General features: G+C 49.4%; 1 protein-coding gene across 1 annotated transcript; it reads left to right on the top strand.

Moving 5' to 3' along the window:
- Positions 1-28,437: 28,437 nt before the first annotated feature.
- On the top strand, positions 28,438-100,933 carry LOC141976818 (butyrophilin subfamily 3 member A1-like). Its single transcript, XM_074937981.1, is given in 21 exon segments — positions 28,438-28,525; positions 49,433-49,523; positions 66,093-66,440; positions 67,570-67,854; positions 71,217-71,318; positions 71,544-71,600; positions 72,953-72,979; positions 74,791-74,817; positions 75,568-75,594; positions 77,292-77,318; positions 78,050-78,085; positions 84,751-84,777; positions 86,016-86,147; positions 86,882-86,908; positions 87,682-87,799; positions 89,223-89,377; positions 89,853-89,909; positions 91,270-91,320; positions 93,107-93,139; positions 99,741-99,767; positions 100,404-100,933. Coding segments are annotated over 20 exon segments (2,163 nt in total). The 5' UTR covers positions 28,438-28,525; positions 49,433-49,453.
- Positions 100,934-144,179: the final 43,246 nt, after the last annotated feature.

The following is a 144,179-nucleotide window of genomic DNA, read 5'->3' as shown; positions in this document are numbered from 1 at the left end:
ACCACTGCACCGGTGTGGCGGTTCAATGATGAGACAGAACACAGATTTATTCAAGCAAGCAAGCTGGTCAGCTGAAATGGGCTGCTGCCTGTCAGCTTTCCACCTTCCCTTTTATTATATTTCTCCCCCCTGCGCATTACCTACTTCCACCGCAAAGAGACACAACAACGGAATGCATGACTTTGATTAATATTCTTATTTTTCAGCCTCTATCTACTACAATCCTAATTCTCAGGCCTTGAGGCCAGGCCAAGGAAGCTTCCCACGATTACTGTCCTTTAATTAACTTCCCAGGGTTCATATCTGGTCCTCGTCCTTGGACAGAGCAATGTGTTGCTCCTACACAACGGTCAGGGTGTGCCCTGACTGTTTCCAGGTGGATGGACTAAACATGAGCCTTCATCTCCCCGTTTTTTGTTTAATTATACTCGGCCATCTCATGGTAGCCGTCAATTTGCTTTTGCAAGCAATTTAACTCCCAAACAGACAAGGACATAACTCGGGGAGCTTGCCAGGGCGAATCTCTACAAAGCCTTAGCAAAGAGGGAATACATTGTACACAGCAGCAGCAAAAAATAAGCCCAATGATTATAAACACAGCATAACCAAAAAGTTGTCGCAGCCAGCCTAGAGATGGCTTGTACTAGTGCAGTTAACCACACGCGCACAGGTGACATCGTTGGCCCCGGCCGGGTACGGTGTGTGGAGGGATATAGCCGTGTGAGGCAAGGTATAGTTGGCCGGGCCCCAATTAGCCATGCCAGAATACTGGGAAGAGAGATTCGCGTAAGCAGCGAGCATCGTCTCATTCCCTATCTCCTCAGGGTGATGACATACTGGAATAAGGCATGTACCTAACAATTCTCCGGCTGCTACAGAATCAGACAAACAAAAGTGGGTAACATTTGCTATTGAAGCCAATCTTTCCCATATGTTATATGTCATTCGGGCCCGTAACGGGGGAAGCGCTTCCGAGCCAACCCCTACAGGAAATAGCAGGCACAAAAAGCATACAATCAGTACAGAGTTAGCAGTGATTTGGGCGAGAATCGCCACAAACAAAGTCTCAGGAGTCTCTGGCTGTTGGTTTGCTGCCAGTCTTCGTTGAGCCGCCGCGACCAATGCTTTTACTGCTCCCCATGTCACGGGCTGGCTTGGGGCGCTACGCCTCTTCCGTTTCCGTCCTGCCGTTGTTGACCCGGGAGGCACCGCGTTCTCCTCCAAGGTCAGCTGAAACTCCGGTATGGGGTTCGGCAGCCCCTGGCGCCATGCCATGCTGTTTCAGTGCCGGTCGCACACACCGGGCTGGAACCCACAACGGTCCTGCAGGGAGAGACACCGCAGCATATCCCCGACCCCAAGTGATTAGAGGTACTGGGCCCAGCCACTGCGGATCAGGCAGCTGACGGTAAAAGACACGCGGTCTTTCCAGTACCTCAGATTTGTGAAAATGCCGATCCGCGGGGGTCTGCTGATCTGCGTTCAGCGTTAAATTATTTAAAGTAAACAAAAGGATATGCATTTGTTGTTGAATGTCTCCTAAGGTTCGGAGACGCAGCTCCCCTTGTTTTAATTGTTTATCAAGCAAGGTTTTGAGCGTGCGATTGGCACGTTCAACAATGGCTTGGCCCGTGGAATTATAAGGGATCCCGTGTTTAAGACGGACGTCCCATCGGGCACAAAAGGTGGAGAGGGCTGTGGAGCAGTAGGCTGGGGCGTTATCTGTTTTAATCTGGCTTGGGCGACCCATAACAGAAAAACAGGCTAGCAAATGGTGAATCACTTTGGCAGTGGCTTCCCCACGCTGTGGGGTTGCCCAGAGAAATCCCGAATAAGTATCAACAGAAACATGTAAACAGGAATAGGGGCGGAATTGCGGCACGTGAGTGACATCCATTTGCCACAGCTGATTCGCTGCGGTACCTCTGGGGTTAACGGCATAAGAGAAAGTAGGAGCAGCAGCGGCACAGTGGGGGCAGGAACGAACAATGGAACGTGCATGATCAGTAGGAATGTGAAACTGCCGGGCCAAAACAGAGGCAGACTGATGAAAAAAGGCATGGCTTTCAATGGGGTCAGAAAAAAGGGAATTTACCTGACCACGTAGCGTGCGATCGGCGCGCGCATTGCCCTCAGTGAGTGACCCAGGCAAAGGGGTGTGACTGCGAATGTGAGCAACAAAATAAGGAAAATTACGAGTGGAGATAAGATATTGCAAAGACAAAAATAGGCGAAGGAGGTCCGCATCGACCTGAGGGGTAATGAGGGCAAGGGGTAAATGATCAATCACTTGATAAACATAATGGGTGTCCACAATTAAATTAAAGGGACAATCAGCAAAAAGTTGAAAGGCCAAAATAACAGCAGCCAGTTCCGAGCGCTGCGCGGAACGCTGAGGCAGTGTAAAACGAGAATGCCAGCGAGGGGGGTCACCGGATTGATAGGTGACAACACCTCGATGTGGAGAGCCATCAGTAAAAAGAGTAACAGCAGAAACAATGGGTTGAGAGTGGCTAAGACGATGAACAATTAGAGGCACCTTTTGGGTAATTACCAACCGAGGATCTTTTGGGGGATTATAAGAAATTTCTCCCACATAATCACAAAGAGCAACCTGCCAAGCCAAAGAGGTGTGGCACAAGGAATCAAATTCACTACGGGACAAGGGGAACACAATATCAACTAAATCAGTGCCAGTGAGTTGCACTGCACGGTGGCGGGCTTTACGAACAAGATCAGACAGGGCATCTAGATATGGGTAAATATTCCGAGGAGGAGTGGAGGAGAGGTACAGCCACTCTATGATAGAGACGGCTGTATTCGTACGGGGTACAAACAGAGCCGCAGTGGGCGTATGAGGGGTGGCAAGAAGAATCAACCGTAGGGGACGGACCTCAGGGGGTCTGTCCACAAACTGCTGACTCAATGCTGCATTAATTTGTCGAATGCAGGCAATGTGCTCTTCAGTGATGGCAATAACTGCACCCGGTGCTCGGGCTCCACGTAGGAGCTCGAACAACGGCTGCAGCATTGAGGTGGGGAGACGAAAATAGGGCCGAATCCAATTTAAATGACCCAAAATCTGTTGTAATTTAACAAGGGTTAGGGGTTGAGGTAGAGTTAGTGCCGGACGAACCGGAGCAGCATAGGTTTGTAAAACCTTATGGCCGAGGTAGTGGTAGGGATAAGAGCGTTGGATTTTTTCTGGTGCCACCAACAGGCCATTTTGGCCGAGAATTTGAGACAAAGAGTCAATCTGTTGTTCCGTGACCTGGGGACCACTAAGCAAAATGTCATCCATATAATGGTAGACCTTTAGCATAGGGTACCGGGCACGAAAAGGGGTGAGGGCCCGATCCACAAAAAGCTGACACAAGGTTGGACTATTTTGCATTCCCTGGGGTAAGACCTTCCACTGATACCTTTGAGAGGGTTGCTGATTATTATATTGTGGCACCGTAAAGGCGAATTTTTCGCGATCTTGTGGGCAAAGGGGGATGGTGAAAAAACAATCTTTTAAATCTAACACACAGAGCTGATCGGTTTGAGGAATTAAATTTGGATTTGGTAAGCCAAACTGCAAGGGGCCCATAGGTTGGATGCGTTTATTTATTTCCCTTAAATCATGTAACAGCCGCCAAGCACCAGATTTTTTCTTAATAACGAACACCGGGGTGTTCCAGGGACTAGTAGAGCTCTCCAAGCGCTGTGCCTGCAAATGCTGCTGCACAAGCGAATGAAGTGCTTTCAGCTTTTCTAGAGGGAGGGGCCACTGGTCAATCCAGACAGGCTCTAAGGATTGCCATACCAAGGGTAATGCGGAGGGCAATGTGGGTGAGGGAGGGTTTTGAGCCATCAGATATTAATATCGAGGGTGGTGTCCAGCTTTGTAAGTAAATCACGGCCCCAAATATTGAGGTGGACAGGGAGCACAAAAGGGCGGATAGTAGCAAGGGTACGGCCTCCCGGTTTAGAGACTGTGACCCAAGACAAACTCTGTCGCCCGGGTTTACTACCCCCGATCCCCCACAACTCTTTAGAAGGAACCGTAGGCCAACTAACCGGCCACTCCGGATCACGAATCACCGTAACGTCAGCTCCAGTGTCCACCAGCCCTGTGAAGGGAACATCATTTAAGAGAAGTGTTAACTGAGGTTTCAAGGGGCGGACTGACATTGTCAGAGCAACAAGTGGAGAGGACGTGCTGTGAGACGGCGAGTGAGACAACGTTGATCCAAAGCCGCCTCCGCCCCGAGTTCGATCCTCGGCAGCTGGCACCTGATAGGGGACTAAAATCAATTGTGCAATTGATCGTCCACGCGGGAGCGACTGTGGAAGATGAGTCCACACCTGAACCTTAATAATGCCGGTGTAATCGGCATCAATGACCCCGGGGATGACAAAAAAGCCCTGTTTCCCAGCATGAGAGCGAGGGAGAACGAGACCCACAAAGCCGGCAGGGAGAGGTCCCGTCACCTGGGTAGGTATGGCGCAGACCTCCCCTGGCAGCCGAAAATCAGTGTCCTCCTGCATGATCAAATCAAGCCCTGCACTTCCAGCAGTCGCCGCCCTCATAGAGTCTATGGATTTTAAGGCAGAGGAACGGTTGTCTGAGTGGGAAACACCCCCGTTTGGCCCTGGGTTCGGGGGGAACCCGTCGCGCGGTTTCCCGACCCGCTACGACACTGATTAGCCCAGTGATAGCCCTTCTGACACTTGGGGCACTTCTTTGAGGGTCGAGCGGGTGCCTTTGATGAGCGGCACTCCCGCTGAAAGTGACCCTCCTTACCACAGCGGTAACAACGCTTCCCCTCCCTCCCGGTTTTTCTCAGGGCGGCAGCCAGAACTCCAGCCTTATGGGCTTGTGTGCCGATGTTCTGGCACGCCCGTAGCATGTCTGAGAGCTCTAAAATGCCAGAGGCTTGCGCCGTCTGGAGAGCACGGCGGCAATCCTCGTTCGCATTCTCAACCGCCATATTTAACAGGATCTCCTGAGCTGCCGCAGCATTATCCACCTGTCGGAGGATAGCCTCCTGCAATCTGTTGGTAAAATCCAGAAAGGACTCTGATGCACCCTGACGGATACTGACAAAGCTTTTTGTAGGCTTGCCTGAATCCGGGACCTTCCGGAAAGCATGCTGGGCGCAGGTGGAAATGAGGGGGAAGAGGGCCTGAGGGAGTTGAGTCTGCATCTCAACGGTAACAAACTGTCCCTCCCCTGCCAAGTGCTCATAAATAACACCTTCTGCTCTATGAATCTGGGCCTGGCGTTCCGCCTCCTGCCGATACTCACTAAGCCAAATAACATACTGACTGGGTGACAGCATCATGCGCAACAGCGCCTTCCAGTCTTCAGGGATCAAGGAGTACCCACTACCTAGCCCTTCAACGAGACCACGCACAAACGTGCTAGTCAGACCGAACTCGCGAATCGCTTTCTTTATCTCTCTAATCACCGAGTAAGGCAAAGTAACCCAGGTTCCAACCGTGTTGCCCTGCTCGTCATTCTGCCAGGTCACCGGACAAACTGAGACCAGCTCAGCCAGCTCCTCTGCTGTAAGATCTGAGCGAGTCTTCGCTGCGTGAACCATTTGTTGCACCAGCGAAAGCCTCTGAGCAGATGCAGACGACCCCCTGGGGGGCCCCGAAGCATGGGGTCCTAGGGGGGGATGGTAATCACACACCGGCTCCGGCGGGGAAGGTAAGGGAGGCGGTGGTAATAAAGGCACTGGGGGCGAAGCAGGGAGAGGGATGGCTGCAGGAGCCGACGGCGGTGGCGGAATTGGCAGCCCCTCTATTGGCGCGGGAGAAGGTTCTTCCGAGGCGACACACTGTGTTGCATCGGTAGGAGGGGGGGTGGCTGCAGGAGCGGACGGGCGTGGCGAGATCACCAGCCTCGCGAGGGAGGGCCTGTCCGAGGAGACACGCTGTATCGCATCGCGGCAGAGGTGCCAGGCATGTAAAGCCTGCACGGGCGCCCGAGGCTCTTCATGCAATGTCTGGCCCAACCGCTCCCAGTCCGCTAGCTTAAGGGTTCCGGCTTCAGGGTACCACGGGCACTGGGCACTCACCTCCTGTAGCAGGAGAGTGAGTTCTCGAGTGGGGCAGTCATGCTGAGCCTTACGCAGCAAATACTGTAGCTCATTGCGATGTTGCACTTGCAAAGCAGAGAGGGAGCTTCCCATACTTACCACAATGAAAAATACTCACCGGGATCCACGAAGCGGATGAGTGACGCGTCTGAAACCCTTGCCGGGCGAGGTGAGTGCTGAGGGCCCCACGTTTGGGCGCCAGTTGTGGCGGTTCAATGATGAGACAGAACACAGATTTATTCAAGCAAGCAAGCTGGTCAGCTGAAATGGGCTGCTGCCTGTCAGCTTTCCACCTTCCCTTTTATTATATTTCTCCCCCCTGCGCATTACCTACTTCCACCGCAAAGAGACACAACAACGGAATGCATGACTTTGATTAATATTCTTATTTTTCAGCCTCTATCTACTACAATCCTAATTCTCAGGCCTTGAGGCCAGGCCAAGGAAGCTTCCCACGATTACTGTCCTTTAATTAACTTCCCAGGGTTCATATCTGGTCCTCGTCCTTGGACGGAGCAATGTGTTGCTCCTACACAACGGTCAGGGTGTGCCCTGACTGTTTCCAGGTGGATGGACTAAACATGAGCCTTCACACCGATCTCCAGCACTGGCGGGAATGGCACCCCGGCAGTCACCGGACAGAGATGCGTCCTCTTCCAAGTCAGAGATCAGGTCCTATTCCTCCCATCTGAGGAGCTGCTTTCGCTGCTGGTCCTGGCATTTCCACCCTTCCATGGACCCGGGCACAGCGGTAACATCGAGTGGTTGGCCAGGAGGTCACTGGGGACCCACACTGTCCAGTGGCCCCTTTAGAATCCCTGGGGTTTTCCCCCAGTTTCCAGGTGCTCCTATTTGGTGGCCTAGGAAAGAAGGGTGGCAACGTCCCATCAGGTGGCACCTGGTCCGGACTCTAGTACTGAGCCCGGTACCGAATTACTGGAGCTGGCTCAAGAGGATTCTGCTAGTGCAGAAATGGAGGAAGAGCATCCGTGGCCGGTGTTGGCCTCCTCTTCCTCCTCCCCTGATGAGACAACCTCAGGACCAGGGGTGCTCTACCAATTTTGCCGCCCCAAGCAGTCGCCGCCGAATTGCCGCCACGCCCAGAAGAGCAGAGCAGCTGCCGCCCAAAAGCCGCTGTGGCACTGGGACACAAACAGACCTTGTGCGTTGGCTTCCAGGGCCAGAAGGGACGTTCGCTCAGTCAGTCTGACCTGGACAGACCAGAGACTCCCCCAGCCCCCTGCATTGAGCCAATAGCTCATGTGGGACCAAAGCCTCTCCCAGGAAGATCTCCAGCCTGGCTCTGACACTGTCAGGGGATGGAGAATCCCTCCTGCCCTGGGTGGTTTGTCCCAGGGGTTAATCACCTGCCTGGACAGAAATTGGCTCCTCGGTTCTCACTGGGACTTGTCTGATGTCACCTGGGACTAGGTTCCCCAAGGCTCAGCCTGTTCCCAGTGTTGGGGGAGAGAGACGTGATAGGGAGGGTTTGTGGGAGGTGGAAGCTTTGGGTGAATAGCCCCAAGTCACTGGAGCCCTGGGCTGTGAGCTCAGCCCTGACGTAGCATTGTCAGCCCTATAGCTCAGAGCCCGTCGCCAAGGGGGGCTGGACACAGGGGACTGTCTGCCCCAAGCGCCCCTGCAAGGGAGTGGTGCAGGGGAGGAATGGAACCCAGCTCCCCTGGTGCCTGGGGACTGGATGGCGCCGCCTCCCTGGAGTCAGCAGCATGTGGCCCCCAAGGTGATGGCTGAGAGCTCCTCAGGTGACACATGGCCACAACTGCCATCCCAGCAGTGACCTCTCAGTGCTTGTGAAGGACACGGCTCACACACGAGGGCAGACTGCTTGGGGGCTGCCTGGTCCCACTCTGCACGGAGAAGGAGCTACCCTTTCTCAACTGCTCCGGGTCCTTCAGCACCTGGCACCAGATTCAGGAGCTCAGGGATGCAGACGGGCGCCTCGTGCAACCGACAGAGGGCCCAAGGGAGTGAGGTGCCTAACTCTCATTGGCTGCCAACAAGAGTCAGGCTCCTGGCCTGCATTAGGGTCTCTAGTGAATCCCACTATGTGCCTGGCTGCAGCACTAGGTGCGTAAATACCTTTGACACGCGGGTCCCTGGGGTAAAGATAGGCAGCATGGCCTAGTGGACAGAGCACTGGCCTGGAAATCAGGAGTCCTTGCTTCTGTTCCTGGCTCTGCCCTCCTGGGTGATCTCAGGCCATTCATGTCCCCACCTTCTTGTGCCTCAGTTTCTCCACCTGTTTCCCTCCTGAGTAAAGCACTTTGAGCTCTATGGATGGGCGAGGTGTGGTTACAGTTAAACCCTCCAGCCAGGCCAGACCTGTGCTCCCCTGTCTCACTAAATCAGTGGAGGGTTTTTACTGGTGTATTTGACGTGTCTTTGATTCTCAGGTTTCCAAAGTTAAATAAAGACAGTGGCCGGGGTGGACAGGAAACAGGGAGTGGTGACGCTCAAACATGAGGAAAGGACGGGGCAGAGCAGAGAGGGGCTGTGGTGTCCCTGCTGCCTCAGTCATACAGCCCTGACAGGGACTCAGAGTAGCGACAGCATCTGGGTTCACAATTTAGCCTTGAGGGGCTGGCAGAGATGCCGAACAGGGAAAGGGTCCTTCCACCCTGAGCTCTGGAGGTGGGGGGGCAGGGGCAGAGGGGGCAGGTTGGAGCAGGGAGTGACTGCAGATTGTCCCCACTTGACTCCATCAGGAGCAGTCATTGCTGGGCCATTTCCGTCTATCTCGGTTCACCCAACGCCCCGATGATCCTGTCTCTGTGCCTCTTGCTGCCTGGTGAGTATGTGGCCATCCTGTGCTAATTCATAGCAGGTTGGGAGGAAACAGAACTGAGAGCAGCCCCTGGCCCAAAGAGTCGGCAAATCCTCTTCAGTGGCAGAGAGGGTTGCGCTGTTGCGATGTTTGAGGGAGTGGGACTGTCCCAAACCAGCACAGGGCCAGCGCTCAGGGCTAGGGATGGGTCGGGGTGAGCAGTCGGCCCAGGCTGGGGTTACAGTCACAGCTTCACAGAGTTTAAGACCAGGAGGGACCATTCGCCCATCCAGTCTGACCCCCTGACAGCCCAGAGCAGAGAACTTCCCCCAGCTCCCCTGCACTGAGCCCAGTCACTTGTGTTTGATTAAAGCATCTCCCAGAAAGGCCTCCGGCCTGGCTGTGACTCCCCCACTTCCCTGGGGAGCTGGCGCCGGGGTTTAATCCCCAGCACGGGGAGAAACTGCTGCCTCCTTTCTCACTGGAATTTGCCCACACACAGCGTCCAGTCCTTGGATCTGGTTCTGCCTGTCTCTGCTGCACTGAAGAGCCTGTTAGACACCATGATCAGCCCAGCTGTCTGACCAGCTACACACGTTCTGGATTCCCCCAGAATTCAGGGGTTCTGGGTCTGGGGCTTGGGTCTGACTCGTTATAGGACCAGGCACAAGTCACACAGCTTGGATCCAACCCCAGATCTGTGTTTTCAGGAGGGGTTGGGATCAGGGGCTGTGCTTTGGGCCTGTGTCTTTAACATCCATACCAGGTCTCGGCCTCTGTCTGTCCAAAGCATGTTCCCTGCTGCAGGCTCTGCTGGGGAAGTGAGGGGCTGTCACGGAGTCCCTGGGCGATGCTCTGGAACTGCTCCCTACGAAGGCAGTCAGGACTCTGGGGAAGTCTCCATTCTGTGAGCAGACTGTCTGCAGGACACACAGCTCACAAAACTTCCACCTTCCTGGGTCTGACCTTGGAGCATTCAGCATCCTCTGCCCCTCCGTGAGCTTCCCACAGCGAGTCCGTCCAGGCGGGGCTCCTGGGGAAGCCAGAGGATCCTGCACCCCAACTCCGCAGTCAGACGTGACTCTCAGCCAGCCAGTAAAACAGAAGGTTTATTAGACGAAAGGAACATGGTCTAACACAGAGCTTGTAGATGCAGAGAACCGGACCCCTCAGCTGGGTCCATTTTGGGGGGCAGTGAGCCAGACAACCACGTCTGTACTTCACTCCATGTCTCCAGCCAGCCCCAAACTGAAACTCTCTCCAGCCCCTCCTCCTCTGGGCTTGGTCCCTTTCCCAGGCCAGGAGGTCACCTGATTCCTTTGTTCTCCAACCCTTTAGCTCTCACCTTGCAGGGGAGAAGAGCCCAGGCCATCAGTTGCCAGGAAACAGGGTGTCGGCCAATCTCTGTGTCCAGACCCCTGCACACACCTGCCCTCTAGGGCTCTGCAAGGATCATACACCCTTACCCCACCACCTAGATACTTAAGAACTGCATAGGGGAAACTGAGGCACCCCCACACTATTCAGAGGAAACATTAAGAACAGTCCCACTTTGTCACAGGGGCTGAGCTCGATTAACAGGGCTGGGGATGAACGTAGGCACAGTCAGGCTGTTAGCAGAGCCCCGTGCAGACACGTACAGTGCTGATCCCCTGAGGACATGGGAATCCTCCAGGCCTCTCCCCATGGGAGTCACTGGCCCAGAGGGGATCTGGGGGTCAGGGCTTTGCACAGTGCCTGGCACAGCCTCATGGAGCAGGTGGGGATGCCCATGGTGTGATGGCTGCAGCTGGAACCGGGCCCCATGCTCCTCTGTGCTGAAGAGAGAGGGGGGCCCCTGGCTCCCAGGTGCCTGCATGTGAATCCCGTTCCATGCACGGGGCTGGGGAGGGCAATGGGGTGTGTTTCAGACCCAGAGCCCACCCATCTCTGCAGGGGGCGCTGTTACCTCGGGAGCAGGGACCATGCGGGGAACAGAGATCCCATCAGCAATTCAGGGCGTCTCACAGCAGGGGAGATTCTAGCCCGGCACTGAACACATGGCACCTTTCTGTTCCCAGCGCTGAGTCCCATTAGCCAGGAGATCTGCTCAGCTCCCAGTGAGTTCATTTGTCTGTCTGTCCCCAATCTACCCAGGGTATTTACCCCTCCCCCTCCAGGGCATTCAGCCACAACCCCTTGGGCCATGCCCTGCTCAGTGCGGTGCCAGTGACAATAGCACGGGAAGGCAGACAGGGCTGTGTGAGATCTAAGCGGGGTTCGCAGGACTCCCAGCCAACCCCTCCCTGCCCCGCTGCCTCTTTCCTGTGACCCGGGGCCAGTGTGAAATGAAGAGAGAGAGAGTCACATCCACGGCCTATCTCACCCCTGGGGCACTGGTCCTGGGAAGCAGAGAACGCCATGTCTCAGACCCCCAGGGATTTACCTTCCCATGGCACCAGCTCCCAGCCCGTCGCAGCTGCAGGGCTGTCTCTGGAGCTCACATGCACACACAGTGTTTTCCCCAGGAATTGAAATTAGGGGGGGTGTTCGAATTTACGGCAGGGCGTGTCAGGGCCGATGAGGGGTGAGACCATGAGGGTGAAGGTGGGCTGTATGGCACCATAGTAAAAACTGAAAAATGTTTCATGACCATTTTATTAGATTTAACTCAATTTTTAAAATCATCACACAAATTAAAGTTGGCTACTCAAGCCTTCTATGAAGCACTACATCTACATCCTTCTTGGTTTCTTGTTATAATTTTGCACAACTCTGTTAATTAACTTCTTGAATGCAATGTGTTCATCTTTGTGGCTTCTCATGTGTCTGGTACTTCCATTCCTTCAATTGGTATGCTCATTAGTTCATTCACATGATCAGGCAGAAGGCGACTTCTTTCAGAACACAAAATGCTATTCAATGATGAAAAAAAACACTCAACTGTAGCTGTTGTGACAGGGAGTAGCAAGAGATGAATTCCTACTTCTTTCATCTCAGGAAACGTAGCACAAAGATCGGGTCGAGCCACTAGTGATGATAAAAAAGAAGTTGAAGTCAAATCTTCATTCATTCGTCGTACAATATTCCACTCTGTGTTCAAATTTTCTATTCTGTCCTGAGCACAGGGTAGCCCCCTTGCTGGTAATGCCTCACTCCACTCAACTGTCAGTGTTTTATAGGACAGGGATCTGTAAAAGCTACGTAGAGGTTGAGTAGAATCTAGAATTTGCTGTTGTAGATTTTTAAGAATCAAGTCTGTGTACTTTTTCAGTTGTCTTAACACACACTTCTTGTCCTCTTCACTTAAGGATTCAATATAAAGGCCTTCATTAGTCAACTTCTGGACTGAATTCTTTGCTTCTTCCAGTACTTTTTCAATGGATAGCTCTCTGATTGATCCAAGTGTAGCTTCTATTGCTGGACAAAGATCTACTACCGTTGTAGCAGATGCCTGGATGGCATTGTTTAATGACCCAAGTGGTTTCAACAGTAGACTTACAAGAGAGAGAATGGCAATAGTCTTCTCTGAACGTAGTAGCAAAAGTAATCCACCAGCCCCACTACTTAGATCCATCCCATCTTGGTAAAAAGAAAAGGAGTACTTGTGGCACCTTAGAGACTAACAAATTTATTTGAGCATAAGCTTTCGTGAGCTACAGCTCACTTCATCAGATACATTCGATGAAGTGAGCTGTCGCTCACGAAAGCTTATGCCTACCTCTGACATCAAGATAACATACACAATGACTTAATACTTGCCCATTTCATCAACCATGTATGCAAATTTTTTGAATGTGGTGAGAGAGTTCTTCACTTTTTCAACTGTTGAGTCTTTCACTGTTGCACCACATGCTTCTAGCCAGTCAGTTGAGTTTCTTGCAGAAAGATAGTGAGCATTTGCCGGTCTTGTTTGGAACCAGTGTTCAACTTCAGGATGAACAAGTGACAATGCACTTAACATTGGCCTCCAGTTTGTAGTGTGTGATATCTCTTGCTTAAATAGAAAGTATGATGCCACGGCCATGTTTGTTTGCATGAACTGTGTTGTGTCTCCAGCATTCTTAACAGCCTCATCAACACTCACCAGTGTTGTCCTTGGTCAGTGGAGACTCAGAGTTCAGAGGTGCTTTCACATGAGTTCACCTCCCAGGTGGGGGGCAAGAAGGCACCTTGCTCGTTCCTCCAGCTGCTCACTGTTCACTCTGGCCACTGTTGTTCATTGTGCCACCGTTCACTCCATCGCTCTGTGGCCAATGGCCCTGCGCCATCACCTTCTGCTGCTGCCTGCCACCGTGACCTCTGCGAGTTGGTCTCTTGAGGTTCCACCCAGCTCTCAGTGATTTCAGCTGAGCTCTCAGTGGGGGAACCTCGCTGCTAGTGCAGACTGGGCCGTCTCTTCCACAGAAACACTGTCCCACAGCAGGTCTGAGCACTTAGACCTGATTATCAGTAATTTCAGCTGTAGTGGTCACTTAACAAAACAAAAGACTCTCTGTGGAGCCTACTCAGATCTGTCTTGAAACAGTGGAGAGGGGCAGGTCACTTGTGAGTCAGGCAGACCACCAAGCAAAACACCTGTCCCCACCCTCTCTCTTGATGCCCTCAATCAGCACAGGCTAAGTACAGTTCTACTGCCCTTTACTCAGACAATAAGAACAACAACATGTCATTACCCTACCCCCACATTCAAGTGATTTGTAACCCAACCCCAGCCAAAATCTATCACGTGGGCAACACAGCTCTGTTTGCTGGACACCTAGGTAGATTAGGTGTGAATGTAAATACAATCTGGTATTGAAACCTTTCCCTCCAGCCGCCAGCTCATCACTAGCTGTCACGGAGAGCTCATTTAGACTTTGCTTACAAATCATACTTTGAAATTATTAGGTTGGCCAACATCACCGAAATGAATGCACTGACATTGTCATAAAAAACAACAGCTGTATAAGGAAGCTAGTCTCTGTTCATACTTTTCAAATCTATTATACTTTTTTAGATACATGTATTTTATGATACACTTTATATGCTTTTAAAGTGTGTATTAATGTTTCAATTTCAATTCAAATGTCCAAACAATCACTAAATTGGCAACACTGCATGTAACTAGTTCACAAAACTGGGGAGGAGGGGTGGTTTTGGGAAATTCAGGGCGTGTGTAGGGAAATCCCTGCACACACACGTGCACACACACGCGCGCACACACACACACACACGGATGCAGCCTGAAACTTGTCCTTAAATATCAGCAGCACCATTAACAGTCAGCCCTGGGCAGGCAGGAAGCATTCGACTGGGCATGGCCAGAAGGGACCCAGGCTGAGCTCCCGTGTGACCCAGGCCAGGGAGATGCTCCCAGTGTTTTTTTGGACGTGGACGCGCTTCTGTGCTGGGTGCCTGGGCAGCAGGGGGAGGGGATGCTGCCGGCCAAGGCAGCAGCAGGGGGCACCGCGGGGGTGGGGAAGGTGGTGGGCAGATATTGACCTGCCCAGCGGCATCAGGAATTCCCCTGCGAGTTCAGAGCTGGGTCCCATCGCCCTGGCAAGTCCCAGGAAAGGGGGATCTGCTCCCTGCTGCTTCTCCAGGACCTTCCCTTAGCCTGGGCCTGGAATTGCCCCCTGTGCCAGCTGGGGCCTGGGGGGCAGGAGGGGCACAAGGACAGGGAGGATGTTAGAACAGACGTCAGAGGGGTTAGGGACTGGACACAGCTCCTTGGCTATTCGCTGGCGAGCTCCATGGAGCAGCGCCTGGCCTTCACCGCATGGGTTATGGGGGTAGGCCAAGGTGTTGGCCATGCCCTCGACAGGCCCCAACAGCCAGGGACTGGCCTCGCTGAGGGGTCACCTCTCTCCCAGCCGTACTGCCCCAGATGGGTCAGGGGGGTGCCCGTGCCAGGGCTTCTTGTTCTAGGACAGTGCACAGCACCAGACAATGGGAGCCCGGCCCGGCTGAGTCCTTAGCCTCTTACACAACCTAAATGATCCTGGGGAATGAAACTTCCAGGCCTCAGAAAGAGCTCGTCCCCCTGTCTGCCCAGCTGGGCTGGAATCAGAGACACTATCCAAGACGTGGCCCAAACTCACAAGCCATTTACCTCCTGCCCCATCCACAGCGCTGGGCACCACCGACAACCCCAGTGACAGCTCTGACCCATTCCCCTTCCCAGGTGCTCTTCCTGCCCCCACCCCCTACCTGAGCCCGACGTCTGCCCAGACAGGGGACTCCATGCGGCTCACGTGCTCTGTGTTCTCCCGGACCCTGGCCACCTGCATCGTCTTCTGTAAGGACGGGGAGGAAGTTTCATCCCAGACAGGCTTAGTGGGGAAACTCACCTACGACTATGACCATGTGGTGTCCAGGCACAGCTCTGGAAATTACTCCTGTGGGTACAAGATCAAGGACAGCGACAGCCGGATGACCAAATCCCAGCTCAGCCCTGCCAAGCACTTCAGCATCACTGGTAAGGCGTGTGTGTGTGTGATCATATCAGCATCCCAGGAAGGTGAGTGGGGGGTCAATGGCAGAGCAAGGTCGAGGGCTTTCGAAAGGGTACGGTCAGAAGGGAAAATTAGCTCACCCAGGCTGAGCTCCTGTATGACCCAGGCCAGGGAGCCGCGCCCAGTGACCCTGTGTCCAGCCCTGCAGGGCCTGGCCAAGCCAGGAGGTAGCTTTTCAGTCATGGCTGCGTGTCTTTGCTGGCTGCCTGGGCAGCAGGGGTAGGGGATGCTGCCGGCCAAGGCAGTAGCAGGGGGTCGGGAACGGTGGCAGGCAGATATTGACCTACTCAGCAGCAGCAGCAGCAATTCCCCTGTGAGTTCAGAGCTGGGTCCCGTCGCCCCGGTGATTCCCGGGAAAGGGGGATCCACTCCCTGCAGATACTCCAGGACCTTCCCTTAGCCTGGGCCTGGAATTGCCCTCGGTGCCCCCTGTGCCAGCTGGGGCCTGGGGGGCGGGAGGGGCACAAGGACAGGGAGGATGTTAGAGCAGATGTCAGAGGGGTTAGGGACTGGACACAGCTCCTTGGCTGTTGGCTGGCAAGCTCCATGAGGCAATAACTGGCCTGCACTGCATGGGCTATGGGGGCAGACCGAGGTGTTGGCCAGGCCCTAGACAGGCCCCAATGGCCAGTGGCTGCCCTCTCTGAGGGGCTGCCTCTCTCAGGCCATACTGCCCAGCTGGGTCAGCAGGGTGCTTGCGCCAGGGCCCCTGGTTCTAGGACAGCATGCAATGCCAGACAATGGGAGCCCTGCCTGGACAAGCCTGTAGGCTCTTACACAACCCAAAAGATCCCAGGTAATAAACATCCTGGGCATCAGAGAGAGCTCGTCCCCCCGTCTACCCCGCTGGGCTGGAATCAGAACCTCCATCTCAGACGTGGCACATCCCCACCCACCATTGACTTCTGGTGCCACTAACAATGCTGGGTGCCACCAATGGCTCCATTCTCCTTCCAGGTGCTCTTCTTGCCCCCACCCTCTACCTGAGCCAGATGTCTGCCTGGCCAGGGGTCTCTGTGCAGCTCCAGTGCTCCATGTTCTCCCTGGCCCCAGCCACCCGAGTCATCTCCTATAAGGATGGGGAGGAGGTTTCATCCCAGACGGGTTCGGAGGAGAAGGTCTCCTATAGCTAAACCATGTGGTATCCAGAGACAGCTCCAGGAAATACTCCTGTGGGTACGAGATCACGGAAAGCGACAACCGGCTGACCAGATCCCAGCTCAGCCCTGCCAAACACCTCAGCATCACTGGTAAGGCCAGTGTGTGTGTGCATGTGCCCGTATCCCACCTCAGCCCTGCCCAGCAACTCAGCATGGGGTGAGGGGTGGTGAACAGACAACAATTAAATAATAAAAATAACGAGGAGTCCTTGTGGCACCTTAGAGATGAACAAATTTATTTGGGCACGAAAGCTTATGCACAAATAAATATGTTCATCTCTAAGGTGCCACAAGGACTCCTTGTTCTTTTTGCTGATACAGACTAACACGGCTACTACTCTGAATTAAATAACAAACACCTGAAAATCTTAAAGCTGAAATTCATCCATTTTCAAAATCTGAAATGAAAAGTTTCTAACAAAGCGTCTTTGTTCAAAATTTGTCACAGGGAACCCCTCCCTATTTTTCACCTTCTCAGCTCAGATGGCCCAGCTCAGATAGGTTGGGGACAAAGACATCATAGAAACATCAGGCTGGAAGGGACCTCAAGATGTCAGCAAGTCCAACCCCTGCACTGAGACAGGACCAAATAAACCTAGACCATCCTTGACAGGGGGTTTGTCCGACCTGTTCTTAATAACCTCTGAAGACGGCGATTCCACACCCTCCCTTGGAAGCTGTTCCAGTGATTAACTACCCGTATCGTTAGAAAGTTTTTCCCAATATCGAACCTAAATTTCCCTTGCTGCAGATGAAGCCCATTACTTCTTGTCCTACCTTTAGTGGACACGGAGAACCAATGATCCCTGTCCTCTTTATGGGCCTGGAGTGGGGCTGTGGTCTGGCTCTGGTCTTTTACGTATTTATTGCCTAGGTAGTGACTCCAGCAGTGGTATCGGGGGTCCCCCCTCCCCTAAGGTAAATGATTCTGAATCGTTTCTTTATCCAGTGGATTCTATTTGGGGAAAGATGAGTCCTGGGGTGGGCAACCCCCAGTCTGAGTGCGATCGCTGTGATGATGGATGTAGAGGAAACACCCAGAAGGTGACATGCTCGCCAATGCGGCACTATCTCTCCCAGACTTTAACCAGCATTGCTGAGCTGGGCAACATCTTTGCAGGGCAGGAAAATGTTTCTTTCAAAGGGGGAATCCCAAATCCTTCTGATGGGCAAGAGTTTCATCTGGAGTTCACGGACCGCCTCTGCTAAACCGGCAGTTAGTGAATTATTTCCTCTCTCTGCATTCACTGTATTTGTTGTTGCTCTGGCAGGAGACACTAGACACATCATCACACCTGGGCTGACACGTTCTTCCTCTCCATGTAATTAGTTATTTACGTTCCGTGCTTGAGTCCTAAACAGAGGTGTTACAAACTGCATGTGGGCAAAACCCTCTTTCAGGAATCTCAGCCCAGCACCAGTGCCCAGTTCCCAGGGAGCAATAGAGCCCCAGGAACTGATTTTAGCAGAGTCCACACCTGGCTGTTTGCCCCAACTCCCCCCAAAGCATCTGCATCAACAAACCAACCCCTACAGAGTATGTTTGAAAAGGCTGTGAGCACCCCTCCCATTGCAAGGAAAAGATGGTGTCAGGTTTTGTGTAACAGCGCCATCTAGTGACTCCTGCCAGGAATTTCATTCAAAACTTCTTACAGAAAATTCCAATGTTCATGAAATTCAAGAAAAAAAATTCATTTGGCCTCATTTCAACTAGACATTTTCCTTTGTTTTGGATTTTCAGAACTAAAACGAGACAAAAGTGTCAGTTAGAAACACAGAGAGTTTTGCTTTGTTTCCTTTCAAAGGAACATTTTCCTTCCATTTCTGGCTTTTGAAAACCAAAATGGAAAAAAAAAAGTCAATTCAAAACTAAAAACATTGGTTTTAATTTCATAATTATTTTTGTGGAAAGACTAGAAAGGTCTGTGTGTGTGAATTGTCTGGGGACATTTTTTGATTTCAGTTAAACTGTGTTTAGATTAAAATAATGTTGGGTCAAAAAAAATTGTGGAAAAATTTCAACCAACTCTGTTAAGAAAGAACAGTCACTAATGTTGCCCTGAAGATAACTCCGGGGTGAGTTCCCCAGTAGGTTCATGAGGATATTAGGAGTCACCACTTACCACGGGACTCAGCCAGCTCCAGCCAATGGGGACTTGCCGGTGGCTGCTTGGAGAGGCCATTCACAGAGATTCACATTCTTTCCTAGGGCCAGATCTGAATCTCCTGTTGGGAATTACAATCCCTGCTGTCCTGGTTCTGGCTGTGGTGCTTTATCTGCTGGGAAAGAAAGGTGGGTATGACAGTGAGGCCAAGTCCTGTTATCAGATGTACAGACAGACGTGGCAGAGACAACCCCTTAAATCCCCTGTACCCAGTGTGCCTGGGAATAGGGAGAGAGATGATCAGAGACACAATGAAATCAATCATTCATTTTTGGGAGTCTGGCTGGGAAGAAAGACCAAAGAGATGATGAAATGGATTATCACTGTGATTAATTATTTATACTATGGTAGCACCTTGGAGCCCCAGTCAGGGATCACAGCCCCATTGTGCTAGGCGCAGGACATTATTTATTAGGTATGTTACTGCAGTGCCTTGGAGCCCCAATCAGGGGTCATGACCCCACTACTCAAGGTGCTGCACAGATCAGTAACGAAGGGGACAGCCCCTGCTCCAAAGATGCTCACAAGCTAGGACTCAGTCAGGGGTGTGTGGCTGGATGGAATATCGACTCGCACGTACCTAAGGCTGCAGTTCAGGAAGGCATCCCCTAGTCAGGAGGGGCCCTTACGCATGTGCCCACATGTAAGTGCTTTCCTGAATCAGGACCTAACAACTCTGAAATAGAGCTCTGGACACAGCTGTGCCCTGTCAACCTTTCCTCACACAGCGTCCCCAGCCCCAAGCTTTCAAAGCACTCGAGTCACCCCAACAATCTTGAGATTGGTTTAAAACTCATAGGATTTCCAACCAGTCACCAGTGTGGGTTCTTTTTATTTACCTGAGGGATTTGATCTTTGGGGGCCTTTGGGCTTTTCTCCCCAAACACGAGGGTTATACATTTATTTGTTTTTTTAATGAAAGCCGAGATTCTCACTGAATTCCCTGACTCTCAGACCTGGGGCTTTACGTAGAATATCAAATGCCGTGAGACTGGAACTAAAGTTCTGGTGGAGGAGAGCACTGGGCTGGGCCAGGCCATGGGGATGGGGCTCTGCTTCAATACCATGATGAACTGGGGCCAAGTCGCTCAGTTTCTCTCTCTCTCTTTCTCTCTTTCTGTCCACAATGAATAGAGTCTACGATCACATTGTCTCACTGCCTTCCAGTTGCGTCTCTACCAAGGGATCAAAGGTAGGAAGAGATTATTCCCTCTCCCATCTCATTTCCATTCTGGTTCCCTTCTCTCTGCCTCATGGAAAGGCTGGCAGCCATTCCAGCTTCTAAGTGGAGCTCAGCAGGGGTGTGGGTGTGGGGGTGGCGGAGGGGGGCGGTGTCAGTCTGCTTGTTCTGGAGGAATTTTTGAAAAGGCCAGGGAAGGATAAACTTTCTGGTCGGGATGGGATCTGGGGGTTACAAGAAGATGCTTTAAAGAAGGGGGCTGTGAAAGGAGCATGTTCCCATCGAATTCACCAGCAGCAGAGTGAGTGTGTTTGAAAAGGGTCCCTACGTGTGTGAAAGAATTAAAGTGACCCTGTTTTATACTCAGGGGATGTTGGGGCTGGTTGGCCACAAAGCGACACCGACCGACCCAGTCAGTTCCCTAGAACCAGGTCTGTTCTTCTGGGGCGGGGCTGGGAATGGCCAAGCCTGGCTGGGAACCAAGGGTCTCCAGTCCCTCCAACTGCAGTGGGTAACACCCAATGTTAGTTCCATCGGCTGCAGCTGGTTTAGTGCCTGGCTCGGCGCGTCCAAACATGGACTCACCCTGAAACACACACAGAGGGTTCCCCCACAGCAGCCATGATTTCTCTGCTGGGGAGAGCTGGGTATCAATGACGCCCATGGGGATTCAGAGTGTGCTGTACATGTTAACAACATGCTGTGCAGAGGGGGCTCTGAGCTGGTTGCCTCTGCAGCACGGCCCAGGGGGACCAGCTCGTTGGACCCCAGGCTGCCCCCAGTACCAGAGAAGTTGCTAAGTGCTGCTGCTCACTGTCTGCCCACCACCATGTCAGGGGCTCTGAGGGACCCCCCACCCACCACACACAGAGACCCTCCAGGGGCCCCACAGAAGGTGTCTAAGGGTCACTCCCCATTGCTCTGCAGCCAGCTCCTGCCACTCAGGGCTCCCCCCAACTCCTGCTCCCCTCTCCCTCTGACTTCCCAGTCACCTTCTGCAGCCCACCAGGTCTGCTGCAGCCCTTTTGCGGGCCACAGGGCCCATATGCTCGTTCTAAGTCCTGCCTGGCCCATGCCGGCCTCACAGCCCCGGAGCTCGGAGCAGATTCATCAGCAGCACATTGCCCCAAGAGGGACTCCAGCAAATCCTAATGGCCCCAGCCCAGACGGACATGACGGGGGGAGCAACCAGCCCTGGGCTGGGGGTGGGGAAGAGGGAACCAGGTGAGATACCAGGGAATCCATGGGGTGACCAGCTGCACACAGAGAGGGAAAGGTGCATGGGGAGACTAGAAGCAGTTTCCGGGCTTTGCCAGTGTCCGGCCTAGCCTGGGTTCCCAGTGAATCAACTCTGCCAATAAAGCGGGTGGGGGCAGAGGGGACACGACACACAGACCCTCAGGGTATGTCTACACTATGAAATTAGGTCGAATTTATAGAAGTCAGTTTTTTAGAAATCGTTTTTATATATTTGAATGTGTGTGTCCCCACAGAAAATGCGTTAAGTGTATTAACTCGGCGGAGTGCTTCCACAGTACCGAGGCAAGGGTCGACTTCCAGAGTGTTGCACTGCGGGTAGCTATCCCACAGTTCCCGCAGGCTCCGCTGCCAATTGGAATTCTGGGTTGAGATCCCAATGGCTGATGGGTCTAAAACATTGTCACCGGTGGTTCTGGGTACATGTCATCAGGCCCCCGTTCCCTCCCTCCCTCCCTCCGTGAAAGCAGCAGCAGACAATCGTTTCGCGCCTTTTTTCTTGAGTTACCTGTGCAGACGCCATACCACGGCAAGAATGGAGGCCGCTCAGCTCACTTTGGCAATTAGGAGCACATTAAACACCACATGCATTATCCAGCAGTATATGCAGCACCAGAACCTGGCAGAGCGATCCCGGGCGAGGAGGCGACGTCAGCGCGGTCACGTGAGTGATCAGGACATGGACACAGATTTCTCTGAAAGCATGGGCCCTGCCAATGCATGCATCATGGCGCTAATGGGGCAGGTTCATGCGGTGGAACGCCAATTCTGGGCTCGGGAAACAAGCACAGACAGGTGGGACTGCATAGTGTTGCAGGTCTGGGACGATTCCCAGTGGCTGCGAAACTTTCACATACGTAAGGGACTTTGTGACTTGCTTTCCCTTGCCCTGAAGCACATGAATACCAAGATGAATCATAGAATCATAGAATATCAGGGTTGGAAGGGACCTCAGGAGCTCATCTAGTCCAACCCCCTGCTCAAAGCAGGACCAATCCCCGACTAAATCATCCCAGACAGGGCTTTGTCAAGCCTCACCTTAAAAACTTCTAAGGAAGGGGATTCCACCACCTCCCTAGGTAACGCATTCCAGTGTTTCACCACCCTCCTAGTGAAAAAGTTTTTCCTAATATCCAACCTAAATCTCCCCCACTGCAACTTGAGACCATTACTCCTTGTCCTGTCATCTGCTATCACTGAGAATAGTCTAGATCCATCCTCTTTGGATCCACCTTTCAGGTAGTTAAAAGCAGCTATCAAATCCCCCCTCATTCTTCTCTTCTGTAGACTAAACAATCCCAGTTCCCTCAGCCTCTCCTCATAACTCATGTGTTCCAGACCCCTAATCATTTTTGTTGCCCTTCGCTGGACTCTCTCCAATTTATCCACATCGTTCTTGTAGTGTGGGGCCCAAAACCGGACACAGTACTCCAGATGAGGCCTCACCAATGTCGAATAGAGGGGAACGATCACGTCCCTCGATCTGCTCGCTATGCCCCTACTTATACATCCCAAAATGCCATTGGCCTTCTTGGCAACAAGGGCACACTGTTGACTCATATCCAGCTTCTCATCCACTGTCACCCCTAGGTCCTTCTCTGCAGCACTGCTGCCTAGCCATTCGGTCCCTAGTCTGTAGCGGTGCATTGGATTCTTCCCTCCTAAGTGCAGGACTCTGCACTTGTCTTTGTTGAACCTCATCAGATTTCTTTTGGCCCAATCCTCCAACTTGTCTAGGTCCCTCTGTATCCTATCCCTACCCTCCAGCATATATACCACTCCTCCCAGTTTAGCGTCATCCGCAAACTTGCTGAGGGTGCAATCCACACCATCCTTCAGATCATTAATGAAGATATTGAACAAAACCGGCCCCAGGACCGACCCTTGGGGCACTCCACTTGATACCGGCTGCCAACTAGACATGGAGCCATTGAGCACTACCCGTTGAGCCTGACAATCTAGCCAACTTTCTACCCACCTTGTAGTGCATCCATCCAGCCCATACTTCCCTAACTTGCTGACAAGAATACTGTAGGAGACCATGTCAAAAGCTTTGCTAAAGTCGAGGAATAACACGTCCACTGCTTTTCCTTCATCCACAGAACCAGTTATCTCATCATAGAAGGCAATTAGATTAGTCAGGCATGACTTTCCCTTGGTGAATCCATGCTGACTGTTCCTGATCACTTTCCTCTCCTCTAAGTGCTTCAGAATTGATTCCTTGAGGACCTGCTCCATGATTTTTCCGGGGACTGAGGTAAGGCTGACTGGCCTGTAGTTCCCAGGATCCTCCTTCTTCCCTTTTTTAAAGATGGGCACTACATTAGCCTTTTTCCAGTCTTCCGGGACTTCCCCCGATCTCCATGAGTTTTCAAAGATAATGGCCAATGGCTCTGCAATCACATCCGCCAATTCCTTTAGCACTCTCGGATGCAACGCATCCGGCCCCATGGACTTGTGCACATCCAGTTTTTCTAAATAGTCCCGAACCACTTCTTCCTTCACAGAGGGCTGGCCACCTCCTCCCCATGCTGTGCTGCCCAGTGCACTAGTCTGGGAGCTGACCTTGTTCGTGAAGACAGAGGCAAAAAAAGCATTGAGTACATTAGCTTTTTCCACATCCTCTGTCACTAGGTTGCCTCCCTCATTCAGTAAGGGACCCACACTTTCCTTGGCTTTCTTCTTATTGCTAACATACCTGAAGAAACCCTTCTTGTTACTCTTAACATCCCTTGCTAGCTGCAACTCCAGGTGTGATTTAGCCTTCCTGATTTCACTCCTGCATGCCCGAGCAATATTTTTATACTCATCCCTGGTCATTTGTCCAATCTTCCACTTCTTGTAAGCTTCTTTTTTGTGTTTAAGATCAGCAAGGATTTCACCGTTAAGCCAAGCTGGTCGCCTGCCATATTTACTATTCTTTCTACACATCGGGATGGTTTGTCCCTGTAACCTCAATAAGGATTCTTTAAAATACAGCCAGCTCTCCTGGACTCCTTTCCCCCTCATGTTATTCTCCCAGGGGATCTTGCCCATCAGTTCCCTGAGGGAGTCAAAGTCTGCTTTTCTGAAGTCCAGGGTCCGTATTCTGCTGCTTTCCTTTCTTCCTTGTGTCAGGATCCTGAACTCGACCATCTCATGGTCACTGCCTCCCAGGTTCCCATCCACTTTAGCTTCCCCTACTAATTCTTCCCAGTTTATGAGCAGCAGGTCAAGAAGAGCTCTGCCCCTAGTTGGTTCCTCCAGCACTTGCACCAGGAAATTGTCCCCTACATTTTCCAAAAACTTCCTGGATTGTCTGTGCACCGCTGTATTGCTCTCCCAGCAGATATCAGGATGATTGAAGTCGCCCATGGGAACAAGGGCATGCAATCTAGTAGCTTCTGCGAGTTGCCGGAAGAAAGCCTCGTCCACCTCATCCCCTGGTCCAGTGGTCTATAGCAGACTCCCACCACGACATCACCCTTGTTGCTCTCACTTCTAAACTTAATCCAGAGACTCTCAGGTTTTTCTGCAGTTTCATACTTGAGCTCTGAGAAGTCATACTGCTCCCTTACATACAGTGCAACTCCCCCACCTTTTCTGGCCTCCCTGTCATAGAATCATAGAATCATAGAATCATAGAATATCAGGGTTGGAAGGGACCCCAGAAGGTCATCTAGTCCAACCCCCTGCTCGAAGCAGGACCAATTCCCAGTTAAATCATCCCAGCCAGGGCTTTGTCCTTCCTGAACAGTTTATACCCATCCATGATAGTACTCCTGTCATGTGAGTTATCCCACCAAGTCTCTGTTATTCCAATCACATCATAATTCCCTGACTTTGCCAGGACCTCCAGTTCTCCCTGCTTGTTTCCCAGGCTTTGTGCATGTAAGCAATGTCAGGATGAGCTCCACCCTGACATCTGGTGGTGAGGTGTAGCAAGTTGTGGAAAAGAACTTCAGGGGCTGATCTCATTTGCATAGGCACACCCACCCCGCCTAGAATGAGGCCATAGTTGCCCAAATGGTCACTTTGGCTGCTGTGGGATCCCCAGTGTCTCTGTTATTGGGGCAGGAAGAATAAATTGTTATTACCCTGATTATGGGAACTGTGCTTGGAACTGTACTTGGCCTTTTGTTATGATGGAGGGACTCACCATCAACTAAGTATCACTCACTAGGCAAGGGTCATGGGTTCCAAAACTCTGTGAATTGAGAGAGGCTGGGGACAAGTATTAATGTTTGGTGGCATGGACCCCTTGGTGAGGGCGTTACATGCTAATTGCATTTCCTTCTCTCTCCACTGTGGACTATCAGAGCTAATTTTGATTCTATTAGGAGTCTAGTTACAGGTTGCTGAGCTCACTTTGGGCTAATAGTGCACCAGCACTGAGGCTCCCCTATTACCAGCTGAATTCACTAAAGAGCTGAACTGACTAAGCGTTGTGTTAAGTAGTGGGGGAGCCTGAAGATATATTGTGGAGCAGTTTGCGGGATGGCTGGAGTGCCTTGTGGACAGGCTGGTGGAGCAGTTCATAGGATGGTGGGAGCTGCTGGTGGGATGCGGAGCAGTTTGTGGATCGGCGGGAGCTGTGTGTGGGCTGCGGAGCTGAGTGAAGCAGTTTGTGGGGTGGCTGGTGGAGCAAAGGCCTATGGAGCTGTGGGGCGGTCAGCTTCAGATCATGTAAGGTGCCTCTTACCTCCGCCCCCATCTCCACCCAGGTTGGGAGGTAAAGCTCTGTAGATAAACTTTTGAACTCTGGGGCTGCCCTGACCAGGGACAGAGACTTTTGGGTCATTGGACTTTTGGGACTTTGGGTGATTTGGGGTTGCTGGACTCAAGAACCAAAGGGAAAGGGCATGCCCCAATTTGGTGGGTTTTTTGCTCATGGGTTGTGTTATGAATCCTGTTGGTGGTGTTTCCCCAACATAATGCCACATTGTTTCTCTCTGTTATTAAAAGGCTTTTTGCTACACTCAGACTATGTGCTTGCGAGAGGGGAAGTATTGCCTCTTGGAGGCGCCCAGCGGGGGTGGAATATATTTGTCCCAGGTCACTGGGTGGGGGCTCGAGTCAGTTTGCATTGTGTTAGTGGAATGGATCCCCTAGATATTGAAGCCAGCCCTTGTTGCTGCCAACTCTGACGGGCAGAAGGGTTACATGCATTTGTATATAGGCACTTGAGATAACCCGCTGATCGCCCCTCGTTCTCAGTATGAGTCAGGAGCCCTCCCCTCTCGCTCGCTCCTGCTCGTGCTTCCTCCCAGTATCCCGCTTCCCCACTTACCTCAGGGCTTTGGACTCCTTCCCCCAGTGAACCTAGTTTAAAGCCCTCCTCACTAGGTTAGCCAGCCTGCTCGCGAAGATGCTCTTCCCTCTCTTCGTTAAGTGGAGCCCGTCTCTGCCCAGCACTCCTCCTTCTTGGAACACCATCCCATGGTCAAAGAATCCAAAGCCTTCTCTCCGACACCACCTGCGTAGCCATTCATTGACTTCCACGCTTCGATGATCCCTACCCCGGCCTTTTCCTTCCACGGGGAGGATGGACGAGAACACCACTTGCGCCTCATACTCCTTTATCCTCCTTCCCAGAGCCACGTAGTCTGCTGTGATCCACTCAAGGTCATTCTTGGCAGTATCATTGGTGCCCACGTGGAAAAGCAGGAAGGGGTAGTGGTCCGAGGGCTTGATGAGTCTCGGCAGACTCTCCGTCACATCATGAATCTTAGCCCCTGGCAAGCAGCAGACTTCTCGGTTTTCCCGATCAGGGCAGCAGATAGATGACTCAGTCCCCCTGAGGAGACAGTCCCCGACCACCACCACCCACCTCCTTCTCTTGGGAGTGGTGGTCGTGGAACCCCCAACCTTAGGACAGTGCATCTCAAGCCTTTCAACTGGTGGAGTCTCCTTCTGCTCCCTTCCCCCAGACGTATCATCTGGGCCACTCCCCGCAATGGTACCTGTGGAGAGAACATGAAAACGGTTACTTACCTGTATCTGCATTGCTGGTACATGGACGTTTCCCCTTCTTCTTCTGGAAATGGATATAAACTGCTCATTGGGAAGTTTAGACTTGAAATTAGATGAAGGTTTCTAACCATCAGAGGAGTGAAGATTGGAAGAGGCCCTGGAGGTTTTTCACCTTCCTCTGTAGCATGGGGCACAGGTCACTTGCCGGAGGATTCTCTGCACCTTGAAGTCTTTAAACTACGAGTTCAGGACTTCAGTAGCTCAGACATAGGTCAGGGGTTTGTTACAGGAGTGGGTGAGTGAGATTCTGTGGCCTGCGTTGTGCAGGAGGTCAGACTAGACGATCTTAATGGTCCCCTCTGATGTTAAAGTCTATGAGTCTATGAGTCTGTGCCATCTCTTGGATGTCTACTCTGATTCCAGCCTGGCTTGGGCAGTATGGCTGGAAGAGAGGTGACCCCTCAGTGAGGCCGGCCCTTGGCGATAGAGGGCTGTCTAGGGCACGGCCAACTTGGCTTTCCCCCAATAGCCCATGCAGTGAAGGCCACTCGCTGCCCCATGGAGTTCACCAGGCAACAGCCAAGGAGCTGTGTCCAGAGCCTAACCCCTCTGGCATCTGCCTAACATCCTCCCTGTCCTTGTGCCCCTCCGACCCCTAGCTTTGCCAACTTTGTGATATTTAAAAACTGGACACTCTAGCAGGAGTTCTGGAACCTCCCATGCCCCCCTCTTCCCTCTGAGGCCCTGCCCCTGCCCTGCCTCTTCCCTCAAGGCCCCATCCCCCATTCACACGTCTTCCCGCCTCCCCCTGTTGCTCGTTGCTCTTCCCCTCTACCCTGCCCCTGCCCACCCACTCACCCTAGTCGGGAGGGACTTGCCTACAGAGCCGTGGCTGGGAGCTGCAGCTGCCCAACACAGGTAGGAGTTGGCCCCGGCTGAGTAGAGGCTGATGTGGGTGATGACCTGGTGCCTCCTCTGCCCACAGTAACTGGACTTTTGGTGTCCGGTCAGTAGATCTTACCAGACACTGTCAGATCCCCTTTTTGACCGGATTTTCCTGTTGAAAACCAGGCACTGGGCCACCCTAACGATAGGATGAGAACGGGGAGTGGATTCAGGGGAGGGCGTAACAGCACTCAGAACTGACCTGCAGTGGGCCTTCCCTGGAATGGAAAGATGAACAGGAACCCATTGGCATATAAACTACTCATTGCTCCCCTTGTCTCCGCAGGTAACCGAACACCTGCCCTGGATCCTGGCCAGATCATACCTCTGCCAGGTTAATGTGTGATAGGCGCCCAGGTGCTTTCACTTTCCCCTGGTCAGAGTTCACACACAGCTCCGGGACCCATTTCCCCTTCAGCACCAGCATATCAGTTCAGTTCCTTGGGTGCTTTGTGTGGGGCTGGGACTCTAGCTTGCTGCATGGCAACTCCTGGGACACACTGAATCTTTAAGGTAAGTTCCTCCCCATTATTATACCCATTCCTTTGCTCTCGGGGGCTGCTCACACTCCTACCCCCTGGGAGCACACCCGCACCCTGCCATGGCCCATTCCTATCTCGCATAAGTTCTGGGCAAATCCCAATGGTGGGTGTCATTCACTGCTCAGCATGTTGTCCCCTCACTGCATGGTGTGGCCAGCTGGGGTTCCTTGTGGCCTTTCCCTGGAGTGTGTGATGGGGCTTACAGGTGATTTGGTGCCTCTTCAAAAGGTCCTCACAGACCTGCCCCACCCTGCTCCACTGATGCCGCAGGAGTAGGGGATGCCAGGCCAGAGTGTGTGTGTGTGTGGGGTGGGTCATCTGGGTCAGAGATCTAAATGGAAGGCACCCCTGTGGTTGATATTATTATGTGTATTACAGTAGCACCTGCAGGCCCCAGCTAATATCAGGGTCTTCATTGGGCCAGCTGCTGCCGAGACCCCATGTGAGATTAGGCCCCACTGTTCTGGGCAATGTACAGACCCAGACGCCTCCCTCCAGTTGGGATTCTCAACAGTAAACCCTCAAGTGGAATTAGGCACCTAAACCAGGTCAGCCCTTCCTTGTACAGAGCCAGCGAGATAAACCCCTCCCCCTGCATTACAGCCAATAGCCCAGGGGTCAGGGCACCCAGCTGGGTTGTGAGGGACCCAGAGCTAAAGCCCTTGTGACATTCCCGAGGCTATTCCTGGGGGTGCCTTTTACGCTGCTTTGCAGTGAGAGCAACCACCCTTGGTCATCTCTCACAGAGCCTCCAGCATGTCAATCACTCCCAGCTGTAGTGTATGAGTGCTATGGCCACCCACCTGTGAATTACACTTCACGGCAACACCCCCACCTCCCAGTCCCAGAGTTTCCCCCAGCAATGTGTATCTTGTACTGCGCAGCACCCTCCTGGACAATACAAACTCATTTAAAGTCCGTCATTTTATTAATAGAAAATGATATGCACAAATTCTGTTATTTCCAATGGAGTTTCCCAAACACTTCAATCCAATCACGCACTGGTTTAGATAAAACACTAAAACAAGTTTATTAACTACAGAAAGATAGATTTTGAGTGATTTCAAGTAATGAGGCATAAAAGTCAGAATTGGTTAAAAGAAAATAAAGGATAAAACACAATTAATATCTAACTTAACAAGCTAAAAGAAAAGGATTACTTGTGGCACCTTAGAGACTAACCAATTTATTTGAGCATAAGCTTAGCTCACGAAAGCTTATGCTCAAATAAATTGGTTAGTCTCTAAGGTGCCACAAGTACTCCTTTTCTTTTTGCGAATACAGACTAACACGGCTGTTACTCTGAAACTTAACAAGCTAAATTAATTCAAAGCAAAGGTTTCTCTCATCACATACTTCAGCATCTTACTGGCTGGAATCCTTTCAGCCAGGACCCCTCTCCAGTTAAATGTTAATTTCCTTGTCCTTCAGGTTTTGTTGATGACATGGGTAGAGAGAAAGGGAGGAGTATTTTGGGGTCATCTTTCCCCCTTTCTTATAGCTCTCTTTTTCTTTGAAAATCATCTGCAGCAGGAGATAGAAGATCGGGGGGGGGGGGCACCTCTAGTTGTTTCTTTGCCAAAATATAGATTTCTTGCTCACAGTCTTTTTTTTCTGGCCACTTTACCAGGTGATAGTCCATTTAATTTTGTTGACCCCCTGACTGAGGCATCAGTTTGCCTTGTGTCTTTGAGGAACTGGTTTTGCCTGCTTATCTAAACTTGGAACATGTCTCAGTAATGTCATACAGTAAAATCTTTTAACTTTACAAACAATGTTGCCACACATATTTTACCAAGACAATAATGATCAGCAAATTATGCGTCTTCAAATGATACCTCACAATGCATACGTTGTACAAAATCCATTACAGGTTTGTAAAAATGGAGAACATTGGGATACAGACTATAAAAGCCCTACTCCAATAACTATTTAATTACTTATCCAAAGTGAGCCAACTCCAATGGGATAGATTCACCCCACAGCCTGTTACTAGGAGACTCACCTGGGATAGGAAAGACCTGAGGTCAAATACCTACCCCAAATCAGGAGGGTGGGAGAAAATCAAACCTGGTTCTCTAACCCCCAGGTGGGTGCTCCAGCCAAAGATTCTGAGGTATTCTGGCTACGTGTCCACACTCTCTGTCTCTCTCTCTCTTTGTCCCCAGATGTCCTTAAAGCAGAGCCTGAACTGGTAGCTGCTGTCAGAGCAGTTAGACCTTTAGCTGTCTATGTCCCTTTGTGTATCTGGCCCTTAACTCATATTGAAATCCAATGGGACTTAGGTGCTTTTTCAATATTTTATCCTGTGTTATTAGGCTGAACAAGAGCCCTGTAAAAAAGCTGGAAACTAGAGCTAGTCAAGAATGTTTCATCAATAATGTTTGTAATTTAAAAATGGCTTTCAATAGTGTATGAACATTTTCACCAAATATTTTCATTTCATTTGAAAATTTTCAATAAAATGAGTTCCAACAAAAATGTTTATTTTGATTCCAGTCTAAGGGAATCAAAATGAAAAATGTTTGTCTTTTAAGGAGGAAAAAACTAATAACTGAAATTAAAAAAAATATTATGATTCCATTTCAACTGAATTTCCAACCTATTTCAAACCATTATTGTTTTGGTTTGAATCATTTTGTCAGAGTATTGGAAGATTTCAGGAAAACTTTTCAATGAAAAAAAAATCCTCAAAAAACCCCACAACCAACCATTGTCACCAGCCTCCCAGACTGCTCAGGGAGGCTCTCAGAGAACTACTTTGCACAAGGGCATACAGGTAATAAAATGGCCCAGAAACCGAGGCTCACCCTTTGCTCTGGGGCTGGGCCAGAGATGCATTGATAACAGAGAGCACTTGGATGGGGGACAGACTCCAATCCTTCTTTCCTGGGCCAGCTGGGAGCTCTGCAGAGAGTGGGGCTGGATTGAGGCAATGCAGGGCCCTATGCTCTCCCTGAAATGGGACCCAACATACACCTACCCACTACTAGTTGGAGTGGCAGGGTCCCCCTTCCCCTCATAGAGAGATAGGGTCAGCACATGCCCCCCCACACCCCGAGAAAGTTTGGGGCATTAACAAGGATTTGCCCCCTAGTCCCAACTGCTTCCCTCAGCAATGGGGTGTCAGTTGTAGATCCATTTGTGCAAGATTATAATTTAGACAGGCTCCTTCAAAAGGGTGGTATTATGAATATAGGAATTTTGAACTGCACCTTGGAAACAAAGTTGGTTAATACCATGTAGCTGTGCATGGCAGTTCACCACAAATGCTCTCTAGTTTGTTTTTAATGGAAGTTTGATTCCTTTCTCACTCACTGAGTTGTTGTTTAATGAACCCCGAGATCATTCCATGGTATCAAAAGGGCTGAATGAGAAAGAGACTGACAAGGTCATTTTGAGGTTAATTCCTGTGCTTGAAACTGAAAGCAGAGGCAAGAGGAGCAGGCGGAGCGGCAACCAGAGAACAAACAAAAGCTTTAATATGTATTTTATGTGCTTGACTAGCTTAAGAAGGGGAGAAAGCCAAACATGGATATGGTGGGAGCTCCATCCAGTCTGCCATTGTCACACAATGTTGAACAGAACTGGAAGAAATTCCAACAGAGATTTCAATTGTATTTAGCAGCTACAAGGCAGAAGAGAAAAATGAGAAAGTGAAATCATCAGTCTTTTTGCATGTTGTTGGGGAGGAAGCATTGGATAATTATAACAACTTTGAAGAAGGTGAAAGCATGAAGTTAAGTAAAATACTGACTAAATTTGGGGAACATTGCATACCAAAAAGGAATGAGACAATTGAGAGATATAACATTTTTATATGCATGCAAAAAACTGATGACACCATAGAGCAATATGTCAGATGATTAAGGAGAGTCAGTAAAACCTGTGACTTTGGTGAGCTGACTGTGACTGTGTGGCTGGGATGAGTCACACTGAAAATACCACACTCAGGGCAGACAGTAAGGAGACAATCCCCAAAACTGGGGTTTATTGTATAATTAGCTTCACCAAGCCAGTAACAGAATAGCTTCCGCAGTACCACGCTGGTTATCCAGAAGCCAAACACAGTCCCCCTTAGGCATTCCAGCCCTTGGCTCCCATCTAGGTAAACAGGTCTAATATGGTGAGGGGTTATTGAAAACCTAGTTCACCATATGTGAGGTTCTGACTAATTCCAGAGGATCAGACATATACTCAGGTCAAAACGTATTTCATATCAATACATATTTCAGATCTTACCCAAGTATCACGCTGTCAGCCAATCCTTAGTAAACCAACTAAAGATTTATTAATAAAAGACAAGAAGAGAGTTATAAATGGTCACTAGATCATACACATACAAATGATTGCAGAGTCCTTATATCAGGCTAGTAGCAATGATGGAATAGACTGCTGGCTTGTAAAGTTCCTCTGGTAACTTCCAAAAGATTGGAAGGTCCTCAGTCCTTAGTTCAAGATGCTCCTTTTAGTTGTAAATCCACAGTCCAGAGAATTAGGGTAGGAAAGAGACAAAATGGAAATGTCTTAGGTGTCTTTTATATCTTCTGCCATGTGCATGGAAAATTCCTGTCCCAAACAAGGCCCAGAGCCTCTGTCTGTGGAAAGGTACTGGCCCAGGATGGAGTCCAAACTCATATGAGCACATCTCATGTCCTTACATGGTTTGCTGACCCACAGGGGGTGACCACTGGCTCCTCGCTCTCTGAGGCATCCTCAGGAAGAGCTGTCTGGATAAGATGAGTTTCTTCTATGGCCCATTGTGAGAGTGGAGAGTCCTTGATGGGCCGTCAACACAGAGCTGTCTAGCCCTGATGTAAATCCATCTGAAGGGTGAAGGGTGTCACCCCAAGAACAGATTCGAGATACAAATACGTGGCCAATATTCACATCTTCAGATACAAAGATGATACATGAATATAAACAGGATAATCATAGTTAGCGAATCATACCTTTTCCATTGACACCTTCCATTGTATACTTTGTATAAGATTTTTGGAAATTGTGTGATAGTGGTAACAACAGTGGTCACCTTTCTTAACCACAGCATCACACTGACAGAATCTCTGGTCAGAGATAGAATCATTTGTGGCATTAAAGACAATGTATTAAGAGAGAGCCTGCTCCGTGAAGCTGATTTAACTTTAGAAAAAGGTCTCCAGATCTGCAGGGCAGCAGAAACTGTGAAAGCACAAGCCAGATATAGCTGAATTCACCAGAAGGGGCTATCCGTGTGCTAAGTACAAATGAATACAGCCAGAATAGGTCAAACCAAAGAGTGCAACCACTCGCTATGAAAACTTCTGCTAGTGGGGAGATAGGGTACAGATGGTTATGTGCGAGGTGTGGGTCACAGCATGGCCCCAAACAGTGTTTGACTTTGGGAAACTCTGACAAATATGTGGGGGAAAAAATCATTTTGCAAAATGCTGCAGATCCCAAAGGAAGAAAAGTCAAGTGCCTGCAGTTGAAGACAACCTTGTTGAAGAGATGTGCTGGGATCAAGCAAACTTGATGAGAGGGACTGGATACTGCTTATGAAAGTGAATGAAACAATTATTCCACTCAGACTGGACACAGGAGCTCACTGACTGAACAAGGTTATGAGAGACCGAAAAAAGACCAAAACTGGGATCAACAAAAATAAAATTAACCGTTTTTTCTGGAACAAATATACCAGTGAAGGGGAGTTGCAGTGCTAGCATCAACTATAAAAACACCATGTCAGGGTTCCCTCCCCACTCTGAACTCTGGGGTACAGATGTGGGGACCCACATGAAAGACCCCCCTAAGCTTATTTCTACCAGCTTAGGTTAAAAACTTCACCAAGGCACAAATTCTTCCTTGTCCTTGGACTGTACTGCTGCCACCACCAAGTGAGTTAGACAAAGATTCAGGAAAAGGACCACTTGGAGTTCCTATTTCCCCAAAATATCCCCCCAAGACACTTCACCCCCTTTCCTGGGGTGGCTTGAGAATAATATACCAACCAAATAGGTAGACAAGGTGAGCAGAGACCAGACCCTTGAAATTTTAGGACACTAAAAACAAATCAGGTTCTTAAAAGAAGAACTTTATTATAAAGAAAAAAGGAAAAGAAGCACCTCTGTAAAATCAGGATGGAAGGTAATTTTACAGGGTAATAAGATTTAAAACACAGAGGATTCCCCTCTAGGCAAAACTTCAAAGTTAAAAAAAACAGGGATAAACCTCCCTCTTAGCATAGAGAAAATTCACAAGCTAAAACAAAAGATAATCCAACGCATTTCCTTGCTTTACGTACAACTTTTGTAATCTTAGATGCTTATTTCAGGTAGGGTTTTAGGAGGGGCTTTTTTCTGCCTGGTCCCTCTCTCTGTCCTGAGAGACCACAAACAAAAACCTCCCCCCACAGATTTGAAAGTATCTTCTTCCCTTATTGGTCCTTTTGGTCAGGTGCCAACCAGGCTATTTGAGCTTCTTAACATCTTACAGGTAAAGGAGGGATTTTATGCTACCCTTAGCTGTATGTTTATGACACACCACATAAAGGTTCCCATTCACTGTGGTGCCAAAGGAAGTGACACCAATTTTAGGCCTGGCTGCCTGTGAAAAACTCAAGCTGGTACAATAGGTGCTCTCACTACAAGTTCATACTGAATGTGGCTCTGAGGCACTCATTTGGGAATATCATGATCTGTTTCAACGGTTGGGTTGATTACAGGGTGAACATACAATCCAGATAAACAAGCAGGTACCTTCATTTATCCATTCATGTAGAAAGGTGCCATTTGCACTCCGTGATAAACTGAAGGCTGAGCTCACAAGTGTGGAAGTAATGCAAGTAAAACAAAAAATTGAGGCACCAATGGAATGGGTGAGCTCTCTAGTCATTGTGGAGAAAAATAATGGCCAGCTACGCATATGCTTAGATCCTAGAGACCACAGCATGGCTATAAAAAAAGAACATTTCATACTGCCAGCCGTAGAAGAGATTATGGCTCAACTTGTGAATGTATAATATTTCATGCGTCCTCAGTATTTTGGCAGCTAAAATTATTCAAGAAACCTCAAAGCTATCACATTTAATACCTCATTTGGAAGATACAGATTCGTACACTTACCCTTCGGCATAGCTTCAGCACCAGAAGTGTACCACAAAGCCGTAATATGATCTATGAACATATTAATGGTATCAGCGCATCAGGGGATGACATCACCATCTGGGGTAGACTTTGGGAAGTCTTGGATGCAACTAACGCTGCAAACTTGACACTAAATAGGGAGAAATGTGTTTTAGGGTTACAGAATTGACTTTTGTTGGAGATATTATTTTGAAGGAAGGTGTAAGACCTGATGAGAGGAAGGTTTCAGCTATTGAAATGATGCCACATTGCCAGTCAAAGAAAGATGTCCAAGGGTTCGTGGAAATGGTTAATTGTCTTGGAAAATTCATACCTAATCTACCTACAAAAGCAGCAGCTTTCAGGCAACTGCTCGAGAATAAAAGTGAATGGCACTGGAGTGCAGAACAGGAGGAATCATGGGACAGTTTGAAACAACAATTGATACAAGAGCCAGTGTTGCAATTCTATGCACCAGGCAAGCATATTAAAATTTCAGCAGATGTTTCACTATCTGGGTTAGGTGCAGTGATTCTACAGAAACATGAGGATTTTTGGCAACCAGTGGCATCCAAATCACTGACTGAAGCAGAAACCAGATACACACAGAGAAAGAGCTTTTAGGAATATTGTTTGCCTGTGAGAAATTCAATCAATATATTTATGGCCAGACTGTGGAACTTGAAACAGACCACGTGCCCCTGATAGTGTTATTTAGCAAACAGCTAAAGTAATAACTTTACCTTAATGATTCAAAGAATGATGATAAAGTAGCAGAAGTATGGTTTGGTTGTGACCTACATGCCCAGTAAATTCATGTTCACTGCAGATACACTTTCCAGAATGGTGACTCCCACTACGAAATCAGAGTAGACCTTAGAGATAGAGATGCAAGCCTGTGTAGATCTGACTGTAAAGTCAATTCCCATAGTAATTAACAGGAAACTACAACAAATAAGAGAGGAATGGAGAAAGATGAATTGTTGTGGATCCTTAAAAATGTGATAATCAAAGCATGGCCTGAAGAAATAAGCAGTTGCTGTCCAAGTATAAGAGACTGTTGGAACTGCAGACATGAACTTACTGTGATAGGGTAATTTTCAAGGGCAGCAAGGTTGTAATGCCAGTGTGCCTCCGGAAAGAAATGCTATAGAAGATCCAGGAGGGTCACTGAGGAATTGAGAAGTGCAAACAACGAGCATGAGAGGTGATATAATGGCTGCGGATCAATCACATAAGAACATTAGAACAGCCATACTGGGTCAGATCAAGGGTCCATCTAGCCCAGTATCCTGTCTTCCAACAGTGGTCAGTGCCAGGTGTAATCACAACATTACTAATGCAGTAGAAAACTGCTTTTCATGATTTAAATACAATCCATGCCAACATGCAGAGCCGCTGAGACCTCACCTAGTTCCACAAAGGCCTTATGAGAAGGTAGGCAGTGACTGATTTACCTGGCAATCAAAAGACTATTTAATAATCACAGATTATTATTCTCTGTGTCCAAAAATTTTTGCACTGCATAGTACTAACAGTAAGTCAAGCCGGCAAGAAGAGAATCTTTTGCAGATATGGAATTCCAGATGAAGTTTTTAGTGATAATCAGCTGCAATTATCCGGTGCATATTTTAGTCAATTTTCTTCAGACTGGAATTTTAATCACAAACCATCAAATCCAAATTATCCCCAATTGAATCAACCCGTGGAAAGATCTGTACAGATAGTAAAGAACCTTAGGAAAAAGATATTTGACTCTGGGAGTGATTTTCCTAAAGCTTTATTGATTTACCAAAGTAGAGCTCTGGAAAATGGCTCTTCTCCACCTCAGCTGTTAATGGGAAGAAGGATCAGATCTAATTTGCCAATCACTGAGAACTTGCTGAAATCTCATGACAATGAAATCATACGGACGATAAAAGAAAACGAGAAGTGGAAGCAGAAATATTATTTTGAGAAAAGGCCCTGTGATCTCCCGTCTCTTCACCCGGGTGATGGAGTGGGCCCGAGGAATCGCATCTCTCATACTTGGGGCCAAAGAGGTACCATTAGAGAACAGCTGCATCCAAGATCTTATATAGTCCAGAGAGACCAAGTGGACACATTTCGGCATAATCAAAGGGATTGAAGAGTAATCCCAGAATGTTCCAAAACACTGACAGTAGATGTAGACTCTGCTATTTACCAACCAAGTGATCGCTTATCATCAAAGGACAGAGGAGAAACTGGCAAGCAAGAAGAGAACAACTCAGACTGTAATGAAAGGCTGATACTGAGAAGATTAGAGAGGGAGATTAAAGGTCCTGAAAGACTTGCCTGAAGAAGGGGTAATTGAGGAAAGTGAGTGGTAAAGACTCACTCCTGCGTGATGTGCTGGTAACTTAACTCTAGGTAGCTGACAGGTTGGGTTTATGGAAAAGAACTAGACAGGTGGAGAATTTAATGAATGTGTTATTAGATAGTTGTTAGCTGTTTATATATGTGTATGTAAGAGCTAATGGGTTTTTTTAGGAGGAAAGATGTAGAGATATGTTTATGCAAGGTTATAATTTAGAGAGGCTCTGTGACAGGATCCCCGGGGTACAACCTGGGACTGAGGGACTGCTGTGTCTCCTTAACTCACTAATCTGGATTGTCTCTCACAATGCTTTACTGGTGACAAGCAGGAAACCCCTCCAGGTGCTGTTACCACTCAGGACAACAGAATCCCACACCCAGCTAGATTGCATAAATGCTGCCAGAGCCACTCATGAATCACACAGAGAAAGGCACCAACCAAATCTTCCCTTCTCCCAGCCTTGTACTTCAGGAGTATGTATCTTGCACTGCTCAAGACCCTTTCTTGAGCAATGCAAGTTTATTAATAGGTTCCACCACTTCATCAATGGAAAGTGGATATACACCAGCCTTTGTAACTGAGCAGATTTACCAAGCACTTCAGTCAAACTCACTTGTAAGGATAAACACTAAAATAAGTTTATTGATTACAAAAAGATAGTTTTTAAGTGATTATAAGTGATAGGTAAAAAGTCAGAGTAGTTACTAAAAGAAAATAAAAGATGAAGATAAAGTCTAAATTCTCAACCTTATTAGACTAGGCAATATCTGGAATAAGCAATTTTTCTCACCCAACTGGATAATGCAGGTTGGGTACAGTCTTTCTTATGCAGGCTCCCTCTGTTAGCCTGGGGACCTGTCTCCTCAGCTCCAGCATTCTCATTGCCTTCAGCGTAGGTGAAGAAAGAGACAGGACCAAACCATGCGGCCTCTGTCCTCTATTTTATATCCTCATTCTATGTTCTTGGAGAATTTAAGTCCAGGCATGTCTAGTGAGCATTGCTGAATTGCCCTGGTGTGGCCTTGTACAAGTGAGTCCTTGAATTCATAGATTCATAGATACTAAGTCAGAAGGGACCATTATGATCATCTAGTCTGACCTCCTGCACAACGCAGGCCACAGAATTTCACCCACCCACTCCTGCAAAAAACCTCTCACCTATCTCTGAGCTATTGAAGTCCTCAAATTGTGGTTTAAAGACTTCAAGGAGCAGAGAATCCTCCAGCAAGTGACCCGTGCCCCATGCTACAGAGGAAGGCGAAAAACCTCTAGGGCTTCTTCCAATCTGCCCTGGAGGAAAATTCCTTCCCAACCTCAGATATGGCATTCAGCTAAACTCTGAGCATATGGGCAAGATTCACCAGCCAGTTATTACAGAAAATTCTTTCCTGGGTAACTCAGATCCCACACCATCTAACATCCCATCACAGGCCATTAGGCCTATTTACCATGAATATTTAATTACCAAAATCATGTTATCCCATCATACCATCTCCTCCATAAACTTATCGAGTTTAATCTTAAAGCCAGATAGATCCTTTGCCCCCACTGCTTCCTTTGGAAGGCTATTCCAAAACTTCACTCCTCTGATGGTTAGAAACCTTCGTCTAATTTCAAGACTAAAGTTCCTGGTGGCCAGTTTATATCCATTTGTTCTTGTGTCGACATTGGTACTGAGCTTAAATAATTCCTCTCCCTCTCCGGTATTTATCCCTCTGATATATTTATAGAGAGCAATCATATCTCCCCTCAACCTTCTTTTATTTATGCTAAACAAGCCAAGCTCCTTGAGTCTCCTTTCATAAGACAAGTTTTCCATTCCTCAGATCATCCTAGTAGCCCTTCTCTGTACCTGTTCCAGTTTGAATTCATCCTTCTTGAACATGGGAGACCAGAACTGCTCACAGTATTCCAGGTGAGGTCTCACCAGTGCCTTGTATAACGGGACTAAAACCTCCTTATCCCTACTGGAAATACCTCTCCTGATGCATCCCAAGACCGCATTAGCTTTTTTCACAGCCATATCACATTGGTGGCTCATAGTCATTCTATGATCAACCAATACTCCAAGGTCCTTCTCCTCCTCCGTTACTTCTAATTGATGCGTCCCCAGCTTATAACTAAAATTCTTGTTATTAATCCCTAAATGCATAACCTTACACTTCTCACTATTAAATTTCATCCTATTACTATTACTCCAGTTTACAAGGTCATCCAGATCCTCCTGTATGATGTCCCTGTCCTTCTCTAAATTGGCAATACCTCCCAGCTTTGTATCATCCACAAACTTTATTAGCACACTCCCACTTTTTGTGCCGAGGTTAGTAATAAAAAGATTGGTCCCAAAACCGATCCTTGAGGAACTCCACTGGTAACCTCCCTCCAGCCTGACAGTTCACCTTTCAGTAGGACCTGTTGTAGTCTCCCCTTTAATCAATTCCTTAGCCACCTTTCAATTTTCATATTCATCCCTATCTTTTCCAATTTAACTAATAATTCCCCATGTGGCACGGTATCAAACGCCTTACTGAAATCTAGGTAAATTAGATCCACTGCATTTTCTTTGTCTAAAAAATCTGTTACTTTCTCAAAGAAGGAGATCAGGTTGGTTTGGCACAATCTACCTTTTGTAAAACCATGTTGTATTTTGTCCCATTTACCATTGACTTCAATGTCCTTAACTACCTTCTCCTTCAAATTTTTTTCCAAGACCTTGCATACTACAGATGTCAAACTACAGGCCTATAGTTACCCGGATCACTTTTTTTTCACTTTCTTAAAAATAGGAACTATGTTAGGAATTCTCCAATCATACGGTACAACCCCTGAGTTTACAGATTCATTAAAAATTTTTGCTAATGGGCTTGCAATTTCACGTGCCAGTTCTTTTAATATTCTTGGATGAAGATTATCTGGGCCCCCCAATTTAGTCCCATTAAGCTGTTTGAGTTTTGCTTCTACCTCAGATATGGTAATATCTACCTCCATATCCTCATTCCCATTTGTCATGCTACCATTATCCCTAAGATCCTCTTTAGCCTTATTAAAGACTGAGGCCAAGTATTTGTTTAGATATTGGACCATGCCTAGATTATCCTTCACCTCCACTCCATCCTCAGTGTTTAGCGGTCCCACTTCTTCTTTCTTTGTTTTCTTCTTATTTATATGGCTATAGAACCTTTTACTATTGGTTTTAATTCCCTTTGCAAGGTCCAACTCTACTTGGCTTTTAGCCTGTCTCACTTTATCCCTACATGTTCTGACCTCAATAAGGTAGCTTTCCTTGCTGATCCCTCCCATCTTCCACTCCCTGTAGGCTTTCTGCTTTTTCTTAATCACCTCTCTGAGATGCTTGCTCATCCAGCTTGGTCTACAACTCCTGCCTATGAATTTTTTCCCCTTTCTTGGGATGCAGGCTTCCGATAGCTTCTGCAGCTTTGATTTGAAGTAATCCCAGGCCTCCTCTGCCTTTAGATCCATAAGTTCTTCAGTCTAATCCACTTCCCTAACTAATTTCCTTAATTTTTGAAAGTCAGCCCTTTTGAAATCAAAAACCCTAGTCGCAGATTTTTTTTTTGTTAATCCTTCCATTCAGTTTGAACTGAATTAGCTCATGATCACTTGAACCAAGATTGTCCCCTGTTGCAGTTCAAATACAAGACAGAACAAGGCTTTAAGCAAGCAAGCAGGCTGGTCTGCCGACGGGCTGGTCTGCCTGTCAGCTTTTCACCCTCTCTTTTATTTCTCTCTCTCCCCCTGTGCATTACATACTCCAACAGATAAAAGGAATACACTGGCTTTGTATAATATTCTTATTTACCAATATCTATCTACCGCATTCCTTGCTCTCGGGCCTTGAGCCCAGTCCTGGGAGGCTTCCCACGGTTCATGTCATCTGGGCGAGATTCCAAGGTTCATGCCCTTGAGAGTAACCGTGTGTGCACTGCTCCTATACAACACTCCGGGTGTGCCCTGAATGTTGCCAAGTGCATGAACCCCGTATGAATCCTACAGTCCCCTACAACTATTTCTTCTATGAGGTCCTCACTACTCACCAAAACCAAATCTAAAATGGCATCCCCTCTAGTCGGTTCAGCAACTACTTGATGAAGGAATCCATCAGCTATCGCACCTAGGAAAATCTGAGCCCTATTATTATTATTAGCACTCATCCTCCAGTTTATATCTGGGAAGTTAAAGTCTCCCATGATCACACATTTTCCATTAGTATTTACTTTAAAAAGGGCTCTATCCATATCCAAATTAGATCCTGGCGGTCTATAGCACACCACAAGCACTATCCCAGGGGAGGCTCTAATAGTTTTCTTCCCCAATGTAATTTTTACCCAGATAGACTCTGTCTTATCCATTCCATCGCTTCTTATTTCTTTACATTCTACCTCATCACTGATATACAATGCTACTCCACCACCTTTACCTTTATTTCTGTCTTTCCTAAACAGCACATACCCTTCAATACCTGTAGTCCAGTCATGACTACTATTCCACCAAGTTTCTGTTATCCCTATAATATCTGGTTTCACTTCCTGCACCAGTAGCTTTAGTTCCTCCATTTTGTTACCTAGGCTCCTCGCATTGGTGTACAAACATCTTAATTTTTGCTGTTTGGCCTCGCTCACATTCTGTACCCTATTAGGCACGGTCATTCTACAGCCAGCATAACCTATTAGACTGGCATCCACACTGCCCGTCCTCCTTATATCCATTCTCCTACTCACGGCTGTATCCTTTCTTACTTCGTTTTCTTCCCTCTCAATGTTAAATCTGTCGTGGAGATTACCTGGACATCTCCCAACCATCTCCCCCAGATTCCTAGTTTAAAGCTCTCTTAATCAGTTGTGCCAGCCTCCATCCTAGAAGTCTATTTCCTCCCCTACTCAGATGAAGTCCATCCCGAGAGAACTGTCCTCTGTCCATGAATGCCTCCCAGTGGCCATACATCCCAAAGCCCTCCTTATAGCACCACTGCCTAAGCCATCTGTTGATAGTCATAATCTTGTCACACCTTTGTTGCCCTTCTCTAGGAACAGGCAGAATCCCACTAAAGATTACCTGAGCCTTGATTTCCTTAAGCGTCTTCCCCAGCCTAGCATAGTCTCCCTTCATACTTTCCAGCGAGAATCTAGCCGTATCATTTGTTCCCACGTGAAGGATAATTAAGGGATTCTTTCCTGCTCCCTTTAGGATCCTTTTCAACCTCAGGTCTACATCCCGTATCTTAGCACCTGGAAGACAGCACACCCTTCTATTCTCTGGATCAGCTCTGGTTACAGGCCTCTCTATTCTTCTCAGTAGAGTCCCCGATCACATAGACCTGCCTTTTCCTGGTGACGGTGCTATTCTCCAGTCTATCCCCTGTTCCCTCTGGCTGCAAGTTCTTTCCATTCCTGTTCTCCCTTGTAATCCTCTTCAACCCATCCTGTATCCTCCTGGGGCTCATATTTGGTGTAGTCTCCATTGACTCTTCCCCTTTTCCTATAGAACTAGCCGCTCTTCTCTTCTTCCTTGCCCTTCCACCTTCAGTGACTACCTGCTGAGCCCCTTCTTCATTTTCCAACTCTGCAAACCTGTTCCTGAGCTCTATTTCTCCTTCACTAGCCTGTCTTTTCCTCTGCCTGGTTCTTTTAGTCACATGCTTCCACTGACCACTTTCCTCACCCAGCAGTCTCCCCTCCAGAATTCCCCAGTCCTGCTTCCATCTGCAAGTCTGAGCTTTTCCCTTCAGATACCTCATGTCTTTGCTCCATAATCTGCTCAAACCCCTTCCTTAACTTAACCAGACTTTCCACCTGCATCTCCAAACCTCGGATCTTTTCCTCCATCAGCTCTATTAGATGGCATTTCATGCAGACAAAACTCTTACCAGGTGCCCCCTCCAGGATCATGTACATACCACTGCTTCCACACCCAGTCATCCTCATTGTGTCTTCCACGACATGGGTCACTCCCACTGCTGCCTCTGTGTCTGTCATAGCCTTGCCACCTAAACCCTGTTCATCTGGGAAACACAAACCACACCAAAACCCCACCACCCACAGCAAAACCAAACCCCAAATGAGCACCACAGCACAAACTCCCCTTGCGAATTCCCACTGAAACTCCCCTGTTTATAGCTCTGGTTGCTGGCTCCTGGGCCGCTGCAGCTGTCTGTGCCGCTGCCTGACTGGCTGGCTAGCTTTATAGGATCCCTAGTCAGGGAAGCCCTTGCTGGACAATTGTAACTCCCTTGCTGGACAATGGCTGTTGATGGCTGTTCAACACCCACCTGGGCATTGGTTATTTTCCTTGCTGTTGTCTCTGGGGATTTAATATCTGAGCTATTCCTCAATTCACAACATATTTTAGTGACAACCATACAACAAAAAGAAAAGGAGGACTTGTGGCACCTTAGAGACTAACCAATTTATTTGAGCTTAAGCTTTCATGAGCTACAGCTCACTTCATTGGATGCATGCACTGGAAAATACAGTGGGGAGATTTTATATACACAGAGAACATGAAACAATGGGTGTTACCATACAGACTGTAACAAGAGTGATCCGGTAAGGTGAGTTATTACCAGCAGGAGAGCGGGACCGGGGGCGGGGGGGGGGGAGAAGCTTTTGTAGTGATAATCAAGGTGGGCCATTTCCAGCAGTTAACAAGAACGTCTGAGGAACAGTAAGGGGGAAATAAACATGGGGAAATAGTTTTACTTTGTGTAATGACACATCCACTTCCAGTCTTTATTCAAGCCTAAGTTAATTGTATCCAGTTTGCAAATTAATTCCAATTCAGCAGTCTCTCGTTGGAGTCTGTTTTTGAAGTTTTTTTGTTGAAGAATTGCCACTTTTAGGTCTGAGATCGAGTGACCAGAGAGATTGAAGTGTTCTCTGACTGGTTTTTGAATGTTATAATTCTTGATGTCTGATTTGTGTCCATTTATTCTTTTACATAGAGACTGTCCAGTACATGGCAGAGGGGCATTGCTGGCACATGATGGCATATATCATATTGGTAGATGTGCAGGTGAACGAGCCTCTGATAGTGTGGCTGATGTGGTTAGGCCCAATGATGGTGTCCCCTGAATAGATATGTGGACAGAGTTGGCAATGGGCTTTGTTGCAAGGATAGGTTCCTGGGTTAGTATTTTTGTTGGGTGCTGTGTGGTTGCTGGTGAGTATTTGCTTCAGGTTGGGGGGCTGTCTGTAAGCAAGGACTGGCCTGTCTCCCAAGATCTGTGAGTGAGATGGGTCATCCTTCAGGATAGGTTGTAGATCCTTGATGATGCGTTGGAGAGGTTTTAGTTGGGGGCTGAAGGTGACGACTAGTGGCGTTCTGTTATTTTCTTTGTTGGGCCTGTCCTGTAGTAGGTAACTTCTGGGTACTCTTCTGGCTCTGTCAATCTGTTTCTTCACTTCAGCAGGTGGGTATTGTAAGTTGTAAGAATGCTTGATAGAGATCTTGTAGGTGTTTGTCTCTGTCTGAGGGGTTGGAGCAAATGCGGTTATATCGTAGAGCTTGGCTGTAGACAATGGATCGTATGGTTTGGTCTGGATGAAAGCTGGAGGCATGTAGGTAAGCATAGTGGTCAGTAGGTTTCCGGTATAGGGTGGTGTTTATGTGACCATCACTTATTAGAACCGTAGTGTCCAGGAAGTGGATCTCTTGTGTGGACAGGTCCAGGCTGAGGTTGATGGTGGGATGGAAATTGTTGAAATCATGGTGGAATTCCTCAAGGGCTTCTTTTCCATGGGTCCAGATGATGAAGATGTCATCAATGTAGCGCAAGTAGAGTAGGGGCATTAGGGGACGAGAGCTGAGGAAGCGTTGTTCAAAGTCAGCCATAAAAATGTTGGCATACTGTGGGGCCATGCGGGTACCCATAGCAGTGCCGCTGATTTGAAGGTATACATTGTCCCCAAATGTGAAATAGTTATGGGTGAGGACAAAGTCACAAAGTTCAGCCACCAGGTTTGCCGTGACATTATCGGGGATACTGTTCCTGACGGCTTGTAGTCCATCTTTGTGTGGAATGTTGGTGTAGAGGGCTTCTTCATCCATAGTGGCTAGGATGGTGTTATCAGGAAGATCACCGATGGATTGTAGTTTCCTCAGGAAGTGAGTGGTGTCTCAAAGATAGCTGGGACTGCTGGTAGCATAGGGCCTGAGGAGGGAGTCTACATAGCCAGACAATCCTGCTGTTAGGGTGCCAATGCCTGAGATGATGGGGCATCCAGGATTTCCATGTTTATGGATCTTGGGTAGCAGATAGAATACCCCAGGTCGGGGTTCCAGGGGTGTGTCTGTGCGGATTTGTTCTTGTGCTTTTTCAGGGAGTTTCTTGAGCAAATGCTGTAGTTTCTTTTGGTAACCCTGAGTGGGATCAGAGGGTAATGGCTTTTAGAAAGTGGTGTTGGAGAGCTGCCTAGCAGCCTCTTGTTCATATTCCAACCTATTCATGATGACGACAGCACCTCCTTTGTCAGCCTTTTTGATTATGATGTCAGAGTTGTTTCTGAGGCTGTGGATGGCGTCGTGTTCTGCACGGCTGAGGTTATGGGGCAAGTGATGCTGCTGGTGGCTGAACTTTGTGACTTTGTCCTCACCCATAACTATTTCGCATTTGGGGACAATGTATACCTTCAAATCAGCGGCACTGCTATGGGTACCTGCTTGGCCCCACAGTATGCCAACATTTTTATGGCTGACTTAGAACAATGTGGTCCACTTGATCTTGTTGACACTTGGCTGAAGTGTTGGCTAACCTTTTGTCTCTTGAGAACTGGTTTGAGGCTGCTTCCCCAGACTTGGACCATGTCTTATACCGTAGAAGCTTATAATTTTAGATACAATATTTTACTAGGACAATAATGATCAGAAAATCTTGAGTTTTTAAATAATATCTCAGAAGGCATAGTTTGTACAAAATTTATCATCCCCATGCATATGGGGATACAGACTGTCACACTGTTAAATCCAGAGCATGATTCTGAGCTTTTCTCCTCACACACAAAACTGGTAAACTTATGTTTTCTTCTAAATGCAAGACAAGAGTCTGCTGGGGCCCTGAGTACAAGCCCATAGTGCCTAGGCCTTAACCCTGCAGAGGTCATGGGCTATAGTACTTAGACTTTAACCCTGCCCTGAGTATAGGACAACAGTGTCTAAGCTGTTCATGTCATTCCCCTGCTCAGAAGGGAGATCTCTTTGTGGGGAGGGTCCCCATTCTTATGCTTCCGGCAGGCACAGAGGAGTTAGATATAAGCATACATCCTTTGGTTGGAAGATTGCTGCTTAACACAGCTTTAATGCTTAGAATCTAGAACGATAACACACAATGACCCAAAACAGAAAGAGACAAAGCAGGCTGCTCCCTAAGGCAGAGAGGCCCAGGTCACCCCGCTTTGATGTAGGCTGCTCTGTGTACAACTGCCTGCTGCTGGACCCAGATCACACACTTCCCTACAGAGTCCCCTGCCTGCCAGCAGGACCAGGAAAACCCTCATTTACAGTGACAGCTTACAATTCCAATACAGTTTTCATAGAGTCATAGAATATCAGGGTTGGAAGGGACCTCAGGAGGTCATCTAGTCCAACCCCCTGCTCAAAGCAGGACCAATCCCCAATCAAATCATCCCAGCCAGGGCTTTGTCAAGGCTGACCTTAAAAACCTCGAAGGAAGGAGATTCCACTACCTCCCTGGGTAACCCATTTCAAAGCTTCACCACCCTCCTAGTGAAAAAGTTTTTCCTAATATCCAACCTAAACCTCCCCCACTGCAACTTGAGACCATTACTCCTTGTTCCGTCATCTGCTACCACTGAGAACAGTCTAGATCCATCCTCTTTGGAATCCCCTTTCAGGTAGTTGAAAGCAGCTATCAAATCCCCCCTCAGTCTTCTCTTCTGCAGACTAAACAATCCCAGTTCACTCAGCCTCTCCTCATAAGTCATGTGCTCCAGCCCCCTAATCATTTTTGTTGCCCTCCTCTGGACTCTTTCCAATTTTTCCACATCCTTCTTGTAGTTTGGGTCCAAAACTGGACACAGTACTCCAGATGAGGCCTCACCAATGCCAAATAGAGGGGAATGATCATGTCCCTCGATCTGCTGGCAATGCCCCTACTTATACAGCCCAAAATGCCATTCGTCTTCTTGACAACAAGGGCACACTGTTGACTCATATCCAGCTTCTTGTCCACTCTAACCCCTAGGTCCTTTTCTGCAGAACTGCTGCCTAGCCATTCGGTCCCTAGTCTGTAGTGATGCATGGGATTCTTCCGTCCTAAGTGCAGGACTCTGCACTTGTCCTTGTTGAACCTCATCAGATTTCTTTTGGCCCAATCCTCTAATTTTTCTAATTTGTTTCAATGCACCATGCACATGATGGACCATTTTGGAGGGAGCTGGAAGTGAAACAGAAATAGATTCACAGATGTTAGGGTCAGAAGAGCCGATTGTGTCCATCCAGTCTGACACTGTGTATACAGATTGGAGAATTGGGGGCAGGATGATGCCTGAGACTCTGCGCAGAGCTGAGATGGTGCCTCTGACCCTCTCATTGTGTATCCTGCTGTAATGTCTACCGATGCGATGGTCTCCAATTGATGTCAGGGGAGAGGGAGCAGGTATATGACAGCGCCCCCTGGTGTCTGTCACAGCCACTGCCAGCCCCGTCCCTGTCACTTGGCAGCATCACTTATAGAGGTGGCAGAGTAGCAGCCATGTTAGTCTGTATTCGCAAAAAGAAAAGGAGTACTTGTGGCACCTTAGAGACTAATAAATGTTAGTCTCTAAGGTGCCGCAAGTACTCCTTTTCTTTTTATAGAGGTGGGTGACTTCCGGCCAAGCTGACCCTGCAGAAAGGTGCCCAGATGTCACCCATTGGCCAGGGTGTGAGACAGATCCCCTCTGGGCCTGATCCACACAGCACGTGAGTCTGTTACAGCCCCAGCTGCTCGGCCTTGCTCTTTAGCTCATGCTGTAGAGCTTCATGCCATTAGCTGTGGAGAGCCCTGGGTCACTCATCAGCTGTGCTGTCCAATGTGGTGGCAGGCACAGAGCCAGGCCCCTTCTGCAGGGGGACAGCGGTGTGGGTAACACTGGGGTTACGTCAGAAGTGGCCCTGCTCAGCAGCAGGCTCACCCTGCACTGGTATCGGGGACACCTGCACCAATGGATGGTCAGAGAACGCACAAGGGGAGGAAATGGGGGTGGATACACGGCACTGCTTGGGGGTGGAAATTCCTAGTGCCAGGACTGGGCAGGAGGCAGAGCAGCCTGGATGGGATGAAATCCTCTCCTGTCCCTGGGGAGCTGCTCTGCCTGGGAGCAGAGTGGGTCAGGTCAGACGATGGATGGGGCATGTTCCCTTTCCTGCCAGCCCCCCTCACGCAGTCTGGGGAGTGTTAACCATCCCTGCTCTCTCCTTACAGGTCCCTGCCCGGGGTGTCCTCATGGAGATGCGGTGGCGGCTCTGTGTGTGCGGCCTGGGGATCCTCCTCCTGCCACCGTGTTCTCCCTCTGGTAAAAGCATTTGAATCCCAGTTATTTCCCTCCCTGTCCCCCATGTACGCTGCCCCCTGGAGGGCTGGGGTACGGGCATCTGATACCCCAATGACCCTTCCCCCATCCCTAGACATCCTCAGTCCTGCAAAGTAAAATGGTCAGGCCCAGGAGGCTGTGGGGAGGGGATGGCATTAGGGTGACTGGGGCGTGTCCTAGCTCTGGGTTGCAGGATTGTCGGATCTTACAGCAAGTCGCCCAGCTCCTGCTGCCCCTGAGAGAGGCTCCCAGAGCCCCCAACACTGATCCCTTCCTGTCATGCCATGGGACCCAAAGGCTGCTAGACCTGTCCCACTGGGAACCTGGATTCTCATGGCCTGCAAGGCTGAGATCTTCACAGCTGCCTGAGGGATGGGGGTGCCCAGTTCCCACTAGGATGAATGGGAGCTTCAGTGTTGCCAGCTCCAAGTCTTCAACCACCATGAGTCAGGCCTCAAAAATCAGGAGATTGGCTAAAAAATCATCAGAATTTAAATCAAACCAAACCAAAATCACCTTTCAGGGTGTTCTTGTTTCCCTTGTTTTTTGAGGCTTTGGTCACACTTTCAAGCTTTTCTCTGCAACCACTAGAGCTATATACTGACTTTTTTCTTTTTAAATGAAGCTGACATTCTCACAGGATCACATGCTTCCAGGAGCTGGGGCTTTATGAATAACACACAGTAGCCCAAGAGCTGGCTACATTGGTATCAAAATCTCCTCCGCGACTTTGAAAATCTGACCCTTTTCCCTCCCCACCTGTAGCCACACAGTGAGTGTCAGGTGCTGCAGCTCGGCAGTAATTACTCTACTTGCCCCATGGTGGGATAGACGAGCCTGGAGACCCTTCAGACACAGCTATTGCAGACATAAATCACCTTCAGTTGCTTAATTTCCTGCAGACACCAACCACCAGAACAGTGAATCCCCATCTGAGCCAGTTTCTGTTTGGGGTATTGAATCCATGGAAGGGACGTGCATTGGCCCAAAGGTCCGTCAAAGACTCGATACCCTCAGGCCAGGCAGAAGCCCTCTGAGCTGGCCTTTCAGCAGCCATTGTGGCGCTATGTGGATCTGAAACTGGTTTATCAAAGAATTGCTTGCAGTGGAAAGAACTTGTAACGGGGTGCCATGGGACTGTGCACTGGAGGACTAGCTTGTGCCAGCTGTGGTCTGGCTGCACTGCCCTGCATCCACACTGAGAGTAACTCAATAGAGCTAAACAGGACTCAGCCTCAGGAACCTTCTGCCACGAGCTATGCACGACTGAGGGAATTTTGTTTAGCTCAGTGATGCCACCTCCTCTTTCCTGTCACTCACTGCATGTCTGTACCAGCTGGGCCCTGGCTCAGTGATGCTTTGGAGGGGCAGGTATGCCCCGTCACACATTACTAGTGGCGTTATGGCCCTGCGATTAAATCCAATGGACCGCTCCTCCTTTCAAGGCAGTATAGCCTAATGGTGGGTCAGCGGGGGATGGGGGGGCATCCTTAGGTTCAGGACCATCTGGCCTAGTGGCTGGAGTCAATGGGACAGCGTTAATAGGGCTGCCCTCCTGTACAGGTCAGCATGGCCTAGTGGCCAGAATCACAAGGGCTGGCCTCCAGTGCAGGGCAGCATGGCCTAAGGGACAAAATAAATAGGAATACCGTTCTGAGTGGGGCAGTGTGTCCTTGTGGCTAGGCAGGAGATGGGCTGCCACCCAGGCATGGATTGAAGGCTGGGGTAGGGGGACCCGGACCCCCCTATTTGACCAGGTCCCAGCTCAGGCTCCTATCAGTGACGAATGTATCTGCCATTGAGTCAGCGGTTAACCCACCAAAAGATGCTGACTCTGTTCCCAGCTCCACAACTGGATCAATGTCTGGTTCTCCTGCTTCTTAGCAGGCCCAAATAGACCTGCAGTGCACAGCCCTTGTCCCCCCTTATAATTTATGGTCATGTTCCATTTTGGGGGGTAGTGAGTCTGTGCTCATTGTCCCACCTCTTTTGTATCCCATGGGAGGGGGAAGTAGTGAAGTTGTGTCCTGGCAAAGGCCAGGCTTTTCTTTGGCTTTTAGTGTTTCTTGTGCCTCCTCTCCCATCCCCCATTGCCCCTCCTAACTGGTTGCTTGACCTTGGCTTGAGAGAGGAGCCAGGCAGCCTCCCACTATATGTTCATAATTTTATTAAGATAATGTTTAAAAAGAAAACAGTACAGAGTTTAGGCATAGAAGTTTCTGGTTATCAGGGAATAAGATACAGATTATCAAGGAGTGTGAAATTCGGTTTAGGAGTGGGTGGCATAAGGAATACATAATCTGCAATCTCCCCGATTGGGGGTAGAGGTTCACCCGGTGAAAGTACAGACATTGAGCTATGGGGGTATGTTGTCCATATAATGGCTATGTTCAGGTGTGGAGTACAATGAGCGGATACAGTGATGAGGATGGATCTACCCTCATTTGGCAGGATTTAATGTTCAGTGAGTTTATAGTTCCAGTTCTTATGGTCCAATGGAAAAAGTCTCTCAGTCCCTTTCCCATAGTTGATTCACGATATCGTACCAGCTCACACCTCCTGGTACTGTCGGTGGCCGGTGATGTGTTCGATGGAGATGTCCCTGGACCATCGGATGGTGTCCGAGACCATGAGGCGCTGCATGAGCCGTGCGTAGCGTCCACCGATCCCACAGGTCCGCAGCACAAGGTCGTTGCAGGGGTCCCAAGCGCCCAGGGCTCCGATGATCAGGGCATCCATCTGCACCTTGTAGCCCTTCACTCTCAGGGTGTCGGCCAGGGGGGTGTATTAATCCAGGTTATGAGCTCGGGCTTCTCGGAAGGTCGGGGTCCTGTTCTCGAAGGCGACCGTGTTGTCGACGAGGATGATCTTTTTCTGGGCCTCGTCAGTGACTACCACGTCAGGTCGCAACTGGCCATCGGTACCAGGGATGGCGCAGTTCACGGCGACCTCCCCCAGGCGCGGTGCGATGGCTTTCACTAGGCGGTTCTGGATGGCTTTGTGGCTCAGCTGCCAGGCTCTGGAGTGGGGCTTGCAGCTGCACAGGACGTGGGGCAGGGTCTCGTTGGAGTAGCCGCACTTCCTGCAATGCTTGTCTCGGTTCCCGTGGCGGACGGCTCCGTTGAGCAGGACACAGTTGAGCCGGGCGCGGTGGATGAACCGCCAGTCAGCGAAACGGGTGCAGCCGCCCCCGGCGAGGAAGTGGTTGCTGGCGTCCCACTTGCTGGTCAGTTCGAAGGCTTTACCCTGGTCTGGTTTATGCTTCAGGGTTTCCATGTACAGCGATTGGATGGCCGCCTTCAGGGTCCTCTCCAGCACGCTCCTGGCGCTCGGGGTGACGATGGTGTTGTCACCGGACCTGATCTGTGGCACCAGGACTCCTAGCTCCTGGCGCTCCTCGCACCACTCCCAGCGGCAGCCGATGCGCTTCCCCAGGCGACGCGTGGCATTGCGAGCGCAGGAACACAGTGAAGCGAAGTCGCTCCCGTCCCGTCCGAATTCGCCATCCAGGGAACCGCTCAGGAAGCTGGCGATGTCTTGGTTGGAGGGGTCTCTGCCAATCCGCTTCTTTGTTGCATCATGGAGGGCGTTTGCTGCGATGTTCCTTACCATGGCATCGGGACACGTCAGCAGGTGGAAGGCGTGGGTGATCACCGTGATGTCACACAGGTACCCATGCAGGGGACATTGGCACCACCATGCCTGTGGGCGATATAGACCAGCTCATTGCTGGCTCTCTGGGGGAGGAACAGCCACTTCTTCACCAGCTGCCGGACGATCTTGTCTGCCTTGTTGAGGGGTACCTTTGCCACTGCAGATCCCCTTAGGACGAACGAGATGCGGGGGATCAGGAAGGTGTTCAGGGCGTTTATCTTCTGCCACGGTTCTAGCAGGGAGGCGTTGATCTTGGCGGCATCCTGCAAGATCTCGTGGATGGTGTCCTCGGGTGTCTGCCGGACACGGAAACCTGTCGGCGTGCCGTGGTGCTGGTACGCCTGCCCCTCTGCCAGTGGGATGACGGGCTCGCCCTGGATCTGGAACCCTGTCGTCTGCACCGAGTCCCTTTTGCTGCCGTCAATGTGGAGAGATGCGCACTTCTTTGCATTGAAGCGGAGCTCCATCCAATCGGCAGCTCGACTGGTGGCATCTAGCATACGTTGGAGGTTCTCTGGGTCATCCGCGGTCAGGACCAGGTCATCCGCGTAAGCCAGGATGCTCACCCTCTCACCATGGAGGTTGAAGCCATCTGCGCCATTGGAGATCGCTCGCAGCAAAGGCTCCATGGTGAGGTTAAAGATGATGGGGCTGAGGGAACAGCCCTGCTTAACTCCGCTCCGGATCAGGATCTCGGCAGTCTCCTCTTCTACCGAGCGAATGGTGGTGCTGCATCCCTCGTATACCTCTCGGATCACACGGAGGAAGTTCTCTGGCATCCCAAACTCCTGGAGCGTGGCAAAGATGTGGTGGTGGGGCATGGACCCAAAGGTGTTAGCCAGGTCAAGCCATGCTACCGTGCACTGCCTCCACGCCCTTCTGGCCATTTTGATGGTGGTTTGGAGGACAAAGTTGTGTTCAAAACAGCCCTCACAGGACATGAAGCCTTTCTGGGTGGAGCTGATGGCTCCCCCGCTCACCGACCACTCCGTGATCCTCGATGCCAGGCAGCTGGCATAGAGCTTGTACATCGTGGAGCAGAGGGAGATGGACCTCCAGTTGCTGGGGTCATCCTGCTCACTCTTCTTGTACACCAGTACCATCATGGCCTTCTTCCAGGAGCTGGGAGTCCGGCAGAATCGCTTGCACTGGTTGAAGAGCATGGCGAGGACCAAGCAGCCGGGATCTCGCGTTTTCAGGAGGCTGTAGGGGACGCCGTCTTTCCCAGAAGCTGTGTTTTTTGTTTTGGAGAGTCTGGCCATCACTTCCTTGGGCGTATAGTCGGTTTCCAGGACACCTGCTTCGTCGACACGGGGCAGGGGGCAGAGGCACTCTGGGCACTGCGCGTCATTCTGGGCTGTGCGGTCGAATACATCCTTGAAGTAGCTGTAGAGACGCTCAGATGGGATCGTGCAGTAGGGCGAGGGCCCGTCGAGGATCTCCCTCATGGCCTTGGAGTGGTTTGCCCGGTGGTTTGATCCTTGAAGCGGCGGCTGGAGTCTCTACTACTGGCTCCCTGGTGGTGGTGTTGAGATTTGGAGCAGGCGTTCTGTGGGCAGGCGGGGCATTCTCCTGGTTGGAACTTCTCCTGTGAGCGGTTTCCGCAGACAGTACTTGGGTGAGCCTGTCTACGAGGAGGCTGAAGTCGTCAAAGGAAGCTGTCGCTTGTAGCTCCTCGGTCCAGGCAGTCTGCCACGGAGTGGCAGCCCTCACCACCGGCTGCTGGCCCTCATGGTCCTCGACCTCGTCTGGTGCAGGCTTAAAGCCTGCATGGTCGGCCTGCCGTCTATCTTGTGGGTCAGTATTCCCATCGGTTGGGTGCTGGGGCGGGATCTCTGGCAGGATGCTGGCGTTGCTATGTTCATATATTACACTCCCACCATACCCAGTAACACTTTAGCTGTGCTCCGTTTCTTATCTCTTTCTCATTGTTCTAACAAATCCATCTGGCTGGTCAGAAGCAACACACAGTGTCTTTGTCCTTTGTCCTCAGGCATTAGAGTTAGATATAGGAATATATAGATATGAGAGTATCATATCTATCTATTGAGAGTATCACAATATCATTGATGTATGCTTCTGTGTACTGATCGTATGGCTGCAGGATCTGGTTCACCAGCCACTGGAATGTGGTGACCGCCCCGTGCAGCCCAAACAGCATTGTCACAAATTGGAACAGGTCAAATGGCGTAGGGAAGGCTGTCTTTGCCTGCAAGTTTGGCATCAGGGGTATTTGCCAATACCCTTTGGTGAGGTCCAGAGTGGAGAGGAACATGGCCACCCCTGCTGCTCCAGGAGCTCTTCTACCTGGGGTATTGAGTAGGCATCAGATCGGGAGATGGCGTTTACTTTCCAAAATTCAATACAGAATCGGATGGCCCCATCTGGTATTGGGACCAAGACTATCAGGTTCCGCCATTCACTTCATGATTACTCCACGACCCCCAGGGCCAGCATTGTCTCTAGATTTTTCTGGACAGCTCCTCACATTTTCTTAGGGAGTGGCTGGTGGTTGTCACATACCTTCTGACCTGGGATAGTGGCAATGTGGTGGCTCATTGCATTCGTCCACCCCAGGTGGGCCGACAAGCCTTCTGGGAAGATCTTCCCTAGATGTCACAATTGTTCCTGCTGCTCGGGGCTGAGCTCTTGGTCAGTTGTCACAGGCCTCCAGAGGTATCCAGAGGTCATAGAATCATAGAATATTAGGGTTGGAAGGGACCTCAGGAGGTCATCTAGTCCAACCCCCTGCTCAAAGCAGGACCAATCCCCAACTAAATCATCCCAGCTGGGGCTTTGTCAAGCTGGGCCTTAAAAACCTCTAAGGAAGGAAATTCCTTCACCTCCCTAGGTAACCCATTCCAGTGCTTCACCACCCTCCTAGTAAAATAGTTTTTCCTAATATCCAACCTAGACCTCCCCCACTGCAACTTGAGACCACTGCTCCTTTTTCTGTCATCTGCCACCACTGGGAACTGTCTAGCTTCATCCTCTTTGGAACCCCCTTTCAGGTAGTTGAAGGCTGCTATCAAATCCCCCTCACTCTTCTCTTCTGCAGACTAAATAAGCCCAGTTACTTCAGCCTCTCCATGTAAGTCATGTGCCCCAGCCCCCTAATCATTTTTGTTGCCCTCTGCTGGACTCTCTCCAGTTCGTCCACATCCTTTCTGTAGTGGGGGGCCCAAAACTGGACGCAATACTCCAGATGTGGCCTCTCCTGTGCCAAATAGAGGGGAATAATCACTTCCCTCAATCTGCTGGCAATGCTCCTACTAATGCAGCCCAATATGCCATTAGCCTTCTTAGCAACAAGGGCACACTGTTGACTCATATCCAGCTTCTCATCCACTGTAATCCCCAGGTCCTTTTCTGCAGAACTGCTGCTTAGCCAATTGGTCCCCAGCCTGTAGCAGTGCATGGGATTCTTCCTTCCTAAGTGCAGAATTCTGCACTTGTCCTTGTTGAACCTCATCAGATTTATTTTGGCCCAAGCCACCAATTTGTCTAGGTCCCTCTGGACCCTATCCCTACCCTCCAGCATATCTACCTCTCCCCGCAGTTTACTATCATCTGCAAACTTGATGAGGGTGCAATTCTTCCCATCATCCAGGTCATTAATGAAGATGTTGAACAAAATCGGCTCCAGGACCAACCACTGAGGTGCTCCACTTGATACTGGCTGCCAACTAGATATCGAGTCATTGATCGCTGCCCATTGACCTCGATGATCTATCCAGCTTTCTATCCACCTTATAATTCATTCATCCAATCCATACTTTTTTAACTTGCTGGCAAGAATACTGTGGGAGACCGTATCAAAAGCTTTGCTAAAGTCAAGATATATTACGTCCACTCCTTTCTCCATATCCACAGAGCCAGTTAACTCATCATAGAAGGCAATCAGGTTGGTCAGGAATGACTTGCCCTTGGTGAATCCATGTTGACTGTTCCTGATCACCTTCGTCTCCTCCAAGTGCTTCAAAATGGATTCCTTGAGGACCTGCTCCATGATATTTCCAGGGACTGAGGTGAGGCTGACCAGTCTGTAGTTCCCTGGATTCTCCTCCTTCCCTTTTAAAAAGATGGGCACTATATTAGCCTTTTTCCAATTGTCTGGGACCGCCCGCAATCACCATGAGTTTTCAAAGATAATGGCCAATGGCTCTGCAATCCCATCAGCCAACTCCCTCAGCACCTTCGGCTGCATTAGATCTGGACCAATGGACTTGTGCATGTCCAGTTTTTCTAAATAGTCCTTAACCTGTTCTTTCCCCACTGAGGGCTGCTCATCTCCTCCCCATACTGTACTGCCTAGGGCAGCAGTCTGGGAACTTACCTTGTCTGTGAAGACAGAAGCAAAAAAAGCATTGAGTACTTCAGCTTTTTCCACATCATCTGTCCCCAGGTTGCCTTCCCCATTCAGAAAGGGTCCTACACTTTCCCTGATCTTCTTCTTGTCACTAACATACCTGTAGAAACCCTTCCTGTTGCCCTTCACATCCCTCGCTAGCTGCAACTCCAATTGTGCTTTGGCCTTCCTGATTACACCCCTGCATGCTCAAGCAATATTTTTATACTCCTCCCTAGTTATCTGTCCAAGTTTCCACTTCTTGTAAGTTTCCTTTTTGTGTTTAAGCTCACTAAAGATTTCTCTGGTAAGCCAAGCTGGTCGCCTGCCATATTTGTTATTCTTCCTGCACACTGGCCTCAGCTAGAGACCTCAGTTCCATTTCCAGAGTGTAAGGGACAATCAGTAGGTCTTCCCTGGCTTTCAGGAGACTTACATGGTACGTGTGTACTACTTTTTGCTGTCCGGGTAACCAGATCTCGTAATCCACCGGCCCTACCTACCACATCACCTCAAAGGGACCTTGCCTGGTTTGGATTCAGCAAAGGGTAACAAGAGTAAGATCTGGTCTCCAGGTTCAAAGTTCAATGTCCAGGTTCAACGTCCTCTGTTGTACTGTCACTCTTGTGAATGTTGTGCTGGTAGTAGGTTCTCTTGGGTGAAGGTCCCCAGTATTTGGAGCTGTTTGTGCTGTTGTAATACATTGGGTTGACCCCATGACCCAGGTTTCTTGTTCCTCCCAGTTCTCCCGCAGGAGGTCGAGGATGTCCCTGGGCTGCGTCCTGTAGGGGAGCTCAAAGTTGGAGAAGCCTGTGGATGCTTGTGGGACCTCCCGCACTGTGAACAACAGGGCTGGTGATAATGTCTCCCAGTGTCATGGCTTGTCCTCCACAAATTTGCATAGCATCACCTTCTGGGTTCCGTTGAACTTCTCCACCAGCCCATCCGTCTGGGGGTGGTACATCAAAGTCTTGAGGGCCCGAATGTTCAATAGGCAGCATAATTCAGCCATTAACCATGATGCCACATTGGTGCCCCCGTCTGTCAGTATTTCCTGCGGTGTTCCCATCCTCCAAAGATCTTCATGAGTTCTGTGGGGATTGTTGGGTGCCCTGGTTGCACGTAAGGGGACAGCCTCAGGATACCAAGTCATGTAGTCAACAACCACGAGGATGTAATGATATCCTGTGCCACTTTTTTCCAGCGGTCACACTAGGTCCATGCCAGTGTGCTGAAAGGGTACCCTGACCATGGGGAGTGGGATTGCGGTACCTTTGGTATCGCCTTTGGCCCAGCTCATTAACACTCAGAGCAGGAGGTGCAGTAGTCCTTTACCTCATGATGTATGCCTGGCCAAAAGAATCTTCATGCCACCCACTGAAGGGTCTTCTCCCTTCCCAGGTGCCCTGCCCAGGATTGGCTGCCACATTCCTGTAAGATTTTGCAGAACCACAGCCAGTCGCACCCTAGGATCATGGGGTATGACAACTTGGGGGCTGGAGTCCAGGCTGACCTGGCAGACCTCGTCAAGTCTGGAGGTCTCCAGCCATACCCAGGAAGTCAGGTATGGCTGTACATCCCCGTGGATTCACTCCAGGTGGATCTCTGTTCCCACTGGTTTGGGGGTTTCAATCAGGCCTGCTCAGATATGGGTCTGGCTACACCCCAAGTCGACTAGGGCTGTCACAGAAGTTCCATTCACCCGTACGGGGACTCAGAGTTTCTCCAGGCTCCTCTTGTGGGCCAGGGAACCTGTCACCCAAACCTGGCCATAGTTACAATCCATTTATGGGCATACCCATTGGAAGCGTCCCTCTTGCCCACATTCGTAACAGCGGTCTCAGCCCCCTCCAGCTGGTGGGTCTGCTTTTGTTGGGGTGGGTCCTCTCAGTGAGTCTTCTTTCCTCCAGGTTGGGGACTGGCTGGCCGGCTGCTTCTGGTTGGGGTTTGGGATGAAGGCCGGTGATCTGGGCAGGTGTTGCAGGCCTCCTGCTTCAGCTTGGCAGGGGCCCCATTTGGTCCATCTCTCTTAGGTGCCTGAGCTTTCCAGTTTATGATGTCACAGCTCTGACCCTTCAGCAGCCAAGCAATCCTCCATCAACTCCAGGGCCTCAGCAAGTGTCGCCAGCTGGTGTTGCTGAACCCATCTCTCCCCTCCCCCCGCTTCCCAGGAGGATTTGGATGAAATGTTCTCGGACAGGGGTTCTCACAAAAAAATTTTTGGTGGCCTCAAAGTGTGGCCACCAACTCTTGCTGGTAGCCACACTGACACTTTTTCCTAAAATTATTTATTTTTCCTAAAGTTAATAAAGTAATGTGCACAGATATACATCCACCGATTTTAATTTATTTATGTAGGGTTTGGGTTTTTTTTTTTTTTCAGACTCAGTAATAAAAATAATGCACAGTTATCTCTATTCTTTACTGGACCTAACAGAATAGAAACACAGATGTAAGCAGAGTCAGGATGAACTCCACCCTGACATCTGGTGGTGAGGTGTGGCAAGTTGTGGAAAAGAACTTCAGGGGCCGATCTCATTTGCATAGGCACACCCACCCCGCCTAGAATGAGGCCATAGCTGCCCAAATGGTCACTTTGGCTGCTGTGGGATCCCCAGTGTCTCTGTTATTGGGGCAGGAAGAATAAATTGTTATTACCCTGATTATGGGAATCAGGGACAGTGGAACTGTACTTGGCCTTTTGTTATGATGGAGGGACTCGCCATCAACTTAGTAGCACTCGCTAGGCAAGGGACATGGGTTCCAAAACTCTGTGACTTGAGAGAGGTTGGGGATGGGTATTAATACTTGGTGGCATGGGCTCCCTAGTGAGGGCCTTACATGTTAACTGTACTTCCTCCTCTCTTCACTGTGGAATATCAGAGCTAATTTTGATTCTATTAGGAGTCTAGTTACAGGCTGCTGAGCTGAATTCACTTTGGGCTAATAGTATACCAGCACTGAGGCTCCCCTACTACAAGCTGAAATCACAAAAGAGCTGAACTTACTAAGAGCTGAAATCACTGAGTGTTGTGTTAAGTAGTGGGGGAGCCTGAAGATATATGGTGGAGCAGTTTGTGGGATGGTGAGCAGAGCAGCTTGTGGAGCAGAGCAGTTTGTTGGATGCCTAGAGCAGCTCATGGGGGCGGCTGGCAGAGCGGAGCCCCAGGGACAGGTGGGGCCATCAGTTTTGGACCATGTAAGGTGCCCCTTAACCCCCCCCCCCCATCTCCACCCAGGTTGGGAGGTAAAACTCTGCAGATAAACTTTCGAACTCTGGGGCTGCCCTGACCAGGGACAGAGACTTTTGGGTCGTTGGACTTTTGGGACTTTGGGTGATTTTGGGTTGATGGACTCAAGAACCAAAGGGAAAGGACACGCCCCAATTTGCTTGGGGTGGGTTTTTTGCTCATGGGTTGTGTTATGAATCCTGTTGGTGGTGTTTCCCCAACATAATGCCACATTGTTTCTCTCTGTTATTAAAAGGCTTTTTGCTACACTCAGATTCTGTATTTGCGAGAGGGGAAGTATTGCCTCTTGGAGGCGCCCAGCGGGGGGTGGTATATATTTGTCCCAGGTCACTGGGTGGGGGCTCGAGCCGGTTTTGCATTGTGTTATTGGAATGAAACCCCTAGATACTGAACCCGGCCCTTGTTGCTGCCAACTCTGACAGGCAGAAGGGTTACACAAATAAGGTCCTTTGCATGTTCTTGTCGTTTTTGTTGTTTGTTTTGCTTTTTCGGTAAAAAGTGGTTGTCTGTACAACAATTCTGAAGTAAATTTAAAAATGCTTTGACATAATAGAAGTCCTGTCAAGGTTCCTTCCCCACTCTGAACTCTAGGGTACAGATGTGGGGACCTGCATGAAAACCTCCTAAGCTTACTTTTACCAGCTTAGGTTAAAACTTCCCCAAGGTACAAATTAATTTTACCCTTTGCCCCTGGACTTCCACTGCCACCACCAAACTTTATCTGGGTTCCTGAAAAAAAGTAGTTTGGACATGTCTTTCCCCCCAAAATCCTCCCAACCCTTGCACCCCACTTCCTGGGGAAGGTTTGGTAAAAATTCTCACCAATTTGCATAGGTGACCACAGACCCAAACCCTTGGATCTTAGAACAATGAAAAAGCATTCAGTTTTCTTACAAGAAGACTTTTAATAGAAGTAAAAAGGAGTCACCTCTGTAAAATCAGGATGGTAGATACCTTACAGGGTAATTAGATTCAAAACATAGAGAATCCCTCTAGGCAAAACCTTAAGTTACAAAAAAGACACACAGACAGGAATATTCATTCTATTCAGCACAGCTATTTTCTCAGCCATTTAAAGAAATCATAATCTAACACATACCTAGCTAGATTACTTACTAAGTTCTAAGACTCCATTCCTGTTCTGTCTCCGGCAAAAGCATCACACAGACAGACACACACAGACCCTTTGTTTTTCTCCCTCCTCCCAGCTTTTGAAAGTATCTTGTCTCCTCATTGGTCATTTTGGTCAGGTGCCAGGGAGGTTAGAATCATAGAATCATAGAATATCAGGGTTGGAAGGGACCTCAGGAGGTCATCTAGTCCAACCCCCTGCTCAAAGCAGGACCAATCCCCAATCAAATCATCCCAGCCAAGGCTTTGTCAAGCCTGACCTTAAAAACTTCTAAGGAAGGAGATTCTACCACCTCCCTAGGTAACGCATTCCAGTGTTTCACCACCCTCCTGGTGAAAAAGTTTTTCCTAATATCCAACCTAAACCTCCCCCACTGCAGCTTGAGACCATTACTCCTTGTCCTGTCCTCTTCTACCACTGAGAATAGTCTAGAACCATCCTCTCTGGAACCACCTCTCAGGTAGTTGAAAGCAGCTATCAAATCCCCCCTCATTCTTCTCTTCTGCAGACTAAACAATCCCAGTTCCCTCAGCCTCTCCTCATGTGTCATGTGTTCCAGACCCCTAATCATTTTTGTTGCCCTTTGTTGGACTCTCTCCAATTTATCCACATCCTTCTTGTAGTGTGGGGCCCAAAACTGAACACAGTACTCCAGATGAGGCCTCACCAATGTCGAATAGAGGGGAACGATCACGTCCCTCGATCTGCTCGCTATGCCCCTACTTATACATCCCAAAATGCCATTGGTCTTCTTGGCAACAAGGGCACACTGCTGACTCATATCCAGCTTCTCGTCCACTGTAACCCCTAGGTCCTTTTCCGCAGAACTGCTGCCTAGCCATTCGGTGCCTAGTCTGTAGCTGTGCATTGGGTTCTTCCGTCCTAAGTGCAGGACCCTGCACTTATCCTTATTGAACCTCCATCAGGTTTCTTTTGGCCCAATCCTCCAATTTGTCTAGGTCCCTCTGTATCCTATCTCTGCCCTCCAGCGTATCTACCACTCCTCCTAGTTTAGTATCATCCGCAAATTTGCTGAGAGTGCAATCCACACCATCCTCCAGATCATTTATGAAGATATTGAACAAAACCGGCCCCAGGACCGACCCCTGGGGCACTCCACTTGACACCGGCTGCCAACTAGACATGGAGCCATTGATCACTATCCGTTGAGCCCGACAATCTAGCCAACTTTCTACCCACCTTATAGTACATTCATCCAGCCCATACTTCTTTAACTTGCTGACAAGAATACTGTGGGAGACCTTTAGCTTCTTAACCCTTTACAGGTAAGAGGATTTTTCCTCTGGCCAGGAGGGATTTTAAAGGGGTTTACCCTTCCCTTTATATTTATGACAAGTCCAAATAATAATGAAAAAACATATCTGCAAATATGTCCAAACTTTTTCTTTCAGAAACAGACAGAAAAATCAGTCTAATCCAGTAATAATGATAATAGTAATAACAAACATAATCCTATTATATTGTACTTTAGTAATACAATGTGATAATGAAATTAAAGTTCTGGGTTTTAACACATTCACTATGTGCATCAGACTACTTGCAAAAGTTCAGGAGCTTCTTGAATGGAAAGTCTGCAGGATCTTGGGTCTCCTGTGAAATTAGAAGGAAGCTTCCAGCTTAGCATCAGTGAGGCAGCTTTGGTACTTGTTCTTCAGACAATGCAGTACACTGAGTGCCCTCTCACACAGCACAGTAGTAGAAAACAGGGACAAGAAAAGCAAAGCCACTTTAGCGAGGGGCTTGTAGGTGTCCTCAAACAGATACACATTACTCCAGAACTCCTGTACGGTAACACTGGACTGACTGAAGTATGTTTTCATTCTTGAATCATTGCACATTTTCAGCATGAGACACTTGAGATGTTGCTTAAATTGAAAGAGTCAAAGGAAGCTAATCAGTCTTGCAAGGCAATTAGTTTGTGACTGACCCATTCAACAATTCGGGTTCAGATTTTTTGGCTGCAAACATCTTTGTACCACATTCAGGGGCACTTTCTTGCACTGATTTTTTGTAAAACTTCCTGATATCCATTTGTGTCTTTAACTCTTTTGCCTTCTGCCACAAACAATCTCAGCCTACTCAAACACCACACAGCGATCTTGCCAACGATGACATTGACCAATAGCTGCTTACAGAGCTACAGTAGTGGGAGATGTTAACACAGTGTGAATATGTTTTGTGATTTGAAAGGAAACCACATCTACTTAATTCAGCTCTGCCTGCACTGTAGTAATATTTAGAAGGGAATGAGAGTGAAATATGGTGTATGGTGTTTACAAGGCAACATTAAAACTTTACATCTCAGTGATTGTTGGGGTGCTCTGGTGCATAGGAGTATTTGACTTCTATATTGTGGATTTAACCAGGGCCTTATGGTGGGCGATGTGGGCAACCACCCACAGTGCTGTGGTGGGAGGAGCGCTGTCATAAATATAAAGGGAAGGGTAAACACCTTTAAAATCCCTCCTGGCCAGAGGAAAAAATCCGTTCACCTGTAAAGGGTTAAGAAGCTAGGATAAACTTGCTGGCACCTGACCAAAATGACCAATGAGGAGACAAGATACTTTCAAAAGCTGGGAGGAGGGAGAAAAACAAAGGGTCTGTGTCTGTCTGTGTGATGTTTTTGCCGGGGACAGAACAGGAATGGAGTCTTAGAACTTAGTAAGTAATCTAGCTAGATATGTGTTAGATTATGATTTCTTTAAATGGCTGAGAAAATAAGTTGTGCTGAATAGAATGAATATTCCTGTCTGTGTGTCTTTTTGTAACCTAAGGTTTTGCCTAGAGGGATTCTCTATGTTTTGAATCTAATTACCCTGTAAGGTATTTACCATCCTGATCTTACAGAGGTGATCCTTTTTTTTACTGTTTCTTCTATTAAAATGTTTCTTTTCAAGAACTGAATGCTTTTTCATTGTTCTAAGATCCAAGGGTTTGGGTCTGTGGTCACCTATGCAAATTGGTGAGGATTTTTACCAAACCTTCCCCAGGAAGTGGGGTGCAAGGGTTGGGAGGATTTGGGGGGGAAAGACGTTTCCAAACAACGCTTTCCCAGTAACCCAGATAAACATTTGGTGGTGGCAGTGGAAGTCCAAGGGCAAAGGGTAAAATAGTTTGTACCTTGGGGAAGTTTTAACCTAAGCTGGTAAAAGTAAGCTTAGGAGGTTTTCATGCAGGTCCCCACATCTGTACCCTAGAGTTCAGAGTGGGGAAGGAACCTTGACAAGCGCCATGATCAAGAGGCAAGGAGCAGGGCAGGCCTGGGGTATGAGGCTGCAGAAGGGACTTCAGGACAATGAGAGGGAGGCAGCAGTGCCCATGGGTGATGGGGTAGTTGGTGGGGAGCCCGGGGAAGCAGATGGAACTAGGGTCAATGGGGGCAGTGCTTAATTTGTAATGAAAGAGGTGTCAGGGCTCAAGCTGGGCAGCTGGAGAGTGGCGGCTGATGGCAGGCGCCTAGCTCTGAAGGCAGGGTGGCTTTGGGGTGCTAAGTGTGCTGTGAAAAGTGCAGGGCAGCATGGCCTAGGGGCCAAAGTCAATAGGACTACCCTTCTGAGTAGGGCAGTATGGCCTAGCAGCCAGGCAGGAGTTAGGCTGCCACCCAGGGGTGGATTTTCAGCTGGGGTAGGGGGACCCGGACCCCTACTCCACCAGGTCCTAGTCAGGGCCCTAGCAACACCAAGTGTATCCGCCACTGAATCAGCGGGAATCTCTCCGAAACATGCTGACTCTGTTCCTAGCTCCACAACCAGATCAATGTCTGGTTTCCTTGGGCTACTTCCTATCTGGTCTTCTTGCTCTGTAATCCATGGGTCCTCTGGGGTAGTCGTCAGGTGAAGTTCCCAATGACTCCTTCCTCTCATGGGCATCTACAGTCAGCCAGGTGTTAGCCTGGGTCTCGGTGGCCTCTGTGCCCCGGGACTCCAACAGCTCCTGGGTGGGAGCTTGCAACACACATCCTCTCTCCTCCTCAGTCATGGCAGACTGAGCTGTGCTGCTGCCTTTTATACTGTGGTTCAAGTTGGAGCATGCCCAGCAGTATGTCATTAACCTCTTCCTGCCCATTGCGGGGCAGGTATACCCCATGACAGATGCCCTCTCCTCTTTGCTCACACTGAATCTGCTCCTGGGTTTGTCTGTTCCAGAGAAGTTCTCCCTGGCTGGCTCCCCAAGCCCTGTGGTGGGGGTAATCGGCCAGGATGTGGTGTTACCCTGCCAGCTCTCACCCCCAGCCCGGCTGCCCAGCATGGACGTGCTGTGGAGGAAAATTGGAACAGGATTTATCCCAGTTCATGAGTATGTGGATGAGGGTTCCCAGGACCTGCCAGGGGAGGGTTACCAGAACCGGACGGAGCTGTTCCTGCAGGAGTTCAGCCGCGGGAACGTCTCCCTGAAGCTGAAACGACTCCAAGAGGCAGATGCTGGGACTTATCATTGCTTTGTGAAGAACCCAGAATGGAGCCAGGAAGCCACCACTGAGCTCAGGATCGCAGGTGAGATGCAGCACTAGGAAGTGCTGTGCCTGGGCAGCCAGAGCCTCCTGTACCCCTGGGGAAACCCCGACACTGAGCCCAGCCCGGTCATAGGGTCCTGTGCTGCAGAGAGTGGTCTGCAGGACTCAGTAGGGGGCGCTCTCCCCTTGCACTCAGCGCTGACCCCACTGGGGTGCTTGCAGGGTCAGTGCTGCATTAAACAACCTCTTTTCAATGAGAGGTAAAGCTACAGCCCTCAGCTCTCATGCTCATGGCCATGCTGTTTGAGGGAGTGGGACCTTTAACCCCATGTTCTGCCCAAATCCCAGCTCAGGTGATAATTATATTTGGCCTCCCTGAAACTCCCCCTGCAGTGTCCAAGGGCTGGGATATTGTTTGTTATTCCCTGGGCACTGATCCTGCATTCAGTGGTGCACAAGGGCAGTGGAAGGGATGGTCTCTGCCCATTTAGCTCACTGAGTAACCTAGCCCCAGACAATACAGTTCAGAAACATCAAGCCCCAGCTGAGGGGCCCACCTGTGATAATGCAGATCATTGAGGTTGTTTTAAATCATCTCCCATCTTCGGTAGCTCCTAGTCCAAAGGCTCCGCAGGAGATATGTGCTTTTAGGGAGAGATTTCAATGAGGGGAGGGTGGTTGTGTGCAGCACTGGGAGAGAGAAATCCAAGCATGGGTGGTGGTATGGTCTGGGGCACTGTTACCAGTGTGGAAGAACGACTCCAGAGGGGACAGTATTGAGGAGGGTGGCACAGGAGGTGTGGGAGCAGTGATGTAGGCAGGGTCACCAACTGTCACCTCCTGCTCTGTGCTGAAGATCTTGACAGATGTTTGACTTCACCCCAGAAGTGGCTGCATTTCAGCAGCAAGTTCAGTGATCTCTGTGTAGCAGTTTCACCCTGCACATTCCTCAGTGAGCCTGCAGTGCACAGTGCTCTATGGAAATACAAGACGGTATTATTTAATTTCCTCAACTGTCAGGATGAGGGATCCCAGGGAGGCGTTGCACATATGGGAATGGAGCTTTCCAGTCACAGCCCCGTATATCCAGAGGTAGCTGGGGAATCACCAGAATGGTGCCACCAAAGACACGATTTCCTGATACACATACTCTCTGTCTCTCCCTGCAGCTGTGGCTCCAGTGTTCATTGACGTGCTGGGCCCCCGGAGTCAGGGGATCGGGCTGGCCTGTAGATCCACAGGCTGGTTCCCCAAACCTGAACTCCAATGGGTTGGAAAGAACTAGCAGAACCTGGCGATGGAGATTGTGACCAACATGACTCAGGACAGGGAGAACCTGTATAGTGTTGTGAGTCACGTCACTGTCACGGAAGGGGAAGACAATGGAGACATCAGCTGCATAGTGCGGAATGGCCTGCTGCAGACCGAGCGACAATCGGCCATTCACCTCTCAGGTGAGTCCCCCATGCAGAATGGGTCACCACAGGAGCGGAGGGCAGCTGGGTCACTTGGGAGTTTCACTCAGCTAGGACCTGTTTCTGGTACTGAGACAAGAAATATCCTTCTCACGTGATTTGTGGGGCCATTAGTGATGGAGGTTTCTGTGATCTGGACAAATTGCCTGTCAGGAGCTGGGCTGAGTCTTGTGAAATGAACTTGATTTCGTTCTTGGAGGAGATGACGCAATTGGTTGATGAAGGTAACTGGGCTGACGTAATAGACTCAGGGGTGTGTCTACACTAGAAACGCTACAGCTGTAATGCTGTGGTTTAAACACTTACTGTAAGGACAGAAGGGGTTCTCCTGTGAGATAGTAAATTCACCTCTCTGGGAGGCGGTAGCTAGAATGATGGAAGAATACTTCCATTGACCTAGTGGTGTCTACACTGGGGTTAGGTTGGCTTAAATACATTAAAGAGGAGATGAAATTTTTCACAGCTCTGAGTGAATCAATTAAACCAACCTAACTCTGTATTGTAGACTGGGTCTCAGACTCTGAAAGGGTTTGATTTTCTCCTGCATGAAACTCTGATGAAAAATTAACACTGTACAAAATCAATGTAGTCCACACTATATGGATTAAAAACTGGCTAACTGATAACTCTGAAAGTAATTGTAATGGGGAATCATCCTCCAGTGGGGATGTTTCTAGTGGGGTCCCACTGGGATCTGTTCTGGGCCAATGCTATTCAATAGCTTCATCAATGAGCTGGACCTCTGACCTCTCTGTCTCAGTTCAGGTGTGCCCCGGCTGCTTCCTGCAGCCCACACTTAGCTTCCACCTCACACAACCCAGTCCTTTGTTCCTCAGCAGGGCAAACACTGCTTGGCTTCCTGACAAGATGTGGGTCATCCATGGTCATTGATTACTCAGTATCAAAGTCCTGATGACTGGATTTGACATTGTCTTCTCAGATGCTCCACTGATATCACACCTAGGGCCCCAGACAGCTACACACCATTCACACCTGTGTTTCAGCTGGCCCAGAGAGCAGACATTTCCCCCCAGTAAGTAACAATACAGCATGTAGGGAAAACCAAGGCACACATAGCCTTCATAAAAATATTATAAATATTCCCACTTTGTCACACATGAATTTCAACATGGCCAACTGCAAGATCACACCTCTACAAACAAAGAGTGTAGGTCACAGTTACAGGATGGAAGACTATATCCTGGAAAGCAGTGACTCTGGAAAGGACTTGAACACGAGCTCCCAGAGCAATGCTGCAGATAAGATGCAACCCTTTAATGAATAGGCGCTGACTCTGTGGGTGCTCTGGGGCTGAAGCACCCAGGGAAAAAAATAGGGGGTGCTCAGCACCCATCGGCATCCCCATGGAACAGATCCCTCCCCTACCCCCCAGCGCCTCCTGCCCACCAGTGATCAGCTGTTCAGCGGCATGCAGGAGGCACTTGGGGTGGAGGAGGAAGAGCAGTGGCAGGAAGAGGCAGGGGGAGGGGGCAGAGCGGGGCAGGAAGAGGTGGGATGGGGCAGGGCAGGGGTGGGGGCTTAGGGGAAGGAATGGAGTGGAGGCGGGGCCTAGGGCAGAGTGGGGTCGAGCACCCCACCCACCCACCGGGAACTTAGAAAGTCGGCATCTCTGCTTGAATGTGTAAATGAGGCTATCTAGCAGCAGAAAGGAGATGACATTTCTGCTGTATAAGGTGTTAGACCACTACAGTATTCTGTGTCCAGTTCCCGTGTCCACACATTCAAACGGGATGTTGACATATTGGAAAGTGCTCATAAAATAGCTACAGGAACAATTAGAGGTCTGGAAACCTGCCTTACAGTCAGAAACCTAGGGGTTACAGTGGACGAGAAGCTGGATATGAGTCAACAGTGTGCCCTTGTTGCCAAGAAGGCCAATGGCATTTTGGGATGTATATGTAGGGGCATTGCCAGCAGATCGAGAGATGTGATCGTTCCCCTCTATTCGACATTGGTGAGGCCTCATCTGGAGTACTGTGTCCAGTTTTGGGCCCCACACTACAAGAAGATGTGGAAAAATTGGAAAGAGTCCAGCAGAGGGCAACAAAAATGATTAGGGGACTGGAACACATGACTTATGAGGAGAGGCTGAGGGAACTGGGATTATTTAGTCTGTGGAAGAGAAGAATGAGGGGGGATTTGATAGCTGCTTTCAACTACCTGAAAGGAGGTTCCAAAGAGGATGGATCTAGACTGTTCTCAGTGGTAGCTGATGACAGAACAAGGAGTAATGGTCTCAAGTTGCAGTGGGGGAGGTTTAGGTTGGATATTAGGAAAAACTTTTTCACTAGGAGGGTGGTGAAGCACTGGAATGCGTTACCTAGGGAGGTGGTGGAATCTCCTTCCTTAGAAGTTTTTAAGGTCAGGCTTGACAAACCCCTGGCTAGGATGATTTAGTTGGGGATTGGTCCTGCTTTGAGCAGGGGGTTGGACTAGATGACCTCCTGAGGTCCCTTCCAACCCTGATATTCTATGATTCTATGAAACGTAGGGAGCTCAAGTTATGTAGCTTATCCAAAGGAAGGATAAAAGGTGACTTGATCACAGTCTGTAAGTACCTACACAGGGAGGAGATATCTGACAGTAGGTAGGTCTCTAATCGCACAAACAAAGGCAGAACAAGATCTGATGGCTGGAAGTTGAAGCTAGATAAATTCAGACTGGAAATAAGGTGCAGTTTTTAACAGTGAGGGGAATTAACCATTGAAACAACTGACCTAGGGACTTGATGGATTCTCCATCACTTGGTATCTCTCAACCCAAACTGGGCGTCTCTTTCTATAAGATCCGCTCTGGCTGGAACAGAAGTTCAGGGCTGCATGCAGGAATCACGGAGGGAGACCCAGGCTATACAGGAGGTCTGACTAGATGGTCATAGTGGCCCCTTCTGGCCTTGACATCTATGAATCCATGAACTAATAACACCCAGGGGCCAGCTAGGAAAACAATTGTTCTCTGCTGAACTTATCTGGACTGAACGTGGTGACTGAGAACTGGCAGCTGTGTGACAGTGACCATCCAAACAGCCAGCTGGTGCAGGCAGGGCTGGGCACGGAGTCTCTGGCTGTTGGCTTGTAGCAGCGGGAGGGACTTGGGCAGAACAGAGTCCTGGTTCTTGGAACTGATGCTGTGTTGGCTTCTCTGGTTTCAATGGCTTCATATGTGGATGTGATTTGAGTATAGAGGGGACGTTCCCTTCATTCCCATGATTTTCTAGGGTCCCTGGGCCAGGACTCAGCTGTCAAACCAAGTGGCTAACCCCGTTCTCCAGCTCCAGGATGGGACCATACTCCTCACACACTGTGCTCTCTGTTTGCCAGGTGACATCTTCCCCCAGGTTTCTCCCTGGCTGGCTGCATTCTGGGTATTGTTCACTCTGGTTCTCATTGCTGCTGGAGCTTGTGCATATCTTGGATACACAGGTAATGGGAATGTGTTATTTGCATATTTTAGAAATGGCACTAGATGGCACTGGGCTGGGGCATGGGAGTGTCTTATTGTTCAGATATTTACCTTGTGTTGGTTTGAGGAAATAAACCAAACTAACAAACACACTGGGGTCCCAAGTCCCACCTGTATTAGCGTTTTGCTCAGTGTTTCCCCTTCCTTCCGTGTCTCACTGCAATGTCTGATTCTCTGTCTCACAGCAAAGCGAAAGGCCTCTCAGAAGAAACCCTCTAAAGAAGAGGCTCTGTTAAATCTTGGTAGGTCTCCTGCTGTATCTCTTGCTCTGTCTGTTGAGATGTCTGAGCTCTATGATGCTTGGTGTTATCTGTGGGCTCGGTGCAATGAAAGGGATGGAGCCAGGAGGTCTCTGCCTAGTGATTCCTCACCTCCCCCATGTTCTCACACACTCAGATGATAACAGGCTAGCAGAAACCCAAGGGTCAGTGCTTGTGAGATTCCCTGCATGCGGCTTCAGCAGTGAGATGGGCTTGCAGTGACAATTATGGGTCAGATTCTGCAATCCTGGGCAATTGCTCGGTGGCTCTTTCTCCTAAAAGGAAAAAACAAAGCAAGGTCAATGACACTATGTGAGATGATTCCATCCCTGTGATTGTCGAATGCACAGAACACAGGGAGGGTGTTTAACAACTGGCACAAGCTCCCCAGGGCAGTCGTGAATTCGTCATCTCTTGATGGCTTCAGCTCCAGACTGGGCACCTTTCTGGAAGATGCTGTATCAAAACCCAACTTATTGGACTCAGTGCAGGGGGAAATGGGTGAGATTCTCTGGCCTGTGTTACACAGCAGGTCAGAGTAGATGATCTAAAGGTCCCTTCTGGCCTGAAACTCTGTGAATCTGTGACATTCACTCTCTTGAGCTGTGCTAATAGACACAACAGTACTGGTACGTAACTGCACACGTCTAATTTATTCCACTGTGAACTTTTCAATATTTAAGAACAATATTGGTTTGCATTGTGATGGTGCTGAGTGGTGCTGACCCATTCTGCTGGGCACTGCACTCACTTGCAGGGAAATACAGATGAAAGGTGCAGAGAATGGGTACGACATGCCAGCACGGTGACTGCTATTCTCCCATCAATCACAACCCAGAAGATTCCTGAGGATCCCCCTCTTTCATCTCCTTTGCCCTCTGCCATGCTCCCTTGCAGCCACCATTCCACCAGCTGGGGAGGGCTGGCTGGGACTCCCCTAGCAATCAGTGCTGTTCTGTAATTAGCCAGAGGGGTCGCTGTGGAGTAACTGACCCTGCCCCATGGTTCTACTGGCCCTGCTCCACCAGCCCAAGGCCTGCTCTACACACAGCCCTGCACCAGTTTAACTCAAGGAGTGTTTTGTAACTTAATTAGTTAAACTGGTTCATGCGTGTATGTAGACAAGGGCTCAAGAGTGAAAAACTCCCCAGGTGTCCTGCATCTGGGTGCATATCACTAACCACCAGCCCTGCTCCTGTCAAACTACCTGGCTCCTGCACTGGGGCTGGGAGTGTGGTTGTGGGATGTCTGTGACTAACCCCAGTGATAAGGGAGGGTACAGCACCACACAGTGTGTGTCTCTGGGTCTGACTCTTTTCTTTTCCCCATTTCAGATATTGAGAAGAAGACCTTGGATGCAGGTACTTGGCTAAACCCTAGTAAACGTGTGTCTCTCTTTTCACACTATAATGGGATAGAAAAATCACCCCACGTGCTTGTACAGACTTCAGTCACCTTCATGATCATCTCCCCCTGCCCTGGAAATAAGCAAACATGACAGTGTTTGCAGCTCACATTTCACTATTGTCCTTAACAACAGAGAGTGAATTTAATGCATATGGAATGGCAGGACTCAGGCTAGGTCTACACTGCCCAGTGGTTCAGATTACAGGGGTGTGAATAGCAGGACACACCAAAGTGCTGAGCTGTAACAAGCCCGTGTGGATGCTGTGCGTGTGAACTGAAAGCTTCCTAGTTTATATTTATATTGTCATATGTGAAGAGGACTACGTCAGTGTGATCTAGGTACCATTTAGTGTGCACCAGCAGCATCCACGTGGGGCCGCTACACCCCCTCAGGCTGAACTAGGTACCGCTTAGTGGGCAGTTACAGTGCAGCACTTTGGTGCATTCTGCAAATCACAGCCCCGTACGCTGAACTACAGGGCTGGTTAGATAAGCCCTGAGTCGGGCTGGGCAAACTTCCTCCATGCAGGTGTGTGGCTAGATCTCAGTTCTGACCTGCAAAATCCCTGCTATGCCAGTGCTGGGCTCCCCATTTGCACACGGCTCTGTCACTGCCCCTCAATCCCCACCCACTGCCTCCCTGCTATCCAGACCTGAGCTCCACAGTCCTGTCCAGTCCTGTTCCTTCCCTGCCCACCCTTACACACACTGTACATGCCAGGTCACTGGTAGGGGACCTGGAAATGAGCTGTGTGCGGGGTCCCCATGGGACAAACACCACCACTGCCTGCAGCCCTCTGCTGTCCCAGCCCTGGGGTTCCTCCTCCAGCCCTAGCTCTGTTGGCATCCCTCAGTCCCCACCCACAGCTTCCCTGTTATCTCAGCCCACAGCTCCTCAGTCCTGTCCTGTTTTCCTCCCTCCTAGTCTAGGCTTGGGACTTGAATGAACAGAGACACCAAACTCTAATACGCTCTGTATGGGCTTTGTGAGGACCCCCCACTCAATTATTCTCACAAGAGCCGGGAAAGGGCCTGACCCCATGTCTCTAGGGATGGACGGTAAATCCAGAGCCACAGAGCCTCACGGAGCGCTTCCCCAACTAAGCTCCTGCCAACTACTGACCTTAGAGTTACCCACTTTTGCAAATCAGCACCACAAAGGGATTGGGTATGGCAGAGAAATATGAGGTCTAAGGCTGGGTGACAGGATGCAGCAGCACAGGCCTCTCTCTATGTGATACATCTTCGGGTGTGATGCTCCCTCCCCTCCTTTCCTGCAGCTGGAGTTGCTGCCCCCAGGGCAATTTATGGGCTCTGTTTATGGGTTGCTCTGGGACCATGTTTGTTGTTCATTAACAACAGTTTTGTCTGACGTGTCCTGTCAGATCTGAGACCCTTGGCTCAGTGGGTATGTCTACACTGCAGCTGGGAGCGAGCTCTGCTTGAGTCAATGCACTGACAATAGCAGTGTGGCTGGGAGTAGCAAGGGCAGCAGCTCAGGGAAGCTGCCCGAGTACGTACCCAGAGGGTCTGGGCAGGTTTGTACTTGAGCAGCTAGCCCAAGCTGCTGCACGTGCTGCCCATGGCTGCCCTGCTGCTTTTAGCGCCCGGGCTCAAGCAGAGCTAATATGTCTCTGCCTGCCAGACTGGGACGCTCACTCCCAGCTGCGGTGTAGATGTACCCAGAGTTTGGAACAACCCCACGTCACTCTGCTTAGGACGACGACACTGAACCCATGATGGTCTCCTTTTCTTCTTCCTGCAGAATCTCAGGCGCTGCGTGAGAAGCTTGGTAAGAACATCCACCCCCATTAGAGCCCCTGGGCAGAGGCTCCCAGCCACACGTGGCGCTGAGCAGATATAGAAGTAGTGACACTGCAGGGCTGGGCTGAGTGAAGAGTTTGGGCCAAAATCTGAGTCACCCCAGTCCCGCAGCAGCACTGTGAGCTCTCTGCTCTCATGTCTGGAGAGACAGACAGGTGTCACCTGGCCTTGGACAATCTAATGTCAATCACATTGTTTTGATGCAGGAGAAGGGGGGCAGCCGCTTTTTATAGATGACTGCTGCAGTGCAGTCTCTTCTGGGACATTTCTGAGAATGTGGAGATGAGCAAGAGACCAGACTCAGGCTCATGTTTCCATGCTTTGTTGCCAAGGCCAGATCCCAGATGTGAGCCCCAATCATCTGCATGTCCATCCCCTAGTTACACCTGGAGCGTGTAGCTTTGATGCCCCAAAGGGCTGTAAGTGTAACAGAAAAGGAATTCCCCTTAGACGGAAGGGTTGAGAATCTCGGAGCTGTATCGGGATCCAGACCCAAGTCTTCTGCCAAGGTTAGATACTTTGTAAATCCCAGGGTTCCTGTGTGTTGGTCCGTATCATTAACCACTAACCCAGATCCTATCAAAGCTACTCGTTCCTGCATTGGGGCTGGGAGTGTGACTGTGGGGTGTCTGCAACTAACCCCAGTTGTTCTGGGGCACACAGCATCACACAGCCCCTGTCTCTGTGTCTAACTCTTTTCTCCTCCCCCCTATTTCAGAAGTGCAGAGCAAGGCTTATGAATCAGGTACTTGTCTAATCCTGTAGTAAATGAGTGTCTGTGCTTTCACACTGTAATGAGAGAGAAAAATCCTCCTACAATTTATGTACTTGAGTCTCCTTCATGACCATCTCCCCCTGCCCTAGAAATAAGGCAACATGGCAGACTTTGCAGCTCACCATTTCACTATTTGCAGCTCACTATTTCACTATTGTCCTTAACAACAGAGAGTGAATTTAATGCATATGGAATGGCAGGACTCAGGCTAGGTCTACACTGCCCAGTGGTTCAGATTACAGGGGTGTGAATAGCAGGACACACTAAAGTGCTGAGCTGTAACAACCCCATGTGGATGCTGTGGGTGTGAACTGAAAGCTTCCTAGTTTATATTAATGTAGTTGTATTTGAAGAGGACTATGTCAGTGTGATCTAGGTACCATTTAGTGTGCACCAGCAGCATCCACGTGGGGCCGCTACACCCCCTCAGGCCGAACTAGGTACCGCTTAGTGGGCAGTTACAGTGCAGCACTTTGGTGCATTCTGCAAATCACAGCCCCGTACGCTGAACTACAGGGCTGGTTAGACAAGCCCTGAGTCAGGGGCTGGGCAAACTTCCGCCATGCAGGTCTGTGGATAGATCTCAGTTCTGACCTGCAAAATATCTGAGCTCCCTGCATGCAGCTCTGCTGGTGCCCCTCACTCCCCAGCCGCAGTCCCCCTGTGCTCCCCACAGTATCGCTGGTGTCCCTCATTTCCCCCCCCCCCCCACTACCTCCCTGCTATGCCAGCCCTGAACTCCCCAGTCCTGTTCTCTCCCACCGCACCCCCCGGCTCCTACTCTAGGCCCGGGCCTCAAATGAACACAGACTCCGAGCCCTACTACACTCTGTACGTGCTCAGTGAGGCACATTCTGAGCCACGACCCACAGTGTTCTCATGAGAGCCGAGACAGGACCTGACCCCGCGGCTCGAGGGGTGGACATTAATCCAGAGCCACACAGCCCCACGGACCCTTCCCCAGCTAAGCGCCTGCCAACCACTGACCCTAGAGTTACACACTTCTGCAAATCAGCACCCCAAAGGGATTGCCTGGCACAGAAATAGGGGGTCTGAGGCCGGGTGACAGGCAGCAGCAGTGCAGGCCTCTCTCCACCTGATACATGTTCTGGTGTGATGCTCCCTTCCCTCATTCCCGGCTGTGCCATCAGCTGGGGGTGCTGTCCACCCAGGGCAATTTGTGGGCTCCGTTTAGGGGCTGATCTGAGACCTTTTTTTTCCTTCATTACCAACAGTTTTGTCTGACATGTGCTGTCAGTTCGGAGACCCTTGGCTCATTGGGTACGTCTACACTGCAGCTGGCAGGGAGCTTCCCAGCTCGGGTAGCCGACAAACGCTAGCTCTGCTTGAACTAGTGCACTGACAACAGCAGTGTGGGTGGGGTACCGGGGCAGCGGCTCAGGGTGGCCGTCCAAGTACGTACCTGGGGGTCCAAGTGAGTTTGTATTTGAGCAGCTGGCCCAAGCGGCTGCATATGTTACCCCCAGCTACCCCCCTGCTTTTAGCTCATTCTCTCAAGCAGAGCGAACACGTGTCTGCTGCCCAAGCAGGGAAGCTCACTCCCAGCTGCAGTGTAGATGTACCCAAAGTTTGGATCAGTCTCATGTCACTGTTCTTGGAAGAACCCACACTGAACCCACGATGGTCTCCTTTTCTTCTCTCCCCAGAATGCCAGGAGCTGCATGAGATGCTTGGTAAGTTTATCCACCTTCCTTTAGAGAGCCCCTGGGCAGAGGCTCCCAGCCACACACGGTGCTGAGCAGATCCAGAGGCACCAACACCACAGAGCAGGGCTCAGGGAAGAGTTTGGGCCAAAATCAGAGTCACCCCAGTCCCACGGCAGCACTGTGAGCTCTCTGCTGCAGACACAGGGTCACCTGCTCTCATGTCTGGTTAGACAGACAGGTGTCACCTGGCCTTTGACAATCCAATGCCAATCACACTGTTCTGATGCGAGAGAAGGGGGCCAGCCACTCTCTGTAGATGAGTGCTGGAGTGCAGGCTCTTCTGGGCCATTTTCCAGAACATGGCTCATGTTTCCATGCTTTGTTGGCAAGGCCAGATCCCAGATGTGAGCCCCAATCATCTGCACGTCCATCCCCTAGTTATACCTGGAGTACGTAGCTTTGATGCTCCAGAGGACTACTTGTAACACAGAAAAGGAATTCTCCTTAGACAGAAGGGTTGAGAATGTCAGAGCTGTATCGGGATCCAGACCCACGTCTTCCATCATAGTTAGACGCTTTGCGGATCCCAGGCCTCCTGCACGTTGGTGCGTATCACTAACTGCCAGCCCTGCTCCTATCAAAGCTGCTGGCTCCTGCACTGGGGCTGGGAATGTGGCTGACACTAACCCCAGTCATTATGGGGCACACAGCATCACACAGCATTTGTGTGTCTAACTCTTTTCTCTTCCCCATTTTAGCATCTAAGGAGAAGAAGAACAAGGAACTGGAATCAGGTACTTGGATAGTCCCTAGTAAACATGTCTGTGCTTTCACGTTCTAACGTGACAGGAAAATCACCACACACACTGTACGGACTTCAGTCACCTTAGAATCATAGATTACCTTCATGATTATCTCCCCCTGTCATGGAAATATTCTAACACTGCAGTGTTTGCAGCTCATATTTCAGTATCATTCTTAATGACAGAGCATTAATTTAGTGCACATGGAATAGCAGGACTTAAGCAGGGGCTGGGAAAACTTCCTCCCTGAAATTCTATGCATCTCTCTCAATTCTGACTTGCTCTGCTGGTCCCCCGTGCCCACCCACAGCTCCCTGCCACCACTCTGCCAGGGTCCCTCAATCTGGACCTGCCGCCCCCTGCTATCCAGCCGTGGACTCCCATACACAAAGCTCTGCTGGTGCCACTCAATCTTGACCTGCAATCCCCTACTGTCTCAGCCCTGGCCTCTCCAGTCCCACAGCTCTGCAATGACCCTCAATCCCAGTGTGCAGCTAGTGGTGGTGTTAGGTTCCTGCAAGCCGTACAGTTCCAGGGAACCCCGAGGCAGCGAGGGGCCCCCTGAAAGCCACAGCTGGTCCACCAGGCGTCAGCTGCTCCATTTTGCTCAGTGCTACCCAGGGCTCTGAATGGTGTCCTCTGCACAGCGTGACCTTGCACACATCACACTTGCCAGGTCACTGGTAGGGGCCCTGGAACTGAGCTGTGTAGAAGGTCCCCATGGACCAACGCCACCCCTGCCTGCAGCCCCCGGCCATCCCCGCCCTAGGCTTCCTCCCCCAGCCCCAGCTCTGTTGGCATCTCTCAGTCCCCACCCACCGCTTCCCTGCTATCCCAGCCCTTAACGCCGCAGTCTTGCCCCTGGAATGAACAATCTCCAAAAACTACTATGCTCTATCTGGGCTCTGTGAGGTACATTCTGATGGGCCTCACCATTCACATTGTTCCACTAGGAGCCGAGACAGGACCTGACTCCACGGCTCTAGGGATGGACAGTAAATCCAGGGCCATACAGCCCCATGGACCCTTCCCCAGCTAAGCTCCTGCCAACCACTAACTCTAGAGTTACCCACTTTTGCAAAACAGCACCACAGAAGGATTGTCTGGCACAGAAATAGGAGGTCTGAGGCTGGGTGACAGACTACAGGAGGGCAGGCCTCTCTCCATGACACATGTTCGGGTATGACACTCCATCCCCTCATTCCCGACAATTACATCAGCTGGCGGTGCTGCCCCCAGGGGCAATTTGTTTAAAGGCTGATCTGGGACTGTCACGGAGTGTGGGGGAGTCCAGGCCCTGCACCCCTCTTCCTGGGAATCACTGTGACTCTCAGCCAGCCAGCAAAACAGAAGGTTTATTGGACAATAGGAACACAGTCTAAAACAGAGCTTGTGGGTACAACCAGGACCCCTCAGTCAAGTCCTTCTGGGGGGCAGGGAGCTTAGACCCCAGCCTTGGGGTTCCCTGCATTCCACACCCAGCCCAAAACTGAAAACAAAATCCCTCCAGCAGGCTCTCTCCTGCAGCCTTTGTCCAGTTTCTGGGGCAGAGGTGTTACCTCCACCTCCCCCTCCCCCTCCCCTCCCGGCTCAGGTTACAGGCTCTCAGGTATCCCATCCCCAATGAAACTCCCCTGCCACATTCCCAGGTCAACACTCCCCCCTCCCTGCTGCATCACAGGGACCTTGTCTGTTGTTCATTAGTGTAGCAGATTGCAGACTCACCGACGCAGCACCTCCTGCTGTTTGTCCTGGGCATTAGCTCTTTCCCAGCACTCGGCACACCTCCTGATGGCTGGTGGCTCACCTGCCTCAGGCCCTAATGTCCCTCCCAGACCCTGGTGCCCCTTTACCTTGGGGTTCTGCCCCCAGCAGTACCCCCACACTCTGGGTCTCCCCTCCCAAGGGAACCCCCACCCCTCTACACCCATCTTGCTTCAGTGGCTACTGCCAGTCATCATCTAGCCCCCGGTCTCAAGGGGCAGACTGCACTCTGTAAGTGGCCACTCATCATTGTCAAGGGGGTTGGACCAGCTGCCTCTACCTATTCCCAGGCTCCCCAGCTCCTCTTGCCCTTCCCACCACTGCTCTGTCCAATGCACCTTATTCCCAAGCAGCTAAGTCCTTCTCCCTCCACAGCTGGAGAGAGACTCTTTTCCTTCTGGCCCTGCAGCTCTTTTATAGGGCCCAGCCTGGCCCTGATTGGCTGCCTCCTAGCTTTTTCTTATTGGCTCTCAGCCCCAGCCCTCTCCAAGGGCTGGCCTTTAACCCTTTTAGGGCTGGAGAAGGGTGACATTAATTCATTGATGATCTGGAGGATGGTATGGATTGCACCCTCAGCAAGTTTGCAGATGACACTAAACTGGGAGGAGAGGTAGATACGCTGGAGGGTAGGGATAGGATACAGAGGGACCTAGACAAATTAGAGGATTGGGCCAAAAGAAATCTGATGAGGTTCAACAAGGACAAGTGCAGATTCCTGCACTTAGGATGGAAGAATCCCATGCACCGCTACAGACTAGGGACCGAATGGCTCGGCAGCAGTTCTGCAGAAAAGGACCTGGGGTTACAGTGGGCGAGAAGCTGGATATGAGTCAACGGTGTGCCCTTGTTGCCAAGAAGGCCAATGGCATTTTGGGATGTATAAGTAGGGGCATTGCCAGCAGATCAAGGGACGTGATTGTTCCCCTCTATTCGACATTGGTGAGGCCTCATCTGGAGTACTGTGTCCAGTTTTGGGCCCCACACTACAAGAAGGATGTGGAAACATTGGAAAGAGTCCAGCGGAGGGCAACAAAAATGATTAGGGGGCTGGAGCACATGACTTATGAGGAGAGGCTGAGGGAACTGGGATTGTTTTGTCTGCAGAAGAGAAGAATGAGGGGGGATTTGATAGCTGCTTTCAACTACCTGAAAGCGGGTTCCAAAGAGAATGGATCTAGACTGTTCTCAGAAGTAGCAGATGACAGAACAAGGAGTAATGGTCTCAAGTTGCACTGTGGGGGGCTTAGGTTGGATATTAGGAAAAACTTTTTCACTCGGAGGGTGGTGAAGCACTGGAATGGGTTACCTAGGGAGGTGGTGGAATCTCCTCCCTTCGAGGTTTTTAAGGTCAGGCTTGACAAGCCCTGGCTGGGGTGATTTAGTTGGGGATTGGTCCTGCTTTGAGCAGGAGGTTGGACTAGATGACCTCCTGAGGTCCCTTCCAACCCTGATATTCTATGAATTGCAGGTGGAATCAGGAGTGGTATCCTTAGTTAGTGGAAAATGGTCTTTGATCCACAGATGTATGGTCTGTGTTGTTATGTGGAAACTCTGCAGAAGGGAGAAGCGAGGACTGGTGGTGGCTGGCATAACATCACAGCTACTGTTCGATGATCTGGTTGGTCCTTTCCTTTTGCACACTGGACTTGGGAGGGTAAATGGAGAAAAGACACATGTGGAACGCCATCAGGCAAAGGGCCTCGCATCAGAACTGGGCCATGAACTGAGGCCCCTGATCAGAGGTGATGCGTTCTGGAAGGTCGTTGAGGCGGACTGCATGGTTTATACATAGTTGGGCCATCCCTGCAGCTTAGGATACGCCTGTGCTGGGGACCAAGAGGGCCATTTTGGTAAAGTATCCACTACTGTCAGTATTGCTATGAATTTCTAGAATAATATCTACAGTGATAGCCACCCAGAGTTGAAACGGGATCTGCAAGGGTTGGAGGAGACAGTAGGTGTGTATGTCATCTTGGCATAGGCACAAAAATCACAGGAGGCAATGAATGACTGTATTTTGGGGTGCATCTGGAGCCACCCAAAGGGATGGGATATTAACCGTTGGGCCTTACAGTTCCCCAAGTGTTCCACTAGAGAAAAATCATGGCACAGTTGCAGGACCACAACTACTGCTTAGCCTGGGGGAACACAGATAGGTTCCCTCCTGTACCTCATCCCTTCCTGGTAGTTTTGCAGTTGTTTGTTGACAATGGCTTGTTTCTCAAGCGGAATTCCTGAGGCAGAGGCAGAGCGTATCAATGCGAGTATATCCTGGTGAGGAGCTGTGCTGAGAACGTTATGGGACAGGGCGTTGGCCTGGCCGTTTTTCCTTCTGGGACCATATGTGATGATGAAATCAAATCTTGAGAAAAATAGGGCCCATGGGAGGTGCAGTTTGTTTAAGACTTTTGCCCTTCAGTCCTACAGCACCGGGCTGTCGCCCTCCAGGAAGGGGAGGCCCAGTCTCATGCTTCCCCTGACAGAAGGCTGATAATCAGGCTCCCTGTTACAAGATCACTAGGGCAGGACTGAGGACGCATCATGAACTGAAGGTGACTTTGGTAAATCCCTGGAATCGCTGGCAGTTACGTCAAACCATTCAGGCAGATGAATCAGAGAATAGGGCTCCATGGGCCATGTCTGGAGTGCGGCATTTTCCACATGCAGCTGTCCTACTGGCTCCTGCAATAGCTGGTTCTCCGAGGTCAGCTGGACGACCTGGGTCTGCAGGGCTTTGTTGGCTCCCTGAAGGCAGGCGGCCACCTCAAGCATGTCTGGTGCTCCAGAAGGTAGCAGTTGAGTAGCTAGATCCAATTCGCCCAGCACCAGGCCCACTCTGTAGCCTACGTTGTCCATGCAGACTGTCAGAACCAGGACATGGGCAGTCAGGCCTAGTGGTCAGAACAGGGATCACAAGCCAGCAGCCAGGCCAGGTCAGGCTACCAGAAGATCAGAGACCAAAGTGTAACAACCCGTGTAGATGCTGTGGGCGTGAATTAAAAGGTTCCTAGTGTGCATTTATGCAGTTCTATTTGAAGAGGACTGTGTTAGTGCGAACTAGGTACTGTTCAGTGCACACCAGCCGCATCCACACAGGACAGTTACAGAGCAGCACTTTCGCACATGCAGCAAATCACAGCCCCATACGCTGAACTACGGGGCTGGTTAGACAAGCCCTGAGTCAGGGGCTGGGCAAACTTCCGCCATGCAGGTCTGTGGATAGATCTCAGTTCTGACCTGCAAAATGGCTGCTATCCCAATGCTGGGCTCCCCACTTGCACCCAGCTCTGCCAGTGCCCCTCAATCCCCACCCACTGCCTCCCTGTTATTCAGACCTGTGCTCCACAGCGCTGTCCAGCCCTGTTACCTTCCCCCTCCCGCCCCGCCCTCACACACACCATACGTGCCAAGTCACTGGTAGGGGACCTGGAACTGAGCTGTGCAGGGGGTACCACTGCCTGCAGCCCTCTGCTATCCCAGCCCTGGGCTTCCTCCTCCAGCCCCAGCTCTGTTGGCGTCCCCCAGTCTCCAACCACCGCTTCCCTGCTATCCAGCCCTCAGCTCATCAGTCCTGTCCTGTTTCCCCACATCCTACTGTAGGCCTGGGACTCAAATGAACAAAGCCTCTGTGGAAGAAAACAAGTCCTCACTCTGTGTTTGTTAGCAACAAGTCAGAGATAGTTTATTACGAGCAATTGCAAGGGAAGACTGCGGTCAGACAGGGGGGTCCCCTGACCTTAGGCAGATCTTCCCCCTACAAGCAGTATAAGACAGGTATTTATACTTTCCCATTACATACATCAATGGCTAACGGTTATCTTTTGTTTATACAAACTCCCTCCAGACACAACCTTATCTCAAGGTTTCTGCTTAAGTCAGCATTCCAGCCTTATCAACTGAAATCAAGGCAAAAACAGCATCTCTTACAACTCTCACGTTATTAGGTTCAGGGTTAGGGTTTCCTTTCACTCAGTTCTTAAATGGTCTGAGACATCTACCCCCAGATCCTTCTTTTTCTCTTATTTTTCTGCTTCCACACCTCCAAACCCCACAATGCTCTGTGTGGGCTTTATGAGGTGCACTCTCATGGGACCCCCCACTAGCATTATTCTCACAAGAGCTGGGACAGAACCTGACCCCACATCTCTGTGGGTCGACAGTAAATCCAGTGCCACACAGTCCCACGGGCCCTTGCCCAGCTAAGCTCCTGCCCACCACTAACCCTAGAGTTACCCACTTTTGCAAATGAGCACCACAAAGGGATTGGGCACGGCACAGAAATTGGAGGTGTGAGACCAGGTGTCAGGCTGCAGCAGTGCAGGCCTCTCTCTAGGTGAGAAGTGTTCTGGTGTGATGCTCCATCCCCTCATTCCTGGTAATGCCAACAGCTGGAGGTGCTGCCCCTTGTGCAATTTGTGGGCTCTGCTTAAGGGCTGATCAGGGACTGTGTCTGTTTTTCATTAACAACAGTTTTGTCTGACGTGTCCTGTCAGTTCGGAGACCCTTGGCTCATTGGGTACCTCTACACTGAAGCTGGGAGGAGCTTCCCAGCTGGGGTAGCCAGACACATGTTAGATTGAGCTTGTGTGCTAACAATAGAGTGTGGCGGGAGTAGCAGGGGCAGAGGCTCAGGGTAGCTGCCCGACGATGTACTCAGGTGGTCTGAATGGTATGTGAGTAGCTAGCCCAGGCCACTGAACGTGCTACCCCTGGCTACCCGGCTACTTTTAGCGCACTAGCTTGAGCAGAGCTAGCACTCGTCTGCCTGCCCAAACTGGTCTCACCTTCCCAGCTGCAGTGTAGATGTACCCAGAGTTTGGAATAACCCCAAGTCACTCTGCTTAGAACGACGACACTGAACTCATGATGGTCTCATTTTCTTCTCTCCCCAGAATGCCAGGAGCTGCGTGAGAAGCTTGGTAAGAACATCCACCCCCATTAGAGCCCCTGGGCAGAGGCTCCCAGCCACACACGGCACTGAGCAGTGACACTGCAGGGCTGGGCTGAGTGAAGAGTTTGGGCCAAAATCTGAGTCACCCCAGTCCCGCAGCAGCACTGTGAGCTCTCTGCTCTCATGTCTGGAGAGACAGACAGGTGTCACCTGGCCTTTGACAATCCAATGTCAATGACATTGTTCTGATGCAGGAGAAGGGGGGCAGCCGCTTTCTATAGATGACTGCTTCTGGGCCATTTCTGAGAATGTGGAGATGAGCAAGCGACCAGACTCAGGCTCATGTTTCCATGCTTTTTTGCTCACCCAGATCTGAGCCCCGATCATATGCACGACCATCCCCTAGGTATACGTGGAGCGTGTAGCTTTGATGCTGCAAAGGGCTGTTAGTAACACAGAAAAGGAATTACCCTTTGACAGAAGCATTGAGAATGTCGGAGCTGTATTGGGATCCACACCCACATCTTCCATTAAGGTTAGATGCTTTGCAAATCCTAGGGATCCTATGTGTTGGTGCAAATCACTAACCGCCAGCCCCGCTCCTATCCAAGCTGCTGGTTCATGCACTGGGGCTGGGACTGTGGCTCTGGGGTGTCTGTAACTAACCCCATTCATTATGGGGCACACAGCATCACACAGCACTGTGTCTAACTCTGTATAACAGAAAATGTGTAAATGGCAGAAGTGCTGAATTATTTTTTGTTTCAGTTTTCACCAAAAAGGTTAGTAGCAGATCCCAGAGTATTGGAAAAGGGCAAATATACTGCTTATCTATAAAAAGGGGAATAAGGAGAACCCAGGAAATTACATTTTCAGGACGATATCAGTGACTCAGTGGTTCACATACTTATTGACAATACCACTGTGAGGTATTATGTTAACAGGCAAGGGGGAGCACATGTCCCTGAATCATGCCCTCCAGGGGAGTGGTTTCCTCCCTTACTGGACCAGAATACAAAGGAAAACCATCAATATTCTCTATGAGATCAGAAGTGGCCTTGGATTGAAGGGGATTCTGCAGGATCTGGACCAGTGCTGGGTTTATAAAGGAGTCAGCTGTGCGTGAGTCAATGAGGGCCAGTGTGACAGATATTGCTGGGGCTTCCAGGGTATGTGCAACTGGACTGGAACCTGCAAGTGGGGTGCCCTCAGGCAGAGCTCAAAATGGATTACCAGGGCCTGCGGGGCTTGGTTTTCTGCCTGAAGGTGGGCGGCCCACTCAAGGGAATTATTGCTCCAAAGGGCAGCAGCTGATTAAGTGGATCCATTCTGCCACCACCAGGCCTACTCCTGTGGCCTACATGGTCCATCCAAACTGTCACAACCAGAACGTGTGTGGTCAGTGCTAGTGGTGAGAATAGGGGTTGGAAGCCAGGAGCCAGGCCAGCTCAGGCTACCAGGAGATTAGAGTCTGAGACAGTGCCGAAGGGCAGATGGAGAGTCCGAAGGCAGCAAGGTCAGCTTACATGGAGATCGGGTCAGGCAGCAGGAGCAGGTAGCACAGGGGAGGCAGCCCTGAGCAGGGGAAACCCAGCTGTACAGATGACTTCCTGGTTCCATGCTTGGTTTAAATATAAGCAGGCAACCAAACAGGACTCCTGGAGTTCCACCAATCAGATCCCAGGACTGGAGTTCTCAGTCAGAGTTGAGCTTTGCATTCAGGGGATTATTAACAGGTTACTGGGTGGGAGATTGGAACATATTGGTTCCCAGGAGGCCTGTGGACCAGAGTTTAATACCCGAAGCCCCTGCTGCTGAGTCAGTGCACTAATAATAGCGGCATATCTGGGGGTGGGGGATAGCATGGGGAGCAGCTCACGATAGCTGTCTGAGTATGTACCCACAAGGTCTGGATGGGTTTGTAATTGGGCAGCTAGCCCATGCTACCCCCCGGCTATCCTGCTGCTTTTAGTACAATAGCTAAAGCAAAATTAGCACATGTCTGTGTACCTGAGCTGGGAAGCATCCTCCTAGCTGCTGTGTAGAATATCCCCAAAGTCTGAAACAACCCCAGACACTCTGCAAAGAGTGATCTACACTGAAGCTATGACTTTTTCCTTTTTTCTCCCCAGAATGCCAGGAGCTGAGCAAGAAAATTGGTAAGTTCATCCACCTCCCATAAGAGCCCCTGGACAGAGTCTCCCAGACTCACACGGAGCTGAGCAGATCCAGGAAAAGTGACACCACAAGGCAGGGCGGACTGAGGCCAAAATCTGAGTCCTTTAAAGTCACCCCAGTCCCAGTGTAGAACTGTGAGTTGTCTGCAACAGACACAGGGTTACCTGTTTTCATGTCTGGATAGACAGACAGATGTCACCTGGCCTTTGACAATCCAATGCCAATCACATTGTTCTGATGTGGTAGAAGGGGCCCAGCCACTTTCTTAGATGACTACTGGAGCACAGGCTCTTCTGGACCATTTCCCAGAATGTAGAAATGAGCAAGAGACTGGACTCCGGCTTCCATTTTCATGGTTTGTTGCCAAGGTCAGATACCAGATCTGAGCTCCAATCATCGACATATGCCTCATCTAGTTACACCTGGAGTGTGTAGCTTTGATGCTCCAAAGGGCTGCTAGTAACACAGAAAAGGAATTCCCCTTAGACGGAAGGGTTGAAAATGGGCTGTCGCCTTCCAGGAATGGGAGACCCAGTCTTGGGCTTCCCCTGACAGCAGGCTGATAACCAGCCTCACCTTTGCACGATCAGTAGGATAAAACTGAGGTAGGGTGACCTGATAGCAAGTGTGAAAAATCGAGATGGGGGTGGCGGGGGTAATAAGCGCCTGTATAAGACAAAGTACCAAATATCAGGATTGATCCTATAAAATCGGGACATCTGGTCACACTAGACTGAGGATGCTTCATGAACAGAAGGCAACATCGGTGATAAACCCCTGGAATCGCTGGCAGTTACCGTCAAACTGTTGAGGCCGATGTATCAGAGAACAGGGCTCCGTGGCCAGTGCCTGGAGTGTGGCATTTTCTGCATGTAATTGTCTGCCTGAAGGTGGGTGGTCACTCAAGTGTGTCTGGTGCTCTAGAGGGCAGCAGTTGGGTAGCTGGATCCATTCTGCCATCACTGGGCCCACTCCTGTGGCATATGTGGTCTGTGCAGGTCATCACAACTGGTACATGGGTGGTCAGGCCTAGTGGTAAGAACAGGGGTCTGAAGCCAGGAGCCAGGCCAGGGCAGGCTACCAAGAGGTCAGCGTCAGGCAGCAGGATCAGCTAGCTTAGGGGAGGCAGCACTAAGCAGGGGAACCCAGTTGCACAAGCAACTTCCCGGTCCTGTGCTTGGTTTAAATAGAAGCAGGGAACCAATCAGGACTCCTGGAGTTCCACCAGTCAGCACCCAGGACTGAAGTTCTCTGTCAGAGCCGAGCTGCACAATCTGGGGACCATTCACAAGTCACAGTGAGGAGGCTGGAAGATACTGGCTTCTATGAGTCATGTAGAGGACCGTTAGATACTCATGGCCCCTGCTGTTGACATAGCGTGCCAATAATAGCAATGTAGCTGTGGGTAGCATGGGCAGCGGACCAGGATAGTTGCCTGACTATGTACCCAGGAGGCCCCAACAGTTTGGTACTTGGGTAGCTAGCCCAAGATATTCCACTTGCTACCCCCAGCCACTCTACTACTTTTAGCACGCTAGTTTGAGCAGAACTAGCACGTCTGTCTGCCCAAACTGGGAAGCTCACTCCCAGCTGTAATGGTGATGTCCCCAAAGTTTGGAACAGCCCCATGTCACTGTGCTTGTAATGATCCATGCTGATCTCCTTTTGCCCTCTTCCTGGAATGCCGGGACCTGCCCCAAAAGAATGGTAAGATCATCCACCTCCCCATTACAGCCTCTGACTGGAGTGCTGAGCAGAAACAAAAGCACAGCAAAGCAGGGCTGAGTGAACAGTTTGGGCCATAATCGGAGTCAATTAAAGTCACCCCAGTCCCACTTCAGCACTGAGCTCTCTGCAGCAGAAGCAGAGTTACCTGCTCTTATATCTACATTGAGAGACAATCCTTTGACAATCCAATGCCAATCACATTGTTCTGATGCTGCAGAGGGGGCCAGCCATTTTCTATAAATGACTGCTGGAGTGCAGGCTCTTCTGGGCCACTTCCCAGAAAGTGGCTCATGGTCCCATGCTTTGTTGCCAAGGTCAGATCCAATATGTGAGCCCCAATCATCTGCACGTCCATCCCCTAGTTGTAGCTGGAGGGCGTAGCTTGGATGCTCCAAAGGGCTGTTAGTAACACAGAGAAGAAATTCTCCTTAGATGGAAGGGTTGAGAATGTCAGAGCTGTATCGGGATCCAGACCCACGTCTTCCATCAAGGTTAGACGCTTTGCAAATCCCAGGGCCCCTGTGTGTTGGTGCATATCACTAACCGCCAGCCCCGCTCCGATCAAAGCTGCTGGCTCCTGCACTGGGGCAAGAAGTGTGGCTGTGGGGTGTCTGTAACTAACCCCAGTAGTTATAGGGCACACAGCATCACACAGTGCATCTCTGTGTCTAATTCTGTTCTTTTCTCCATTTCAGAGACAAATGAAAAGAGTCTGAAATCAGGTAATTGGAGAATCCCTAGTAAACGTATAACTGTGCTTTCACACTATGATGAGATGGGAAAATCACCACAAACAATATATGGACTTCAGTCGCCCTTATGATCATCTCTCCCTCTCCTGTAATGTAGTGTGAGCTCTGTGATGCTTGGTGTTATCTGTGGGCTCAATGCAATGAAAGGGATGGAGCCAGGAGGTCTCTGTCTAGTGGTTCCTCATCTCCCCCATGTTCTCACACACACTGATGATAACAGGTTGGCAAATGTGTATTTTTCAGTGGAAACCCAACAGTCATTGCTTGTGAGATTCCCTGCACATGGGTGCGGCAGAGAGACGGGTTTGCTGTGACAAATCTGGGTCAGATTCTGCCATGTTGGGCAATTGCTCAGTGGCTCTTTCTCTGTAAAGGAAAAAAAAAAAGCAACGTCAATGACACTATGTGAGACGATTCCATCCCTGTGACTATATCTGTCTCACAGTGAAGCGAAAGGAATCTAAGAAGAAACCCTCTAAAGACAAGGCTGTGTTCATTCATGGTAGGTCTCCTGCTCTATCTCTTGCTCTGTCTGTTGAGATGTGTGAGCTCTGTGACTGCTTGGTGTTATCTGTGAGCTCAGTGCAATGAAAGGGATGGAGCCGGGAGGTCTCTGTCTAGTGCTTTCTCACCTCCCCCACTTTCTCACACACACTGATGATAACAGGTTGGCAAATGTGTATTTTGCAGTGGAAACCCAACAGTCATTGCTTGTGAGATTCCCTGCACATGGTTGTGGCAGAGAGACGGGTTTTCTGTGACAAATCTGGGTCAGATTCTGCCATGCTGGGCAATTGCACAGTGGCGCTTTCTCCATAAAGGAAAAAAAAAAGCAAGGTCAATGACACTGTATGAGATGATTCCATCCCTGTGACTGTCGAATGCACAGGACAGGGGGTGGGTGATTAACCACTGGAACAAGCTCCCAAGGGCAGTGGTGAATTCTCCATTTCTTGATGGCTTCAGCTCCAGACTGGGAACCTTTCTGGAAGCTTCTGTAGCCAAACCCAAGTTATTGGGCTCAGGGCAGGGGGAACTGGGTGAGATTCTCTGGCCTGTGTTACACAGCAGGTCAAACTAGATGATGTAATGGTCCCTTCTGGCTGAAACTCGGTGAATCTGTGACATTTGCTCTCTTGAGCTGTGGTAATAGATGCAGCAGCACTGGTTTGTAGCTCCACACGTCTAATTTATTTCACTGTGAACTTTTTAATATTTAGTAACGATATTGGTTTGCACTGTGATGGGGCTGACCCGTTCTGCTGGGCACTGTGCACACACGCAGGGAAATACAGATGAAAGGTGCAGAGAATGGGTACAACATGCCAGCACGGTGACTGGGGTTCTCCCAGCAATCACAGCCTGGAAGAGCCCTGAGGATCCCCCTCTTTCATCTCCTTTGCCCTCTGCCATGCTCCCTTGCAGCCACCATTCCACCAGCTGGGGAGGGCTGGCTGGGACTCCCCTAGCAATCAGTGCTGTTCTGTAACTAGCCAGAGGGGTCGCTGTGGAGTAACTGACCCCGCCCCATGGTTCTACTGGCCCTGCTCCACCAGCCCAAGGCCTGCTCTACACACACCCCTGCACCGGTTTAACTCAAGGTGTGTTTTGTAACCTAATTAGTTAAACTGGTGCCAGTGTGTGTGTAGACAAGGGCTAAGGAGTGCGAAACTCCTCATGTCTCCGTCCTGTTGGTGCATATCACAAACCGCCAGCCCTGCTCCTGATAAACCTGCCAGCTCCTGCACTGGGTTTAGGAGTGTGGTTGTGGGGTGTCTCTGTCTAACCCCAGTGATAAGGGAGTGTAGAGCACCACACAGTGTGTGTCTCTGGGTCTAACGCTTTTCTCTTCCCCTTTTCAGAGATTGAGAAGAAGACCTTGGATGCAGATACTTGGCTAAACCCCAATAAATGTGTGTCTGCGCTTTCATACTATAATGGGATAGAAATATCACCACATGCACTGTCTGAACTTCAGTCACCTGCATGATCACCCCCTGCCCTGGAAATAAGCAAACATGACAGTGTTTGCAGCTCACATTTCACTATTGTCCTTAACAACAGAGAGTGAATTTAATGCATATGGAATGGCAGGACTCAGGCTAGGTCTACACTGCCCAGTGGTTCAGATTACAGGGGTGTGAATAGCAGGACACACCAAAGTGCTGAGCTGTAACAAGCCCGTGTGGATGCTGTGCGTGGAACTGAAAGCTTCCTAGTTTATATTTATATTGTCATATGTGAAGAGGACTACGTCAGTGTGATCTAGGTACCATTTAGTGTGCACCAGCAGCATCCACGTGGGGCTGCTACACCCCCTCAGGCCGAACTAGGTACCGCTTAGTGGGCAGTTACAGTGCAGCACTTTGGTGCGTAAAGCAAATCACATCCCCATATGCCGAACTACGGAGCTGGTTAGAGAAGCCCTGAGTCGGGCTGGGCAAACTTCCTCCATGCAGGTGTGTGGCTAGATCTCAGTTCTGACCTGCAAAATCCCTGCTATGCCAGTGCTGGGCTCCCCACTTGCACACGGCTCTGCCTGTGCCCCTCAGTCCCCACCCACTGCCTCCCTTTTAAACAGAGGTGAGCTCCACAGTCCTGTCCAGTCCTGCTTCCTTCTCTGCCCACCCTTGCACAGACCATACATGCCAGGGCACTGGTAGGGGCCCTGGAACTGAGCTGTGCAAGGATTCCCACTGCCTGCAGCCCCTTGCTATCCCAGCCCTGGGGGTCCTCCCTGGCCCCAGCTCTGTTGGCATCCCTCAGTCCCCACCCACAGCTTCCCTGTTATCCCAGCCCTCAGCTCCTCAGTCCTGTCCTGTTTCTGCCATTCCTAGTCTAGTCCTGGGGCTCAAATGAACAGAGACTCCATACTCTACTACGCTCTGTATGGGCTTTGTGAGGACCCAGCACTCGCATTATTCTCACAAGAGCCAGGACATAACCTGACCCCATGTCTCTAGGGATGGACGGTAAATCCAGTACCATACAGCCCCCTGGAGCCCTTCCCCACCTAAACTCCTGCCCACCACTAACCCTAGAGGTACACACTTGTGCAGGTCAGCACCACAAAGGGATTCAACGGCACCAAAATAGGAGGTCGGAAGCCGGGTGACAGGCTGCAGCAGGGCAGGTCTCTCTCTACGGGATACATGGTCTGGTGTGATGCTCCCTCCCCTCATTCCTGGTAGTGGCATCAGCTGTGTATACTGGCCCCAAGGCAATTTGTGGGCTCTGTTTAAGGGCTGATCTGGGACCTTGGCTTTGTTCATTAATAACAGTTTTGTCTGACGTGTCCTGTCAGTTCGGAGACCCTTGGCTCATTGGGTACCTCTACACTGAAGCTGGGAGGAGCTTCCCAGCTGGGGTAGCCAGACACATGTTAGATTGAGCTTGTGTGCTAACAATAGCAGTGTGGCTGGAGTAGCAGGGGCAGAGGCTCAGGGTAGCTGCCCGACGATGTACTCAGGTGGTCTGAATGGTATGTGAGTAGCTAGCCCAGGCCACTGAACGTGCTACCCCTGGCTACCCGGCTACTTTTAGAGCACTAGCTCAAGCAGAGCTAGCACTTGTCTCCCTGCTCAAACTGGGACGCTCACTCCCAGCTGCAGTGTAGATGTACCCAGAGTTTGGAATAACCCCACGTCACTGTGCTTAGAACAACAACACTGAACACACAATGGTCTCCTTTTCTTCTAGCCCCAGAAGGCCAGGAGCTGCATGAGAAGCTTGGTAAGTTTATCCACCTTCCTTTAGAGAGCCCTGGGCAGAGGCTCCCAGCCACACACGGTGCTGAGCAGATCTAGAGGCACCAACACCACAGGGCAGGGCTGAGTGAACATTTCGGGCTGAAATCAGAGTCACATTAGTCACCCCAGTCCCATCACAGCACTGTGAGCTCTCTGCAGCAGGATGGGGTTCTTCTTCAAGGGCTTGCACATGTGAATTCTACTCCTGGTGTATGCATGCCCCACCGACAGTCTTCAGACATTTTCCCCTCACTGGTACCCTTTGGGCCAACTCAAGTGCCATCTGCTACCACACGCTGGTAGCCCTGGTATAAAGCGCCCAGCTGACCCCACTCCCCCTCAGTTCCTTGTTACCACCTGCGACAGTCACTGGAACTACTCTCCTTGCATTCGCAAGTTCTCTCTTTGGACTTAGTTCTTTATATATTGTAAATAGTTAGTATTAGTAAAATTACTAGTGTTTCGTTCATTAGTTAGATTTTCTGTGTTTATCTGTTTTTCCATCCATCCCTGATGCTGAGGGATGCCTTGGTCATTGGGCTTCACGTCCTGCATTTCTAGTAATAAGGCTATGCCCCTGAGCTACCCACACTCAAGTTGCTTGGAGTGCCTTGGGGAAGCTCATATCAGGGACCGTTGCCAAATTTGCAAGGACTTTAAGTGTTGCACGAATAAAGATCAGACAGCCCAGCTACAGTTTCAGCTCATGGAGGTGGCACTGAGACCTCCATATGAGCCAGGCCCGTCAGACTCGGTACCAAGTGCCCCACCATCAGTAAAGAGTGCTTCTCTTACTGTATTAGAGTTCCGGCACCAATCCCCATCCCCTGTGCTGAGGAAGGGGCATAAAAAGCAGACTGCCAAAAGGGGATGATCCACGGCACTGAAGTCTGCCAGGCATGGGGATCAGAGTAGAGTGCAGCCTAAACTCAAGCAGATCTCTGTCTCAGTACTACAGAAGCCTGTACCGACTCTGGCAGCTACGCAGGTACCATTGAGTCTGGAGACAGAAGAGTCTACACCGAAGGCATTTGTGGCTGCCAGACATCTCCCCTTGATGTTTCCAGCAGTACAAGACTCGTTACTATTGGTGCCAGTGGGGACGGGAAAAGCGGCTGGATGATTACAGTGCTCGGTACCAGACCACCCTCACATACCCATGACAGCTCATGCTTCCGTACTGTCAAAGGGAAAACCCACAATGCTTGCCTTGTGGCGGACCTCTCCACCTCAGCAGCGGTCGCTGGCACCCTCAGGAACTGGACACTGTGATCAGAGGGAGGAGAGTCATCCTCTTCTGCGTCGGGGATTGGGTCCTACTCTTTCCATCCTCTAAGCCACTCTCGTTACTCCTCCAGACGTTTTCACCCTTCCATTGATCCAGTCACAGGAGTACCACTGAGTGGTTGGCCAGGAGGCCACTGGGGTCCTAAGCCAGTCCAATGGCCCTTTTGGAATCGATGGGGTTTTTGCCTAATGTCCAAGGTGTATTCCAGGTGCTTCCAACTCTGGTACCAAGCCTGAGACTGGGCTCCAAGAGCAGGCTCAACAGCACCCTGTAAATCAAGTAGGGGAGAAAGGGAATCCTCATCTTCCTCCCCTGTGAAGGCCCTTTCAGGAGGGGGCATTGTCACCTTGCCCAGATGACTATAAGGGTCACCAGAAGTTGTTAAAGGGGGTGGACTTAAATCTGGGTGAACAAATGGAGGCAGTAAAAGAGTTCTCCCACAGCCTGGTCAATATTTAGCTGCTGCAGGTCCTGCCACTCAATGAGGCCATTATGGACCCAGTTAAGGGGTTGTGGCAGACCCTGCATCCCTTCCCACCACTTCATAAAGGGCTGAGTGAAAGTACTATTCTGAGTTCCTTTACACCTATTCCTCCTTCCCATCCCCCTCAGGTCTCTAGTAGTATCTGCCGCCAATAAGAGAGAAAGGCAGGAACATTAGGACACAACCCCAAAATCAATGGACTCAAAAAGATTAGACCTCTTTGTTAGGAAAGTTTATTCTACTGGGGGGTTACAATTCAAGATTGCAAAGCAGCAGGCGTTGTTGGGCTGCTGTGACTTTAACATGTGGGACTCCATGCGGAAATGTAGAGACTTGCTGCTGCAAGATGATTGGCAAAAGTTCTCCTCACTAGTGGCTGAGAGAAAATCAGTGGCAAAGGCCTCATTTGAAGCTGCTTTGGATATGGCTGATCTGGCTGCCAGGTCCATGGCTTCGGCAGCGACCATCCATAGGAGTTCTTGGTTGCAGTCCTCTGGGCTTCTGCATGAGGTCCAACAGACTGTTCAGGTCCTGCCCTTTGAGGAATCCTTGCGCTTTTTGGAGCCAATGGGTACAAAGCGCCATGGTCTAAAGGACTCAAGTGCAACCCTAAAGTCTCTTCTGTTGTACTTTCCAGCCCCTTCCAGGAAGCACTACGGGCCTCAACAGCCCCTCTGGTATTCTGCCTGAGCTGTCCATCAGGACCTGCAGAGAAAAAGGAATACAGTTTATAGGCATAGACCACCTCCACCTTCTACCTCTGCATCAATGCCCACGCCACCTGACATTCAGGGAGTTCAAGTAAGGTATTTTTATTGGACTCTTGAGGACGCCGTACACTTGTTCCAATGATGGGAGACCCCATTTTCCCCTTGCTTTCCAACTGCCTTTCCCACTTCCTCTTGGTCCCATATCACCATGGACCTTTGGGTGCTGAGAACTATAGAAGTCGGATACATCCACCAGGTTATTTCTACCCCTCCTTTCCACCTTCCCTCCCTGTCCCTCTTTAGGGACCCCTCTCATGAAGAACTTCTGGTCCAGGAGGTTCAATCTCTCCTTCAGGTGGGGTCCATAGACGAGGTTCATAGAATTGAAGAGGGAAGGGTTTCTACTCCCATTATGTCCTATTCCAAAAAGCCAAGGGAGGTCTCATACCTATTTTAGACCTGTGTCATCTCAAAGAGATCTCAAAAAGATAAAGTTCTGCATTGTCACCCTGGCATCCTTTATTCCCACTCTGGATCCCGGGGAGTGGTATGCCACCCTCAATTAAAGGATGCCTACTTCCATGAGTCAATATGCCGAGGGCACAGAAGGTTCCTCAGGTTCATAGTGAAGCATTCACATTAGCAGTTCATGGTGCTTCCATCTGGCCTGTCTGCAGCTCCTTGGGTGTTCACAAAATGTATGGCTTTTGTAGCAGCATTCCTGAGGAGATTAGGAGTGCAGGTCTGCCATTACCTGGGTGACTGGCTAGTCAAGGGCAGGTTCAGAGCTCAGGTTGTGTCCAGTGTTTGACCCATTGAGTCAACATTCAAGGTCCTAGGCCTACAGATCAATGCAGACAAGTCTACCCTTTCCTCTACAAAGGGCCACCTGGCAACAATATCAGCTTTCCACCCTCCCATGGATAACCATTCTGTTTTTTCAAATGACATGACAACCAGATTCATAGAATCATAGAATCATAGAATATCAGGGTTGGAAGGGACCCCAGAAGATCATCTAGTCCAACCCCCTGCTCGAAGCAGGACCAATTCCCAGTTAAATCATCCCAGCCAGGGCTTTGTCAAGCCTGACCTTAAAAACCTCTAAGGAAGGAGATTCTACCACCTCCCTAGGTAACGCATTCCAGTGTTTCACCACCCTCTTAGTGAAAAAGTTTTTCCTAATATCCAATCTAAACCTCCCCCATTGCAACTTGAGACCATTACTCCTCGTTCTGTCATCTGCTACCATTGAGAACAGTCTAGAGCCATCCTCTTTGGAACCCCCTTTCAGGTAGTTGAAAGCAGCTATCAAATCCCCCCTCATTCTTCTCTTCTGCAGACTAAACAATCCCAGCTCCCTCAGCCTCTTTTCATAAGTCATGTGCTCTAGACCCCTAATCATTTTTGTTGCCCTTCGCTGGACTCTCTCCAATTTATCCACATCCTTCTTGTAGTGTGGGGCCCAAAACTGGACACAGTACTCCAGATGAGGCCTCACCAATGTCGAATAGAGGGGAACGATCACGTCCCTCGATCTGCTCGCTATGCCCCTACTTATACATCCCAAAATACCATTGGCCTTCTTGGCAACAAGGGCACACTGTTGACTCATATCCAGCTTCTCGTCCACTGTCACCCCTAGGTCCTTTTCTGCAGAACTGCTGCCTAGCCATTCGGTCCCTAGTCTGTAGCGGTGCATTGGATTCTTCCATCCTAAGTGCAGGAACCTGCACTTATCCTTATTGAACCTCATCAGATTTCTTTTGGCCCAATCCTCCAATTTGTCTAGGTCCTTCTGTATCCTATCCCTCCCCTCCAGCGTATCTACCACTCCTCCCAGTTTAGTATCATCCGCAAATTTGCTGAGAGTGCAATCCACACCATCCTCCAGATCATTTATGAAGATATTGAACAAAACCGGCCCCAGGACCGACCCCTGGGGCACTCCACTTGACACCTTAAAAGCCTGGAAAGGCTGTACCCTCAATTAAGAGAAAACCTGCTCTTGTCTACATTTATGTATTCACTGTTTGAGCCTTTACAAATGTACTCCTTCCTATACCTCTCCTGGAAGGTGACTTTTCTAATTGCCATCACTTCTGCCAGAAGAGGCTCTAAACTCCATGCCCTTACATCAGAGCCACCATATATGGACTTCTTTAAGGATAAGGAATACTTATGCCCTCATCCAAATTTCCTACCTGAAGGAGTTTCAAATTTTTATAGCAATGAAGCAATTTACTTACCCGTGTACCCAAAACTTCATGCAAACAGGAATGAAGAATGACTATTCACACTGGACATTAGATGAGCCTAGCATTCTATATAGACAGCGCTAAACAATTTCAGTGGTCCACCAAAATACTTGTTTCTATAGCAGACAGAATGAAAGGTCTCCCAATCGCCTCACAGAGAATTTCATCTTAGATAACTTCATGTATCCATGCTTGTAATGAACAGGCAGGTATTTTTCCACCAAGGAACCTGACGGCTCATTCCACAAGATACCATACATCCTAAATGGTGTTTTTAACACAAATCCCTATCCAGGGCATTTGTAAAGCAGCAACCTGGTCATTGGGGCACACTTTCTCCTCCCACTAGGTAATCACCCATTATTCTAGGGACAATGTCAGATGTGGTTGAGCTGTACTATAGTCTGTATGTACGTGAAGTCCGATCACTCCACCTTTATTACCACTGGGGAGTCACCAAAAGTGCAATTCACATGTGCAAGCAATCATAGAAGAAACAAAGGACACTAATCTTTTGTAACTGTTGTTCTTTGAGATGTGTTGTACATGGCCATTCCATGACCCGCCCTGGGAGCCCTCTACCTCAGAGTTTGCAGAAAGAGGAACTGAGAGGGTCTGGGGTTGGATGGATGCTTTATATTAGAGCTACCAGCATGTGGCAGTAGAGGGCGCTTGAGTCTCCCCAATAGGTATCACTTACAGAAAATTGTCCAGCAACTCTGCACAGGGCATGCATGCACCAATTCTGGAATGCACATGTGCAACAAATATTGAAGAACAACAGTTACAAAAGGTCAGTAACTTTATTAGCTCTTATGTCTGTATAGACAAACAGGTGTCACCTTGCCTTTGACAATCAGGGAAGGAGAAGAGTTTTTTAAAGTTAAGCACCTGTATGGACACAAGGAAATATGGATATAAACTGGCCATCAACAAGTTAAGATGTGTAATTAGATGAAGGTTGCTAACTATCAGAGGTATGAAGCTCTGGAGCAGCCTTCCAAGGGGAGCAGTGGGTGTAAAAATTTTTAACTGACTTTAATACTGAGCTTGATAAGTTTATGGAGGGGATGGTATGATGAGACTATCTATGATAACATGCAGCCGATCTTTACCTGGTAATAGCAAATATCTCCAACAGTCAGTTATCACTAGATGGGGAGGGCTCTGAGTTACTACACAGAATTCTTTCCCAGATGTTTGGCTGGTGGGTCTTGCCTCCATGCTCAGGATCTAACTGATTGACATATTTGGGGTTGGGAAGCAATTTACCCCCAGGTCAGATTGGCAGAGACCCTCTTTTTTGTTTTCTTGGGATCCCCCTCCCCCCCACTTCCTATGCAGTATGGGGCCTGGCCATGGGGTCACTTGCCGTTTTAAACTAATGTAAATGGTGGATTCTCTGTAACTTGAATACTTTAAACCATGATTTGAGGACTTCCGTGACTCAGCCAGAGGTTAGGGGTCTGTTACAGTTGTGGGTGAGTGAGGTTCTGTGGCCTGCAATGTGCAGGAGGTCAGACTAGATGATCACGATGGTCCAATCTGACCGTAAAGTCTATGACTCACACCCAAAAAAGAACAGGTTACATGATGATATGAGGCATTGGCTTGAGGAGCAAGACAGACAAAGCCGTTCTTAGGCAGACCAAGATCCCTGTTCAGGTTCTAATCATAGGAGTTCAGCAAAGCCCACATGTACGAATGGTGTACTACATCTGACTGTGTGTGCATTCTAGGGATATTTTTTATGTGCATTTTAATATCATATTTCCAGATTCACAAAAATCTTTAGTATGGGTTTCTTTTAATTCAATGTCTGTTTTCTCTCACTCTGATTCCAGAATGGAGAAAGGCTCGCAATAAAATAGGTAACAAACTCCACTTTTCTTCCAAGAACTAATGCTGTCCACATATCAATTTCACACCAGTGTAAGTTCATAGATGTATGTAGAGTCTCTCCTAATTTACACAGATGTGAGATCAGAGTCAGCGCTCATCTGCTGGACCAGGCCACAGAGGCAGTTTAGGCAGGGGAGCCCCCTTGTTTGTGAATCCTGCTGGGGTGTGAGCATGAGTTAGGTACCAAACTGCTAGGCAATGTCAGGACTTAGCTGGCTGAGTACATGACCAGCTGACAAAGTTTAGGACCTTGGGCACTTCAATGATGGAAACCTAGATTCCTAGGTAATTTAGATACAGGCAGAGTTAGGCAGCATTCTGTGAATTTCAGTGTCACCTAAATATTGAACTTATTTGCTTATATCTCCTCTTGTGAATGCCACCCAAATAATTCAGAATCACTTTCAGTTTTGTGTGAACCTCACACAACTCTCATATATCTGAAATATTTCCATACAACAAAAACATTATCAAGCAGGCTTCAATCAGGCAAAACTCCCATTTTGAAGGGAGTGCAGGATGGAGTCCACCCTGTAAACATCCCCTTATCCCCACTCAGACTGACATTAGACCAGTGCTTTTAAAAACCCAATCTCTCTTTTCAGAAAACATCACTCTTGATGCAAGAACAGCCCACCCCAACCTCTCCATTTCTGATGACAAGAAGAGTTTGAAACATGAAGCCCAACCTCAAAAAGTTCCACCAAACCCAGAGAGGTTCGATTTGACTGTCTGTGTGCTGGGCTGTGAAGGATTTTCCTCTGGAGAGCACTCCTGGGCGGTGGATGTCGGGAGCAGCACTGACTGGGACCTCGGAGTGGCCAAAAAATCCATACAGAGAAAAGAAAAATTTTCCCTGTCCCCTAAAGAGGGATTCTGGGCTCTGGGTCTGAGTGGGAGAGATTATTGGGCAAAAACAGACCCATGGACCCCGGTCATCGTGCAGAAAAAGGCTGAGAAAATTGGAGTTTACATTAGTTACGAAGAAGGGCGGGTGACATTTTTCAATGAAACTGACAAATCTGTGTTGTTCACATTTAAAAATTGTTCATTCTCAGGTGCTGTTTATCCGTTCTTTAAAAGTTCCGACAAAGAAACATCAATGAAAATTTGTTCAGTTAAAGAAGAGGAATAAATTTCTAATGGCAGTGAGGTTCAGTTTTGTTGACCAGTCTAATTTAAAGCTCCCTGATACATTATAGCACAGTTGACCAAACTGAACCAAAGTAAGAGAATGCGTTGCAGCCAGAGGAAAGACAAAGTGGAAAAACATTGCCTGTGAAATTTTAGTTACATACATTGCTAATGCTGCAGGGGTGGCTCCCCGTGTAACAGATGGAACTGTACTGGAATGTACAACTGAGCTCTCACAAACAGAGCTATAAACTAGGATTTTTGTTATTGCTAACTACTAGTTTATCTGGATAAGGTATATTAGCAGCTAAGAATATGTGAAAAATATATTATGCTAATGAACCTGTGCAAAATTGTACAACCAATCTTGGAGTCAGGTAGAAATATATGTGGGGAATGCACACAAACTTGAGAAAATTTGAGCAGCTGCACTGCTGCCTTCAGGATGGGTTGGTAACAAATTGACATTGACTTTTCCTTTCTGTATTATGCTGTGTTAAACTTTGATTAATAATTTTTGATTAACAAAATGTCATTGAGCCTAGTTATTTGACATCTCATAATATTAATTTATATTGATCCGTACCATTTTATACTGATGCATCTTTGAGGAAGAAAAAAAAGATGAGCTGTTGACTGTTTGTGGTGCCATCTTATCTGTATGTTTTCCATCAAATAAGTGTTTGGCCTCTTGGCAAATACTGATATCTGTATAGCCATTAAAGAACATGAAGTTTCTGACACAGACTTTGAGGATTTTACTGAGGAAAACCCAGCACTGTCTCATACCATCATTGGTTAGTATTGTCCTTGGAAACAAAATAACATCAGGTTTATTACTAATTTAATTTCAACATATTTCTGTACAATAAATGGACCAGATTCATGTCTGATTAATAACTATAATCTGGGTCTATATTCAACTGAATGAATCTCTCTGTGTACACCTCACCCCCTGCCAGCAGGGATAACAGGAGCTCAGCTACCGCCAGCAGCAGTCAGGAGCCTTTGAAAGCAATTTCACCCTTCACAAGTAAGTGAAGCACAGAGGAGGTGGGGTAGCCGTCTTGTTCCCCTTCTGATATAGAGGATGTTTGAACAATGGATGTGTCTACACTTCCCCCTTATTTCTGCATTGTGTCCTGTACACACACACCTAGTCCTCCTAGGACAGGTATAAATAGCAGTGTAGCTAAAGAGGCATGGCTTAGGCACATGGAGTAAAGTCACACCTGAAGGGTGAGGGTATATATCCAAGTACATACCCTACACAGCTCTCTACTTGCCCAAGCCAGGCCACCTTGTCTAGACTGCTATTTTTAGCAGGGAAGGGCTCTGCCAGCTCCCTGCTGCTGGAGCACTTCTCCACCACAGGGAAAGACTCCAAGTTTGGCAATAGGGAGAGGCTCTGGCAGTCAGAAGGCAGTGGGGAAAGGTGTCTCCCACCCCTTCCCCTGAGCCTTTTCTTGTGGCAATGAAAGTGCCACTGAAGCCTTTTCCCACTGCCAGAGCCTTTCCCTGACGTGTGGAGCTACACAGCGCATTCTGGACGCGGTGTGCATGTCACTGTGGCATGTAGCTACATGCATACCATACACCTCCACCAGTGGTGGGTGATGGCGACGCGTCGGAGACAAACATGTGACTGCATCCATATGATCTGCAGGATGAAGAGTGAGAAGCTCGCAGTGGTGTACAGCCCTCCAAATGGAAACACTGTCAACCCAGGAGGAACTCACAGAGCTGCCACCCAGCACAGCAGTGGAATCCCCCATATTCCTTGTCCTCAGGGACAGCTAGCTTCACTTACACAATACAAATGGCACCATAGTATGTGATCTCCTGGTCCACATGGGATTCTCCCAGAAAGTCTCTGGACCTGCACATGGCCCCAGACATATGGTGAATCCTAGCTTCAGTCTACGACTAGAAATTTGAGTTGTCCCCAATGTACCATTCTCCTGATCTGATCACCTCCTCATACAAGCAGAGGTCAGAGTTTTTTCCTCCTACATCTGGGTAGCAAACAGTCAAAGCTGATCACCCCTGAAGAGTCCTGAACTCTCTAGGTTTTCAACTTACCCTAAGAGAACAAGCACCACAATTACAAGGCCAAGGTGCTGATAACTTAGTACAATTACCTAATGACCACTCCCAGATGACTTAGTCCCAAGCTGTCACCTCCCCCAATGCCAACCAGTGAGACCACCGTTTTTGACAGATGAACTGCAGCAGATGAAGTGCACAGGCAGAAAATTAAAATGCCATTGGTGCAAAAATATTCTGAATCCCTCTGCCAGGAGCAAAAACAACACTTAAAGGACTAGGCCTCTGCAGCAAGGGAGGTGAAATGACCGTTCTACTCCCCTGCAGTGAAGACAGCAGGGGTACAGCTAGCAGAGCTGTTCTGCCAGCCACTTGGCTAATCAACCCAGAATGCATAGCCCAGGCACCCAACCCAAACATCAACCATTGTGAAGAGCTGTCATCTTATTTTGCCTATAAGATCAAACAAATCTCTGAAATGCTTCCATTTCCATGTGCAGGGCCAGTTAGACAGGCAGAACTGCAGAGTCTCAATGCATGGATGAGAAAGGATTTAGATTTATTAGGAATTGGGAAACCTTTTGGGAAAGGAGGAGCCTCCACCTAAACCAAAATGGAACCAGATTGCTGGCACATAATATTAAAGAGGTAGAAGATGAGTTTTTAAACTAAGGTTGGGAAAAAGCCTACAGGTGTGGAGAAACACATGGTTCAGACAAAAATATCCCTTAGGGGAAGCTTTATTAAAAGTTATATTCTATATCCCAGACAAGATGAGAGAACAGATGTTGATAAAATAAAGGTAGGAACTGAAGAGGAATCAGACTAATGAAAAACAGTATAATTCAATCACATTACATGAAGGCAGACAAATAAATACTGAGAAATGTTATAAGTGCTTATGTAACACCAACAGACCCCAAGCGTTGGCGGACGGGATCAAACCTGAGGCCTCTGGAAAAAGCCAACTGGCTCTTAACTAAGGCCTTAGAGTAGTCTCTCTCTCTCTCTTTCTTTCTCCTGGCCACTAGATGGGACAGAACACTACTCCCAGGATCTATGTGGGTTACACTTATATGTGAATGCTAGAAGTCTAAATACTAAGATGAATGACCTGGAGTGCCTGGTATGAAATTAAGCTATTGATATAGTAGAGAATCACATAAATTTGGTGGAATGATTATAATCAATGGGACCCATTAATACCAGGGTACAAAATATACAGGAATCAAAGAATAGGTTGTGTTGATGTCAGTATTGGACTATATGTGAAAGAAATTCCATGCTTGAATAATGACTCTAGTAGTAGGAATATACTATCGACAACCTGACCAGGGTGGTGATGGTGACTGTGAACTGCTCAAGGAGATTATAGAGGTTACAACAACAGAAAAATTAATAATAATGGTGGATTTCAACGATTCCCATATTGACTGTGAAAATGTCACCTCAGGAAGGGATGCAGAGATAAAATTTCATGACACCTTTAATGACAGTCCTGGAACTCACCAAGGGAGAGGCAATTCTTCACTTAGTCCTAGAGTGGAGCTCAATATCTGGTCCAAGAGCTGACTATAGGTGAACCACTAAGTTACAGTGACCATAACGTAATGAAATTTAACATCCAATAATCTCTCCCACTCAGACCCAGAGCCCAGAATCCCTCTTTAGGGATTCAATGCAAGGAGCCTAGGTAACAAAATGGAGGAACTAGAGCTACTGGTGCAGGAAGTGAAACCAGATATTATAGGGATAACAGAAACATGGTGGAATAGTAGTCATGACTGGACTACAGGTATTGAAGGGTATGTGCTGTTTAGGAAAGACCGAAATAAAGGTAAAGGTGGTGGAGTAGCATTGTATATCAATGATGAGGTAGAATGTAAAGAAATAAGCGATGGAATGGATAAGACAGAGTCCATCTGGGCAAAAATTACATTGGGGAAGAAAACTACCAGATCCCTCCCGTGATAGTGCTTGTGGTGTGCTATAGACCTCCAGAATCTAATTTGGACACGGATAGAGCCCTTTTTAATGTTTTTAATAAAGTAAATACTAATGGAAACTGTGCGATCATGGGAGACTTTAACTTCCCAGATATAGACTGGAGGACAAGTGCTAGTAATAATAATAGGGCTCAGATTTTCCTAGATGCGTTAGCTGATGGATTCCTTCATCAAGTAGTTGCTGAACTGACTAGAGGGGATGCCATTTTAGATTTGGTTTTGGTGAGTAGTGAGGACCTCATAGAAGAAATGGTTGTAGGGGATAATCTTGGTTCAAGTGATCATGAGCTAATTCCGTTCAAACTGAACGGAAGGATTAACAAAAATAAACCTGCAACCAGGGTTTTTGATTTCAAAAGGGCTGACTTTCAAAAATTAAGGAAATTAGTTAGGGAAGTGGATTGGACTGAAGAACTTATGGATCTAAAGGCAGAGGAGGCCTGGGATTATTTTAAATCAAAGTTGCAGAAGCTATCGGAAGCCTGCATCCCAAGAAAGGGGAAAAAACTCATAGGCAGGAGTTGTAGACCAAGCTGGATGAGAAAGCATCTCAGAGAGATGATAAAGAAAAAGCAGAAAGCCTACAGGGAGTGGAAGATGGGAGGGATCAGCAAGGAAAGCTACCTTATTGAGGTCAGAACATGTAGGGATAAAGTGAGACAGGCTAAAAGCCAAGTAGAGTTGGACCTTGCAAAGGGAATTAAAACCAATAGTAAAAGGTTCTATAGCCATATAAATAAGAAGAAAACAAAGAAAGAAGAAGTGGGACCGCTAAACACTGAGGATGGAGTGGAGGTCAAGGATAATTTAGGCATGGCCCAATATCTAAATAAATACTTTGCCTCAGTCTTTAATAAGGCTAAAGAGGATCTTAGCGATAATGGTAGCATGATAAATGGGAATGAAGATATGGAGGTAGATATTACCATATCTGAGGTAGAAGCAAAACTCAAACAGCTTAATGGGACTAAATCGGGGGGGCCCAGATAATCTTCATCCAAGAATATTAAAGGAATTGGCACCTGAAATTGCAAGCCCATTAGCAAGAATTTTTAATGAATCTGTAAGCTCAGGGATTGTACCATATGATTGGAGAATTGCTAACATAGTTCCTATTTTTAAGAAAGGGAAAAAATGTGATCCGGGTAACTATAGGCCTGTTAGTTTGACATCTGTAGTATGCAAGGTCTTGGAAAAAATTTTGAAGGAGAAAGTAGTTAAGGACATTGAAGTCAATGGTAAATGGGACAAAATACAACATGGTTTTACAAAAGGTAGATCGTGCCAAACCAACCTGATCTCCTTCTTTGAGAAAGTAACAGATTTATTAGACAAAGGAAACGCAGTGGATCTAATTTACCTAGATTTCAGTAAGGCGTTTGATACCGTGCCACATGGGGAATTATTAGTTAAATTGGAAAAGATGGGGATCAATATGAAAATTGAAAGGTGGATAAGGAATTGGTTAACAGGGAGACTACAACGGGTCCTACTGAAAGGTGAACTATCAGGCTGGAGGGAGGTTACCAGTGGAGTTCCTCAAGGATCGGTTTTGGGACCAATCTTATTTAATCTTTTTATTACTGACCTCGGCACAAAAAGTGGGAGTGTGCTAATAAAATTTGCGGATGATACAAAGCTTGGAGGTATTGCCAATTTAGAGAAGGACCGGGATATCGTACAGGAGGATCTGGATGACCTTGTAAACTGGAGTAATAGTAATAGGATGAAATTTAATAGTGAGAAGTGTAAGGTCATGCATTTAGGGATTAATAACAAGAATTTTAGTTATAAACTGGGGACGCATCAATTAGAAGTAACGGAGGAGGAGAAGGACCTTGGAGTATTGGTTGATCATAGAATGACTATGAGCCGCCAATGTGATATGGCTGTGAAAAAAGCTAATGCGGTCTTGGGATGCATCAGGCGAGGTATTTTCCAGTAGAGATAAGGAGGTGTTAGTACCGTTATACAAGGCACTGGTGAGACCTCACCTGGAATACTGTGTGCAGTTCTTGTCTCCCATGTTTAAGAAGGATAAATTCAAACTGGAACAGGTACAGAGAAGGGCTACTAGGATGATCCGAGGAATGGAAAACTTGTCTTATGAAAGGAGACTTAAGGAGCTTGGCTTGTTTAGCCTAACTAAAAGAAGGTTGAGGGGAGATATGATCGCTCTCTATAAATATATCAGAGGGATAAATACCGGAGAGGGAGAGGAATTATTTAAGCTCAGTACCAATGTGGACACAAGAACAAATGTATATAAACTGGCCATCAGGAAGTTTAGACTTGAAATTAGACGAAGGTTTCTAACCATCAGAGGAGTAAAGTTTTGGAATAGCCTTCCAAGGGAAGCAGTGGGGGCAAAAGATCTACTTGGCTTTAAGATTAAACTCGATAAGTTTATGGAGGAGATGGTATGATGGGATAACATGGTTTTAGTAATAGGCCTAATGGCCTGTGATGGGATGTTAGATGGGGTGGGATCTGAGTTACCCAGGAAAGAATTTTCTGTAGTATCTGGCTGGTGAATCTTGCCCATATGCTCAGGGTTTAGCTGATCGCCATATTTGGGGTCGGGAAGGAATTTTCCTCCAGGGCAGATTGGAAGAGGCCCTGGAAGTTTTTCGCCTTCCTCTGTAGCATGGGGCACACGTCACTTGCTCGAGGATTCTCTGTTCCTTGAAGTCTTTAAACCACGATTTGAGGACTTCAATAGCTCAGAGATAGGTGAGAGGTTTTTTGCAGGAGTGGGTAGGTGAAATTCTGAGGTCAGACTAGATGATCATAATGGTCCCTTCTGACCTTAGTATCTATGAAAACCTCCTCCGGAATGTTACTCAGGTGGGAATCGGCTCCAGTGAGATGGATCCTATTAGTGAAGCACCAGAGCCACTAGCTGGTAACCCCCCACCATGAGCCTCCCCAGGGGAAGGAAGACAGGCAATGGGTGAAATCCTGGGAGGTTCCCATTGACTCCAGTGGAGGCAGGATTTCCCGCAATGGGTTTGTATGGGATGTAGGTGTCAGAGGGGCGTGCACGGTCTCACACTGTGAGCAGCGGCTGTGCGGTGGTGCACACACCCTGGGTACCATGTTAGTGGCAGAGAAAGCTGCTAACACAGAGCTTCCTTCCACCAACTGCTTCCTTATGATAATTATTTGTCCTACGCCAGCTGATAGTGGCAATGAAGAATAACCCTGGATTTTTATTCTTCCTCTTCTTATGCTGCATGGGAGTATTTTGGGTCATTCAAGTCTTATTTATTATTATTGCTTTTAATATATACCATTTGATTGAGTGTTTAAAGCACACAAAGTATCACAAAGGGAAGAGCTGTGGGCTCCTATCATGGAGTTTTGTGGGTTGTTCTGTAGAGAGGAGAAAGTGATGACAGAGTCAGGTGTGGGTGTCGATGCAATCCCATTTATTTACGATGAATCTACAAAGTCCTGCATCCCTGAACACAACAGGAACCAAACAACAGGAGGCACGTTCTTTGATCCTAGTTCCAAGTCTCTTTCCAGCCAGCACTCTGCCCAAAAACTCTCTCTCCCTCTCAGCTTTTTCTCAGAGTCCTGCTCCAAAGCCAAAGTCCTGGCTTTGTCTGTCTTTCTTGTTGCTTTCTCTGGTTCCTTCTGAGGTATTTCTGTTGATTGTGTCACACACACACACAGACACACAGCTGCAATCAAATCAACCCCTGCCCCTACATTTATTAGCAGACCCCCGAGGAACATGGCGCTGCCATGCCCAGGCTTGCCTGCTGTCCAGTCCTTGGGTGGTGGTTGCCCATTGCTTCAGCAGAAACTAAACAAAGGGGCATTTAATGGTTCCCTTATTTAGCCTGAATGGCAGGTGGCTGTCACAGCCACCAGCTTCAACAATGTGCTGCGATTTCCCATAGATCAGAGACACGCTTGTTGGGAGCCACCCAATCTCCAGCATAACAATATTATAATAACTAGCGGAAATAACCATTATAACTATCGCCATTAACAACATCAGTGATTAAAATACGAAACTGGAGAGGAAAAACAACACTGTCTGCAGCACAGAAGAATCCTTATATCAGACAATAATGCCCCACCACAGGGAGAACCTGGCACTACCTCGATGGGACTGGCTGGCAAAGCCCAGCTGCCTGGGAGGCAGAAAAGGGCCAGACCAAGGCTGGGGAGGGGGAAATCTGAGCTGCCTGCCTCAGAGGGGTTGCTGTAGGAAGTGGGGCCGTTGGTGTTTCAAAGCCTGGAGGTCCATTAGAACAACTCCTGATGTATGTACAACAGGCATTTTCTGGCTTCATTTCTCCGGCTTTAAATTGGCATAGCAGAAAAGTAACATTACTGTGTTTTACCTTAAAGCATCCACAGCCCCAGAGAGAAGAAATATACGCGAACATAGCTCTGCAGCACGACAGATGTCATTAATGCTCCAGTTGATGAAATGCAGGACTTGTCAGTGCGCAGCCGCATCACAGAACCCCTCAAAATCAGAGGCAACCATAGGGGCTGTTCAGCAAGGAAATGGGGACCGTCTCTGGAGCCACAGCTGGACAATGCACAGTGCCCAAAGTGGTGCAGGAAAAAATGTTTCTTCTCAATAAAATTGGGGAAAATACCCCAACTCGATATTCCTACCCTCTCACTCTTTGTATCAACAGCTCAACTCCTGAGTCCACTCAGTGCTGTTCAGGATTCCATTGCCAACTCAAAGTTTACAAAAATCAAAAGTTTACTCAAATCCCAAAAGTGAGTATTGCTGAAGGCCCTTTGTATATGTGAGACATCCAAGGGGGTGTGTGTCCTTCCAGTGCTGGGAAACACCCCGGCACCCTATGCAGATTAGTCCCAGTCACTGTTCTCTGGCCAGTCATCCTGTGACGCACCTGACTGGAGCCTTACACTGATGGGAGAGTGAAACCCAAGAAAACTAACAACAGAAACCCAAATAATTAACAGTAGATGGGACCTTTCACTTAAACACTCCACATTACTATGATTTACCATTTTTATTGTGGTAGCACCTAGAGACCGACAGGGTCGGGGCCCCGTTGTGCCAGGAGCTGTACAAACAGAGATCAAATGACAGCCCTTACCCAAAATAGCTTGTGTAACTTTTGGGTGGGCAAAACTACTGCCCCTCTCCTAGTGCTTTAATACAATTCTTATACAGAAGCATGTGGAGAGCCACAATATAGTTATGTGAGGATTTTTAGCAAAGGTTGCATAGGATTGACCTTTTTACAATTAAATGTAAAAAGAATAAAAGGAATGAACTTAATTTTTTAGGAATTAACTTTACAAAATTTTATCATGACAAAAATAATAGCCTAATTTTTACTAAATTACAAGACTATTTTATAATTTACATATATTACTTGAGTTACATATAAATATAAATAAAAGAAAAATTAAATTTAAACCAGATAGTTTTCACAGTGAAAAGTATCTTAGAGTGCATTCACCTGAGTTTTAGTTAGAGTCTTTATTAATTAACTTTATATGGTTTGCTGAGTGAAAAGCACTGTAAACACTTTTTCTTCTCTTGCTTACACAAGTTTATAAGAAAAGGAGTACTTGTGGCACCTTAGAGACTAACCAATTTATTTGAGCATAAGCTTTCGTGAGCTACAGCTCACATACAATGAAGTGAACTGTAGCTCACGAAAGCTTATGCTCAAATAAATTGGTTAGTCTCTAAGGTGCCACAAGTACTCCTTTTCTTTTTGCAAATACAGACTAACACGACTGCTACTCTGAAAGTTTGTAAGAGAAATTCATGGAGACAGTTTCTCCTCTGCTGGACTTAATACTAATTAATTAGTTAATTAGCTAAGTATAAAACTCATCAAGACTCATCAAGCCCTCGGATCGCTACCCCTTCCTGCTTCTCCACGTGGGCACCAATGATACTGCCAAGAATGACCTTGAGCGGATCATTGCAGACTACGTGGCTCTGGGAAGAAGGATAAAGGAGTTTGAGGCGCAAGTGGTGTTCTCGTTCATCCTCCCCGTGGAAGGAAAAGGCCTGGGTAGACACCGTCAAATCGTGGAAGTCAACAAATGGCTACGCAGGTGGTGTCGGAGAGAAGGCTTTGGATTCTTTGACCATGGGATGGTGTTCCAAGAAGGAGGAGTGCTGGGCAGAGATGGGCTCCACCTCACGAAGGGAGGGAAGAGCATCTTCGCAAGGAGGCTGGCTAACCTAGTGAGGAGGGCTTTACACTAGGTTCACTGGGGGAAGGAGACCAAAGCCCTGAGGTAAGTGGGGAAGTGGGATACCGGGAGGAGGCACGAGAAGGAGCACGTGAGAGGGGAGGGCTCCTGCCTCATACTGAGAAAGAGGGACGATCAGCGGGTTATCTCAAGTGCCTACACACAAATGCAAGAAGCCTGGGAAACAAGCAGGGAGAACTGGAAGTCCTGGCAAAGTCAAGGAATTATGATGTGATTGGAATAACAGAGACTTGGTGGGATAATTCACATGACTGGAGTACTGTCATGGATGGATATAAGCTGTTCAGGAAGGACAGGCAGGGCAGAAAAGGTGGGGGAGTTGCACTGTATGTAAGGGAGCAGTATGACTGCTCAGAGCTCTGATATGAAACTGCAGAAAAACCTGAGTGTCTCTGGATTAAGTTTAGAAGTGTGATCAACAAGGGTGATGTCATGGTGGGAGTCTACTATAGGCCACTGGACCAGGGGGATGAGGTGGACAAGGCTTTCTTCCGGCAACTCACGGAACTTACTAGATCGCAGGCCCTGCTTCTCATGGGAGACTTCAATCACCCTGATATCTGCTGGGAGAGCAATACAGCGGTGCACAGACAATCCAGGAAGTTTTTGGAAAGTGTAGGGGACAATTTCCTGGTGCAAGTGCTGCAGGAACCAACTTGGGGCAGAGCTTTTCCTGACCGGCTGCTCACAAACCAGGAAGAATTAGTAGGGGAAGCAAAAGTGGATAGGAACCTGGGAGGCAGTGACCATGAGATGGTCGGGTTCAGGATCCTGACACAAGGAAGAAAGGAAAACAGCAGAATATGGACCCTGGACTTCAGAAAAGCAGACTTTGACTCCCTCAGGGAACTGATGGGCAAGATCCCCTGGGAGAATAACATGAGGGGGAAAGGAGTCCAGGAGAGCTGGCTGTATCTTAAAGAATCCTTATTGAGGTTACAGGGACAAACCATCCCGATGTGTAGAAAGAATAGTAAATATGGCAGGCGACCAGCTTGGCTTAAGAGTGAAACCCTTGTTGATCTTAAACACAAAAAAGAAGTTTACAAGAAGTGGAAGATTGGACAAATGACCAGGGGATGAGTATAAAAATATTGCTCAGGCATGCAGGAGTGAAATCAGGAAGGCCAAATCACACCTGCAGTTGCAGCTAGCAAGAGATGTTAAGAGTAACAAGAAGGGTTTCTTCAGGTATGTTAGCAACAAGAAGAAAGTCAAGGAAAGTGTGGGCCCCTTACTGAATGAGGGAGGCAACCTAGTGACAGAGGATGTGGAAAAAGCTAATGTACTCAATGCTTTTTTTGCCTCTGTCTTCACGAACAAGGTCAGCTCCCAGACTGCTGCACTGGGTAGCACAGCATGGGGAGGAGGTGACCAGCCCTCTGTGGAGAAAGAAGTGGTTCGGGACTATTTAGAAAAGCTGGACGAGCACAAGTCCATGGGGCCGGATGCGCTGCATCCGAGAGTCCTAAAGGAGTTGGCGGATGTGATTGCAGAGCCATTGGCCATTATCTTTGAAAACTCATGGCGATCGGGGGAAGTCCCGGACGACTGGAAAAAGGCTAATCTAGTGCCCATCTTTAAAAAAGGGAAGAAGGAGGATCCTGGGAACTACAGGCCAGTCAGCCTCACCTCAGTCCCTGCAAAAATCATGGAGCAGGTCCTCAAGGAATCAATTCTGAAGCACTTAGAGGAGAGGAAATTGATCAGGAACAGTCAGCATGGATTCACCAAGGGAAAGTCATGCCTGACTAATCTAATTGCCTTCTATGACAAGATAACTGGTTCTGTGGATGAAGGGAAAGCAGTGGACGTGTTGTTCCTTGACTTTAGCAAAGCTTTTGACACTGTCTCCCACAGTATTCTTGCCAGCAAGTTAAAGAAGTATGGGCTGGATCAATGGACTATAAGGTGAGTAGAAAGTGGGCTAGATTGTCGGGCTCAACGGGTAGTGATCAATGGCTCCATGTCTAGTTGGCAGCCGGTATCAAGTGGAGTGCCCCAAGGGTCGGTCCTGGAGCTGGTTTTGTTCAATATCTTCATAAATGATCTGGAGGATGGTGTGGATTGCACCCTCAGCAAGTTTGCAGATGACACTAAACTGGGAGGAGTGGTAGATATGCTGGAGGGTAGGGATAGGATACAGAGGGACCTAGACAAATTGGAGCATTGGGCCAAAAGAAATCTGATGAGGTTCAACAAGGACAAGTGCAGAGTCCTGCACTTAGGACGGAAGAATCCCATGCACCGCTACAGACTAGGGACCGAATGGCTCGGCAGCAGTTCTGCAGAAAAGGACCTAGGGGTTACAGTGGACGAGAAGCTGGATATGAGTCAACAGTGTGCCCTTGTTGCCAAGAAGGCCAATGTCATTTTGGGATGTATAAGTAGGGGCATTGCCAGCAGATCGAGGGACGTGATTGTTCCCCTCTATTCGACATTGGTGAGGCCTCATCTGGAGTACTGTGTCCAGTTTTGGGCTCCACACTACAAGAAGGATGTGGAAAAATTGGAAATAGTCCAGCGGAGGGCAACAAAAATGATTAGGGGACTGGAACACATGAGTTATGAGGAGAGGCTGAGGGAACTGGGATTGTTTAGTCTGTGGAAGAGAAGAATGAGTGGGGATTTGATAGCTGCTTTCAACTACCTGAAAGGGGGTTCCAAGGAGGATGGACCTAGACTGTTCTCAGTGGTAGCAGATGACAGAACAAGGAATAATGGTCTCAAGTTGCAGTGGGGGAGGTTTAGGTTGGATATTAGGAAAAACTTTTTCACTAGGAGGGTGGTGAAACACTGGAATGCGTTACCTAGGGAGGTGGTGGAATCTCCTTCCTTAGAAGTTTTTAAGGTCAGGCTTGACAAAGCCCTGGCTGGGATGATTTGATTGGGGATTGGTCCTGCTTTGAGCAGGGGGTTAGACTAGATGACCTCCTGACGTCCCTTCCAACCCTGATATTCTATGATTCTATGATTCTATATTGGAAATACCTTGCCTGATGCATCCCAAGACCGCATTAACTTTTTTCATGGCCATATCACATTGGTGGCTCATAGTCATCTTGTGATCAACCAATACTCCGACGTCCTTCTCCTCCTCTGTTACTTCCAACTGATGTGTCCCCAGTTTATAACAAAAATTCTTGTTATTAATTCCTAAATGCATGACCTTACACTTTTCACTATTAAATTTCATCCTATTACTATTACTCCAGTTTACAAGGTCATCCAGATCTTCCTGTGTGATATCCCAGTCCTTCTCTGTATAGGCAATACTTCCCAGCTTTGTGTCATCCGCAAACTTTATTAGCACATTCCCGCTTTTTGTGCCAAGGTCAGTAATAAAACAATTGAATAAGATTGGTCCCAAAACCGATCCCTGAGGAACTCCACTAGTAACCTCCCTACAGACTGGCAGTTCACCTTCGGTGTGACCCGTTGTAGTCTCCCCTTTAACCAGTTCCTTATCCATCTTCCAATTTTCATATTGATCCCCATGTGCTATGGCAGGCTTAGATATACCAGCTCTGCATACACACTGATTTGTTGTCATTTTCATGGCCTGCTTTCAGATTTGTATTGGTTGTTTACACCCATATGAAGCACACAAATGTTATTTGCTCTGTCTTTGGAAGGGGCAAACTGAGGTAGCCAGACAGGGGAGACTTACCAAACCTCACACGGTGAGTCAGTGGCACAGTTGGGACTAGAACCTCAGATCCGCCAAGCCCTGGGGGTTGAGCCCAAGAGCTTTCTTCCCCTCTGAATGGGAAGTCCCATGTCTTGTCAGTGGACTAAACTGACACCATTGGGCATGGAAGCAAAACATAACCAGGGGCTGGAATCTGTCTGGATTAGGGTGCAGCAGTAGTTACACCAGAGCTAGGGTTGTGTTAAAGACATTTGTGTTTTGACAGTGGAAACGATGGTGAAAATCTTGTTTTTTGACAGGTTTCAGAGTAACAGCCGTGTTAGTCTGTATTCGCAAAAAGAAAAGGAGTACTTGTGGCACCTTAGAGACTAACCATGAGCTGTAGCTCATGAAAGCTTATGCTCAAATAAATTGGTTAGTCTCTAAGGTGCCACAAGTACTCCTTTTCTTTTTGTTTTTTTAAGTGAGCTTTAATAAAACAAAACCTGGGTTATAGTCTTTAGCCAGTGGTGGAATGTTTGGTGGATTGATTGTACAATGTGCAGTTCTGGAAAGTTTATGATAAGCTGTTGAAAAATAGGTGTGTTGGCGATTTTTTTCCTTGTGGAATGTTTCATTTTTTTTTATACTCCTCTAGTGGAAAGATCCAGACACAGACAAGGTCCACACTTGTATACGTAAGCAGAGTCAGGATGAGCTCTACCCTGACATCTGGTGGCGAGTCATGGTGGGTTGTGGAAAAGAACTTTAGGGGCTGATCTCATTTGCATAGGCACACCCACCCTGCCTAGATGGTCACTTTGGCTGCTGTAGGAGCCCCAGTTTCTCTGTTATTGGGGCAGGAATAAACTGTTATTATCCTGATTATTTGAATCAAGGACAGTGGAACTGTACTCAGCCTTTTGTTATGATGGAGGGACTCACCATCAACTAAGCAGTACTCGCTAGGCAAGGGTCATGGGTTCCAAAACCCAATGAAGAGAGAAAGGCTGGGGACAGGTATTGATACTTGGTGGTATAGGCTTCTGGTGAGGGCATTATGTGCTAATTGCACTTTCTCTTCTCTCTACTGTGGAATATCAGAGCTAATTTTGATTCTATTAGGAGTCTAGTTACAAGTTGCTGAGTTGAATTCACTTTAGGCTAATGGTGCACCAGCACTGAGGCTTCCCTACTACATGCTGAAATCACAAAAGAGGTAAACTTACTAAGAGTTGAAATCTCTGAGTGTTGTGTTAAGTAGTGGGGGAGCAGTTTGTGGAGCAAAGCAGTTTGCGGAACTGCGAGCAGAGCAACTGGTGGAGCAGAGCAGAGTTGTTTATTGGATGCCTGGAGCAGCTCATAGCGGCAGCTGGCAGAGTGGAGCCCCAGGGAGAGGTGGGGCAATCAGCTTTGGACCATGTAAGGTGCCCCTTAACACTCCCCCCCCATCTCCACCTAGGTTGGGAGGTAAAACTCTGCAGATAAACTTTTGAACTCTGGGGCTGCCCTGACCAGGGACAGAGACTTTTGGGTCCTTGGACTTTGGGGACTTTGGGTGATTTTGGGTTGCTGGACTCAAGAACCAAAGGGAAAGGACACACCCCAAATTTGCTTGGGGTAGGTTTTTTTGCTCATGGGTTATGTTATGGATCCTGTTGGTGGTGTTTCCCCAACATGATGCCACATTGTTTCTCTCTGTTATTAAAAGGCTTTTTGCCACACTCAGACTCTGTGCTTGCGAGAGGGGAAGTATTGCCTCTTGGAGGCACCCAGCGGGGGTGATATATGTTTGTCCCAGGTCACTGGGTGAGGGCTCGAGCTGGTTTTGCATTGTATTATTGGAATGGATCCCCTAGATACTGAACCCGGCCCTTGTTGCTGCCAACTCTGACAGGCAGAAGGGTTACATATATATCATAGTTTTTTATACTAGGAATTCTAAGAGTACCAGTTTTAGGTCAACGCATGGCATTTTTGTTTCTAAAAAGTACTTTACAATTATAACAATAAATTTGTGTGCCAGTCTGAAGCTGCAAAATTTTAATATGATGACAAAAAATGTAGCATGGCAAAAATGAGACCCAGAGCTAGACCCAGGTTGTTAAGACAACAAACCCCAACCATCCCCACTCAAATTGACTAGTTCACCACACCGCCTTTCAGAGTGACTGATGCAGCTTGGGTTAACCTATTTCTAACCATTGTAAGCCATACTCCTCTCCCAGAGCTACAGGTAGAAGCCACAATTGCTGATCACCAATAGCCTACTGTTGACAAGTGAATGCTTGTGTAACTCATTGAGAAGTCATTTGTCATGTCCTTCTCCATTGGCTGGTGTAAAAAGAGGCTAGTAATTACTCATGTGGTTCAGCTATCATGGGCCTAAAGGAGGGAACTGATACTTAAGGGTTCAGACCCTGCGGCTGATCTACATGAGGGGGGGAAGTGTTTTTATGTTCAGGACTTGTACATCACCTAGCACAATGGGGTCCTGGGCCGTGACTGGGGTTCTAGGTGCTACTACAATGCAAATAATAAGAGCAGTTTGGCTTTATGGGATTCACAGAGTGAAGAGCCAATTTTTAAAACAGGTTTTGTACTTAAAAATGATGATAATCTGTAAATTATGGTGTGAATCACCAAAATACTGTAACCGAGTTACTGTGCTGGCAGGATTGGGTGATGGGGGGGGCACATCCACAGTCAGTTCCTAAAGGGTGTTGCTTCTCTCAGACAGGATGCCCCCCACCCATACCCAGGAAGTACTCCTGAGAGGACAGCAGTGGTGAGGGTGTTTTCTTTGCTGTCTAGGGAAAGTGAGAGTGTTTTTAGAGTCAGCTGCACTAGGAGCAGGAGGGGAGCTGCCTCTGTCCCCTTGCCCAGCAAGAAACACCTTTGCTGCTCTTACTGAGCTCGCGCCTGCGTCACCATTCCAGGCACTCTCTTGGGCCCCACCAAGCAGGAGACTCACAGTCCCGCAGCACTGGGACAGCCCTGGGATCAGCTGCTAGCAGGGAAGAAAAATGGCAGATGACAGCAGGGAAGAGAGAGACATGCAGCAGGGAGCCCCAGGAGTGGGAAGACCAAAATGTCTGTAACCCTTCTGCCCATCAGAGTTGGCAGCAACAAGGGCCGGGTTCAATATCTAGGGGATCCATTCCAATAACACAATGCAAACCGGCTCGAGCCCCCACCCAGTGACCTGGGACAAATATATACCACCCCCGCTGGGCACCTCCAAGAGGCAATACTTCCCCTCTCGCAAGCACATAGTCTGAGTGTAGCAAAAAGCCTTTTAATAACAGAGAGAAACAATGTGGCATTATGTTGGGGAACACCACCAACAGGATTCATAACACAACCCGTGAGCAAAAAAAACCACCCCAAGCAAATTGGGGCATGCCCCTTTCCCTCGGGTTCTTGAGTCCCAGCACCCAAACATCTCTTGAGTCCGGCAATCCACAAATCACCCAAAGTCCAAAAAGTCCAGCCCCAGAGTTCAAAAGTTCATCTGCATAGTGTTACTCCCCAGTCTGGCTAAAATGTGCCTGTGTGTGGGGGAAAGGGGCACCTTACGTGTCCTGAAGCTGACTGCCCCACAGGGCTCTGCTCTGCTACGCTGTCTCACAACCGGCTCCGCTCCACCACGACCGGCTCCGCTCTGCACAGCTCGCCGTCTCACGAACACACCGCTGTCTCATGGACGGCTCCGCTCCGCACAGCTCGCTGTCTCACAAACACGCCACTGTCTCACGACCGGCTCCACCCTGCACAGCTCACCATCTCACGAACAGCACCACTGCACTCTAAATCTTCCGGCTCCCCACTACTTGACACAGTGCTCAGTGATTTCAGCTCATAGTAGTGGGAGCCTTAGTGCTGGTGCACCATAAGGCCAAAGTGAATGCAGCACAGTACCTGTAGCAAGACTCTTAATAGACCCAAAATTAGCTCTGACATTCCACAGTGGAGAGAGACAGAGGTGCAACTGGTGCTTCAGGCCCTCACAAAGGGGCCCACACCACCAGGTACTAATACCTGTCTCAAGTCTCTCTCAATTCACACAGTTTTGGAACCCATGACCCTTGCCTAGCGAGTGCTACTTAGTTGATGGTGAGTCCCTCCATCATAGCAAAAGGCCAAGTACAGTTCCAAGCACAGTTCCCATAATCAGGGTAATAACAATTTATTCTTCCTGCCCCAATAACAGAGACACTGGGGATCCCACAGCAGCCGAAGTGACCATTTGGGCAGCTATGGCCTCAGTCTAGGCGGGGTGGGTGTGCCTATGCAAATGAGATCAGCCCCTGAAGTTTTTTTTCCACAACTTGCCACACCTCACCACCAGATGTCAGGGTGGAGCTCATCCTGACACTGCTTACATGTCCAATTTTTCTGCCTGAACCATTTCCAGGGGCTGAGGGTGATTGGAGTCATGCCTAGACAGAGTTAAATCAAATTAAGTCCACTTTCCTTGGACATCTTCAAGTTTTCATTGGAAAACAAATCCCTCCCAGCCCCCCATATTTCTTTTTTGTTGTTGAAGTTTTCAGCCGAAAATTTCTCCCGTACCCCGCTTTTTCAGGCTTTCAGTTTTTTTAATGAAAATTTAAAAATTTCTCATTGAAAGTTTCAAGGGAAATTCATCTCAGTTTTGCCCAAGGGGAAAAAAACATCTCCCACCTGCCCCGAGAGTGCACCATGTTTAAGTCCTCACTGATAGTAAGTGGAATCTGCCATCCTCCTGTCTCATGTTCAAGGCCGTTGTGTTATTTTGCACTGCACCTTCGATGCCTGGGCTGCTGTTGGCTGTGCATGGCACAGCCTGGGACAGGAGGGGCAGCTTGGGAGTGGCGAGCAGATCCAGGGGAGGTGAGTATCAGCACTCAATGCAGACCTGCAATGGGCCTCCCAAGTGATGGGAGGATAAACAGGAACTCATTGGCGCATAAACTCCTCACTGCTCACCGTGTCTCCACAAGTAACCGAACACCTGTGCTGAATCCTGGCCAGATAATACCTCTGGCAGATTAACGTGTGACAGGCACTTTGGTGCTTTCACTTTCCCCTGGTCAGAGTTCACACACAGCTCTGGGATCTATTTCCCTCTCAGCCCCAGGATGTCAGTTCAGTTTCTTGGGTGTTCTGTGTGGAGCCATGACCCCAGGCATCTGATGAAGTGAGCTGTAGCTCACGAAAGCTTATGCTCAAATAAATGTGTTAGTCTCTAAGGTGCCACAAGTACTCCTTTTCTTCCAGCAGATAAAGTTATTTTTCTGATAACAGGAAAATCCATAAAAAACCTGACCTGGCCGGTCAAATACCAGTCAGGTGGTAGCCCTACCCAGCAGATCCTAGTGGGAACACTTCCATTGATTTCAGTGGGGCCAGGATTTCACCTGGAGTTTACAGTTGTTAACACACGCTCTAGCACCAGGCAATTGCCCTATGCAGAAAGGACATAAGCAGGGTCGGATTTACACCTTATGTACTCCTAGTCACAGCATCTTCAGCGCCTTCTCTCCCGCCCCCGCCTACAGTTGACCTTCATGTTTTCCATAAAAAATGAAACTTTTAACCCACTTTTAACTTTTAGGTGCCCCTAGAACGCCGGTGTCCCTAGGCACGTGCCTACTGTGCCTAATTTGAAATCCAGCCCTGGACATAAGGGCTCAGGCTGGGCTCTCCTTGTTTGGGGAGAGCTGGATTTGCTGATGAGAAGCCAGGAAGCTCTGAGGGTTTAAGAGCTGCCCTGTGTGGTGTTGTTTGTTGGTTTCTGTTGTGGGTCTGGAGCTCACAGACTTTTCATCTGAAGGAAGGTCAGGGGGCTCTGACTGTGTTCACTGGTGGGTAACATCTTCAAAACCACTCAAGTGATTTAGGAGCTGAGGGGTAGAGTCACAGCACTGCAGGGCCTGACTCCCAGGTACCCTGCCACCTAGGGGACTTCACAGCCCTGAGTTGACCCCCAAGCTCCTCGCACAATGTCTGGGCAGAGCCAGGCACTTACCAAAGGGCCCCTCGGAAGCCAGCTCGCTGAGCAGGCGGCTGCCAAAGCCAGCCAGTGAAATGCAGAGGAAAGGGGTGGGGCTCAGGGCCCAGATTCACAAAGGGATTTAGTTACCTCACTCTCATTGATCTGGGCCTTAGGTGCCTGGCTGGAGGGGCCCTCCCCCAAATCAGGCAGAGGGAGAGAATTAAACCTGGTTCTCCCACAGCCCAGGTGAGTGCTTCAACCAACAACTCTTAGGTATTTTGGCCACATACCCACTCTCTCTCACCGCCCCCAGCTGTCTGTGGAGCAGGTGCTCTCAGAACAGTTAGCCTCTGTCCTTTTGTGAATCTGGCCCTTAACTCCTATTGAAAGCCAGTGGGACTTGGGTGCTTTTTCAGTATTTTACCCTGTGTTATTAGGTTGAACAAAGCCCTGTAAAGAACCTGGAAACTAAAGCTGGTTAAAAATGTTTAATCAAAAATGTTTTTAATGAAAAATGGCTTTTAATAGTATATGAACATTTTCACTAAAAATTTTAATTCAAAATTTTTCAATAAAATGATTCACACCAAAAAATGTTCATTTTGATTCCAGTCCAATGGAGAAAAAGAGAGAGGGATAGCTCAGTGGTTTGAGCATTGGCCTGCTAAACCCAGGGTTGTGAGTTCAATCCTTGAGGGGGCCATTTAGGGGTCAGGGCCAAAAATTGGGGATTGGTCCTGCTTTGAACAGGAGGTTGGACTAGATGACCTTCTGAGGTCCCTTCCAACCCTGATATTCTATTATGAAAAATGTTTGGCTTTTAAGGAGAAAATAATTAAGAACTGAAATTAAAAATAAAACCATTTTGATTCCATTTGATTTGAATGGAATTTCCAATCTATTTTACACCATTATTCTTTGGTTTGGGTCATTTTATCAGAATATTGGAAGATTTCAGGAAAACTTTTAAATGAAAAGAAAATTGTTCTCAGCAAAAAAAATCCCCATTTTCGCAACCCCCCAGAATCCCCAGCACCTGCTGTGCCCCAGCTCTGTGGCTCTCCATGTCATTTTCAAATGCAGGCTTTAACCTCAAAATACCTGCTGCAGTCTCTTTCTCATTCAGCACTTCTGACACCATGGAATGATCTTGGGGTTCATTAAACAAGAAGTGAGTGAGAAAGGAATCAAACTTTATCACAAACAAACTATAGAGCATCTGTGGTGAACTGCTGAGCACTGCTACATGGTGTTCTCCACCCCTGCTTTCAGGGTGATTCAAAATTCCTGTGTACATAATACTGTCCCTTATGACAGGGAGCCTCTCTAAATTATAATCTTGCTCAAATGTATCTCTACACCTCACACGCTGCTGCTGAGGGAGGTAGTGGGGGTGAGTGAAGAAATCCTTGTTAATGTCCCAACCCTTCTGGGGGCAGAGGGGGCCCATGTGCTGGCCTGTCTCTCTAGAAGGGGAAGGCGGGACCCTGCCATTGCCACTCTAATGGGGAGGGGCCAGGTATATGGGGGCCCCATGTCAGGGAGAGCTAGGGCCCTGCATTGCCTGAATCCAGCCCCAGCCTCAGCAGAGCTCCCAGCCCCTGCTGGCCCAGGAAGGAGGGATTGAAGCCTGGCCCCTGTCCAAGCGCTCTCTGTTATCACTGCATCTCTGGCCCAGCCCCACAGCGTAGGTTTCTGGGCCAATTTACTGCCTGAAAGCAGAGGAAAGGGGAGCAGGTAGAGTAGCAAGCACAGAAGAAACAAAAGCTTTTCTGTGTGTTTTATGAGCACAGTAGTAGCTTGACTATCTTAAGAAGGGAAGAAAGCCCCTCCCCAGATTGTGATATGAAGTAGTCCAGGAAAATTAGACTTTAGTCCAGTTTTGCTGTCAGTGCTCAGGTCAGCATGTTTTGGTGGGATCCCCACTGACCCAGTGGTGGATCCCTCTGTCACTTTCAGGGCCCTGGGCTGGGCCCTGGTGGAATAGGGTGGGTCCGGTTCACCCTACCCGCTGCGGCCATCCCACCCTTGAGGTGGCTGCCTACCCACCTTATGCCAAGAGGCCTGCCTTTGTCTGCCATCTGCCTGAGCCAGGAGGTCAGGTGAACGACTGTTGCTCTGACCTGCCTTAGGGTCAAAGGCCCTGCCTAGACTGTTTGTTGCTCTGCCCTGCCTGAGGGCCTGAGCACCCTGGGCTCTGTGCTGCTTGAGGGCCAGGGCCTCCTAGACTGCAGCCCTCGATTCGCTAACTCCCCCCTGCAACTGCGCTGTCTCCTCAGTGACACAGTGAGGTGGAGTGGCGTCCCTCCAAGTCGGAGGGGGAGGGACGACTGCCAACACACTATAGGGAAGTATTATAAATACAGGAATTTTGAGCCTTGTCTGGAATCTACTGTGCACAGCAGATCACCACAGATGTGCTGTAGTTTGTTTTATTAATAAAAGTGATGTTCCTTTCTCATTCAGCGGTTTGTTGTTTAATGAACCCGGTTCATGAGTACTCAGATGAGTGTTCCCAGGACCTGCGCGGGGAGAGTTACCAGTCCTGGACGGAGCTGTTCCCGCAGGAGTTCAGCAGCAGGAATGTCTCCCTGAAGCTGAAATGGCTCCAAGTGGTGGATGATGGGAAATACCAGTGCCTTGTGAGGAACCCAGAGTGGAGCCGCAAAGCCACCACTGAGTTACGAGTTGTAGGTGAGACACGGCACTAAGGGGCACTGTGTTTCTGGGCAACCAGAGCCTCCTCTGACACTGGGGGTTCCCCCAGACAGAGCCCAGCATGGCAGTAGGTTGTGTGCTGCAGACAGTGGTGTACAGGAATCAGTAGGTGCTCTCCCCTGGCACTCAGCGCTGACCCCACTGGGTGTTAGAAGGGTCAGTGCTGCATTAAACAACCTCTTTTCAATGAGATGTAAAGCTACAGTCCTCAGCTCTCATGCTCATTGCGGTGATGTTTGAGGGAGTGGGACCTTTACCCCCATGTTCTGCCCAGATCCCAGCTCAGGTTACAGTTATATTCGGCCTCCCTGAAACTCCCCCTGCAGTGTCCCAGGGCTGGGATATTGTTTGTTATTCCCTGGGCACCGATCACGCGTTCAGTGCTGCACAAGGGCAGTGGAAGGGACAGTCTCTGGCCATTGAGCTCACTCAGTAACCTAGCCCCAGACAATACAGTTCAGCAACATCAAACACCAGGTGAGGGGCCCACCTGTGATAATGCAGAGCATTGAGGTTGTTTGAAATCATCTCCCATCTTCGGTGGGTCCTAATTCAAAGGCTCTGCAGGAGATGTGTGCTTTTGAGAGATTTAAACGAGGGGAGGGTGGTTGTGTGCACAGAGGGAAATCTCCAAGCATGAGGCTTGGCCTGGAGCACCATTACCACTGCGGGAAAAGGACACCAGAGGGGGGCAGTATTTAGGAGGGTGGAACAGGAGCAGTGGGAGCAGAGATGTAGGCAGGGTCATCATCCCTCATCTCCTGCTCTCTACCGAAGTGCAGTGATCCTGAAAGCTGCTGGGCTCCACCCAAGAAGTGGCTGCAAGTCATGAGCAAGTACAGCAATCTCTGTGTAGCAGTTTAAGCCTTACTCTGTGAGCCTTCAGGGCACAGTACTCTCTGGAAATGCAAGATGGTATTTAATTTTCCCAGTCGTCAAGATGAGGGGTCCCAGGGAGGCTTTGCACATAAGGGAATGAAGCTTTCCAGTCACAGCCCCCTATATCCAGAGGTAGCTGGAGAATCACATAATGCTATCAAAAGACATGATTTCCTGACACACACACTCTCTGTTTCTCTGTGCAGCTGTGGCTTCCGTGTTCATGGACGTGCTGGCCCCCTGGGGTCAGGGGAGCAGGCTGGCCTGTAGATCCACAGGCTGGTTCCCCAAACCCGAACTCTGGTGGGTTGGAAAGAACTGGCAGAACATGGCGATGGAGATTGTGATCAGGACAGGGAGAACCTGTAGAGTGTTGTGAGTCACGTCACTGTCACAGAAGGAGAAGACCATGGAGACATCAGCTGCACAGTGCGGAATGGCCTGCTGGAGACCGAGCGACAGTCTGCCATTCACCTGTCAGGTGAGTCCCCCCATGCACAAGGGGTCACCATGCGAATGGGGTGGCTGGGCCACTTGAGAATTGCACTCGGCTAGGGCCTGTTTCTGGTCCTGGACAGGAAATATCCTTCTAACCTGTGGGGCCATTAGTTACAGAGGTTTCTGTGATCTGGAGAAACTGCCTGTCAGGAGCTGGGCTGAGTCTTGTGAAATGAACTCGATATCGTTCTTGGAGGAGATGACATGTCTGGTTGATAAAGGCAACTGTGCTGACATAGACTCAGGGTGTGTCTACACTAGCAATGCTACAGCAGCAATGCAGTAGTGTAAACACTTACTACAGTGGGAGAAGGGGTCCTTCTGTGGCTGTAATAAATCCACCTCTCTGAGAGTTGGTAGCTTGGTTGATGGAAGCTTCCATCGACCTAGTGGTGTCAACACCAGAGTTTATGTCAGCTTAAATACATTGCACAGGGAGTAAAATTTTTCACAGTTCTGAGCAACATAATTAAGCCAGCCTAACTTTGTAGTGTAGACCAGGTCTCAGACTCTGTAAGGGGTTTGACTTAGTCCTGCATGAACTTCTGATAATAAAAACTGGCACTTTACCAAATTAATGTAACCCACATTAAGTGGATTAAAAACTGGCTAACTGATAGATCTCAAAGTAATTGTAATGGGGAATCATTACTGGCTGGGATGATTTAGTTGAGGATTGGTCCTGCTTTGAGCAGGGGGTTGGACTAGATGACCTCCTGATGTCCCTTCCAACCCTGATATTCTATGATTCTATGATTATCCTCCAATGGGGATGTTTCTAGTGGAGTCCCACAGGGATCTGTTCTGGGCCAATGTAATTCAATAGCTTTATCAATGAGCTGGAAGAAAATATAAAATCATTGCTGGTAAAATTTGCAGATGACCCAAAACTTGGCGGAGCAGTAAAAGATGATGGGGACAGGTCAGTACTGCAGACTGACCTGGATCACTTGGTAAGGTGGGTTCACTCTAACAATATGCATTTAAACATGGCCAAATACAAGGTCACACATCTGGGAACAAAAAAGTGTAGGTCCCACTTATAGGACGGGAGAGTGTGTCCTGGAAAGCAGCGACTCTGAAAGGGATTTACAGGTCATGATGGAAACCAACTGAATGTGACCTCCCAGAGTGATGCTGGAGCTAAGATGGTGAATGCAACCTTTGTATGTATAAATGAGAATATCTAGCAGGAGGAAGGAGGCGACATCACCTCTGTGCTTGGTGTTAGCCAGACCACTGCTGGATACTGTGTCTAGTTCTGGTGTCCACACTTTTAAACAGTGTGTTGACATATAGGAAAATGCTCAGGAAATAGCTACAAGAATGATTACAGGTTTGGAAAACCTGCCTGACAGTCAGAAATGTAGGAGCTCAAGTTATAGAGCTTATCCAAGAGCAGGTTAAAAGGTGACTTGATCATGGTCTGTAAGTGCCTACACAGAGAGGAGATTTCTGACAGTAGATAGGTCTTTAATCTAGCACAGTGGTTCTCAAATTTTAGCAACCCAAGGATCCGTATTATTATTTACAATTTTTCAGGGATCCCCTTCCCCACCCCTTCACCAAGGCCCTGCCCCTGTCCTGCCCCTTCTCCAAGGCCCTTCCCACTTGCTCCATCTCCCCTCTGTCTGTGGCTCGCTCTCCACCACGCTCTCATTTTCACCTGGCTGGGGCAGGAGTTTGGGGTGTGGGAGGGGTGTAAGGGCTCCGGCTGTGGGTGCAGGCTCTGGGGTGGGGCTGTGGATGAGGGGCTTGGGGTGCAGGAAGTGGCTCCGGGCTGGGGAAGGGGATTGGGGTGTTGGAGGGGGTGGGGTATGGGCTCTGGGAGGGAGTTTGGGTGTGGGAGGGGACTCTGGACTGGGAATTGGGGTGTGGGGAAAAGTGAGGGCTCTGGCTGGGGTGGGGCCAAGGTTGAGGGGTTTGGGGTTCAGGAGGGGGCTCTGGGCTGGTTCAGGGGATTGGAGTGCGAGGGGGTGCGGGCTCTGGGAATGAGTTTGGGTACAGTAGAGGGCTCTGGGCTGGGGCAGGGGGTTGGCATGCAGGAGGGGGTTCGGGTGTGGGGTACTGGCAGCGCTTACAGTGGCTCCTGGAAGCGGCCGCCAGGTCCCTGTGGCTCCTAGGCACATGGGCAGCCAGTAAGGCTCTATGCGCTGCCCTTGCGCTCCCAGGTGCCACCCCCACAGCTCCCACTGGTCGCAGTTCCTGGCCAATGGGAGCTGCAGAGCCAGCACTCGGGGGCGGGGGGGGAAAGCGTGTGGAGCCTCCCTGGCTGCCCATGCGCCTAGGGGCCACAGGGACCTGGCGGCCACTTCCAGGAGCCACACAGAACCAGGGCAGGTAGGGAGCCTGCCTTAGCCCCAGGCTGTGGGGCCCAGGAGGGAGGGGGAGTAGTTGAGGGAGGTAAGGGGAGGAGTTGATTAGTGGGACCTATGGACACCCAGGAGTTCCCTCACAGACCCCCAGGAGTCCACAGACCCCAGTTTGAGAAATGCTGATCTACCAGACAAAGGTAGAACAAGATCTGATGGCTGGAAGTTGAAGCTAGACAAATTCAGACTAGAAATAAGGTGTAGATTTTAACAGTGAGGGGAATTAACCATTGGAACAACTGACCTAGGGACGTGGTGGATTCTCCATCATTTGGAATCTTTCAACCCAAACTGGGCATCTCTTTTTATAAGAGCCGCTCTAGCTGGAACAAACCCCATTCTCCAGCTCCAGGATGGGACCGTGCTCCTCACACTCTGCACTCTCAGTTTGCCAGGTGACATCTTCCCCCAGGTTTCTCCCTGGCTGGCTGCATTCTGGGTATTGTTCACTCTGGTTCTCATTGCTGCTGGAGCTTGTGCATATTGTGAATACGCAGATAATCGGAATGTGTTATTTGCATGTTTAGAGCCCAGCCCTAGAGGGCACTGGGCTGGGGCATGGGAGTGTTATTGTTCAGATATTTACCTAGTCTTGGTTTTAGGAAATAAACCAAACAATCACACCTGGGTCCCTGGCCCCACCTTTAGTAGTGAATTGCTCAGTGTTTCCCCTTCCTTCCCTGTCTCACTGCAATGTCTGATTCTGTCTCACAGCGAAGCGAAAGGCCTCTCAGAAGAAACGCTCTGATGAGAAGGCTCTGATGATTCATGGTAAGTCTCCAGCTCTAATTCTTGCTCTATCTGCTGCGATGGATGAGCTCTCTGACTGCTTGGTGTTATCTGTGGGCTCTGTGCAATGAAAGGGATGGAGACAGGAGTTCCTAGTGGTTCCTCACCTTCCCCCATGTTCTCACACACACTGATGATAACTAAGGGCTAGTCTACACTGGGAACTCTAAAGCGCTGCTGCAGCAGCCCTTTAACGTAGCTTGTGTAGTCACGGCAGAGCGCTGGGAGAGAGCTCTTCCAGCACTCTAAAAAATCCACTTCAACGAGAGGTACGGCTCCCAGCGCTGGTGCACTGTTGACAGTGGTGCTTTACAGCGCTGAAACTGGCTGTGCTCAGGGGTGTGTTTTTCACACCCCTGAGCGAGAAAGTTGCAGCGCTGTAAATTGCCAGTGTAGACAAGCCCTCAGGCTACGTTTTAGTCATAGGTATTTTTAGTAAAAGTCATCACGGGCAATAAACAAAAATTCACAGCCTGTGACCTATCCATGACTTGTACTATAAACACCCCTGAACCTTAGGTGCTCTGGGGGACTCAGGGGTGCTGTGACCTGGGACAAATCTATGCCACCCCCCACTATAGCTTCAGGCTCCCCCACTACTTAACACAACACTCAGTGATTTCAGCTTGTAGGAGGGGAGCCTCAGTGCTGGTGCACCGAAGTGAGCTGTAGCTCACAAAAGCTCATGCTCAAATAAATTGGTTAGTCTCTAAGGTGCCACAAGTACTCCTTTTCATTAGCCCAAAGTGAATTCGGCTCAGCAGCCTGTAATTAGACTCCTAATGGAATCTAAATTAGCTCTGATATTCCACAGTGGAGAGAGAAGAAAGTGCAACTAGCATGTAAGACCCTCACCAGGAGGCCCATACCACCAAATATTAATCCCTGCTCCCAGCCTCTCTCAATTCATAGAGTTTTGGAACCCATGTCCCTTGCCTAGCAAGTGCTACTTAGTTGATGGCGAGTCCCTCCATCATAACAAAAGACCAAGTGCAGTTCCGCTGTCCTTGATTCCCATAATCAGGGTAATAGCAATTTATTCTTCCTGCCCCAATAACAGAGACACTGGAGATCCCACAGCAGCCAAAGTGACCATTTGGGCAGCTATGGCCTCATTCTAGGTGGGGTGGGTGTGCCTATGCAAATGAGATCAGCCCCTGAAGTTCTTTTCCACAACTTGCCACACCTCACCACCAGATGTCAGGGTGGAGCTCATCCTGACAAGGGCTAAGAAGTGAGAAACTCCCCAGGGCTCCTGCATGTTGGTGCATATCACTAACCGCCAGCCCTGCTCCTGTCAAACCTGCCAGCTCCTGCACTGGGGCTGGGAGTGTGGGATGTCTGTGACTAACCAGTCATTAGGGAATGTACAGCACCGCACAGTGTGTGTCTTTGTATCTAATGCTTTTCTCTTCCCCATTTCAGAGAGTGAGAAGACCTTGGAATTAGGTATTTGGCTCAACCCCTAGTAAACAAGTGGCTGGGCTTTCACACTATAGTGAGATAGAAAAATCACCACATGCACTGTATGGACTTCAGTCTTCTTAATGATCATCTCCCCATGCCCTGGGAAGAAACAAACGCTGCAGCATTTGCAGCTCACATTTCAGTATCATCCTTAACAACAGAAAGTTAAGTTAATGCACATGGAATGGAGGACTCAACAAGGTCTACGCTGCCCAATAGTTCAGATGACAGGTGTGAGTGTGAATAGCAGTGCCCCCATGGTGACAGGTTTCAGAGTGGTAGCTGTGTTAGTCTGTATCAGCAAAAACAATGAGGAGTCCTTGTGGCACCTTAGAGACTAACAAATTTACTTGGGCATAAGCTTTCGTGGGCTAGAACCCACTTCATCACATGCATGAAGTGAAAAAGACAGGAGCAGGTATAAATACATGAAAGGATGGGGGTTGCTTTACCAAGTGTGAGGTCAGTCTAATGAGATAAATCAATTAACAGCAGGATACCAAGGGAGGAAAAACAACTTCTGAAGTGGTAAGAGAGTGGCCCATTACAGATAGTTGACAAGAAGGTGTGAGTAACAGTAGGGAGAACTTAGTACTGGGGAATACACGGTCCCATCCTGGAGCTGGTGGAAGAATTGCCACTTTTAGGTCTGTTATTGAGTGACCAGGTATAAATACATGAAAGGACAGGGAGGGGACAGGCAGAGACACGGGGACCAGATGGCCCCACCCCCAGAGGTGAGGGCCTGGGGTAGGACAGGCTGCCTAGGTCTAGGGATGAGGTAGACGTGCAGGGAGCCCCTTTACTGTGTGAAACCCTGTTCTCTGGCTGTGCCTGGCTCCTGCTGTGGAGATCAAACACGACTTTTTGTAAGAAGGTGTTTGGGTCACTGCAGTCACGGTTAGTCACAGCTCCAGTGGGTGGAACCACAGGTACCAAGTCCAGTCAGACCTGCTGGGGCTCAGCATGACCAGTACACAGGGGCTGATGTGAGAGAGGGGAAGACTTGAGGAGTCACCCAGAGAGGGCACAGAGGAGCAGCCAGCCCCATAACTGTGACACGAGGTTTGTGCACTAGCCTGTTTAGAGCTGCCAGGAAACAGGGATTTTCCTGGGAGAATTTTCTTAGGAATAATCCTCACGTGAGATGGTCCCCTTGATTCTCTATATTTCTGTGGGGGCGGCAGATGGGGGGTGAAGGGATAATGATTTTCCAACACTTTGGTTACTGATTTCTAGCTGTCTCAGCAAGAAGGGGTGGCAGTGTTTTGTGTCCCCCACTTTCTCACACTTGGGAATTCTCCTGCAGGATCAATCCCAGCTGCCATCGGCAAATCCTAATTTCAGAGAAACCAGATTTTCTATTGGGAAAATTGTCAACCAGGTTGTAACTCCAGCCACTAACTCCAGGTCTGAGTGTTTTCCCACAGTTAAAGAGAGAGCACGCCTATGGCCCCCTCTCCAATGGCACTGACCATCTCCCCTCCCATCCTTCACCCTACGGCACCCCTGGGGCAGCTGCTCCCGCCCCCAACTGCTGATCAGCCCAGCCCCCATTTCTGATAAGCTGGAATTGGTTCCCTGCTGCCTCTTTCACTAGACCAGGGCAGGAGCTGAAATGGGGAGAGCAGCGATGGGGAAATGTCCCCAGCTGCTGCCTGTGTGTGGGAAGTTGGCGGGGCAGGAAATATGCCCCATCTGTCTGTCTGTCAGGCCTGGCACACTCTGCTCTGGGTATTCTCAGCCTGGCAGATGTTTCGCCAGGCGCTGGAGAGGAATCACCCAGGCCGGGCTGTTCTCAGTTCCCAGGGCTGCAGCTGAAACCCCAGCGTCTCCTGGTACAACCAGCAGGACACAGTGAAACCAGTATGAGCTAGATGCATTTGGCGGGAGGTAGGAGGTGTGACAGAGCAATTCCCAGAGCCCCAGGGATCCCTTGTGGCCCCATTTCTGCTTTATCCCCAGCTCTCTCCAGCCCCTTCCCAACCAGGCTGGATTCACCCTCCAAGGAGGGCTCCCTACAGGTCCCATCATTGCCGTATGTCCCGTATCCAAGGTCACCCGTATATGGACCAGGCACTCCAGGGCAGCTGCTCCAAAGGCTTTGCTCCAGGAATGTCTTTGCTGAAAAGCAGGGGATTGTCAGAAATGGGGGGGGGGCGGTCTTTGGGGTTTTTCATTTTTTTTGGAAAACACATTTTTGACATTTTAACAGGAAATTCCAGCCCAGAGCAATGGTTGGTGTCTATTCGGGTTTTGAAAACTAAAACATCTGGAGATTTCAGTGTGTCGTCCCCCCTGCCCCTCCCCCCATCCTTGTTCCCATGTTCGGTGCTGAAGGCAGCAGTAGGAGTGACATCAAGGGGCGGGGTTCTCTTTGAGTGACAGGCCCCCTCCAGCTCCTCAGCTCCTTGACCCTGCTGGTCACCACTGGGGTGGCTCCATGTCTCGGGGTGGCCATTGTGGGGAAGGGCGGAAGGAGGGATGCAGCATCTGAACCATCCAATGAGGCTCTGCAGGACCTCGCCTGTCTCTGTGACTCAGCCAGCGGGAGCACTGGGATCTCTGTATCCATCAGTCTGGGGTCTGGCCAGCACACAGCCAGGAGAGTGCGTGTCCCACCAGGCCCACGTACACCTGCCCCAATCCGTGTCTGCCCCCAGAACAGAAGTTCAAGGCTCCTCCCAGGTGTCACTGGGGATCACAACATCCTCCCAGTTGGAGGGGAAAAGCTCTCACAGCCCATCAGGCCAATGCCCGTTAACCCCTAGGAGGTCGCAGGGGCCTCATATAGGGCAAAGGGCAGGAGGGAGGATGGCAGATTCCCCAGGGTGCCAGTGCAGTGTTAGTCATAATTAGGGATCAGTTCCTCAAGGCAGCGGGGCTGGTGCTTTACAGACCCTGGCCCCGCAGAGCTGGCAGATTCCACTCTAGAAGCAGATTTTTCTTGGCCATCAGCATTTTAGGGAATTTGCCAATACCCATGAGTGAAGTTCAGAGGGCTTAGGAATTTTGCACCCCCATTACAGGGTTGCCAACAGTCCCATATTACAAAGGATGTCCCTTATTTAAATAGAAAATTGCCTGTCCTATGCTAAATCAGTGCGGGGTGCCTTTTATCCTGTATTTCAACAGCAGGGAGCCAGTACTCATGGGTGTATCTTTCCACTCCCCTCCCGACCCTGGCCTTTCAGTTCTGTGCAGAGAAAGCAGACAGGGCTGCACTCAAGGGCCAGGGTCAGGAGGAGAGTGGAAAGATGCACCTGTGATTACTGGCCCCTGCTGACTCCATCCCTTGAGCATGGTCCCGTCCACTTTCCCTGCACATACTCTGTTTGGCAGGGTGAGTGGATGGGGCTGTGCACCCTGGAGCTGAGCTGAAGGACCAGGGTCAGGAAGGGGCTCTGTCTGGCAGGGGGTCAGTACTCCTGGAATGTAGCCTCCCAGCTTGTACAGTCTCTGCCAACGTCCCCAGCAGGGTGCACCGTCTGGCAGCAGGCAAAGACCAGCAACTGCAGCCTCCAACTTGGCTCCTGGTGCCCGTGCAGAACTTGAACAGGAGTCTCAGTGGCTGCTGGCCCCAGCACCTGAGTCCCTGGGCTCTCTGAAGTGTCTGGAGCTGGAGAGAGAGAAACCCTAGGAAATGCGGGAGGGGGTGGGAGCAGAAAGGGACTTGCTCCCAGAGTTTCAAGTCAAGACTGGGGACATCTGAGGTCCAGCCTGTATTTTTCAAATACAATGTTGCCAACCCTACCCACAACAGATCCAGTAGGTCCCCTGTCTGGGGGGTGGGGTATGGGTCTGGCTGGGGGATGGGTTTACTTTCCTAAAGTCCACAAAACATCTTATGGTTTTATCTTTTTCAGGTGCCATCACAACAGGAGACGCTCAAGGGCTTTTGGTCTGAGCCCGGTTGGACTCACTCACTTTCCCGCGCTCTGTCACTGCTCAGACCCCCAGCTCTTGGGCTTCAGAGCCAGGCTCCCCTGGATAACCTCAGAGATGAAGAGAAGGAGCCACAGAGACACTGGCTGGGCCAGAAATATCGCAGTGTGAGAGTTTCTTCAATCCCACATCACAGCCTGTGATACACCCCTGCCCCGCTGGGCTGCTAGCTTGTGGTCAGGCTGAGGAAAGCTCAGTGCTGGACAGGGTAAGAGGCATCTGCACAAGGGACTCTGCAGATGCTCAGGGCGCTGTCGGCTTGTCCTGTAGTTCCCTCTCTGCACAGCTGCACGGAGCAGCCAGACTGTGTGTGCAGAGAGTCACTGAGCAGCAGCCAGTTGCTCTCTAGTCCCGCAGCGTCTGGTTCCATCAATATCCCCTGCAGGGCTGGGGAGATGGGTCTAATTCTGCCCTGGCTGCCCGGGGGGTTGGGCCGGGGGAGGGAGCCAGGATCCAGGCCCGGCAGGTGGGGGACACTCTGTGAGATCAATGAAACCCCCTCAGCCTATTTCCCCCTCAGCCTCAGTCTCTGACACTTGTTCTGTGTTTTTGGGTCCATCCCATGTTGGGACACAAACAGCCCCTGTGCGTTTGCTTCCAGGGCCAGAAGGGACATTAGCTGAGCCAGTCTGACCTGGACAGACCAGAGACTCCCCCCAGCCCCCTGCACTGAGCCAATAGCTTGTGTGTAACTAAAGCCTCTCCCAGGAAGGCCTCCAGCCTGACTCTAACACCGTCAGGGATGGAGAATCCCCCCTGCCCTGGGTGGTTTGTCCCCGGGTTAATCACTTGCATGGCTAGAAATTGGGGCCTGTTTCTCACTGGGACTTGTATGGCGTCAGCTGGGCCCAGGCTCCCCAAGGCTCAGCCTGTTCCCAGCATTAGAGAAGGGAGGGATGTGATGGGGAAGGTTTGTGGGAGGTGGGAGCTTTGGATGAATAGCCCCAAGTCACTGGAGCCCTGGGCTGTGGGCTCAGCTCTGACGTAGCATTGTCAGCCCTAGAGCTCAGAGCCCGTCGCCAAGGGGGCCTGTACAGGGGGGGACTGACTGCCCCAAGCGCCGCCACAAGGGAGCGGTGGGTGGGGGGTGGAGCCCAGCTCCCCTAACACCTGGGGACTGGACGGTGCCGTCTTCCCGGAGTCATCAGTGTGTGGCCCCGAGGTGACAGGTAAGGGCTCCTCAGGTGACACACAGCCACAGCTGCCATCCTGGCAGTGACCTCCCAGCACCCATGCAAGGCACGGCTCACACACGAGGGCAGGCGGCTTGGGGGCTCTCTCTGCACAGAGAAGGAGCTGCCCTTTCTGACCTGCTCTGGGTCCTTCATCACCTGGGGCGAGATTCAGGAGCCCAACAATATAGATGGGCTCTTTGTGCAACTGACAGAGTGCCCAAGGGAGTGACGCGCCTAACTCTCATTGGCTGCCAACAGGAATCAGGCACCTGGCTTGTCTAGGAGCTCTAGTGAATCCCACTAGGCACCTGGCTGCAGCACTAGGTGCCTAAATACCTGTGTCACGCTGGCTCTTGGTGCAAAGAGAGGCAGTGTGGCCTAGTGGACATAGCACTGGCCTGGAAATCAGATCTGACTCCTGTTCCTGGCTCTGCCCTGCTGGGTGACCTTGGGCCATTCATGTCCCCACCTTCCTGTACCTCAGTTTCCCCATTTATTTCCCTCCTGCATATAGCACTTTGAGATTTTTGGATGAGCTAGGAGGACTTATTGTTAAACCCTCGAGCCAGGACAGACCTGTGTTTAACAGGGTGGGTTTGGCTGAGTCCTCTGTTACTAAATTAGGAGAGGGTTTTTATTGACGTAGTTGATGTGTGTTTGATTCTCAAGCTTCTGACGCTAAATAAAGACGCTGTGGCCAGGGGGTGTACGGGACAGGAAATAGGGAGCAGTGACGATCAGACGTGAGGACAGGACGGGACAGAGCAGAGAGGGGGCCGTGGCGTCCCTGCTGCCCCAAACGTACGGCCCTGACGGGGGTCTCAGAGCAGCAACAGCATCTGGGTTCATAAACCAGCCTTGAGGGACTGGCAGAGACTCTGAGCAGGGAGAGGATCCTTCTGCCCTGAGCACAGAGGGGCAGGTCGGAGCAGGGAGCAACTGCAGATCATCCAATACTGTCCCCATCAGGAGGAGACATCACTGTGCCATTTCCATCCCGCTCGGTTCCCCCCACTGCCCCGATGATCCTGTCTCTGTGCCTCTTACTGCCCGGTGAGTATCTGGGACCCCTGTGCTAATTTGTAGGGGGTTGGGAGGACACAGAAGCAAGAGCAGCCCCGGCCCAGGGAGTCGGCAAATCCCCTTTAGCGGCAGAGAGGGTTGTGCTGTTGCGATGTTCGAGGGAGTGGGACTGTCCCAAACCAGCACAGGGCCAGCGCTCGGTGCTGGGGATGGGCCAGGGCGAGCAGTCGGCCCAGGCTGGGGTTACAGTCACAGTTTCACAGAGTTTAAGGCCAGGAAGCACCATTTGCCCATCCAGTCTGACCCCCTGATAGCCCAGAGCAGAGAACTTCCCCTAGATCCCCTGCACTGAGCCCAGTCACTTGTGTTTGATTAAAGCATCTCCCAGAAAGGCCTCCAGCCTGGCTTTGACTCCCCCATTTCTCTGGGGAGCTGGTGCCTGGAGTTAATCCCCAGCAAGGGGAGAAACTGCTGCCTCCTTTCTCACTGGAGTTTGCCCAGACTCAGCGTCCAGCCCTTGGGTCTGGTTCTGCCTGTCTCTGCTGCACTGAAGGGCCTCTCAGCACCTGAGGTTTCTCCCCTGGAAGGAGCTTCGACACCATGACCAGCCCAGCTGTCTGACCAGCTCCACACACGGGGCTCCCCCGGCCTCTCCTGTGAGGCCTCTTCTCCAGCCCTCGCAGCGTTTTTCTCGCTCTGCTCTCCACCCGCTGCACTTTTCCAACAGCCTTTTAAACTGGGGCTCCCAGAATCATAGAATCATAGAATATCAGGGTTGGAAGGGACCTCAGGAGGTTATCTAGTCCAACCCCCTGCTCAAAGCAGGACCAATCCCCAATTAAATCATCCCAGCCAGGGCTTTGTCAAGCCTGACCTTAAAAACTTCTAAGGAAGGAGATTCCACCACCTCCCTAGGTAACGCATTCCAGTGTTTCACCACCCTCCTAGTGAAAAAGTTTTTCCTAATATCCAACCTAAACCTCCCCCATTGCAACTTGAGACCATTACTCCTTGTTCTGTCATCTGCTACCACTGAGAACAGTCTAGGTCCATCCTCTTTGGAACCCCCTTTCAGGTAGTTGAAAGCAGCTATCAAATCCCCCCTCGTTCTTCTCTTCCGCAGACTAAACAATCCCAGTTCCCTCAGCCTCTCCTCATAACTCATGTGTTCCAGTCCCCTAATCATTTTTGTTGCCCTCCGCTGGACTCTTTCCAATTTTTCCACATCCTTCTTGTAGTGTGGGGCCCAAAACTGGACACAGTACTCCAGATGAGGCCTCACCATTGTTGAATAGAGGGGAACGATCACGTCCCTCGATCTGCTGGCAATGCCCCTACTTATACATCCCAAAATGCCATTGGCCTTCTTGGCAACAACGGTACACTGTTGACTCATATCCAGCTTCTCGTCCACTGTAACCCCTAGGTCCTTTTCTGCAGAACTGCTGCCTAGCCATTCAGTCCCTAGTCTGTAGTGGTGCATTGGATTCTTCCGCCCTAAGTGCAGGTCTCTGCACTTGTCCTTGTTGAACCTCATCAGATTTCTTTTGGCCCAATCCTCTAATTTGTCTAGGTCCCTCTGTATCCTATCCCTACCCTCCAGCGTATCTACCTCTCCTCCCAGTTTAGTGTCATCTGCAAACTTGCTGAGGGTGCAATCCACACCATCCTCCAGATCATTTATGAAGATATTGAACAAAACCAGCCCCAGGACCGACCCTTGGCGCACTCCACTTGATACCGGCTGCCAACTAGACATGGAGCCATTGATCACTACCTGTTGAGCCCGACAATCTAGCCAACTTTCTACCCACCTTATAGTCCATTCATCCAGCCCATACTTCTTTAACTTGCTGGCAAGAATACTGTGGGAGACCATGTCAAAAGCTTTGCTAAAGTCAAGGAACAACACGTCCACTTCGTTCCCTTCATCCACAGAACCAGTTATCTTGTCATAGAAGGCAATTAGATTAGTCAGGCAAGACTTGCCCTTGGTGAATCCATGCTGACTGTTCCTGATCACTTTCCTCTCCTTTAAGTGCTTCAGAATTCATTCCTTGAGGACCTGCTCCATGATTTTTCCAGGGACTGAGGTGAGGCTGACTGGCCTGTAGTTCCCAGGATCCTCCTTCTTCCCTTTTTTAAAGCTGGGCACTACATTAGCCTTTTTCCAGTCGTCCGGGACTTCCCCCGATCGCCGTGAGTTTTCAAAGATAATGACCAATGGCTCTACAGTCACATCCACCAACTCCTTTAGCACTCTCGGATGCAGCGCATTTGGCCCCATGGACTTGTGCACGTCCAGCTTTTCTAAATAGTCCCAAACCACTTCTTTCTCCACAGAGGGCTGGTCACCTCCTCCCCATGCTGTGCTGCCCAGTGCAGTAGTCTGGGAGCTGACCTTGTTCGTGAAGACAGAGGCAAAAAAAGTATTGAGTACATTAGCTTTTTCCACATCCTCTGTCACTAGGTTGCCTCCCTCATTCAGTAAGGGGCCCACACTTTCCTTGACTTTCTTCTTATTGCTAGCATACCTGAAGAAACCCTTCTTGTTACTCTTAACATCTCTTGCTAGTTGCATCTCCAGATGTGATTTGGCCTTCCCGATTTCACTCCTGCATGCCTGAGCAATATTTTTATACTCTTCCCTGGTCATTTGTCCAATCTTCCACTTCTTGTAAACTTCTTTTTTGTGTTTAAGATCAGCAAGGGTTTCACTGTTAAGCCAAGCTGGTCGCCTGCCATATTTACTATTCTTTCTACACATTGGGATGGTTTGTCCCTGTAACCTCAGTAAGGATTCTTTAAAATACAGCCAGCTCTCCTGGACTCCTTTCCCCCTCATGTTATTCTCCCAGGGGATCCTGCCCATCAGTTCCCTGAGGGAGTCAAAGTCTGCTTTTCTGAAGTCCAGGGTCCATATTCTGCTGCTTTCCTTTCTTCTTTGTGTCAGGATCCCGAACTCGACCATCTCGTGGTCACTGCCTCCCAGGTTCCCATCCACTTTTGCTTCCCCTACTAATTCTTCCCGCTTTGTGAGCAGCAGGTCAAGAAGAGCTAGTCGGTTCCTCCAGCACTTGCACCAGGAAATTGTCCCCTACACTTTCCAAAAACTTCCTGGATTATCTGTGCACCGCTGTATTGCTCTCCCAGCAGATATCAGGGTGATTGAAGTCTCCCATGAGAAGCAGGGCCTGCGATCTAGTAACTTCCGTGAGTTGCCGGAAGAAAGCCTCGTCTACCTCATCCCCCTGGTCCGGTGGTCTATAGCAGACTCCCACCACAACATCACCCTTGTTGCTCACACTTCTAAACTTAATCCAGAGACTCTCAGGTTTTTCTGCAGTTTCATTCTTGAGCTCTGAGCAGTCATACTGCTCCCTTACATACAGTGCTACTCTCCCACCTTTTCTGCCCTGTCTGTCATAGAATCATAGAATCATAGAATATCAGGGTTGGAAGGGACCTCAGGAGGTCATCTAGTCCAACCCCCTGCTCAAAGCAGGACCAATCCCCAATTAAATCATCCCAGCCAGGGCTTTGTCAAGCCTGACCTTAAAAACTTAAAAACTGTCCTTCCTGAACAGCTTATATCCATCCATGACAGTACTCCAGTCATGTGAGTTATCCCACCAAGTCTCTGTTATTCCAATCACATCATAATTCCTTGACTTTGCCAGGACTTCCAGTTCTCCCTGCTTGTTTCCCAGGCTTCGTGCATATGTGTATAGGCACTTGAAATAACTTGCTGATCGTCGCTCTTTCTCAGTATGAGTCAGGAGCCCTCCCCTCTCGCTCCCTCCTGCTCGTGCTTCCTCCCAGTATCCCGCTTCCCCACTTACCTCAGGGCTTTGTTCTCCTTCCCCCCGGTGAACCTAGTTTAAAGCCCTCCTCACTAGGTTAGCCAGCCTGCTTGCGAAGATGCTCTTCCCTCTCTTTGTTAGGTGGAGCCCGTCTCTGCCTAGCACTCCTCCTTCTTGGAACACCATCCCATGGTCAAAGAATCCAAAGCCTTCTCTCCGACACCACCTGCATAGCCATTCATTGACTTCCACAATTCGACGGTCTCTACCCAGGCCTTTTCCTTCCACGGGGAGGATGGACGAGAACACCACTTGCGCCTCAAACTCCTTCATCCTTCTTCCCAGAGCCACGTAGTCTGCAGTGATCCGCTCAAGGTCATTCTTGGCAGTATCATTGGTGCCCACGTGGAGAAGCAGGAAGGGGTAGCAATCCGAGGGCTTGATGAGTCTTGACAGTCTCTCCGTCACATTGTGAATCTTAGCTCCTGGCAAGCAGCAGACTTCTCGGTTTTCCCGGTCGGGGTGGCAGATAGATGACTCAGTCCCCCTGAGGAGAGAGTCCCCGACCACCACCACCCGCCTCCTTCTCTTGGGAGCGTTGGTTGTGGAACCCCCAACCCTAGGACAGTGCATCTCATACCTTCCAATAGGCGGAGTCTCCTTCTGCTCCCTTCCCTCAGACGTATCATCTAGTCTACTCTCCGCATTAGTACCTGTGGAGAGAACATGAAAACGGTTACTTACCTGTATCTGCGTTGCTGGTACATGGATGCTCCTCTTTCTTCTTCTGGAGGTCACATGCTGCCAATTTTCCTCACCATCCTTCTGTCCCCGCTGTGCAGCCTGCTCTGAATCTTCAGAACATTGTGTCCATAGAAGCATATCCTGATGTCTGTCCAGGAAATCTTCAGTTTCTCTTATGCAACGCAGGGTCGATACCTGTTGCTCCAGACCTTGAACCTTCTCTTCCAATATGGAGACCAGCTTGCACTTTGTACAGACAAAGTCGCTTCTGTCCTGTGGAAGAAAGACAAACCTGGCACATCCAGTGCAGGTCACAACAGCTGAACACTCCCCTTCCATATTACCTTCCTTCTACGAGCTTCCTCAGGAGTTGTAGTAACTACTCAGAGAAGCCGGCAAGATGTAAGCCTCAGTGGGCTCTCCCCAGGCAAACTCCCTCTGTTAGCCGCTCAGCTGGTTCACAGCTGACTGGCTTTTTATAACAGTCAGGCCCACTCAAGGCTCACCTGGAACAAAGCACTCACAATTCCCACTTTTCAAACAACCAGTGAAGCACAGGATCAAACTGTCAAACTGTCCCCACAACAAACACTCAGATACTCACCAACACAGCCTCCTTAATGCAGCCCTTAGCGTACCTCCTCTCAGGCAGATCCCAGGCAAACTCCCTCTGTTAGCCTCTCTGCTGTTCGCTGCTCAGCTGGTTCGCAAGAACTGGGCCCAAGATCCAGTATCGGCCACACCAAGGCTGCACACCAGGGGAAATCCCCTCGCTGGTCCTGTTCCCTGCTCCCCTCCTTACACAGCCCAGGAGCGCATCAGCCCTGTTCCCCCACAGTGCCCTGGGACCTCATGTTGAGTTACTTTTCCCTTGGGGCCCTAAATCCTTTCCCGGGTCCCTGCTGTCCCAGCCCAGGCCCCAGGCTTCAGGTCTGGCCGGCGTTCCTTGTTGAGAGCTGTGACCTGGCATTTTGCTGTATTCAACACCTGGTGTGTCACTGGGCCCAGCTCCCAATGCCAGGCACATGGAGTCAGGATGGGCTGGGCTTGGGGGGCAATGCTCATGGGATGGCAGCTCAGCCTGGAGGCAGAGAGAGAGGGGGAGGGCCATTGTCGTTGGAGGGTGGGGGATTATCATCCAGCCCCAGGGCTCCCTGTTATGGACAGGCCAGAGACACTGATCTGGGATCCAGGTTGGGCTCCGGTTGTGGATCTCCCCAGAATTCAGGGGTTCTGGGTTTGGGGCTCAGGGTCAGACTCATTATAGGGCCAGATCCAAGTCACACAGCTTGGATCTCACCCCAGATCTGTGTTTTGGGAGGCGGGGTTCAGATCAGGGGGCTCTGCTTTGGGCCTGACTCTCTGTCTGTAGCACGTTCCCTGCTGCAGGCTCTGCTGGGGAAGTGAGGGGCTGAGCTGAGTTAATGGGGCCGGAGATGAATGTAGGTGCTGCCAGGCTGTTAGCAGAGCCATGTACAGAGATGCTTAGTCCCCTGGGGACATTGGAACGCTCCAGGCCACCCCCATGGGTGTCACTGGATGGGCTATTACCAGCAGGAGAGTGAGTTTGTATGTGTGTCTGGGGGGGGGGGGGTGAGAAAACCTGGATTTGTGCTGGAAATGGCCCTCCTTGATGATCACTTTAGATAAGCTGTTACGAGCAGGACAGTGGGGTGGGAGGAAGTTTTGTTTCATGGTCTCTGTGTGTATATAATGTCTTCTGCAGTTTCCACAATATGCTATGCATCCGATGAAGTGAGCTGTAGCTCACGAAAGCTCATGCTCAAATAAACTGGTTAGTCTCTAAGGTGCCACAAGTACTCCTTTTCTTTTTTCTTTTTACGAATACAGACTAACACGGCTGTTACTCTGAAAACTGGCCCAGAGAGGACCCAGGGGTCAGGGCTCTGCACAGTGCCTGGCAGAGCCTCTTGGGGCTGCCCCTGGTGGGACGGATGGGGCAGGAACCAGGACTTGGGCTCATGGGGGGAGCAGAGACCCCCTCAGACATATAGGACATCTCACAGCAGGGGAGATTCTAGCCCGGCACTGAACACACTTCACTTTTCTGTTCCCAGCGCTGAGTCCCAGCAGCCAGATCTGCTCAGCTCCTGGTGAGTGCGTCTGTCTGTCTGTCCCCAACCTACCCATGGCATTTACCCATCCCCCTCCACAGCATCCAGCCACCACCCCTTGGGCTGCACGCTGCTCAGAGCAGTGGCCGTAGCAATGGCACAGCAAGGCAGATGGGGCTGTGTGGGATCCGAGTGGGGCGCACGGGTCTCCTGGCCGACTCCTCCCTGTCCTGTTCCCTCTCTACACTGCACTTACCCGGAGCCGGTGTGACACTGGGGTGAGAGAGTCACATCCATAGCCCATCCCACCCCCAGGGCACGCCCTGGGAAGTGGAGAATGCCATGTCGCTGACCCCAAGGGATTTACCTTACCACGGTACTGGCTCCCAGCCCCTCATATCTGCAGGGCTGTCCCAAGAGCTCCTGACCCCCTCCCATGGATGCAGCCTTCACCTCTTCCTTAAATATCAGCATCACCGTTAATAGTGAGCCCCAGCTAGGCAGGGGGTTTTCAAGAAGGTATGGCTGGAAGGGACAATTAGCTCACCCAGGCTGAGCTCCCGTATGACCCGGGCCAGGGAGCCACACCCAGCGACCCTCTCTCCAGCCCAGTAGAGGTTGGCTGAGCTGGGATGTGGATTTTTGGTCGTGGCCACGTTTCTTTGCTGGCTCCCTGGGCAGCAGGGGCAGGGGATGCTGCCAGACAAGGCACCAGCAGGGGGCACTGCGGGGGTGGGGAAGGTGGTAGGCAGATATTGATCTGCCCAGCGGCAGCAGCAATTGACACTGGCCTGTGCCGTGTACACAGCCCTGAGCCAGAACCCTGGAAGCCCAAATGAGCTGATACGGGTCAGCTGCGCCTCCAGGTTTTTGATTGCAGGGTAGTCAGACCCTTAGAAGCTGCGAGCTGCTTCCATGGCAACCAACTTCCTTTAGTAAAATGTTCCCTGAGCTCCCCGTAAAATGGGAGCCACCAACACCCCACTGACAGCTCTGACCCATTCCCCTTCCCAGGTGCTCTCCCTGCCCCCACCCTCTACCTGAGCCAGACGTCTGCCCAACCAGGGGACTCCCTGCAGCTCCAGTGCTCTGTGATCTCCCAGGTCCCAGCCACTCGCATCGTCTTCTGTAAGGACAGGGAGGAGATTTCATCCCAGATGGGTTTGGACAACAAGGTCATCTATGGTTATAACCATACTGTGTCCAGTGGCAGCTCCGGGAATTATGCCTGTGTCTATGAGATCAAGGACAGCGACAAACGGGTGACTAAATCCCAGCTCAGCCCAGCTAAGCACCTCAGCATGACCCGTGAGTCAGATGTGTGTGTGAGAGAGACACAGAGAGAGAGAGACCGTATCCCAGCTCAATCCTGGCCAGTAACGGGAATGGGGAGGGAAAAGGCATTTCTCTTCTGCAGGAAATTCTGACATTTCAAATTTTATTTTCATATGGAATCAGGACGAAAAGTCGAAATTTGATATATTTCATGGAACAGAAATTCAGCAACATTTTCATTCAGTGACATCGAAGCACCTTGTCGAGATGTTTTTATTTTGCAGAAACAGCATTTTCTGGTGGAAAACTGTTCCATTGGAGATTTGTTGACCAGCTCCACACACATCTCTACATGCCCTACAGCATTCTGGCCCCAACCCAGGAAACTAGTGAACATGTGGGTGCTGTCAGGGAGCTGCCTGGGAAATTAATTATCACCAAGAACTCCTGCCCCCCAAATTCAGTGTCATTTTTTTTCTTAATAAAGAAAAGGGGAGGGATAGCTTAATAAAGGGGAGGGATAGCTCAGTGGTTTGAGCATTGGCCTGCTAAACCCAGGATTGTGAGTTCAATCCTTG

Source organism: Natator depressus, chromosome 23, assembly GCF_965152275.1.
Source record: "Natator depressus isolate rNatDep1 chromosome 23, rNatDep2.hap1, whole genome shotgun sequence".
Taxonomy (NCBI): Eukaryota; Metazoa; Chordata; order Testudines; family Cheloniidae; genus Natator; species Natator depressus.
Note: the sequence above shows the minus strand (reverse complement) of the source record. Positions and strands in the feature narration are given on the sequence as shown.